Source organism: Xenia sp. Carnegie-2017, unplaced genomic scaffold (assembly GCF_021976095.1).
Source record: "Xenia sp. Carnegie-2017 unplaced genomic scaffold, XeniaSp_v1 HiC_scaffold_24, whole genome shotgun sequence".
In the NCBI taxonomy this organism is placed as follows: domain Eukaryota; kingdom Metazoa; phylum Cnidaria; class Anthozoa; order Malacalcyonacea; family Xeniidae; genus Xenia; species Xenia sp. Carnegie-2017.
The window spans coordinates 10,718,855-10,863,033 of NW_025813487.1; the positions used below are offsets into that span (position 1 = coordinate 10,718,855).

Genomic DNA, 144,179 nt, shown 5'->3' on the forward strand with positions numbered 1-144,179 from the left:
GAATACATACAAAAGTGAATTATCCATCACTTAAAATTTGATAATCTTGTCAAGACAACCAATAAACTTCTTTTACATATCTCAAGTTTGTTCATGTTGTTCATTGTGCTTGCCCATAACCTTAGTCTTGCATTGTGGCAAACTGCAACCTCACTTTTACTTGTGAATGTTTTCTTTGTTAATGTTTGTGCTTTCCACTATTTTTATAAACAATACTCCAAAGAGGCTTTTTTACTTCCTACATAGTTGAGTTTTCTTATCCCGGTGATACAAAATAGTGTTATAAAGCCCCTATCATTATGCTGCATGATAAATGCCATAAAGATTCGTGGTTTTTATATTTACTTCATTATCTAAAAACTACCAAGTAATCTAAATCCTGTTCAGACTTTCCTTTATTCATTTTTTATATTATTGTTAGTTTGCCTTCCCCATCATAAAAATTACATAGTTTGTATTGTCTTCATGCAGTTAAACAGAACATAGATAATTGTTTACAATATTAAAGAGCGAGAGTCAATTACTTCGTGTAGTAATAATTACAGTTAATGTATATATTGAAAATATTTTTAAAAACATTTTTTCGTAGCTTTCAAGGGTTACTTAACTGGTTGGGTAAATGTTTTTGTTTTGGGGGTCGTAGACAGTCTAAATTTTAAAAATTTTCTCGCTCGGCGCCAACGATGGTGGCAACTTGTGAGATTTGTAAGAGAGCATACCGAAACATTTTTTGTTAGCTACGCCACTGATTAAACATAAAATGAGCGTTGTTGCTAGACACCCCCCGGAAAGTTTACACAGTAACTGAATGACATGTGTGAATTTTCGCCACTCACCACAATACTGCAAAGTTGCCATGGAAACTTTGCACTAAAATCAAAACAACAAATTTGCCCTAATTTGAGAATTACAACTGGAATGACGTGTGGCGCTTTGCAGTTGCAATTTTTAACCTTGAATTTTTGGCCTCTTTCAGTCCCTTGAAATCATTGGGATAGGTCGCTATCCGGGCCAGCTCGCCTCCATATAATCCGGCCCTAAGGCTACCATACTGTCTATTCACACCACTGTGGATATTATTGGCCATTTTCGCGGAACTGTTACTATGTTCCTTGGCGAATAGACCTTTCAAGGTTATCGCAGCCATATTGCAGGGGATGCAAAAACATTGGGCCGAGCGCGCGGTCACGCATGGCGTCCATATAAATTACTAATAAATGCGCAAAAATTACCCTTATACATATTGGCCATTTCTTTAAAAAATATTTCTCAAACTCGTCCATTTTAATAGTTGAATTATTATTTGCGACTTTTTATACACGTGAGTCCAATTTTGTGGTAATCAAAAAGCGGAAAGTTAAAGAAAACATTTGTTTTCTTTGAACAACTTGACCGTCGTTTGAGCGATGTTCTTGAGTTCGAAACACACGCACATGTCTACAACAAAGTAAGCAAGTATCACGAGGAACTATTCTACGGCAAACTCTTATTAGTATTTCCAATTATCTGTAAAGTGACATTGCTATTTTTATTATTATGTATGGCGACTTAACAGCCAGAAGAAGAAACAGCCAAGTATTCAAATAAACACTTAAAACTGTTAGTCGATGGCAGGCCGGTGTGAAACCTTACATCATACTCTCTCGTCAACTGTTCAAATTCCAAAGGGACAGGGAGTAAAGATGCCTCAGATTTTGCTGGATTTCCATCAAAACTTGAATCAGAATCCTCGGTGTCATAGGATTGATGAGGACGCTTTGATGTCGTCCATATTTCTCCTCCTTTACGTTTAAGCGGAGTCCTCGATTGCTCGTACTCTGATAGCGTAATAAAAACCGAAGGATAATCCGTTCCGCGGTTATTTGGGATTCTTCTTACCAAGGGAAAATAATTTGAGCAAATTTAAGTACCTTGTGCACCACGCTTTGGGTTAAAGTCATCGGCTCTGCTGTTTGCAATTTGTTTTCGCCAAATTTCAGCAAGTGCTTGATCTTTGGGCCACTTATGAAAAACTAAATTTTCTACGTGAGACCTCTTAACTTGATAATAGGGATTACGTTTATCATTATCGCAATAACCAACTGCACAACGCGCATTTTTTAGCATTTCGGCTATGACTTCTCACGGCTACTCGGCTAGTTTAGGGTTTAGTTAGTTTGACTCATTGAGTTCTATAAGACCTGGAGGGGAAACGTCAACAAAATTACTATAAATTATCAGCGCGCGGCCGCGTGGTCAAAAACATGGCGGATTTTGGTGGTCAAAGTCAGCGGAGAGACGCGGGCTCATGAAATAAAATTTTTGTCGCCCACCCTGATTTGACCACCACGATTGCGAGTATAGAAAATATCAAAACTATTTTCCTAACATAAACACTTTTTTAAAATTTTATTTATTAAACTGCCAACTTCTGTGGTTTGCGGATGCTGAAATAGCGACAGAAAAGGAAACATTCTTGACTCCGGTAAGTAGCACAGTATTAGTTTTACTATTTTGTTTTTAACACGATACTTGAAAAGTGTTTCTACTACTAAGTTTTAATTTAAAGTTATTTTGGTCCAGTCTTGTTTGTTCTTCACTTAATCGCTCGCCGGACGTGTCGAAGCTGTCAATTTTTATCGAGTTTTGCATCCATCTTGTATCATGATCAAGGCATCAAGCTAAACTCTCCTGATTTGAATTGAGTTTACCTCCCAAAAATGGGGCATAATTTGTTCATGTTTTTTTTTTGAAAAGATGAAGGGAAAGTTTACAACAGAGTTGTGTTGAAATTGAATGCAGTGCCATGCAAAATTAATGAGTAATAATAATATGAATAAAAATAACTATTAAACTGTTTGCCTGCTCAATTTGACTGACTGTCTAGTGTAGGCAATTATAATGGGATTGGAAAGTTGGATTTATGCAAACGATTTTAAAGTACTACTTAGCGTTTCTGTAAATGAAGTATTTGTTGTTATAGTAAACAGGTTACTACTTCAAAACCATGATAAAAGCAGTGTGTTGAACAATGTGCTAAGATTTGTTTCTACCTTGAAATTTTTCTTCAACAGTAGCTTATGATTATATCATTAATATGCATGAAAAATTAAACATATTATTGTCTCATCTCATGAAATCCATACTTGGTATGATTCCAGGTGATCCACAAATTCACATCGGATGCATTGGTTACAATGAAGTTGAATGTAGAAGAAGCAAAAATAGATGGCAAAGAAATTCTTTGTGTCTTATGAAGAATTAGTAGAAATCAATAAAAAGAATTCTTTAAACAAATTGTAAATAAATTTAAGTTTGCTCATGGTCAAGCAACCTAGTCAAAGAAGGAAAGTCTGTCTTCAACATGTGACCTTTCCAATTATTTAGTTTCTTTGTACAAAATACTATTTTCGAGAAACTTGATTTGTAAATCTTTCATTAATATTATTTTACCAAGAGATAAAAGGAACTAATTCAAAGGCTTGATGTAAAATACAAAGATTTAACAAGTTGTTTATCATTTAATTCCTAAATGTTAGTTTGTACATATAAATTAGTATTGGTAGCTGTAAGTTGTTTAACCAAAACAGAAGAGTAGTAGTGCTCGAAGGCGTTAGCATTTTGAAAAATTATATATTGTTCATGACATATATTACACAATTCCAAAAAACTGTAAGTAATGCACAATAATATCTATAGAACTTGATAAATTTCTTCACCTACACTGTCAAATAGCTATTTTGCCTTCATGCAGCAATAAACAGTGTTTTTAAATTAAATGAAGATATGATCTTCGCACTTTGCTGGACAATTTAAGCAATCGTCTCAGGACCTGAAAAATCAGGTGACTCAACGGGATTCGAACCCATGACCTCTGCGGTGCCGGTGCAGTGCTCTGACCAACTGATCTATGAAGTCACACAGTGGTGAGCAGGTCAATATTGTTGGGCTCATGTTTTCTCGTGAAAGGAATGTCGTATGAATGTTTTTTTATGCAGTGCGGTGTTTGAAATTAAATGAAGATATGATCTTCGCACTTTGCTGGACAATTTAAGCAATCGTCTCAGGACCTGAAAAATCAGGTGACTCAACGGGATTCGAACCCATGACCTCTGCGGTGCCGGTGCAGTGCTCTGACCAACTGAGCTATGAAGTCACACAGTGGTGAGCAGGTCAATATTGTTGGGCTCATGTTTTCTCGTGAAAGGAATGTCGTATGAATGTTTTTTTCATGGGTTCGAATCCCGTTGAGTCACCTGATTTTTCAGGTCCTGAGACGATTGCTTAAATTGTCCAGCAAAGTGCGAAGATCATATCTTCATTTAATTTCAAACACCGCACTGCATAAAAAAACATTCATAAGACAGTGTTTTTGTCAGAGAAACCAATGCACTTTAGTTTCCAAGTTTGTAATTTCAATGGAAAATTAATGTAGTTCTGTTCAGTAATAGATCCAAGATTCTGCCAAGCTGTTTACAAAATACAAATTACCAAGCAACAGTGTCATTGTGTTTTGAATTTTTTTCTTTTTTGTAGCTCTTCTAGTTCAACATACTTTCTTTATGAGTTTTCAGTAGATTTATCAGGTAATGACAATACACTTATGATACTTATCCATGGTAAACTTTCTGTTGACTTATGTCGTAGGACTGAAGCGCAAACATTTTCTCGCTTCCTTAGGAGCATTTTAACACAGATTTATCCATTTGAGCAAGAAAAATAGTTGCACCAAATTGTTTAGAAACAGTAAACACACAGAAGCATGAAATAATGTATAAGTTTGACGAGATTGACAGGTCTACTAAAGAATGCCGTTTGATTTTCACTTTTAAAAGGTTAAAATGTCATAAAATAACTTAAATGTTACATCCAAAATATGCGTTTCTCTACCGTCGATTTTCTTTATTTTGATGTGTGTCTGTACTGTGTTTTTCACGCAATGCTGAAGCATTATTTTCACATGATATGCTGTCGGTATCGTAATTGTTTTTTTTCTCACTTGTTTTCGTTCATACAAACAGTATTAGAAATCAGGAGGGAGTGAACATTGAAAAAAATTTTTAAAGTGGAAGTTTTGACCACCAAAATCCGCCATTACCGCCATGTTTTTGACCACGGGGTCCAGGCCCCTTTTCCCCTCCAGGTCTTATAGAGCTCAATGGTTTGACTTGGCTTATGAGTTCCGCACATTTGCGAACTCAAGAACATCGCTCAAACGACGGTCAAGTTGTTTAAAGAAAACAAATGTTTTCTTTAAAGGACACATGCAAGCTAGAAGACAACTTTATTTTATTGTAATGCCTATAGCGTGAAAATAAGACGTACCAAGTTTCAAAGTCGTCCGCGAAATATTTAAAAAGATATTTAGGGTTATAATCGGTAAAAACACGATATTAGATGACCATTGCTAAAACGCCGAGAGATTTTTTAAGTCTGGGAACTGGGAAAGAGTGACGTATTAGTTGACATAAACAAGCATCGTTCTTATATCATTCTACGACTTGCACGCAATTCTTGCACGGCTTTCGGTAGTTTGCTATTACTGTTTTTTATTTAACAAAAATTAATGGATTCTTCTGAAGAAGAAGCCGATTATGATATTGTCATCAATAACAATGAGGTACAACCTTACATGTTTGAGCCTTTGGCCAACGCGCAAGGTGGTCATAGTAATGAATACAATTCAATACAATTCTTCGTCATCGGAAAGCGAAGATAAATACATTCACAGAATTGGAAATGTTGAATGGTTAGTTGCATTTTATTGATGCTTCATTGTTTTTCCCAAAGTAGAAAGAATGTTTTTATCTTTTAGGTGCGAGTGTGGCTTTTGTGTGGTCATGAGTACAGGACGGGAAAGTATATGTTTCCAAGAGGTAAACAACACTGATCCTCTGATACATGGCGATCATATTTGCATCACACAAGAGGAAGAGTTTGCCACAGTATGTACAAACGAAGCTGTCTTAAAAACAGCTATGGTCGTGTACACACATGACATTGGACCTATGCCTGAGAGTGAAGAAAACGAGTAAATATTACCTTAGAAGTGTAATGACGTGTATGTCGACAAGTGTATAATGCCGATAAGTATCTTAGACAAAATTTTGTATCGTTCAGAGCATTACGCTACACGGCGTACCGACAGTGGCACGGCTTGGTGGACGGCTTGGTTGCATTGTCATTGTCGGATTCTTCATTTTCGCTTAACTCATTTGAACATTGAGAGTCTGATCCATTGTTGCTATTGCTCATCGTCGACGTGCTTTCTGTATCAGTCCATACAGCGCTATCCTCAAAATGTTCAATTTCACATGACGTCGTCTGTGTGCTGTGATTTTTTTGTTGAAATGAACTCAACCTCCGTACCTTAGCATAAAATTATCGTATTGCTGGATTTTTCACAAAAATCAAAACGGCCGGAATGGAAAGTCTATACCTCTACTTATCATATTTGGCACTTTTGTTTGAGTGGTTCTTGACCTTACGTGTTTTTGCGGACGGATTGTTATGGCTGCTTGGCATTTCACATTGCGCTTCTAAGGTACGTTAAGGAATTTTTTATGAGTTAAAATAACAAAGAAAAGATCAAACGACATTAGTCTGAATTAGTTACCACTGTATATGTTTGTGTTTCGCTGTCTACATATATTTTGACATCATTCATCTTAGACAAACTTCCTTTGAGGTAAAACGCACAAACATTTCGAGCCGATGTCGACACATCGTGGTCGTCGTCTACAAGAAAGTCGTCATGTTCTGCAAGAACGTCGTCAATAATCTAAAATTATAAAATTGTCTTCAATTTGGTAATGCTATATAGCTTAGTTTTTGATAAATGTAAAAAAATATTGCTAACTATAACTATAATATTCACCTCTTGCCTTCGTCTCTTCTCAAATGCAGTTCTAACAATTGTTGGCTGCTTCCTTTTAGATGCTACACTTGTGGGTTCCACAGAGTATTCAAACATCGTGGGTACAGCATCCTTCTTAAGGCGAAGCCGTCCTGCTGTCCATCCTACTGATTGCATCGCTTCAAAATTTTGCACGAAGCACGAACTCTCGAAATGTTGCGAGCACAATTTTGAGCTCTTTGTTGGCTTCCAATTTTTGCGTCGGATTTTTTCAATCCAAATATCTCGCATGCGCTTGTTTTCTTTTGCTGCGTTTCGTGGTTCTTAGAAGAACCGTTTTTTACAATTAAATGCGGCACAATAATCCATATTTTCAATGCTAAATTGTCGTGTTGTTAAGAAGTTACCAATATATTTTGAACGAAGCGCGCATTTGTCCGCGTTTAGCGAATGTCAACTATTACGTCACAACGACATCGGTAGCTGTCGCTAGCTCGTCGGGCATTTTCAATACGTTATCAGTAAAGCATCAACTTTAAACCTCCATATCTTCAAAAATATTTATCCTTTGAGTCTCAAACTTTGGTGAACTGTTAGTTGGAGCTATACCTTCATGTAAAGTACAAAAACAACAATCCGAATTTTATGTTGCATGTGTCCTTTAACTTTCCACTTTTTGATTACCACAAAATTGGACTCACGTGTATAAAAAATCGCAAATAATAATTTGACTATTAAAATGGACGAGTTTGAGAAATATTTTTGAAAGAAATGGCCAATATGTATAAGGGTAATTTTTGCGCATTTATTAGTAATTTATATGGACGCCATGCGTGACCACGCGCTCGGCCCAATATTTTTGCACCCCCTGCAATATGGCGGCGATAACCTTGAATAGGTCTATTCGCAGCCATCTGACTTCCAAAAAGCTCAAATCGTGTTATTAAGGTATTTCTAATAGCTATCCAAGACTTTCACGTCTGCAATCCTTTCACTACTTCTGTTGGATGATCTAAAACACAGCAATGGCGACCACTGAGCAAGCGGTAATGCAAGCGGCAAACGGAGCAAGCGGCAAACAGATGCAAATGTATCGCTTTAATTTGGTCAACGTTCCTCGTGATGCTTCGGGGAATTTAAACATTTTTTATATGACGCCGCCACATCAACGAACCTTTTGCCGTATCGCTAGAATCTTTACCATTCCAGCCAAATTTTTCTCATCACACGCGTCTCGATACACGAGTTTTCCTTCAACCACATTTGGGGAAATGATCTCTAAAGGATCATTAAATGCTGGTTAATACCTTTAAAATCTGTCGCTTTATAATCTCAGTTTCGTGGCATTCAAGCTCTACAAGTACCTCGAAAGTATCTCGGCGCTTGTTTCATTTATGGCCCAAGAACTTTGTTGAATTAACTTACGTGTAAAAGTCTGCAATGCTCTACTTTGAATTCTTAAGTTCCACCTCGTTACCACCCGGTAACCATGGTTAAATTTGCCTTACCCAAGAATTACATTTTAATCCAAGGTCAATTTACATTGCTCCAAGTGTTAACCCTCGGTCAAAACAAGGGTTAACTTCAACGCTCCTGGCTAGGTGGGTTAAATTACTTAACCCTTCGTTAACATATTATTTTCATAAATAACACCGTTTAACATTGAAGAACAAGACTAGGTTAGAACACTTTGTATGGCAGACATTCAAAAACAATCTTACAAGGTTTACTTATTTTATGAAAAAACGACATCAACATTTCACTTGCCGTACTTCATGCAACTTTCCACAGGAAACAGGAACAAGCCACTGTAAATTTGAGTTATGAAAGTGCAAGAAATAAATCGTCAAAAATGTGTCGCCTGGAAAACAGAACTCGCTTTCCGAGTCTTTTTCTTTCGACAAGTATTTGCAATGGAAAGAAATGGGCCACCGAAAAAGACAATGAACGCTCATCATTTCACGAGAAGTAACACTTGCCATGCGATAAAGTTAGTTATTCTTAGGCGCCTCAGGAAATATCTACCTGCCCCCGAAAAAGTCCACACCGGCCAAAATTCCAAGAAAATATGTCCACATGTTCGTAATTCCCCCCATTTGAAAGAAGTAATGAAAAACTTCAAATGCAAAAAATATGTATTTCTTACTATAAATAACTGAGTAAATATTTACTAACAAGGTTAGTTCCTTTCTTTGCGTTTTGCCAATTACGGAGTACATAAGTCACAAAATAGTTTGTCGTTCGTTTAGCCGTTTTGAAGACGTTTTCTAAAGACGTTTGTGAAACACGAACTACGAAGGAACAGTGAGATTGCTGAATGGTTTGTAACGCGGATAGTGTTTGTGAATGTTTCGGTGAAACGAGTGGTTCATTCATTCCTTTGTATTTTTGTGTTTTCAGAGTCATTAGTTTTATTACTACCAGTTCTTTGTTAGACGCGTCAATAACAACATTTTTGCCAACGTATCATTGCTAAAGTGTGATAGGCATTTGATGAAATTTGATGAAATTTATTGATCTAAATTATATTTGTAATATCTTAAGCTGCGTTTAAACTGTACCGGATTCGCTCATAACGACATCTTCATTTGCTTTTAAGGGGGATCTGTTCGGAGTAAAAGCTTATACAGTTGATAGATTTAGTCAGGGACGTCGCTACTGGAGGGTGTGGGGAGTGTAACACCCCCCAATTACAAATTGAAACAAAAAACAGTTAAAAATAAGGTAAAAGTCAGGTGCTAAACTATTACTATACTGACATAAACATATTTATCATCAACTTAGATAATTTGATATTAGAAAAATGTCTGGTACGATAACGAGTATGACTTTTCCTCCAAATCAGTTTATCTTACGATGTAAGTTTATAGAGTGTGAGCAGTGATCCCAAAGGTCAAAGAAAGTAATACGTTTTATTATACGCAACTTTAAGTTATTGCGCATGCGTTTGTTGCCATTCTTAAATTACTGGCATGTAACAGGTATGACAAAGCAATTTTTTGATGCTAGTTAAAAATCATCATGCAAATTTATCTTTAATAATAAAATACGAAAAAGAAACAATAGTTAGAGTACAAAACTGACTGTGATATGTTATACTTTGCTCTATACTTACTCAGTATAAAATACATAAACAATTGATACTTTGTAGAAAGTAGACACAAAGTAAACAAAACATTCAATCATTTCTACGTTTCGAGGACTACGCCTAAGTCATCTTCAGTGATAAAAGTATATATTTCTTTCCAGAATGTTGTTTATGGGAGTATCTATAACTGTTTTACGTCATGCCTTTATTTTCAGTGAATGCACGGCTAGCCTCATCCCGACATAGGGGCTAGCTAAGGTCCGACACAGGGGAACTGATTAAATGGCTCAATTGATCACGCGCAAAGTTGTTGCTTTAAATTATCAATCCCTGCTTATAAGATATCAGTAAATCATAGTTGGTTTGGGAAACAATAATTTACACCTATAAAATTTATCAACATGGTGTACATGAAGTAATAGACTATCTGTTAGCACGTAAGACGTACGAAATGGAGGGTAAGGGAATGCAACAGTCTTTTAAGTTTTAAAAACTTCAAAAAACCTGGGCAAAATAGTCGAGGAAATAAGGAAAATTGTGCATAAAGTCATGTATTTCCTCATAAGACGTATAAATCTAAAAAATGTTTTTGTAAAGTAGAAAGTTGGTATGGCAATAAGTCCTTTGATTTCACTTCATTTCACTTACGTTGAAAATTTAACCTGCTACGCTAGTAATTCTGTATAGTGTATACGGGGCGTTAGATCACCTTGGGTCTTGGTTTAAAGTTTCACCCATTTTTGACGTTGAGGTAAAAGTTTTGTAAGGCAGGCCAAATTTCCGAAGAGAGGGACAATTTTCCGAGAAGGGGGGAACTTTTCTTAAGAAACATGGCCTTCAGGGGTACAGATTTCCCAGGAAATACAGCCCGCGGGGATCAGATTTGGAGGATTTAACTTACCCATTGGCCAAACTTTTGTCACCACAAAACACAAATTATTTCAACCAAAATGAGTCAGAAAACTGCATGGGAAAATTCGATGATATAGACCGGATATAATTAAACTATACTAGATATAAATTCATAAATAGTGTGTAACAGAAATATACACAATGTATCTGTGATAATCCATATGAAACAAAAAGAATAGAATCTTATCTGGCGTCATTGAGTCTACCTATCTACCAGGCATCTTCAAAAGAAACTTTCACATTTACTGTTGCTTGCACTCGGGTGGATTTTCCTGCAAATATTGACAATAATATAGCAAACTATCACCACTGTAAAACTATAGATAGGCGCAAGCTGGAACTATCTAATGGTTTCGCGCACAATATGCACAAATAGGTTAAACCTGAGTCTGCCACACACGAGCTAAAAACTTACTCGTGCATGTCATCAGCTGAATTATTAAGACTAAGCAAAGTTATTCATTGTGACTAATTTCAAATCTACTATAACCATCTCCATTTATAATGGCACACTATAAATAAAAAATTGAAGACTTAGTGCGCAGGAAAATACATTGTTGATAGAAGGATATACTACCTGAATGCAGCAGGGTACAACCAAGCTTCAAGGCAAATTTTTGCGGGTAAACACATTAACCCAGGTTAAAACTGGTTTAACTTTTCCCATTTCAAGAAGTGGTGGTGTTTAAATGCAAAAAAGTCAACCAAGGTTAATTTGAACCTGGTTACGTATATTGTGTGAATTGGGCTTAGTGTGACGAGCTTTTGTTATAGGGTTCTCAGCTTAGCCTTAAGGAGCATGACGGACAACATAGCAAAAGGCATTGTTTCTGTACATACTCTAACATAGCACGAAATTTTATAATGAGAATAACTCCAGATTTTCAACAAAATCCTACATTTTTGAAACATAAAACAGCGTTTGTGTCAAACACAATCTGACAAAAGCAACGTTTATTGAGTTGTAGGTAAAGTTGTTTTGAAAAAACAAGAATCTGGTTCACTTTGTAAATCGGGTTGAAGCAAAATCTTTTTGCATCGGTTTCTCCTGAACAGGATAATTCTCAGTGATTTACAAACTTCGTTTCTTGAGGACGCATTTTCTGTTCTCTAGATACAATTCCAGATGTACGGTTTGATGAGCACAAAGTCAATTTCATTCTTCATCGGTTTGTGATTTTCTTTGTTTTCATTACATCAAGATGGATTCATACCGGGGAGAGGAACGACGGATGCATGTTTTGTGTTGAGGCAGCTGCAGGAGAAATTTTTGGAGAAGGACAGAGAATTGTATATGGTGTTTGTAGATTTGGAGAAGGCGTTTGATAGAGTTCCGAGAAAGGTGATCGAGTACGCGCTGCGTAAGAAAGGTGTGACAGAGAATATGGTTCGGGCAGTTATGGAGACTTATGAAGGTGTAGAGGCGGTGGTTACGGAGGAAGGTGTTAGATCTGGTGTTTTTGAGGTAAAAGTTGGTGTTCATCAAGGTTCAGTCTTGTCGCCGTTACTGCTTTGCTTGTGTGATGGATGTACTGACAGAGGAAGTGAGAAGAAAAGAAGGATGCTGGTGTTTGTTGTATGCAGATGACATTGTCTTGGTGGCGGAGTCGAAGCAGAAAGTCATGGAATGGTACCAAGAATGGAAAACGGCAATAGAAGTCAAGGGACTGAAAGTGAATGAGGCAAAGACGAAGGGCATGAGATGCTCGAGGCAGGTGGAGTGAAGGACAGTGATAAATAAGCCATGTGGTGTGTGGGAAAAGAGTTGGAGGAATTGATGTGTGGAAATGCAGTAGGTGGGTTCATGGAAGATGTTCAGGTGTCCGTGGTGCATTGACAAGAGTAACTGATTTGGAGTGCGGGACGTGTCGAAGTGGTGGGCGAGTCGCGATTGAACGGTTTGAACTGGGTGACGTGAGTTTGGAAGGTGTATCGGAATTTAAATATCTGGGCGATGTGTTAAATGATGGTGGAGGGTGCGAGCAAGCGGTGAGGAACAGAGTTCAAGCAGCGTGGTGGAGTTTTAGAGAGTTGTCGGGAATGTTGTGCGGAAAGTCGACTTCTTTGAAGCAGAAGGGAGAATTGTACAAGGCATGTGTTAGAAGTGTTTTGGGATATGGAGCAGAGTGTTGGGCGCCGAAAGCAGAGGACCTGAGAAGATTGGCGTCGACGGAAAGGAGAATGCTTAGATGATGTGTGTGTGTAACGTTGATGGATAGGATCTGAAGTGAAGAGATTAGAGAAAGAGTTGGTGTTGAGTGTATCGAGAATTGGGTAAGGCGCCAGCGTTTGAGGTGGTTTGGGCATGTGGAAAGGAGGAAGAAAGTGCTGAAATTCGTAGAACGTTGCATATGAATGTTGATGGAGTCCGCAAACGAGGTAGACTGAGAAAAGAGATGGACGGATGCTGTGAACAGTGATATGAAGGCGATGGGTATAACAAGAGATATGGCGAGATAGAGTTTGGCGTGGAAAAATTCATGGACTGGTCAACTTTCTGGCGGGATTAATACTGGCCGGTATACAAATGTTGTTTGTTTGTTTGTTGTTGTTACATCAAGAGATTCACATTAACAATATCGCAATACAGATTGCACTCGCAGGGCAATCTAGTTTACCCAGGAGTACATCAAACTGCTTTGCTAATGGGTACAAAATGATTTCGTCATTGTTTGCGCTTTTTGACATCTACTCTCTTGAATAATGCTTTTGTGCTCGAAGAATGCATTGTTTATAATAACATATGGTTATAAGTCGCATCTAATAGAATTGACTTAATTACATTTTACCATTTGGATGATGCCACTTGCCTGAGATTTAAAAAGACTGCTGAGAAGAGTTCAAAAAATGTTTTACAGTGTAACGATAAATATGCTGTGATCTTGAAGATTGTTTCCCGTACATGTGTTTTTCAAGAGTTTTTGCATTAACACACCGTTACATACGTGGCTTTACTTCTTAGTTCTTACAGCACTTCACCTTGCTTTCGCTGGCAAATTTCTCCATTTGGCTATCAAGAAAGGCAGATTTCAGTCAGCTATTATTGTAATCTTAAATGATGCACATATTAATTATGAGCTTCCATCGCTCTTAAAAGGAATCTGATTGAGAAACATGGAAAAGTATGAGTGATCACATGTGTTAGTGAGAAAGGAAGATTTACTGAGATCATTCACAACTATCACTACAACGATTATCCTCATCAATTAATTTGTCAACAGTAAAAACTGTTGAATTGATATAATGATGCTGTGAATCGATATAATGATGATTACAATGTTTGATATTTGGATTGTTTCTACCAGAAAGACACTGCAAAATGTTTCAAAGATGTGTCAATTTAATAATTTAAATCATTCATTTTGTACGGCGAAAATAGTACACATACATCAAGTGAACTCATTTGCTCATTACAAACTTGATTCATGATTCAACTGAATAAGTCTTGAATTTTTTCTGATCAACGATGTTTATCCATACAATTTTCTATTTTAGCATTTTGTGTCATGCCATGAAGGCACCCAACTCTGTCATATTTCGAGCACGTAATTTTTTTCTTTTTGCTATCCACAAAACTGCGTTCTCTTCACAAAAGCATGCTGAATCACCATCATCAAAGCAACACGATAAAGTGATTCTTCTATGGCCTCAGCCATTATACTAACCTCATAAAGGCTTTTTCTAGTTGATATGCATGAAAACTAAAGTTCTCCATTATGCCAACAGTTATAGCCTAACTTTTAACAGTCACTCATTTTCATTAGCCCACGCATCTCCCTTTCTTCCATTTTTCAATACTTACTTTATACAGTTTAAACTGCCAACTTTATTCTTCATGGCGTGTTCACTGCACTCTTGTCTGTTTGGTATACATTGTTCACCATATTATGCTTTCCACAACAGCTTGTGTTTCTACTGTCAACAACAGCTTTTACTTGACGTACTGTAAAACAAGCTTCATGAAGCATCCATGCAAGGATTAACTATCTTCGACATCACTCAGATCATCTTCAACTCTTTAAAAATATAGGCCTTGCATTTGGGATAGCAACTTAAATATCTTTTTCTTCCTTCTCTTTCGCTCATACTGATTGATACTTTCGTTCCTTTTTGATGTTAAAATGAATTAACATTCATTTTTGTACAGCAGTATAAAGTGAAGAGGTTTCTGTTTTTGACAAGTTTTGCTCATGAATTTGCACATGAAAAGCCAGGCAGAGAGGCAGTGACAATAGCAGCATCAAGCACACGAAGAGTTGATTTATACGCACGCTTCTAACTGATCACTGCATTGAAAAAAGGTTTACGCTTTACAATTACATGGTAATGCTAAAAATTTATAGTACCTTTGTTGACTATTCTCTCCAAAGAGAAATGGAAGAAAAAATGCACGACTAAGTGGTCCCTCAGTAGGTAATGGCAGGAACTATTTAAATACTTTTATCGGCGTCATGTGTAAATTACTTTACACTTTCTGTAACTTGATATTCAACCGTTACATCGCTATTTATAACCAAATTGACCAGAAAATCAACAGGTAAACTCGATATTAACTTTATATCGTTTTAAGTGTGTTAAATGTCTATATTGTTAATAAACTATTAAGTGTACATCCTTTAAGAGTTTTAAAGTGTACAACTTTATATGTGTACTGCAATAAATAAGAAAAGTAGAGCTGCATGGCTAAAACTGCAAGATGCCTTTAAGTCATCATTAGACCACGAAGTGATTGTTAGTCAATTGTTATAAAATGAAACACAATGACAGTTTGTATGAAAGGCCTCACGCTACTGCTAAATTCTTTGAAGCATAAATAACAATTGGGCTTTTATACTTTTCTGCACATATAGCCTGGCTTTGCATTGTATACTTTTCTTGGAGTAAATAGTTAACTTGCACAAATTAAAACACATGTAGGTGAAGTTAAAATGGACTAAAAAAATACATGTACAGTTGTCAGCTTTAGACGCAGTGGGCATACATTCTCGGAATATTGTTCAATGTTCATATAGTCGATTATGAGGACTATAATTTCGTAATTTTTCCTTGGCTTCATCAAAATTATTGCAAAAAAATTTCATAGCATGTTGCATTTGGTCTCCAATTGTTCTAAATTGTGGCTGTATAGTAACGCACAGCAACGCTTGACGAAAACCAGCTTTACTTTTTTCAGGTTCAATCTGAGTTTTCCTTTGATAGAGCGGTAACGTGATGTCAAACGGTTTTTGTGCATTAGCAAATACTTTGCACGTTCGCATATTTACCTATTAGGAACCATCAGCCATTTGTACAATCAAAATAATTATTTCATAAAATCGATTAATCAATGTTGTTACATTACCCTAACCTTTTAAAGCTATCGTTGTAAACCATGTTGGATATTAATCACAATATTTCAAAACGGAAGTGGAAACTTTGCGCAAAGTTTACTGCATTCAATCGCATACAGTATTCGCTAAACTACATTAACAACACGAAATCTGTTGCTCTAAAGTTTCAAAGGCACAGGAAGTTCGCATTACGTCAGGTGAATTATTTCAATGTATGTGTTTCCATAAATAAACTTCTATAGAAAAAATTACTTAACTTGCATTTCGCTATTTTGACGTCTTTAAACGTCAAACTCAACAATAAATGAATTAACTAACAAAGTGCACCAACCTCCGAAGGTTTATAATCTGGATCTTCTTCATCATCTTCATCTCGTTGCATATCATCGTCGTCGTCGTCATCGTCATCATCCTGATCGTTCAAAATATAAAGGAATTTAAGTTTAGTAAAAACTGGTATAGTTACTGTATGCATTGTAATGTAGAGTGCAAATATTTTTTGTTAAAGAGGTTAGTGTCTTTAAGTAAAGTAATTCATTCATTCATTCGTTTAACTAGTTTATCAATTGAAAGAACGATAGAACAATATAAGCCTGGTACACCATTTTGTCGTAAAAAAAAGAAAGACAAAAAAGAAAAGAGAATTTTGTCATGTACGTTGACGTGGTTGATAGGCACGAATGTCTCTAGCTATATATATTCTTGTTTTATCATGTAAATTTAAGTAAAATATGTAGGCGCTAACATCTCGAAAGGAAAACGAGGTTTTAAGATACAATTTTAAACAACCTCTTCGTCAAGTCGTCAAACTAAAAGAGAAAAAGAGAAAAACGCTTATTGAATGCATGATTAGAAGCTAGAGAGAAACTTCAACAGGTAAATCGTTAAATAATTTTCATCACCTCGTCCAACGCTTCCCCAGTAAAAAACAAAACAGCCTAAATGACAAAAAAAATCATCTAGAACAAGTGCAGATACCACGGAGCAATTCATTGGAGGAATGAGAAGATGCCATCTTTCCAAAATTAAACTCTTAAATTGAATGTTGATTGCATGAATGCTAAAGAATATTTTGCAGACAGCATTATACCCTTGAGCAGGTGCAATAACGGCCTTCGGTCTCGAGCTTGCACTGATCTGCTCACGAGTTCTCCCGAAGGTCTCATCGGTTTGTAAGCCTGTGCAAACACAGTAAACATCTTTTATTTCTAAAACGAATTATTGCTGAGCGTAATTGCATAAATAGCTATAGTTAGATCAAGGCAATTTACGTTTTCCACCGCAAGACTTTATAATGAGCAAGTGACAAATTTCCCAGATATTATGATAAAATTTTACGATGAGAAAAGTTCTCAAATCAAGAGAATTCAAAATTATCAAAAAATAAAAAGGTGAAAATAAAGGTCAAAAATGTGATTAAGATACGGAGACGTGAATGGCCATATGTATTTGGCGTCAAATTTATTGTGGAGATGTTTTGCCGGTGAGAGTCAGGATTAGAGATAGGATTCAAAATAAAATGAAATAAGAATACCTTGGAATAAGCCTCTCACGAAAGTAATGGCCTATCTCAAAATCAGATTCCAACAATTGCTCCATGTCTTCATCCTAAAGAAAGAATATGAACAAACATTGAACATTTGACAAATAATAGTTCGTTGAATACATAATCATTAAAAATTAGCAGGCAGCGGGCTACAATCCCCATCCTCTTTCTATTTCCACTGTCCACCACATTTAAAAAGTTATGAAGAAATTTCTTTAGATGATTAGTTTTCGGTATGTATAAATTATGTATAAGATAAATCAGCTATCTTTCAATTTATGTATGCATACCATTTCTCCATCTTCAGGAACTGCAAAAGATAAAATATTTTAAAACACATTAATACCATTGATATGTATATTAGACTGATAACGCATCTCTTGTGAAAATTGAAGCCGGAAGTTCGGTCATTTGCTACTGGCTTCATGGGGTATCGGTCCCACTTTACTATACTTTGTATACAAAATCACAGCCGCTTTTATTCCTTTTACAAACTTCAGATTAAGGCAAAATTTTCACGAGATGTACAGGAAACTGGTAGAGAATTTTAACCCTAAAGCTCTGTTTTCTTGGCTTTGTAACGACTGAAAAATAAGATGGCAAGTTGTATTGAAATTTGAATGTTGAAGGTGACGAGGACAATTTCTGTTGTGCGAGGCATTTTAGAAAATAAATACTTAAATTACAACAGCACGAACAAAGGTATTCACATGTTCAATATATTCATCGATATTGAAGTTGATCATAAAGTAACTGGTTGAAAACTTTGCTTCGCTTAATGACAACAGAGCATATTTTGATGATGTACGTCTTGTAGAGTTTGATGATACCGTTTTCAACTTACTATTGTTCATCAACATGTCTTTCTGTTTATTTTCTATGTCGATTTGTTTTGTTTCTTCACTGATATAATAAAGACGTAATTTGAAATTATTATGATATTAGCGATGTGAACAAAGTATAATAATAATATTTTTTGTTATAAGTTCTTAATACTTATTTTTCTTTTCCTTTTTTGTAAATATTTTATAATTTTGTAACTAAATCATAATCCTATTCATTGTAATTAATTTATTCATATCATATTACGTATCATATTACTTAACACTAACCATTCTGCACTGAAGATGGCATTCTGATAATGTCGAAACATGTTTACTTTCAAAAAATCGTCGTTTTCTCAAGTGTTTTTTAGAATAACAAAGTGTTGTTAAAAAAGTAAATTTGTAACAATCTTCCATAAACATCATTGCAGATGAAATTTTAGTAGCAGTAGTAGGATTCTGTAATTTTTCCACATTTATTAAGAAGCACCAGCATCATATAATCTCCAGTTTGTTTCAAAACAATTCAGGTCGACCTTGTACCATCTCAATTTTCTGCCATTATAAAGCCATGAAGACAAACTTTTTAGAATTATATATCTTTGCCGGTCGTTTTGTCCCTTTCATAAAATTTTGCTCGAATCAAAGTTTGTAGAACGAATAAAAACGCAAAAACTGTGATTTTGTAATACAAAAGAATAATAAAGTGGGACCGATGCCCCCCCACGAAGGTCATAAGCAAATGAGCCAACTTCCTGCTTCAATTATCGTACTATATTTTATACATGGTGCGTTATCCAGTGTAATATACATATCAGTGATTAATACACAGTACATATCAGTGATTAATACACAGTACAAAAATTCCATCTTAATGGGCTTTTTGGGCCTAGAAGTAGGTGACCTCGCGCTGGAAGTGACGTAATAAGGAGAAAAAGCAGTTCGAGTTTTCAGCGTTTTGTTCTATTATTCGCTCAAAAGATGTTGTCAAACTATACACATATGCACACATTTGTTCTGCAGGTTTTTAAGAAGTTTTACTATAACAGCTTTATGTTTTACTATAAACCTGTATAATGAAAGCTATATCTTCAATGCATGTGTTCTCCTTTTTACATCACATCCTTTGCGAAGTCAATCTACACTTATAGGCAACAAAAACCAATGAAGATAAAATTTTCGATGTATAAAATATATTATAAATATTCTTAAATTCAATTTAAGTATCTAAAAAAGTTATTTCCTCACTCTGGTAAAACCATCTGTTAAAATACAAATTTTACACATGCAATAATCGAAAAAGATTTTATAAACAATACCTTCGGGTGGTGCAAAAAAATTAAAGAACGAATCGTTCTTGACGGTTTTATTGACGAATTTTGGTTGTCCTTTTCCTGTCAAATTTAACATAAATTTACAGATCTAAAACGAGTGGTGGATCTAATGTAAGTCAGAATACATTAAAAAATTTACTTTCAAAATTCGAAAAATTTATGAACCATATCCCAGATACGATCTCATAGAATCTCATCTTCAACTGACAGAAATATTTAAAAAACATTTAAGAACTAGAGATCCAAGGATAGTGCAAAGCTTCTTAGAAAAAATGTTTCTAAACATGGCAAATAAAATTAGTTTGAAGAAAGCTTAGTATCGAACCTTAGCGTTTTAAAAAAATGCTAAACTGAAATTTATTTCGAGAAGTGCTTATCAAAGGCTAAGCAGTTTGTTTTTTGACGAATAGCTAAAAATTTCTCCAAGATTGCATTAATAAATGTTAAGCTCTGGCCAAACGAGCGCAACATTTTCAGCCAACACCATCCAACTTTGTTGGAAGATGTTGTACGTTGTTGTGCCCTACTGGTTAAACGAAAACAACATTTTATATCATTGATGATTAAACATTACGCAATTCGAATAAATATGGCGGCCACTAATTTTGAAATTCATCGATATCACAAAATTTCTCGCTGTGCAGCTGCTTTATGTGTAGTAGAACTTCTACAGGAAAACAAAAGAGGTTGGATAAGAGGAAAACAAGACCATGGATGAAGAAAAGAAAGGAAAAGGGCTATTTTACCAACATTGTTAAGGAATTAAGGATGGAGGATACCGCAGGATATAAGAAATGATGCGAATGAGCTATGACGACTTTCAAACGTTATTACGATATATTGAAAAAGTCATAAATCGACAAAGTCATACAGTTTCTGACAAAGTCATATAGTACATGACTTTCTTATATTGTTCGAAAGCAATCCACAACTAATGCTTTCTTCATGGACAGTAATAGTGCACTTTATTTCTTGTAAAATATTCCTTACCGAGGCTTTCGAATTCAGACCAATTCACCAACACGTAGTGTATGAGTGTAGTTAGATCAGAAGTTCAGAGCAGGTTGCTAAATAATCAGCGCTAGCCAAGTACTTAGTAACTACAGCAATACGGTGAATTAAATACCAATATTCTTTACATTCTATATAAACTTGTCGCACAAAATGACGCATGCGCATTTAGATACTTCGCGAACAAAACAAAATTGGACTTAAAATTCATGAAATGTCACTAAACATGGAGAGACGACCGTATTTCGTTTATCTAAGACATTCATAATTGATGTTTGTGATATATATAACGAAGCTTATACCTATATAATATCTAGTATATCTAATGTTTAAATGGTGATAAATATGAACAGATTATAGCATCCATTTAATTTTTCTCAAAAAGCAATCTTAAAGGTGGCCTTTAGAAGACACACTGTTTTGTTGAACAAAAACCTTCAGCATATAATTTACTAAATAACATGGACAACAAAGTCGCATATTATTTACCTTTGTGTTTTTGTTTCTTTTTGATAACTTTAACGGTGACATTTTTGCCTTTCTTCCAGTCGATCGCACACCTAATGGTCAAGATGACATCAAACTTTAGGTACAAAATATGCGCGTTGCATTACATTAGGTTAATGGGATAAAGTTAGAGGAGTTTAGTTAGAGGGGTATGGTTAAAGGGGTAAAGATTGAGGAGTGAGAATAGAGAGTTGGGGAAAGAGGGGTGGGGAAAGATTGAGTAAGAGGAGTTAACTATGAGTGTATTTGCTTTAGAAATATTTTGATTGATGACGTTCAAATGACCAAATTGACAATTACGTACATGTTATCAGCATAACGGAAATTGAGCCAGGGAGTTTCATTCCATGTTTGTAGATCTAGAACGTCCAGATTGGTAGAGTCCTGAGAAGGATTGTTGAATTTGATGACCGACGTTTGGGCAAGCAAAACTTTACTTGACCCTGAAGACGACTATCGTTAAGGTTGTCCAAACATCATCAATGAACACAAATACAAACAGTCTTGCTCAAAACTCTACCAACCTCGAGCATTTACATCTACAAGCATACGTAGATTGGAAATTTTTCTCTATTTTCATACTCATGTATAATAAACAAACTCAACCAGTTTTTAAGCATTAATTTGAAATAGCGGTACAAAAAAAAATGCAAGACTTAAAAACCCGAATTGTTCATGATAAAATTAGACATTAACAAGAAAACAGTTTCGATCTCATATACCGTGCCAAATAAACACAAAGATGAAGGATAAAATAATAAATTATAAAGTTACTTGGTATACAACTTAATATAAAACACGGATATATGCTCCCTAAATTGATCGCTCTTTAAAATTACTAATAAAGAAAATATGTAGAAATAAATGTATAATCACCCAAATGTGCTAGAGATTTCTGGTCCTTCAAAAGCAAACGGCAAATCTTTATCGATTTCACAGGATAGCTTATACGTTTTCGTCAAAACCTTGAAAATGAAAAATGCCAAAATCTTCAAAAACATATTTTTGTTAATATTAAACTGAAATAGAAATGCATGACAAGTTGTTACCAAAATTCAATTCCAAAGTCAAACATTTCATGCGCCACGAGTTTTTTTTTTCTTTTAATGTGTTTAGAACGTGAAACGCGAGGGAGGAGAGAGAAGGGTGTAATATTCGTGACTCGAGATTAGAAATTACGCAATCGACAGTCAGCATGATATCACGTATATACACTACGTAAACAAACTCGTCCTTTTTTAAACAAAGTGTATTCTTTTAAAGAAAATAATTCAAATACTTAAAAATAATTGATATATTAATTCTTGTGAGTTTTGAGCATATCGTACGAAAGGAAAGCATAACATATTTAGCGAAAAAAATCTAAATTCGTCAACGACACATGATATACGTAATTACGTAAAGCTGATTCAAATCCTTAAAATGTTTATGAAACCAAATTTTACCATGAAATTTTCTGCAATGTAAAGATGGTTTAAAATTATCTAATAGCTATATTCCTCAATCGAGCTCATGACTTACCATTAGCATTGGCAAATAATACAATTTTATAGACAGTCAGCATTGGAATATTTAACTATGGCACCTTTACAAATAGTCATCTTTATACATCTTCATTAAACTGTTGTCTTCATGCATAAAATTTTCTTACAAAAATTGATGATCTTTAAATTGTTAACTTAAATATCGCATGGAAAAAGTAAAATAGGTCAATTTTATACTAAGGAGTTCACAAAGTCATTTCAAATAGTCTTTGTAATACAACCAAATGATTCGGTTACAAAATTTCTTGTTATAAACACTTTAATGAAGGCCACTAACCATAGGAGTTCTTCAATTTAAAAGCAGTTTGCAAGTTCTTACGTGTTGTTGAATTTTCAGCAAAAGATATCAAACTGCAGAAACTTAAAAATTTCAACTTACAGAATTGTTGAAATATGCGTTGGGAGCAAAGTGAAATTCCAAGACAAAACCCTAAAATGCAGGAAAACGTCAGTGAGGAAATGTCATTAAATTTTTTTTAATGACAAACGCATATAATCTGATAAAGGAGGTTGCATTGAAACCTCGAACGGAAATTTTCTTGGTGCAGTAAATTGCAAAAAGAATCAATCTAGAATTTGATTGCCAAGCTACGTCGTTCCACACACCATATCTTTTCTTTTCATCGCACTCTTCGCTTTGTTCAGACGATTTCTCTTCATCAATGAATTTCAAAACAATATTTGTCAAACTCTTTAAAATTGGTTCATCGTGTTCCTAAAAAAACAAGAAGGTAAAATACGAGTTACCCAGACTTTTCCTACATCTTAAGATAAATAGTAGCCATACTACGTCAAAAGCAGTGAACTATACCATTTAAGAAGTCTTATAAAAAGTTGGGTTCTAGTACTTAGTAAACAAGTCATCTAGCATCTCGCAAGTAATACGAAAAATCCACAACAGTTTAAATGGTTCCATGCGCTAATAGCATATATTCAATTTGGGCCGGTTCGATGTTCGGGTGATATAAATGGCAGTGGCAAAGCCTTTGAAAAAAACTTCTACTAATAAAATGTTAATTTTTCTGAAAAATCTTCATTGATTTCAATGCTGAGAAAGCTAGCCACCAAATTGTTTTTGAAGTAAATGAAGTCAATATGCAAAAATATATTTGCATAATAGTAGGACTAAAGAAGACGCAAGTTCAGGCGTACGCTCGTGCTCAGGTGATCAAAATTTCCGTGTTTGGATGGAGAGATCAAAACAATCATGTAAGGAAAACACGAGCCATGTGTTTGTATCTAACCACCTATAACCATTACGTTCACAGTTTTATTAGAAAATAACAATAGGGTAGTGTTGCAAATATATTTAAAGAAGCGCACGAGTAAAAAAGGGTTGTTTTCGCGACAAATGGATGGACTCAAACTTAACTGTTAAGGGCCGTTCACATGATCCGGTTGTTTCGGTTCGGACTATTGGCTGCTTATTCAGACGGTCCGATAATTTTGTTGAGATTTATATTCGTTTGATATTTATAGTCATTTGAAAAGCCATTCGTGCTATTCAGCATACAATTATCGATATATTTTTCGTATTTTGTTCTTGTTTCCAAGTCTTTTCAAATCTATGTAATTAGGCTGGTCGGCCTCCTTTGATCTTGTCAGATGAAAATAGAGCAAGTTCTACAGTATTTCCATCCGATTTTTCAGACTGACGGATCCGACTGTCGGAGGCTCACTTTTACGCGTAAACACGATCCGTTTCTTAGGATCAAAAAAAATTGGATCCGACAAATCGGATAGTGTGAACGGGTCTTGATATGGGGCTGATTGCTAACTTTTACCTGAATCATGTCGGCAATATGTTCAATGTTTTTCATCGCTGTCAGCCAAAATTCAGGAATACCAGAGACATTTTCTGTTGGTAAAACATGAAAAATATTTCGTTAGTTCGATTCAAATGGCTGAAGAAATCGTCTAAAGTTACGATCGATTTGAATTAGGCCAAAAAAAAAATAGTTTGCATTTTAATCTTTGCAATAACTTCATGAACATTAACTCTTCGATAATTTTATTAAACCTCTTTTTAATTTTAGCCAAGAATTTTATTTTAATTGCCATTGGAAAATTCTGAAAGTGTGCACCATTACAGTGAACACAAATGCTTTTCCTTTGTAGATTAATATTTTGTGTGAGACTGGCCACCCTACTGCACTCCCTCTTGTCAATGGTAGGAGGGGGCAAACCTTTCCACACTCCATTACCAAAATTTGTGAAAATTGGACTTCGACGTCGGTTGTAAATTTATTGATATGTTTCAAAATGGCTGATATTTTTATTAGTCGTAATATCTCAACAGTTACACGATCTCACATATCAACAGCATCTCTACAGTGATTTTGAGCACTATATAGCCAAATTGAATAAGCACATTATCCGCCCGTTCAAAGTTTATGATAACAGATTTTGCCTATTTAATTCATGAACACGAGCCGGGATAACACACGAACTGTGGTGTAAAAGACAAATCTATACATGTGAGAATATATGATCAACTAGACATTTAAAACCTCTCGTCAATGTAAAGTAGGGAAAGCAAGTAATAAGCGTCTGGGCTGCCCATGGTGTCATAAAACTTTTATTTAGTTTAAAAAACAGTGCTCAAAAATAATATTTTTTAATCATAACTCGAGCAATTTGACAACATAGAGCAATTACATTTCTTTTTACCTGAAAGACTTTCCGATTCAGTTTTATTTTCTTCCAGCGTTGCTTTATCTTTCAGCTCATTCTGCTTGAAAAAAACGCAAATTGTCTCTTAAAATTGGAAATTATTTAGTGAACAAAATATAGGGCAAAAAAATGTACATTGAATGAAAATACTTAAAAGCGAAGTGTCAAATACATAAAACGTACTAATTGTACTTGAATGACCTTGCATATGCGATATAGAAATTCAGATTTCAGAACTTGGACTTTATAAAGAAGTTTTTCTTTTGTTAATTTTAATGTTACGAACAAACTTCAGAATAAGAAATATAGTTACTGCTATGGTAATGGCGAGCGACAGACCGTACTTTATACTTTAAATTTACCAATATATCAAATTACTTCAGCCGCAAAATGTCACTTCACTTGGTTTTTCTTATTATACATTCTTTAACTGTTAAGTGATCAACCAAAAAATTCTCACTGATAATTTTTCTTCGTTTTCCCATCCTCTTTTCGTCTTCATTTTCACTATGCCATTCACATTCATCTTCGGTGGTTCATATTTACCATTAATGATCGATTCTCGCTAACACGAATAAAAATACAACATGACCAACGAAAATCAACTCCATTTTGTACAGGTAATAGTATGGTTTCGAGTGCGGCAGCAATTACTCCTGTAAGTTATTATTATATCGACCGCTTTAGTCGGATATATTTCTCACAACACCGTAAGCTTCCAAACACGAAGCTAAAACAGAGTAGCTTCTTTATGTTTGTATTTTTATAAACGTTTTGCCAATCCTGTTGCAGTGCCAAAAACAGTGCAATTTATTTTTGAAAACTGTGCCCCGGGGCTGATTTGTTACTCAAATAAAGAAGTGGTCTAAGAGCCAATCAAAACAAAACATTTCAAAGGCGGAAAGTTAGCCACAACATTGTAAACCAGGCAATTACAATGGCTGGCTTAAATTTTAAGTAGATTTTTCTTTGACAACCGAGTCAACAGTTCACCCTTTGCAAGAAGTTTCTGGACATAAATACGAACATTGCTGAAAGTAAATTAGCTGTTCTAGCATAGCAGCGTGTGTGTGGAAGCTATGGTGTTGTCAACAAAAATATCTGACCAAATTGAGTAAAATACGGGCCAGTCGATATCAATGACTTGCCAGCTGAATTGTATGTACGCTAAAGTTAATAAATCAACTGAATTGAGATATTTTCGTGCATATTATTAATTGTCTTTATAAAATAAACACAATGAAACGCGTGCGCTACTTGGTTTAGAGTTTGCATTAGCCAGTGCAAAGCACATCTGAGCTCAACCAATCAAATCAATCTAAACAATCAATCAGTCAGAGAGAATTTGTAAATCGATCATGAATACATTTTACAGGAAAAATTAAAATGTTTGTCTTTTTTCGCGTTATTGTTATGTTATAAAAGAAATAAAAGATGTTTTTCGTGTTAGCATAGGCTTATGCAAGCCTCGGACACGTTTGTGAGAACTCTCGAGGTTGGCAACTCTCGACCTTCGGTCTGGCTTGCACTGATCTGCTCTCGAGTTCTCCAAAGGTCTCCTCGGTTTGCATAAGCCTGTGCAAACACAGTAAACATCTTTTATTTCTTAATTGAAAAACTCACTCGAGCATGTTTTTTCTAAAATGCACTCGAAATCATGCTATTACATTTACTTATCCACTACTATTTATTAAAAACTGTACTGCTCTAAGCCAATTAGAATGGAGAAATTTTTCATGAGTACATTAGAAAGAAAAAGTCCACAAAAACGTAAGATACGAGAATGGAAGACAAAACACAACATCATTCGCAGTGAAGAGAGTATACTGAGGCAGTAAGTTTTATATATGAAGCACTGGAGATGTAGAAAAAAGGCTGGAATGTACAAGGAATTAAGTTTAACATTAGATCCCTCTGAAGAAGAAAGTACATTAGGTATGTAAAGAATCGCATAACACAATATCCATTTGAAGATTCTAGCAGCAAATGTCGTTGGTTTAATACCTTATCAAAAAACGTCTTAAATTTGTCTGAATATTTACATTCCAAAGCATGGACATCTCGGTAGAACTCTGCTCGAGCTTTGACATGACACCTTTATTAAAAACGCAAATGTGAATGTAAAACATACGCATAGACTGCAATGGGCAAAACAGAATACACAACCCTAAACCCAGCAGTCAGGAGAATTTGCAGAACACTTAAAACGACAACGGAACACGGAAAAGATAACTTCATCAGATTCAAAATTTCACCACGAGCTTTTAGCATCTCATATTAGCCACTTCAAAACGTTTATGTTAAAATCCAGCCGCTGGAATCTTACTGTCAAAATTTACCCCTGTAATTCTATCTGTACCCGTGTTACAAATAAGTACATACACAGCCCAACAAATTTCACATTCATGGGAGTATGAACCAGCGGAGTGCCCCGAAAACGTAAAACAAATTAGTAATGCAAATAGTGCAACAGTTTTGTATAAAGACATGCAGTTCTTCATAGAACTAAATATGGCATATAGACGAATGAAACTAAAAAAAAATTCTGAAGTACGATATTTGTGTGCCAATATGGTCAGTTTCATTTTGTGAAAAATGCAACAATTTCCAAATGGGAGTTTCTAGCTACATTATTACACCGATTTTTTGCAGAGACATAGCATTACGTTGCTTTTTGTTGTCAAGACGATCAGGCAACCCTAATTTAGAATGGAGGCATCCCTCCAAAAATTATGCAGAGGCTACTTTTGGGAAGGCTAATGAGTGAGATTTGGAAGCCTGTTACCATGGCACATTCAAATTTAGTACAAAATTTTTACATTTTTGTGTGACCTCATAATGTAGATGATTTGAAGGTTCAGGAAATCAGAATTTCCTAAGCAATGCACTCAAATCTCTTAGACTAGAGGGTTCTCTATATCACGCCTTGTGCACTTGCAGCTAGCAACTGTACCACTCCCAAATTTGGCTATGGACATAAAAGGATGTCAATTTACTCAGCCAATTGATTTAAAACACAAAACCTTCATGTGATTATAAATTACTACAATGGTTGTTGGACATGTATGACAATTGGGCAAGTAAAGTACTGCCTCCCCCAAAATTTGAGACTCTATATGTCTTTGATCACATTTCATAGTTTAGGAATTGAAAGATGTTTACTGTGTTTGCACAGGCTTGTGCAAACCAAAGATATCTTTGGGAGAACGCGAGAGCTGATCAGTACAGGCCCAAGCCCAAAGATTTACCAATTAAGAAAAAAGTGGTTTAATTTAATTTTTTTAATTTTTCAATAAATTTGCTAGATAAGGATTGTGTGTGTAAACAGAAAAAGTCACTGGTATGCTCCTTTGAAGTGAATGCACTTTACAACACACACACACACACACACACAAACACAAGTGATAATGCAAACAAACTACAAGAAAAGGGCTTGGAGCATTAGAAGCATCCCTCCACATTTAATGTAACGCTAAATAGTTACTCAGAATTGCCATTTTCTCAACAAATTCAAAACCAAATTTTCATATCTCATTATTAACAACTTAGTACATCACATTATAAATTTGTTTTACCTGAATATTTTTAGTGCCTTTATTCTATCCTGAACCACTTTTGGCAAACTGAAATAACATGAAACTCAATCTTCAATAATGTACTTTAAAGGCAAAACCACATCATGCAATATCTAACTTTTACCAATGTTTCACATCCTTGATGTAAAAGGGGAAAAGGTTGCTACTTTTAGAAATTAATACAATGTGAGTATACATTTAAATAAGGCATAACAAATGATACAACTTTAAACATTAATCAAACTGAAGACAATGAAATACACAACAGGTATCTCCAAATAATTTATGCATTTCAATAATTAGGAATGATTATGTTACATTTGTAGCCATTATACTTTTAAGACTAAAGGCTTGCTTTTCATTATAAACAACTTAATAACAACCACAAAATTGCCAACCTTTCAATATATCCAGATGATGTTCCAATAACCCTTCCAAGTTGTGCTCTATCAATACATAATTCCACATGCATTGAATTAAACAAAACAAACAAACAAACAACATTTGTATACCGCCAGTATTTTTCTATGCCAAACGCCTCTATCTCTCGCCATATCTCTTTGTTATACCCATCGCTTCATATCACTGTTCACAGCATCCATCCACATCTCTTTCGGTCTACCCGCTTATGGACTCCATCAACATTCATATGCAACGTTTCTACTTAATTTCAGCACTTTCCTTCCACATGCCTAAAACCAATTCAAACGCTATGCTTTACCCAATTTCGATACACTCCAACACCAACTCTTTCTAATCTCTTCACTTTAAATCCCATCCATCAACGCTACACACATCATCCTAGCATTCTCCTTTCCGCCGACGCCAATCTCTTCAGGTCCTCTGCTTTCGCGCCCAACACTCTGCTCCATATCCCAAAACACTTCTAACACATGCCTTATACAATTCTCCCTTCTGCTTCAACGGTCGACTCTTCCGCACAACATTCCCCAAACTCTCTAAACTCACGCTTGCTTGAACTCTGTTCCTCACCGCTCTCACCTCCACCATCATTTAAATATATTGATAAATATAATTAATGTATAGCATTTCCTTTCAACGAAAGACTGACATAAAATTACATGTTTAATAAATGAAGTTTCCATATAGTTATAACTTGAAAGAACGTGAACTTACAGGGCAAAAAATAGCGCCAGTTTCAAGTTGTTATTCAATTTTCATCAAAATAATTAGTAATTAGTACATATTTTCACAAATGTATGAGCTTTTAAACAATGCAAAAAAGTTAAAAAGAATCTTCAATTTTCTAACATTAATTTTTACATCCCCAATTCTTCCAATAGTGTTGAGATTTGCAAACATAGCTGCTAATTTTAACCAAGCATTATCAAAATTGTTTTAAATAAATGGTTTGAACCTGGGAGTGTTGTAACATGCTGGTGAATGAAGATCGCCCAGGTTAGTAGGCAAAACAAAATTATTCACAAACACAAAATTATTTTTACCAGCAGATAACCTGTGGATTTTGCATCATGTTTTGTAAACAATAGTGTCTTCTAAAGAACCACATATTTTTGTGTTAAAATGCAAATAATATGTTTTGCATTTGATCTAATGACATTCATTTTGACACATACTAAAGACATACACAAGTTAAAACAACCATAACACTGAATTACTAACTAAAAATCATGGCAAAGTTTGGTCTGATAGACTAACATTGTTCTCAAGGCAAAACATAGAGGGGGAATCTATAGTAGAAAGTCAGTCCCAATTGCCACAAGAGATTTCCGCAAATCTGATAAATGTGTGTTTCAAGTTACTGCATGGTGCATGCACATTGTTGGCTGTGCAGCTTTGTAATGGGCCTAATGACGCTTACAAACAGCAGTTGGCTCTGGCTTCGTTGAATATTGAAAGTAATACTGAAAGTTGAAAGTTACTGACTTTGAAGGAATAAGTTAATGAATATTGAATGCTGACAATTAAAACTGGGTTCAGAAGGTATCAGTTGAATAATGACAATATGTAGAAAACTATAATATAGAATTTAAATATATTTCTGACTTTAGTGGCCTACAGCATCATACAGACTGTCACGCAATATCATACCTGCATTGCTACTTTTCACTTTGTTTAGCCACAATTTTCTACTGCATTTTATATTATACCAAGTAGCTGCAGGAGATCTTCCACTAGTGGCCAATGGAGATTCTGCTTATGGGCCAACTTTCTACTATGGGGGAATATGTACTGAGTAACAAATCACGTATGGTTAGTGGGGTTTGAGTTGATGATTGTATGCATTCACCTATATTTGTTACCATTCCTGGATTCACTAACCATAAAAGTTGAATATTATTCACAGTTGTCAAAATATAAGATAAAACAAAATTACAGTCATTTAAATGCAATACATGCTTTTAAGGAACGACGAGCATACAAGACGATTTATTGCTTTAACCAGTCAAGCAAATGAAAAACATTCTTAAAAAAGTAAAACTTTAGTTGGCAAGCATTTGCAAAACGGGAATGTCATGAGCAATTTGCCCATTTTCTAAATTACAATGAACGCAATATTTACGTCCAGCCTAAAAGACAATTCCGTAGAAAATCTGGTGAACATGTTTGCTTTGTTGTTTTATATTTTTAAAATGTACAAACTCTGATTCGGCCCCCAATTTGTGATTGATGAAGACTTTATAGAATACTAGACTTTTTAAATAGCAGTTGACCAAGTTTTCAGTAGAAGAACAAAGCTAAGCCTTATAAATTGTAATATAAGATTTTTTCTGCAACGGAAGCGTGTTCCTAATATTATTTACATAGCAATTTGCCTCACAAGAATACTAACGATTTGGTGGAGAACTGCCTTCTGTCGATTCTGCTGGATCTGCCATCTTTCCTAGTTATGAAAATTAAGGTACATTACGAATTTACGACCGCAAAAATATTCTAACTAAACAAGGCAATGAAAGCATGCATGATTTCGCCTATTTTATGCGAACCTCGTGGGCAAAACATACAATCAGTCTAGTATCTATACAATGCTTGTTAAAGCTTTTTGTAAATTGACTTAATGAGCGAATAAATGGTCACATAAACTCTCTAAAACCTTCCACACATATAACATCGTCAAAATTACGCCTGCAAATGAAAAATATTACATCGCTTTTATATGTACGAGCCAGTTGCGCTGTTTCGTCAGTTTCGACACTTCACATGGTGTATATGGTTTAAAGGTGCCAAACGTACCTTCAACGAAGATCTTCACCAGCTAAACAACCAAATCTTCTTACAGATCGCTCAAAATACAGGTAAGAAAAAATCACAAACTTAAAACTGCTAAAGATAATTTCCAGCGACGCTGCGAGAGGATACGATAGTTAATAATCTATGGCGAAACATGCTCTGCCAATTGTCGCGCGAAAGTTCCGCGATACCGGCACGTGTTGGATTATGTTAAACCACGTGGCACTGATCTGACATAGACTGGATAACGCATCTAATTCACATTGAAGCCGGAAGTAAATCTGCCCGAATCGAAGTTGGGGACCCACTTTTCTATAGATTTGTATTACAGAGTCACAGTTCTTGCAATATTTCGCCTTTTACGCATTTCTGATCGGAGCAGTTTTCTTACCACAACTATAGAAAGATAAGAAGAATACTTTGGACGAAAGTTTACAGTTATTTCGACTTCACAACTCTGTGAAACTTGATTCGTAAATTTCAAGGAGTGAACAACCTCTTGATATTATACAAGCTTTTTCTGAATAAGGCGTATGATTCTTCACTGAAAATCGATTCGAAATACAGATTTAATGATCCTAGACAAAAGACGTGTAGAAATAATGTTTTTCAACCATCTACATTCTTATCAGAAGCGAAAGCTGTTATCGAATATATTTTGACTTGGTTTTCTGGACTCTGCTCACTCTGGTGTGGGAAAATATACATGAACAAAGGCTGGAAAACACTAGGCAGTCGCTTCAGTCGCGCGTCCAAAGCGAATTGATGCGCACGCGTCAGTCGCTTGAACGTCAGAAACACAAATGTAGCGACCATCGCAACTTTTACCGTGGCGTCTATTGAACATGGCGGAGATTTCTGTTTGTTACAGACACAGACATCACTTAAACTTTTATTTTGGCCTATTATAGCTACTAATATATGAATATTTAATCAGTACAAACTACTATGTGGAGAAAAGAGAACGCCAGTTAAAACACGCCAATATGATCACAGCCCATTACGCGTATATTGTGAACAATCTTATTCTGTGCGTTTAGGTTGTGCATTAACGTTCCAGTTTGTAGCTCCTTTTGTCCCTATTTGATAAGTCATATAAAATCTGAAGGATTCCAGTGTGAATTCACTAAAAATTGCCCTCGTTTTCCAAGGTATAATCCATAAATTCCGTATGATGCTTATGACAGGGAACATGATATGCATTTAGGAAGTTGAAATCTATCTATTGGCCAATCAGTGTGAAGCAACTAAAGCGACCAATGGTGGTTCTGTAGTGTTAAGCGACCAATGGTGGTTCTGTAGTGTTAAGCGACCAATGTAACATGTTGAAAGTTCAACATGTTGAACTTTCAAAGCGACTAGATGACGCGACTACGTTACTTAAAATCAAAAGTTAAGCTTTCAATTGGGCATATCTTAAAAATACATGATATAATAGACTTGGTCAGTTACTCCACAAATACAAATAAATGTAGCAGTGTAGTTGTTTTTCTTCCCAAATTTACTTATTTGTAAACCATTAACCACAGGCCATACTCAAAACATCCCAGTATGTTTTTCTGTGTAAATAGTTTTGGCTCAGTTGGTTGAAAAGAGCAAGTTTTCCCAAATCACGTGGCCAGTATTCGTTCGAGACATTGTTCATATCCCCTACAAATGTCAGTCAAACTTTGATCAAGATCACACAAACTCATTCTTATAAACAACAAATAACATACTAACATATAGTAACCACAAACAGACCAAGTAGTCTTATATGAGTTTGTATGTCATATGGTATTAAAGACTTACCAAATTCAAGTCGTCATTTTCGCTTCTGAAAGAATAAAATGGTTGACTGAACCTAACTTTCACCCTAAATTCGTCTACCATCATAACTTCTACATTTCAAATCGACTTTGAGAGAAAACCTTCGTCTTATTTGGAACAAGTTTGTGTATTGTGGGTTGTTTCACTCCTTCAAATTTACGAATCAATTTTCACAGCGTTGTGAAGCGAAATAACCGTAAATTTTCGTCCAAAAATATTTTTCTTATCTTTCTATAGGTGTGTTAAGAAAATTGACCCGATCAGAAACGCTTTAAAGACAAAAAATACAAAACTGTGATTCTGTAATACAAATCTATAGAAAAGTGTGTCCCCAACTCTGATTCGGGCAGATTTACTTCCGGCTTCAATTTTTGCTAGAAAATTTTCTGTCTATTTCTAATTTTTCTAAATTTTTCTGTCTATTTCTAATATTTCTAATTTTTCTAAAATTTTTCTGTCTATTTCAAATCAGTGCATTTCTTCTATTTAAAATGCAGCCTAAAGAAATTATTTAGAAGAATTACAGATTATGGGAGGGCCATTTATAGCCTGAAGTATAATATGAATTATATGAAGATAAAGGACACGAGATGTAACAATGTAATACCACACCAAAATAGCAATACAAAGAAGCTTTAACTAAAATAAACAAAACGTCACAGCTGTCGCAACCCATTGTGCGGCGGCCCACAAGAGTCACGGCAATAAACAAAACTCCACGGCGGAAGTGAAATATACGAGACAATATACAATATGCCGCCAAAATATCAAATTCACAATGGCCCTTTTTATACTAGAGACGGATCATCCGTCTTAGTCCAGCTGTTAATGACAAAATTCTTCACTTTGATGATACAAGTATGAAACTTTCTCACATTCTTACTATGCCTAGTAACGCAAAATTTTGATATAGGGCCAGCCCATATTTTACATTTATAACGAGTTCTGCGAATGTCGTGTTTGATGACGTCATCGGTAGTAAAAAAATAAAGTTCTGAGAAGTCGAAATTTTTCTGTATATTCTTATACAACAGCTAAAGACGATAAAAAAACTATATTACAACTTTTGCTTTTGAGCAATACATTCTGAAATATTCTACATTAAAAGTGTTTTAAAGTGCTGACTCAGCACTCTTTGTTTAGTGCTATTGCTCTTCTTAAATACATTGAAAAGCGCCTAACGAAGAACAGTAATATTAAAATAATTTTAATGTCCTCATGTTATTGACAATCACCCCCACAATTACACAAACGAGTACAAACTAAATGTGCTTTGACGCATTTACAACGACTAGAACATGAACGTTTGCATTCGCAACGAATAAGTTCATAACAGGCATCTTTAACTTGAGGGAGATTTGTCCACTTTGGTAACCAAGAATTTTCATCACGGTACCAGCCCCAACCTGACGGAGTTGGTATAACCTGCTCTTTCAAGCAGCACTGCCCCCAGAAAAATCCACCTTCCAACAATGCACGCTTACTGTGCTGGAGCAACGCTTCTTGAGTTGGTGGAATGTTATCCAGTGTTCTGGACTTTTTGGCAAACAACTCTTGTCTAGCCTCATTGACTCTGGTGAGATTACTTGTACGATCGTATAAGAGGACCACATATCGCTCAATCACCTGCAAAACATTATATGAATCATAATAGAGACCTTATTTGATAGATAATACATGCCTTTGGCGGTTTCTGAATTACCTGCAAGGACGAACAATCAATCCTTTCTGGCAACAAATTTAGCTCTTTCAACGCTAATGTTAGCTCTGGAAATACTTTCCATACATCCCATACAGTTTCTCGACCTCCAAAAGGAAACAGTATCACACCCCGTAAAAGCGTGAAACAACGGTAGAACAGATTATTTTTTTCAACGTTTCAGTAATACTCTTGCTTCTCTCAACAAATCTTTCTTTAACAAATGCTTGATATTGTTCTTCTCAAGGGTTACAACATTCTTCACCGTGTCAACAACGGAACTGTTCATCACGTCATTTGTATGGATGGCAAATAGGTCTTCGCCTCTTCTACAAAAGGATTCCCATCGCTTGAAAATTGAGACGACATTTGAGACATCTTTATAAAATTCTCTTTGAATGGATGGAGTTTGCTCATGGTGTAGCTGACTGTCTACATGTGTACTCATCTCGAATTCCCTAATTATTCGTGCAATTTCTGGACCTGCAATCATCCATCTCCTTAAAGCTGAAAGGTTTTCGGTTAGTCCCACAGCACCACCTTCTCCCTTTACCACTGCATTAACTTGCTCGTGAGCATGATCTAATGCTATAGCTGAAAATTGTTTCTTCGTTTTATGCACCACAAACGAGCCCTTGGAGAACTGGTTAAAGACGTCAGGGTGTTTGAATGGAAGCTCCGACATATCACAGATATGGACAGAAACCCATCTTGCATAATTAACATTGTCCAAAGCAAACATCCAAGGACAAGTTGCTTAATTGACTGGAAGTATAAGGAGAAATTAGCTCTCGAAATTATCGCACTAGTTGTAAACGGAGTAATTCTAGTTCCAAAACTCTGGTCCAATACAGAAACTGAGGATGATCCTTTGACATATCTTCTTTCCAAATAGGTATTTTCAATTAGGTTATTCTGAATGCTAACACATTAAGTAAGGTAATAAATCTTAAAGAAACTTAATTGAATGTTCTTCATTGTTTCGATACGATTTATCATTGCACTATGGTGAAAGCCGGGAGGGCACATTGTTATACACTTTATATATATATATATATATATATATTGATGAGAAGAAAATACACAAAATTACATTTCATGATAGCCAGATTTCTCTTTCAGGGATATATTAAAATAATTTTAATATTATCCCTGAAGAGTGAGAAATCACGAAACAGGCTTGTCGGGATGAAATTGTAATTTTGCATTTTCTTTTCTCATCAATATTTACGCTCTGCTCTTAAGCATCGAGCACTGTACTTACGGAGATTCAAATAAACAAAACTTCCTATATATATATATATATATATATAATATTGATAAGAAGAAGAAAATACACAAAACTACAATTTCATCCCGACAAGCCTGTTTTGTGATTGCTCACCTTCAGGGATTTAATGAATAAAATAACTTAAATGCTTAAAATATATATACAAGATGACGGAAGTTAGTGTATTAATCAAGGTGTATAGTTTCAAGTTAGATGACGGAAGTTAGAGTATTAATTAAGGTGTATGGTTACAAATTACATAGGAGTGTTTTGGATCTATGGCGACAAGAGGAAGCAAGTTCGTTGCGTTTATTAAGGATGATTTGATGGTTGGTAGAGGATGTAGAATTTTTCTTTGAGGCAAAGTTTACATCTTTTACTGGTGCTGTTGTATGGTTTGCTGTGTGTGATGATGTTCCATGAGATGTTGTGGTCGATATTGCTGTCTTTAAGTCCACCGACTAATTGTTCATAGTCATGACAACGACTAAGTAGACGCACTTGCACTACATTTGTGGCAATTAGCTACTTCGTTGCAAAATATCAAAGAAATCATCTGCGCATGCGCACTAGTGACTTTGATAACACCACATCTTCGCAAGCCTTTGAATTTTGTATATATACAGAAAGCCAAAACTTCATATAGTAGATGTCAACTAGCAGTGGAAGCTGGTGCGATTAGGTATGCAGTGGCTTAGGAGCCCACACTTCGGTGGCACTGCACTCTCCCTGCGTACCCCAAGCCCTATCGCAGGTGATCTCAGGGTCTGATGGGTGGATGCTTGCTATTGCATCTCCCAAGTAGGATAACGTGGAGGGGGCGAAACCTCCTACTGAAACGTTAACATGCGGCGTTCTAGTGCCTTGAGATTAAGAAGGTATCGGGAAGCATGGACCGAAACGGGGTTTTTGCTTTCGAATTTTATCTTTTAAATAAAATAAACCGAGCAATGCTTCAATTAAATTCTTCTGAAACTGTCCCTTTTATCACACCTACAATTCAAGATAACTTTAAACATGTTTCATACAATTTTTATTGGTTTATATCTTTCTGATTTAATTCTCTCATTTACTCTTTCTCATGTATCACGAGCAAACCATCTATGGACTTCATGGCAATCAAGATTACATGGTTCCTTTAACTAACATGCGACGTCCTAGTGCTAAACTATCTCGGGGTATCGGGAGGCATGGATCGAACACGGGATTTTTGTTTTCAAAATTTGTCTTTTTTCTTTACAAAAATTCCTCTCATAAAGAAACTAGAACATCCAAGGATACTGCAAAGGTTTAAACAACTTCTGCCTTTTTGACTTATAATTCAAACCAACTTTAAGCAAGTTTATACGTTTTTACTAGCTACGTTTTACAATGTAACTTTCATAACTCTCGTGATGAAAGAGAGCCTCGATCCTTATACATTATAACTCTCTCGTCTTGAACGAAAGCATCCATGGGATTCATGGAAAAAAGGGATTATCTAAACATTTGTAATAGTTTCTACGAAAGATAACATTTATTAAGCCAAGCAATTTGTATCTTCTAAATTGAGCCTCGCTTTCAACCTTATGTTATAAAATTTTGATTAATTTTGGATTGTAAATTTTTTTTTATCTTACAATATTTTCATGATTCAATCTAGAAAGTTACTTCTTCTCTCGAGTAATTTTGCGATTAAACAGCACAATTTTTGGATTCAAAGGAATTCTTTGATCGCATAAAGACAGCCCTACAATTTATTACGAACCTAAGCATATATATGGCATTTTCAAATCACGTAAAAACTTTCCTTCACATGACCAAATTACCGTCTTTTTAAACGACGTAGGTAATAAACAGTTACCTTGACAGTTGAAGCAAACCCTCCTTTTACCAAGCATTCGCAACACCTCAAATTCATTCCGAATTTTTGAATTTCTCGCAGCGTAGCCGAAAGATTAGGCATCAAATCAAAATACTCATCTCCATCATCACAGCTATTTTCATTTTTACCGTGATCTTTCTCAGCGTCAAGCTTATCTGAAGTGATGTTATGGTTTAAACCGTGCGAAATGACATTTGAAGAGATAAAAGGATGTCCACTAAGCTGCTGTGCTAAGCATTGGTTACCGATCTCCGGAGGTAGACGTCTAAACAAAGTATATGTATACAGTACAAGTATAACTTTATTCAATTCATCCAAAGACCAAACTCTTTTTCCTTGACATTAGTTGACTTTTTAAAAAAAACGCCTAAAATATGTAACAATAGAAAAGCAAAAATGTCGAAACGCGTTGACTTGAATCATACCAATCGGCAAAAATTAGAGAAAAATAGCAAATAATAAGTCTTTATATATATTTATTGAGCTAAGCGAAAATTTTTCATATTTTTTTCATGTTTAGTTACTCATACATACAGTTAGCAAATGCAATAACCGAAAGTTTCTACCTGTGAATGAACGTGAACTAATCCTTCTATAATCTCACGGAGAAGCCGCCACATTTTCTGTTGGTCTATGTACTATCCCTCGTCAATAACATTCTTAGATATTCTTTTCGCAATACAACATCTGCATACGCAAAATTTGCAGAGTGCACTTTGTATCTTTTGCAAATCTCCTGTGATGATTGCTTTCACTTTCGAAACCAGATTTCGTCCAAAAGAAACGGACACTGGTAATACTTTTTACATATCTTTAGCAAGATCACGAGAGGTTCACACACCTATATATCACGTGAGCCAACGAGCTTGCAAAATGTATATGTGATTCATCGATATTTTTTGGAATCATTTGTGTTTTCATTGGTCATCGAGTCCTCATCAACTCTAGTGTACGCTAGGTGCTTTAAATACGTTGAATTTCATCAATCTATCTTGAACCTGGCGTCGTTGCTTATCCTCTGTCACGATTGCATTTTTGTTTAGCTTTGAAGTTTCATTGTCAAGTATTTATTCTACCTCAATCCATAAATTGTAATATCTGTCGCAAAAAAATTAGACCATTGTTTATGTACAAACAAAAGTCATTCAGAAAAACAAAAACATCTCTAACATGGTCACGGATATTACGAGTGGCCTAACAAAGTGTTGATGAATTTGATATGCATTTGTCAAAAACAAGTTTAAAAAGAGAAAGAGCATGCCAAAAATATATGATCAAAAATTTGCTAAGGGCATATACACAAGCAGTAAATTCAGCGTTCGCTCCGTTACAAATTAATCGAGATTCAATCTGAGAATGCGTAATCAACTCCACCTAATCTCCAAGTTTACGGTCATGGCAAGGACAAACTGTATGTACTAGTACAGATTATGGAGTAATTAGCTCGCTTAGTTACAAATTTTTAGATAAATCATTTGCGCATGCGCAGTCTGCTCGAGCATGTGCAGTCGACTGGACCAACTGTCTAAGTTCATGATCATGGCAACGTCCAACTGCATCTATCGGCACCGATTTTAAAATAAGTAGCATGTTTAATACCACTTAGTAGAGAATGATCGCGCATGCGTACGAGCATGCGCAGTCCATTCGACTAATTGTTCATAGTCATGACAACGACTAAGTAGATGCACTTGCACTACATTTGTGGCAATTAGCTCACTTCGTCGCAAAATATCAAAGAAATCATCTGCGCATGCGTACTAGTGACTTTGATAATACCACAACTTTCGTAAGCCTTGGAATTTTTGTATATATATAGAAAGCTAAAACTTCATATAGTAGATGTAAACTAGCAGTGGAAGCTATGTGCGATTAGGTATGCAGTGGCTTAGGGGCCCACACTTCGGTGGCGACCGCACTCCTGCGTACCCCGAGCAAAGCCTATCGCAGGTGATCTCGGGGTCTGATGGGCGGAAGCTTGCTATTGCATCTCCCAAGAAGGATAGCGTGGAGGGCCGAAATCTCCTACCGAGACGTTAACATGCGGCGTTCTAGTGCCTTGAGATTAAGAAGGTATCGGGAAGCATGGACCGAAACGGGTTTTTTGCTCGAATTTTATCTTTTTTAAATAAAATAAACCGAGCAATGCTTCAATTAAATTCTTCTGAAAGTGTCCCTTTTTATGACACTTACAATTCAAGATAACTTTAAACATGTTTCATACAATTTTTATTGGTTTATCTCTTTCTGATTTAATTCTCTCATTTACTCTTCTCATGTATCACGAGCAAACCATCCATGGACTTCATGGCAAACAAGATTATATGGTTCCTTTAACTAACATGCGACGTTCTAGTGCTAAACTATCTCGGGTATCGGGAGGCATGGATCGAACACGGATTTTATTTTCAAAATTTGTCTTTTTCTTTACAAAAATTCCTCTCATAAAAGAAACTAGAACATCCAAGGATACTGCAAAGGTTTAAACAACTTCTGCCTTTTGACTTATAATTCAAAACCAACTTTAAGCAAGTTTATACGTTTTTACTAGCTACGTTTTACAATGTAACTTTCTCATAACTCTCTCGTGATGAAAGAGAGCCTCGATCCTTATACATTATAACTCTCTCGTCTTGAACGAAAGCATCCATGGATTCATGGAAAAAGGGATTATCTAAACATTTGTAATAGTTTCTACGAAAGATAACATTTATTGCCAAGCAATTTGTATCTTCTAAATTGAGCCTCGCTTTCAACCTTATATTATAAAATTTGATTAATTTTGATTGTAAATTTTTTATCTTACAATATTTTCATGATTCAATCTAGAAAGTAACTTCTCTCGAGTAATTTTGTGATTAAACAGCATAAATTTTGGATTCAAAGGAATTCTTTGATCGCATAAAGACAGACGTACAATTTATTACGAACCTAAGCATATATATGGCATTTTCAAATCACGTAAAAACTTTCCTTCACATGACCAAATTACCGTCTCTTTAAACGACGTATGTAATAAACAGTTACCTTGACAGTTGAAGCAAACCCTCCTTTTACCACACTGTAAATTTTAAGGTGTTAATTTAACACTAAAAAGTCGTGTTAAATTAAAAGGTACAGAATAACACCATTTCGGGTGTTATTTTCTTACTGGTGTTAAATTAACACCGAGTTTGGTGCTAAAATAGCACCTATTCTTGGTGTTATTATAGCACTTTTTAAAGTGCTAATTTAGCCCTTAACGTCCGGTGTCAAAATGACACTTAAATTCGGTGTTATTTTGTAACCCTTTCTTATTGTTTTATGTAAGGCCAGTTAAACACGCGACAAAAATGCTAAGCATTAAATATATTTAAAAAAATCAAATGATTTATATGCATGTATTCACACATATAAATATATACAAAACATAAAACATACTATAAACAAGTCAATATATGAAACAAGTAAAGTTAAATGTATATATATATAACTAAATATATAAAACATCTTAGAAATACTACTATATTATAATCTCTCAAGCCCCAAACTTTTCACAAACTTTTGAACTGAAACCCTTTTCTTTGCATTTGCGGGCTTACCCATCAAAACTACTTCCAAAAGGGCATAAATGTTACAGGCCTTTGGTGTATACTCCATATTAAGTACATAAAATGTACCTAGAAGTAGTACTATAGACAATGAAATTTCTATATATTTTTTTGACAGATCTAAAAAAATTTGCCCTTCGGTAGCAATTACAAGGGGGTCCAGACTCCCCTAATTCTCCCGATCCAATTAGTCGTGGGTAGGTGGTGTTTGCTATTTCATCATCAAAAGAGTCATCTTCCTAAACAACAGCATAAACATAAACACAATTAGAATTATTAGGTCATTGAAAGTGAGACACAATATTGTCATGTCATGACAGTAATATAATTGTATTTTTATTAAAGCATACATAAAATTTTATCCATGCAGTTTTATATAGTTTCGATATCTATTACTTACGCAGCAGATCTTGAAAACTAAGCAATTTGCCGTGGATTTTCATTCAACACAACCTGAATAATCAATGCTGTAACTGCACTCCTTATATCTGCAAAATATACAACCAACTGATTAATATTTACAGTATACGCATTTTGCCATTGTAGATTTAAGTGCTCATGCTTTAAGATGAAACTCTACAGTGGTGGATCGAGCATAGAGTTTTTAGGGGGGCTTGGTTTTGTGAGCAACTAAAATCCGAATGTTAGAAACAAATAAATTCGCTAAATATTTTATCTATAATAATAGTAAATGTTCAGCGTTAATTAAAACTTAAAAGTCATGAAAAATGCCATTTTTTATCCCTCTATGCACCACGCTGTTGACGAGAGCTTAGAGAAGTGAGTACCCTGTGCACCCTCCCATAAATCCACCGCTGGAACTCTGTAAATGGACAGACTTAATTGAATACACATACCAGCTTCCTTATTAGGTTTTTGCAACAGCATGGCCTCCATGTCTGACATCAATATTTTTATGTGTTTGTTGTCACTATTGCCAGCCCATTTTATTACATTTTGAACCATATTATTGTAATGGATAACCATGTTGCTGGCTGCATTTTGGTCTGCCAAAATTCGACCAAATTCTGCTTTTACCTATTCCAGTTGCAAAAATACAAGTTACAAAAAAAAGCAAGTTTACTGCAAAAGATGTCAACTACAACTGGTAAAATTAGCTGCCCCATGATTTTGAGGATAGTTCTATGCAATAGTTCTGCTCAAAAAATATTTATTCTTACCTCTGAAACAAGCTGAAGAGCTGGATACTCAGTCAGTAGCTCATTCAACACTTTTGGTTCATTTATAAATTGTTGGCGCCGGTAGGGTAGGTCAACTCCATGAGCTCTTTAATTAGTCTATATCTTTTGTTTGTTTTCGTCATCTCGGTTACCATGGCTTTTTTATGTTCTTCGCACGTTTCTGCAGTCTCACCATTATCCATATCATAAACATCATACAGCTTACGTCTTTTCATTTGTGCTTCTGGCTGCTTTTGTGTAGTTTGAGACACACAAACAGATCTTGTTGTTGAATTTGTCTTCTTTCTACGCATGTTTTTGAATCGATTAGTGATTGCTTTCAACCATGACCCCTGTAACGAAGAAAGTTCATGCTGTACATTATAAGAGATAGCGAGCAAAGCTATAGGATTTCTTCTAAAGATTATCATATGCATTAAATAATATGAATATGACTTACTGTACCAGCTCCAAGTGAATCGACAAGAAAAGTATATTTTTCTACAATCATGAACGCCACTCTTTGTTTTTCTTCTCTGGATGGAAACATTGTATGAGCTTTAATAGAAGAACAAATGTCCCTAGTAAACTCATCCCTAAGGGTTCCATTAAGTTTTCCTGCTTCATTCACTCTTGGAGAAAACTGTAAAATACAAAAGATAAATTTTAACATCAGAATGTGACCTATTATGAGATATATTATTTAACATACAGAAATAGGAAGTTTAAAATCTTTTATCCAGTTCTTGTTCGGTTTCCTTTCTTCCACAAGTACAAAGCTTGGTGAAGGTTGATCACTCTTTTCAGATCCTATGGTATGTCGAGGTGTACTGGATGTTGTAGGTGACGGTGTGCCTGTTGACAAATGAGCTTCTTCAATTGACGCTGAAGAATTGCTGACATTGTCATTTATGGCAAAGGAATGACTAGTGGATAAAGCGATCTTCTGGGTGGATGGTTCAATGGTGGATGGAACATTTCTTAATGGTAGAAACTTGTCCAAGTTGTTAATCGTTGCCAATGCATTTTGATTCGTATAACTTGCCCTCCTTTTATGCCACATGCCTTCAACAGCTCATCAGATGTATTGTTTAAAATACCAGCTGAATCAAACTATTCAAGTACAAAAAATCAAAATTAAATTAAAAAGATATATATATGTTAATGACTGAGCGAGAGGTTCGTACAGGAGGATACTGGTCGAGTTGTTTTTTCGCTTCAAGCGAAAAAAGAACAGCCATTTGATGTTTGAATTGGGCTTTGACCAATCAGAACGCGCGTGAAATAAATGTAAAAATATTCGGACCGAAATATAAACGGTAAATAACGTATTTATTTCTTGTCAAGCGGTTATGGCCGTGTGAGAACTATCATCCAAAGCCATTGTTAAAAACGTTTTCCAAATAACTTTTTTAAATTACTAAAACAGCTTAATTTATTGGCTTTAACATTTGCCAGGATTCCGCAGACCGGAGTAAAAAAAATGAAGTAATTTATTCGAACATCAACTTAGCATGCTGCAATAATATTGATTTGGTATTTTTACTTCATAGTCTAATGTAGTTTGGAGCCACAGCAGTTGAGCTTTCACTCATAATGCTTGACGTCTTAGATTACTTAGTCATTTTTTATCTTTACATTTTATTTCCCTCAATAATTTTTCCCACTAAATTCAAGTATTGTTTTTTCGGTATGGAGTCCATATTTACCAAGCAGTGTTAACAAAAGCAACAAAAAGTCGTCTAGTCACAACGTCAACACGCAAAAATTCATGCACTCGTGCTAAATTTAATTTTATACACATACCTCTTCATCCTCAAGAATAGAAATTACACTGTCCTTTACCCCTGCCTTCTTAAGATTATCAAGCAACGTGGAATCCATCCGACCTTACACGTATAAAAATTTGTACAACACAAATACAAAAATTTCTACATGAAATATAAGCACGAGGAGAAATATGTGTCACAAGAAATTTCATAAGAAAATACATTCAAAAAAGCTTTGTATTTACCTTTTTAAAAGAAGGGAGAGCGTCGAAAGCAAATAACTTAAATCCAATGGCTCTGTTAGCCTGGTAATATTGACTTTTACGTTTAGTTCACAATAAAATATAATTTACAACGCTGCACAAACAGGTGAAATCACGATGAAAAGCATGAAATGAAATATGAAACAGTTTGACAGTGACAGTTGGCTATAAGCATTTTACCGCGTTTTTGCATATAGTCGCTAATATCACATTTCACACCATATATGGTAACAGAGTTGAGCCGGCACTCTCTTCAGAAGTGAATTGTATTCTTGAAGTGAATTATGTCATGGAGCGTCTATATCGATGTAATATTTGCCTAGAATTCGTTTCAGATTCTCTTCAATTACTAATAACACATATTGGCCGTGTTCATCGTGATGAACCAAATTTTCATGTTGTTTGTGGCATCGATGGTTGTGCCAGGACGTTTAAGAAATTTTTATCATTGAGAAATCACCTTATTCGAAAACATAACATCGTGCGCAATACGAGGAACAGCGCAGAGTTGAATACTGATAGGGGAAACGACGATGCTAATCAAAATCATGAGATTGATAATACAGACCCTGAACAGGGAGAAGAGTTTGACATTATGGCTGACCAGGACAATTTATCTAGAGCGAATGCTTTATGTTTGTTAAATTTCAAAGACAGAGGACGTGTACCTCAAACTGTTGTTGATTCCTTCGTTGAGAATGCTACGAAGGTTACTCAAACAAGCATTAACCTTTTAAATTCTGGTATAACTAGCTGCCTTAAAAACGCTGGGATTGACTTAAACAACCTACCAGAGGTGAATGAGTTATTTGATGAAGACAACCCAATCTCAAATCCTTTTGCTGGTATTGACCAAGAGTATCTCCAATATGAATACTACAAGAAGGAGTTTAATCTTGTGGTAAGTTGTAAAATTGGTTTAGAAATTTATAAAAAAAGTAATCAAAATTTTACAATCAATATTTCACTTTTTAGGAACCACAAAAGATTGTTCTTGGAAAATACCACACAAAGAAAAGAAGAGGAAATAGATTGAGAGATGTCGAAAAAACAGATGATGCATACTATATTCCCTTGTTGGAAAGTCTGCAACAGCTTCTTAATGATGAGTCAATTCTTAACGAGGTTTGTGTTGATTACATGTGCATGTGATGTATGTATATAATTGTCCATTGAACACAATGCTGAATATAGAAAATTTTAATATTACCATTGCCTTAGCTTTGTTCTGCACATGACAGTATCCGATCCAATTTTGTGTAGGTGGAAAATCCTCATTTTGCAACAGTGATTTTTGTCTGATTATTGTGATGGTGAAGGCTTTAAAGAGCACCCACTATTCAGTAAAGATCCTTGGCATTGCAACTTCTTATTTATTTTGATGAAGTAGAAGTTTGTAACCCATTAGGATCAAGAGCTAACAAACATAAATTAGGTTAGTACCATAATTTAATTTAATGTGCTTGTAATTCCCATACTGTAGGTTTAAAAATGTCTATTTCATTAAATTTTCCGGTTACCTTTTGCATTTCATATAGCCGCTTTTTATTATACATTGGGCAATATACGCCCTGAACACCGGTCTCACCTCAATTCCATTCAACTACTTGGACTAGTGTCTAGTAAGCATCTCAAGATATATGGTGTGGAACCTGTGCTAAGAGCATTTCTTAGAGACCTTCAAAAATTAGAACAGGTATTGGACTAGTGTTGATGCATGTTTTTCATGTTTTGTTCTTTTAAGAACTCTAATAAATTAAGGAATAAATTAACTTTTTAGGTTGGTGGCTATGAGTTTATAATAAATAATCAGCGAAGATGCTTTGCAGGAACAATTGCATTTATATCTGGAGATAATCTTGGTTCACAATATCTTGGTGGGTTTAAGCAAGGATCACAGTCTTACAGAAAATGCAGAGTCTGTATGGGAAATGCTACAGAAATAACTGAAATGGTATATATAATGTAGCTACAGTAATGCTTAATTGACACTTGCCACTGCATCTATTGCATGGTTTATGCTTTCTCCATAGTATGTAAACTTTGAAAAATAAAAAGTACTTAGTTCATATAAAAGTGCTTTACTTCAGACAATGTGTTGGTTTACTTAATTTAAATGGTTTCAGTGGTAGATACTGTTTGTGCTTAGGGTGACTTAATTTAACTTATTTGTTTAGTTTCATGAGGATGACTTTGTTTTGCGAACAGTGCAAGGTTACAATGAGCAGTGTCAAAACTGGACCAAGGAGAGCATTTCAAAAACTTATGGCCTGAATCAGTTTTCTTTACTTAACAACTCAAAGTACTATCATGTCATTGGAGGACTCCCCCCAGATGCTATGCATGATATACTGGAAGGTGTGCTACAATACATTGTTAAAGAATTATTAAAAGAATTCATCTTTGAAAAGAGATACTTCAAACTAGACGACCTTAATAAAAGGATGCAGGCATTTGATTTTGGTTATCATAATGATACCAATAAACCTGCTCCAATTCAAGCCCAAAGACTTCTTTCATCAGACAATAGTTTAAAGCAGCACGGTACAGTAATGTCCTTTCCACTATTTTAAAATCCTTAAATTCTATATAGATCTATATACAGTATGTAACTATTTGATACCATAAGGTATTCTAAGGTCAGGGATCCCTAAAATGAAGTAATAAGCACACGTTCCCTCAGGAAGATAATTTGTGACGCTTTTCCGTCCTATTAGCAAATCAGATGTGGTGTCTTGGCTTACATTTGCCATTTCTTATTGGTGACCTTATAGAAGTAGATGATCAGCACTGGGGGTTACTCTGTACCTTACTTCAAATTGTTCGTATAAGTTTTACTCCAATTGTGAGCAGAGAGCAAGTTTCATATCTTCAAATACTCATTCAAAAGTTATTACAAAATTTTAAAGAATTGTTTCCAGAATGCAGTATCATTCCAAAGATGCACTACATGGTTCATATGCCAAGAGCAATACTTCAGTAAGTTTAGAATTCTGATTTACAATTACAAACCATGTGGCTTCAAAAACCTGCAGTTTTCAAAACTAATTTACAATTCTTTCTTGTATTCTGTATCAATTAACAGATTTGGGCCTCTTGTGCGAAGTTGGTGCATGCGCTACTGAAGCAAAACACCATTACTTTAAGAGGTTGGCAATAGTGATTGGTAATTTTATAAACCTACCATACTCGTTGGCAAAGAGGCACCAAGAAGGAGTTTGTTATCGCCTACAGTCTGCTGAAGGTGGAAATAGCACGTTTATTTGCAAAGGCACTGAAATTGGGCCAGGTGCATTTCTTAATGATTTCTTTCATTCAGATACAATATATAGTTATAGCTCAATGGTGCATCCATTATCCTGAGTTGGTTTTATTTTTATGTAAGCTACAGCTACAGTAATTAGAGAAACTTATGTTCGTCTTTCTGAAGGTAAAACATTATATGTTGGTGATGTTGAAGAGAGTGGGCTCATTCAACAGAATCTCCTGAAGTGAACAGACAAACACCATTGTATAGGTAAGTCAGATTGATGTAATTAGTCGAGTGACTGAAATATCTTCATTGTGAATGATGAAATTGCTTGAAATTGCTCTTTATTTACTTGCTTTTCAGTAAAGTTTATGTACACAATTAATTGCTGTGAACTAAATAATATTAATATTTTTCCTATTATAATTTTAGTACCAAATGGATTACTATCAATGGAACAAAATATAAAGTAGGAGCTACTGTCCACATTGGTTATGATGATGTTGAATTTCCCCAGTTTTGGGAAGTTATTGGTATTTATATCATTAACCAAAATGTTGCAAATGCCATGTTTGTTGTTTCAAGAAAACAGACTGTCAGGTTTTCTGAACATTATCAGGCTTATGAAGTTGCTCAGTCAAAACAGAAGGAAATTAAAATTAAATATTTTAAAGAGTTAACCTCACATTTGCCATTTAACTTGATAAAGCCATTTGGGTGTAACACAAAATACATTTGCCATAGATATGAAATAGATGTAGAATAAATTTTACTTTCCTGAACACAGCATATTCATGCATTATCGTAATGTATATATTATGGCCTTTCTAAAAGCTGATTATCTTTGGTATAAATTGTTCTATTTACTGTTTAACCTGTGTACTTATTATCAGTGAATGATTTATAGGGGCAGGTGCACAGGGGTGCTCACCCATCTATGTTCTGGTCAACACGGTTACATTTAGGTGTGCCAAAACGGTATTTCTTATTACTTTTAGGTTTTAAAGAACTCACAAAGCCAAGGTTCCCCCTATAAAATCCATGCTTAATCCAGCTCTGGTTAATATAACATATGTATTGCCGCTATTTTTTACGAAGTTTTTAAACTGTTTAAATGAACGCATAAGTCAACTGTTCTGTTATCCGTGTCAGAACGAAAACAGCTGCAGTTTGATATAAGTATAAAAATAAGTTAAAAAAACAGTTAAAATAAGTGTTATTTTGACACCCATGATTTTACAAGGAGAGTGGTGCAGAAATAACGCCCTTTATAAATTATTGTAACTCTTGCTAATGGTGTTAATTTAACACCAACCACTTAACACCAAAAAAACAGTGTTACTTTAGCACCTTTGTGGCAGAGCAAGGTGCTATTTCAGCACTATTAATTAGGTGTTAAAGTGTTGAGGTGTAAATTTGACACGCTACAATATGTTTAAGGTCATATGTTGTTAAATCAACACCAATATTGGTGTTATAATAACACCTTTTATTTAACACCACCGGTGGGTGTCAGTTTAGCACTAGAGAAAGTGCTAGTTCAACACCTCAAAAATAACAGTGCAAGCATTCGCAACACCTCAAATTCATTCCGAATTCTTGAATTTCTCGCAGCGTAGCCGAAAGATTAGGCATCAAATCAAAATACTCATCTCCATCATCACAGCTATGTTCATTTCTACCGTGATCTTTTTCAGCGTCAAGCTCATCTGAAGTGATGTTATTGTTTAAACCGTGCGAAATGACATTTGAAGGGATAAAAGGATGTCCACTAAGCTGCTGTGCTAAGCATTGGTTACCGATCTCCGGAGGTAGACGTCTAAACAAAGTATATGTATACAGTACAAGTATAACTTTATTCAATTCATCCAAAGACCAAACTCTTTTTCCTTGACGTTAGTTGACTTTTTAAAAAAAACGCCTAAAATATGTAACAATAGAAAAGCAAAAATATCGAAACGCGTTGACTTGAATCATACCAATCGGCAAAAATTAGAGAAAAATAGCAAATAATAAGTCTTTATATATATTTATTGAGCTAAGCGAAATTTTTTCATATTTTTTTCATGTTTAGTAACACATACATACAGTTATCAATTACAATAACCGAAAGTTTCTACCTGTGAATGAACGTGAACTAATCCTTCTATAATCTCACGGAGAAGCCGCCACATTCTCTGTTGGTCTATGTACTATCCCTCGTCAATAACATTCTTAGAGTACTCTTCTTACAATACAACATCTGCATACGCAAAATTTGCAGAGTGCACTTTGTATCTTTTTGCAAATCTCCTGTGATGATTGCTTCCTTTTCACTTTCGAAACCAGATTTCTCGTCCTAAAGAAACGGACACTGGTAATAATTTTTACATATCTTCAGCAACATCACGAGAGGTTCACACACCTATATATCACGTGAGCCAACGAGCTTGCAAAATGTATATGTGATTCATCGATATTTCTTTTGGAATCATTTGTGTTTTCATTGGTCATCGAGTCCTCATCAACTCTCTAGTGTACGCTAGGTGCTTTAAATACGTTGAATTTCATCAATCTATCTTGAACCTGGCGTCGTTGTTTATCCTCTGTCACGATTGCATTTTGTTTCGCTTTTGGAAGTGTCATTGTCAAGTATTTCTTCTACCTCAATCCATAAATTATAATATCTGTCGCAAAAAATTAGACCATTGTTTATGCACAAAATATGCAGATACAAAAGTCATGAAGAAAAACAAAAACATCTCTAACCTGGTCACGGATATTACGAGTGGCGTAACAAAGTGTTGATGAGTTTGATATGCATTTGTCAAAAACAAGCTTAAAAAGAGAAAGAGCATGCCAAAAATATATGATCAAAAATTTGCTAAGGGAATATAGACAAGCAGTAAATTCAGCGTTCGCTCCGTTACAAATTAATCGAGACTCAATCTGAGAATGCGTAATCAACTCCACCTAATCTCCAAGTTTACGGTCATGGCAAAGACAAACTGTATGTACTAGTACCGATTATGGAGTAATTAGCTCCCTTAGTCACAAATTTTCAGATAAATCATTTGCGCATGCGCAGTCTGCTTCAGCATGTGCAGTCGACTGGACCAACTGTCTAAGTTCATGATCATGGCAACGTCCAACTGCATCTATCGGCACCGATTTTAAAATAAGTAGCATGTTTAATACCAATTTAGTAGAGAAATGATCTGCGCATGCGCACGAGCATGCGCAGTCCACTCGACTAATTGTTCATAGTCATGACAACGACTAAGTAGATGCACTTGCACTACATTTGTGGCAATTAGCTCACTTCGTCGCAAAATATCAAAGAAATCATCTGCGCATGCGCACTAGTGACTTTGATAATACCACAACTTTCGTAAGCCTTTGAATTTTTGTATATATATAGAAAGCTAAAACTTCATATAGTAGATGTCAACTAGCAGTGGAAGCTGGGTGCGATTAGGTATGCAGTGGCTTAGGGGCCCACACTTCGGTGGCGACCGCACTCTCCCTGCGTACCCCGAGCAAAGCCTATCGCAGGTGATCTCGGGGTCTGATGGGCGGAAGCTTGCTATTGCATCTCCCAAGTAGGATAGCGTGGAGGGGCCGAAATCTCCTACCGAGACGTTAACATGCGGCGTTCTAGTGCCTTGAGATTAAGAAGGTATCGGGAAGCATGGACCGAAAACGGGGTTTTTTGCATTCGAATCTTATCTTTTTTAAATAAAATAAACCGAGCAATGCTTCAATTAAATTCTTCTGAAAGTGTGCCTTTTTATGACACTTACAATTCAAGATAACTTTAAACATGTTTCATACAATTTTTATTGGCTTATATCTTTCTGATTTAATTCTCTCATTTACTCTTTCTCATGTATCACGAGCAAACCATCTATGGACTTCATGGCAAACAATATTATATGGTCCTTTAACTAACATGCGACGTTCTAGTGCTAAACTATCTCGGGGTATCAGGAGGCATGGATCGAACACGGGATTTTTGCTTTCAAAATTTGTCTTTTTTCTTTACAAAAATTCCTCTCATAAAAGAAACTAGAACATCCAACGATACTGCAAAGGTTTAAACAACTTCTGCCTTTTTGACTTATAATTCAAACCAACTTTAAGCAAGTTTATACGTTTTTTACTAGTTATGTTTTACAATGTAACTTTGTCATAACTCTCTCGTGATGAAAGAGAGCCTCGATCCTTATACATTATAACTCTCTCGTCTTGAACGAAAGCATCCATGGATTCATGGAAAAAAGGGATTATCTAAACATTTGTAATAGTTTCTACAAAAGATAACATTTATTAAGTCAAGCAATTTGTATCTTCTAAATTTAGCCTCGCTTTAACCCTTATATTATAAAATTTTGATTAATTTTGGATTGTAAATTTTTTTTTATCTTACAATATTTTCATGATTCAATCTAGAAAGTAACTTCTTCTCTCGAGTAATTTTGCGATTAAACAGCACAATTTTTGGGATTCAAAGGAATTCTTTGATCGCATAAAGACAGCCGTACAATTTATTACGAACTAAAGCATATATATGGCATTTTCAAATCACGTAAAAACTTTCCTTCACTTGACCAAATTACCGTCTCTTTAAACGACGTATGTAATAAACAGTTACCTTGACAGTTGAAGCAAACCCTCCTTTTACCAAGCATTCGCAACAACTCAAATTCATTCCGAATTCTTGAATTTCTCGCAGCGTAGCCGAAAGATTAGGAATCAAATCAAAATACTCATCTCCATCATCACAGCTATTTTCATTTCTACCGTGATCTTTTTCAGCGTCAAGCTTATCTGAAGTGATGTTATTGTGTAAACCGTGCGAAATGACATTTGAAGAGATAAAAGGATGTCCATGAAGCTGCTGTGCTAAGCATTGGTTACTGATCTCCGGAGGTAGACGTCTAAACAAAGTATATGTATACAGTACAAGTATAACTTTATTCAATTCATCGAAAGACCAAACTCTTTTTCCTTGCCATTAGTTGACTTTTTAAAAAAAACCCCTAAATCATGTAACAATAGAAAAAAAAATGTCGAAACGCGTTGACTTGAATCATACCAATCGGCAAAAATTAGAGAAAAATAGCAAATAATAAGTCTTTATATATATTTATTGAGCTAAGCGAATTTTTTTCATATTTTTTTCATGTTTAGTTACTCATACATACAGTTAGCAAATACAATAACCGAAAGTTTCTACCTGTGAATGAACGTGAACTAATCCTTCTATAATCTCACGGAGTAGCCGCCACATTCTCTGTTGATCTATGTACTATCCCTCGTCAATAACATTCTTAGAGTACTCTTCTCGCAATACAACATCTGCATACGCAAAATTTGCAGAGTGCACTTTGTATCTTTTTGCAAATCTCCTGTGATGATTGCTTCCTTTTCACTTTTGAAACCAGATTTCTCGTCCTAAAGAAACGGACACTGGTAATAATTTTTACATATCTTCAGCAACATCACGAGAGGTTCACACACCTATATATCACGTGAGCCAACGAGCTTGCAAAATGTATATGTGATTCATCGATATTTCTTTTGGAATCATTTGTGTTTTCATTGGTCATCGAGTCCTCATCAACTCTCTAGTGTACGCTAGGTGCTTTAATTACGTTGAATTTCATCAATCTATCTTGAACCTGGCGTCGTTGTTTATCCTCTGTCACGATTGCATTTTGTTTCGCTTTTGGAAATTTCATTGTCAAGTATTTCTTCTACCTCAATCCATAAATTATAATATCTGTCGCAAAAAAATTAGACCATTGTTTATGCACAAAATATGCAAATGCAAAAGTCGTGCAGAAAAAAAAACATCTCTAACATGGTCACGGATATTACGAGTGGCGTAACAAAGTGTTGATGATTTTGATATGCATTTGTCAAAAACAAGCTTAAAAAGAGAAAGAGCATGCCAAAAATATATGATCAAAAATTTGCTAAGGGCATATGCACAAGCAGTAAATTCAGCGTTCGCTCCGTTACAAATTAATCGAGATTTAATCTGAGAATGCGTAATAAACTCCACCTAATCTCCAAGTTTACGGTCATGGCAAAGACAAACTATATGTACTAGTACCGATAATGGAGTAATTAGCTCGCTTAGTCACAAATTTTCAGATAAATCATTTGCGCATGCGCAGTCTTCTCAAGTATGTGCAGTCCACTGGACCAACTGTCTAAGTTCATGATCATGGCAACGTCCAACTGCATCTATCGTCACCGATTTTAAAATAAGTAGCATGTTTAATACCAATTTAGTAGAGAAATGATCTGCGCATGCGCACGAGCATGCGCAGTCCACTCGACTAATTGTTCATAGTCATGACGACGACTAAGTAGATGCACTTGCACTACATTTGTGGCAATTATCTCAATTCGTCGCAAAATATCAAAGAAATCATCTGCGCATGCGCACTAGTGACTTTGATAATACCACAACTTTCGTAAGCCTTTGAATTTTTGTATATATATAGAAAGCTAAAACTTCATATAGTAGATGTCAACTAGCAGTGGAAGCTGGGTGCGATTAGGTATGCAGTGGCTTAGGGGCCCACACTTCGGTGGCGACCGCACTCTCCCTGCGTACCCCGAGCAAAGCCTATCGCAGGTGATCTCGGGGTCTGATGGGCGGAAGCTTGCTATTGCATCTCCCAAGTAGGATAGCGTGGAGGGGCCGAAATCTCCTACCGAGACGTTAACATGCGGCGTTCTAGTGCCTTGAGATTAAGAAGGTATCGGGAAGCATGGACCGAAAACGGGGTTTTTTGCTTTCGAATTTTATCTTTTTTAAATAAAATAAACCGAGCAATGCTTCAATTAAATTCTTCTGAAAGTGTGCCTTTTTATGACACTTACAATTCAAGATAACTTTAAGCATGTTTCATACAATTCTTATTGGTTTATATCTTTCTGATTTAATTCTCTCAATTACTCTTTCTCATGTATCACGAGCAAACCATCCATGGACTTCATGGCAAACAAGATTATATGGTTCCTTTAACTAACATGCGACGTTCTAGTGCTAAACTATCTCGGGGTATCGGGAGGCATGGATCGAACACGGGATTTTTATTTTCAAAATTTGTCTTTTTTCTTTACAAAAAATTCCTCTCATAAAAGAAACTAGAACATCCAAGGATACTGCAAAGGTTTAAACAACTTCTGCCTTTTTGACTTATAATTCAAACCAACTTTAAGCAAGTTTATACGTTTTTTTCTAGTTACGTTTTACAATGAAACTTTCTCATAACTGTCTCGTGATGAAAGAGAGCCTCGATCCTTATACATTATAACTCTCTCGTCTTGAACGAAAGCATCCATGGATTCATGGAAAAAGGGATTATCTAAACATTTGTAATAGTTTCTACAAAAGATAACATTTATTAAGCCAAGCAATTTGTATCTTCTAAATTGAGCCTCGCTTTCAACCTTATGTTATAAAATTTGATTAATTTTGGATTGTAAATTTTTTATCTTACAATATTTTCATGATTCAATCTAGAAAGTAACTTCTTCTCTCGAGTAATTTTGCGATTAAACAGCACAATTTTGGATTCAAAGGAATTCTTTGATCGCATAAAGACAGCCGTACAATTTATTACCAACATAAGCGTATATATGGCATTTTCAAAACACGTAAAAACTTTCCTTCACATGAGCAAATTACCGTCTCTTTTAGTTTTAGAGTTTTTAGTTATAAATACGTCTAGGAAAGGTAATTTCTTGTTTTGTTATTTGTCCAAAGTAAGTTTAATGTTCTTGTGTTGTTGATTCATGTATTTGAAAAAGATAAGGCATCGCTTTCGTTATTGAAAATACCAAAAATATTGTATATGTAGCGTTTGTAAAAAGTTTTAGCTTCCCTTTACAAAGCTACACGACAGGACTCATAAAAACTCTTCTTCGTTGCATTATAGAAATCAACAACACACATACAGGCTATCAACGTGACCTAAATCAATTTATCGACATTCTAAATCGTAACTCATACGCCTTGCATTTCATAAACCAAGTAATAAAAACATATAACAACGACACTAACTCTAACACAATTAACAATGAACAAGACCACACACAAGCCAAACCACAAGTCCATTACTTCAAGCTACCTTACATTGACCACAAATCACAGAAAGAAAACTACATCACTTGGTCGGACGTTTCTGCCAAAACTTAGACATAAAACTAGTATTCTATTCTTTTAAAATCAAAAACTTCTTCCGCTTCAAAGACCCCATTCCTTTTCTCTTAAAATCCAATGTGCTTTACGAATTCTCTTGGCGGGATGTAATTTCGCTACATTGGCGAAACTAGCCGCCACCTCTCCACACGGATTAAAGAGCATACCACTTCCAACAAAACTTTCACATATTCAAACACCTCCTCTCATCACGTCATTACAAATATAAATACTCACAATCCTGCTTTCGTATATTAGACAGTGCCCGCACTCCTTCTTTAAAACTAAAAGAAGCACTGTACATCAAAAAACTTAAGCCTAATCTTAAAAAACAAATTCAATATGTCATTACTATCTTTAATTTGTAAATAACCTAACACCCCTAATCACAACGTAATTGTAAATAACTTTCGCTTTTCTCACTCGTCTATACACATGTCTTGTATCATATTTCTTTATATATAAATTCTATGTAAATATTTCATTCATTATACCGCACTGAAGATGGCATAACTTTGCCGAAACATGATGGCATAAGTTTGCCGAAACAGAATTTCAAAAGTGTTGGCGATTACGTTAATTGTATCATTTCAATCGTGCTATTACGAAATTATTGTAAGTAAATGTAACAAAAGCGTTGTTGAAATTAAGGTAAGTCTTCACTCGGACTTCAAAATGAAAAATTGTTATCCTTTTGCTAAAAGCGTTTATGAAATTTCATCCTCATAGGAAGATTGATATCTTTACGGAGGGGCATATTTATATATGCATGATATATTCTGTTGAAAACAATAGATTGCAAAGGAGGCTAATACCTAGTATCATGAATAAATAAATAAGAGCCCCCAGCGGTTATTGATTTTCTTACGCCCATGTATGAAATCAAACTTTATCACAGTTTTATGAATGCAATGTAAAAACACTAAACTTTCTCAATTTCTCCACTAAACTTATTTCACAACTGTTTTAATAGAATTGAGTTAATTTCTTTCTTTCTAAAGATATTTAACTTACCAAGCAAATGTCATGTTTTGACATCAAATTGCAAAATAACATTTAAAAAACCTTTAGTTTTTTTTTGCAAAGTTAATCCATTTAATTAACTATTACATACAAGGGCTTATTAAATATAGATTTTTGGAACAATTGCTAAATGAGTGAGAAAGTTTGATATTATCCTGCAAACTGTCTATGAAAACTACATGTCGTAATGTGAATTGTGCAATGTCGTTTCATAACAATGCTATTTGAATAATGACAAACATTATGTAAGCAGGTTTAATTATTACGTAAGTAGGGCAATCTCAAGAATGAATAGATTCTTATATTACAAACCCAAGTTATGTAATCGGATGTTGCCAAACTATTAAGAGTCGCGTAAGACGTAGTGGTCAAGATTGCATAACATTGCACGTGAAGAGTGCGAACAAAAGCTTCAAAGCAGACAATGGTCATATGGTCCTTTCAAAAGTTTATCTGAATACACTTACATTTATGAAACTTATATTTTAAAGTTCCGCTCAAACTTTCGATTCTTCTGTCTTTCCATTCCGGATTTTGAATTTCTACCAACAGTCGCCTAAGATGTACTTGTGGCGAGTGCATAAGATTGCACAAAGAACGAGTCATAACATAACAATCGCGCTCGAGTGGCAATATAGGACAAGTTAGTAAATGTTTTGCATTCCAAAATTTATATTACGGAGTGAAAAGGAAAAGAACCTTAATGCAGACAGATTCTTAGTGGTCATTAAATCTTTAAACGATACCATTTCCACATTGACCATTCAAAAATGCATCTGAAACACATGTAAACTTCTATTTAAAGATTCCCGCTTAAAATTTTCATGCTGCAATCCCTACATTCCGGATGTCGCCAATGAACATCTATTTGTGCTTGTGACGATACATAAACTTGCACAAAGGACACGCCACAACATACTTAATGGTTTTGAATGAAAGGCAATATCAGTTATTGAAAGTTAAAAAAGGCAATATCGAAAATATGAAAAGCAAATAGCTTTAATGCCGCCACTCAATGTAGTCAAGTACAATTAAAATGTACAAATGTAAAAGTAAGGCAATTTTACAAAGTTGGGATGATGCGTTTTAAACGATACTGTTTCACATTGACTATTCAAAATTGTAGCAAAATATGATTGCACGTTTTACCTAAAAATTCTGCTAAATTTTAATTTTTCAATGCATAAATCAAAATGTCGCAACCACAGTATAGGGATATATGGTGGGTCCACTTCGTGTGCAATTGCTGCTGTATATTAGATTACTGGCTGCCGTTATCCATTTTATCATTCCTAAAAGTCAAGAAAAGCAATTCACTGGCTGCCACTATGGTAATCACATGCGAAATAAGATTTGCGTGGCAAGAAAAATTCAATGGAGGTCTCTACTGCATGTTCACTATACTGTGGTCACAACTCTAGTCGACTTAACAAGTACTTGTCAAGAGTTCATATTTGCACAAAGGACCCCCCCCGATATACTGGTTCTGAATGAAAGACGATATTATAAGGGAAATTATTGAAAGTTTAGAATCCCAATATAACATTTGAACAAATCTGCGTAAATTTTAAAATTCCTGCTGCAAATTTTACTACTTTAATTCATCATTACATTTTGCAAAATGCATAAACTTGCATAAAGGACGCAGCACAATAGGCGATTTTAAACAAAGAGCAATATAAGGTGAACTGTAATATTAAAACTATGAAGAGCAAATATCTTCAATGCAGCCGCTTTCAATGTAAAGTTAATTGATAATTATTGATAAGACTGAGCACCTCCAGATAATTTTTAACAATTTGTAGGTGGTAAGACATTAAGAATTGTCTGTAGGCTCTAAGCCATTGACAATCGAGATTGCACCACCATTTTATAGTATGTATCATTAATACAACAATTTTATGAAATAATTAACAGATCCTTTATAAACATGAGATGAAATAATTTAAACGATATGACATTGCACAAGAACCATTCAAAACTGCATCTAAATATATACATGCACCTTTGTTAAACTCCCGCTAAAACTTTTACCGCTTCAATCCTCAATTCCGAGTGTCTCCCCACCGGGGGGACTCTTAAGAAATCCTTCTCGAAATTGCATAAGTTTGAATAAAGAAGGCGCTACGACATAATGATTTTGAGTGAGTAGCAATACATGGCCAAACCTGTGTTCTACTTTTTAATAACAGGAAGTCTTTTCCATTGCTTCCCAAGACTGCCAAAGAACATGGCCAACAAATTAACAACAACCGCAAAGCTTATGGCTCGAAGATCATGTCGCCTGCAACAAGCATTTGCTTGTTTTGAATAGCAAAGTCAATATTTCAAAAGTTTTGCGTTAGTGTATGGTTAACAATATTGTTTTTCATTCAAAAAGAAAAAGAATGAACAAAAATTTGTTACCTATGAATTGCAGATAACACGAGTTCTAATATTTCGTCGCTTGTAAATATTGTGTTTGTACTTTATTAAATAAACGTTCCGATATGTTTAGTGCATGCCGTCATGTAACTTAACACCTTTAGTCAATAATATATAATCTGTCAGTTGCCTGAAGACCGCCCTACGGCGTGAAATTCCAGTAGCGACAGCAAGCAATTGTCCATTTTATTTTAGTTCATTATATATATATATTACGCTCACTGCGCGTGCGTAGTTTGAGCACTGTCGGATTGTGTAGAGAGTCTCATATGGAGACGTTCACCGTGTACGCGATATGAAAAGCTCACCTTTATAGGTTTGAGCACTGTGGTGACTCTACAATGCAATTCATACAATGTGTAATCGTACTTCCTTTGTCCCAAGTGCAGGAGTCACCACTTTAATATGGTGATTGCCGGGAGGGCACATTGTAATACACTTTGTATATATATATATATATATTGATAAGAAGAGGAAAATAAACAAAAAACTACAATTTCATCCCATCTCACCAGTAAAAGATGCAACCTTTGCCTCAAAGAAAAATTCTTCATCCTCTACCAACCATCCAAATCATCCCTCAATAAACGCAACGAACTTGTTTCCTCTTGTCGCCATAGATCCAAAACACTCCTATGTAATTTGTAACCATACACCTTAATTAATACTCTAACTTCCGTCATCTAACTTGAAACTATACACCTTGATTAATACACTAACTTCCGTCATCTTGTATATATATTTTAAGCATTTAAGTATTTTATTCATTAAATCCCCTGAAGAGTGAGCAATCACGAAACAGGCTTGTCGGGATGAAATTGTAGTTTTTGTGTATTTTCTTCTTATTATCAATATTTACGCTCTGCCTCGGGCATCGAGCACTGTTTTATACGGAAAATCATAAATTATAAACTTCCTATATATATATATATATATATTTGAAAATTTGTAATCCAGGCATTGAATATATAAAAGATGAACGTTTCTCCGATTTTAAATGATTTTTATTGAGCTGACTCGTTGCTTCGAGCCTTCATCAGAGTGAGGATATTTATTTACACGTGCTTTTAGCTTGGAGACGTTTAGAGCGTCTAATTGGATTAGTGGGTGGATTAATGTGATTGGATGGGGTGAAATGCGTTGCCATGGGTTTTGGTGTGTTGTTAATATGGTTGGTGTTAATAACATTAGAGTGTAGTGTTTTAGTTTTGGTGTTGTTTGTAGTTTTTTTGTCCTTTTTCTTTAGTTGTGAGTATATGATGGGTATGTCGATATGTCTGTTTATTGTGTCGTTGTCTTCACTGTACCAAGCTTCTTTAAATTCGCGTGCGTGTTTAGTCTGTGCGCGTCCGAGTACTTTAGTTTCTGTCCAGTCGAATGTGTGGTTGTTTCCGTGGGTATGTTCTGCCGGTAGTGAGTTCGGCTCTCGTCGTTTTATGGCGTTTTTGTGTTCTGTGAGTCTTGTTTCAATTTTCTTAGATGTTTGTCCTATGTATTGTTTTGAACAGTCTTTACATGGTATCATGTAGATCGCGTCAGTTGTATCATGAATTGTTGTTTTGTCTTTATGTTTAGTGAAACATGATTTGAGTTTTTGTGTAGGTTTGTGGGTGACGTTAATATTAAATGGTCGAAGAAGTCTGGCAGTCATTTCTGATGTTCCGTTTATGTATGGTAATGTGACGATTTTTACTGTTTCGTCCGGTTTTTTGTTGCTTTTGTCGGTTTGTGTTTTGTTTTGTATTTTGTATATAGTTTTGTTTATGAAGTTTCTAGGGTAGTTGTTTTTAATAAATGTGGAGTATAAGTAGTTGTGTTCTGTTTTTTTGGCTTCTTCCGTATTACAATGAGTGTTTATCCTGTTGAAAAGTGTTCGAATGCAGCTTATTTTGTGTTGTGTTGGATGATTGCTGTTGAAATCGAGTATTTGGTCTGTGTGGGTGGTTTTGCGGTATACTTGTGTGTTTAGTGTACCGTCATCTGTTCTGGCTAGTAGGATGTCGAGGAAGGTAAGTTGTTTGTCGTGTTCTTCGTCTTTAGTAAAGGTAATGTTCTTTGTGGTATTGTTTATGGTGTGTAGGATTTGTTCAGTTTTGTCTTTCTTGACTATGGCAAAGATGTCGTCGACATTTCTTTTCCATAGTCTGATGTTTGTGTTGTTTGTGACTGATTGTGTTTCGAGGTGTTGCATGACAGCTTCTGCGAGGAAGGTGGATAGTGGTGATCCCATTGGTGTGCCTGAAATTTGTCTGTAGGTCACGTCGTAGGATATCATGATTTCGTCTGGTCTTAGTTTAATGTTTTCAATACTGGCGAGGAAAGTGGTGGCATTTCTGATGGTATGAGGTGAATTTTTGACTAATGGATACAGAATGTTATAAAGATATTTTGAAAGTTCATACGTAGGTGATCCTGGAAGCGATACGATAGGTCGAAGTGGGTTGTTTTCTTTATGGATTTTTGGTAGTCCGTAGAATTTGGCGGTGGATGCGTCATTGGGTCGGATTCTTCTGTAGTCGTTTTCGTTTAGTTTCTTTTTGTCTTTTAAATGTTTCAGTTTCTGGTTGATGCGGTAAATTCACCTCATACCATTACAAACGAACTACTCACAAACGACAAAACTTGGCAAGCTACAACACAACTAGACAAAAATGACATCCTAGACTTACTCAACCTTTGCCTCTCCACTGAATTCACCTTCCAAAACACATACTACAGACAAATTTCAGGCACGCCAATGGGATCACCACTATCCACCTTCCTCGCAGAAGCTGTCATGCAACACCTCGAAACACAATCAGTCACAAACAACACAAACATCAGACTATGGAAAAGAAATGTCGACGACATCTTTGCCATAGTCAAGAAAGACAAAACTGAACAAATCCTACACACCATAAACAATACCACAAAGAACATTACCTTTACTAAAGACGAAGAACACGACAAACAACTTACCTTCCTCGACATCCTACTAACCAGAACAGATGACGGTACACTAAACACACAAGTATACCGCGAAACCACCCACACAGACCAAATACTCGATTTCAACAGCAATCATCCAACACAACACAAAATAAGCTGCATTCGAACACTTTTCAACAGGATAAACACTCATTGTAATACGGAAGAAGCCAAAAAAACAGAACGCAACTACTTATGTCCACATTTATTAAAAACAACTACCCTAGAAACTTCATAAACAAAACTTTATACAAAATACAAAACAAAACACAAACCGACAAAAGCAACAAAAAACCGGACGAAACAGTAAAAATCGTCACATTACCATACATAAACGGAACATCAGAAATGACTGCCAGACTTCTTCGACCATTTAATATTAACGTCGCGCACAAACCTACACAAAAACTCAAATCATGTTTCACCAAACATAAAGACAAAACAACAATTCATGATACAACTGACGCGATCTACATGATACCATGTAAAGACTGTTCAAAACAATACATAGGACAAACATCTAAGAAAATTGAAACAAGACTCACAGAACACAAAAACGCCATAAAACGACGAGATCCGAACTCACTACCGGCAGAACATACCCACGGAAGCAACCACACATTCGACTGGACAGAAACTAAAGTACTCGGACGCGCACAGACTAAACACCCACGCGAATTTAAAGAAGCTTGGTACAGTGAAGACAACGACACAATAAACAGACATATCGACATACCCATCATATACTCACAATTAAAGAAAAAGGACAAAAAAACTACAAACAACACCAAAACTAAAACACTACACTCTAATATTATTAACACCAACCATATTAACAACACACCAAAACCCATGGCAACGCATTTCACCCCATCCAATCACATTAATCCACCCACTAATCCAATTAGACGCTCTAAACGTCTCCAAGCTAAAAGCACGTGTAAATAAATATCCTCACTCTGATGAAGGCTCGAAGCAACGAGTCGAAAGCTCAATAAAAATCATTTAAAAATCCGGAGAAACGTTCATCTTTTATATATATATATATATATATATAAAATGAACTAAAATAAAATGGACAATTGTTTGCTGTTGCTACTCAGAGTTTCACGCCGTAGGGCGATCTTCAGGCAACTCGTTGCCTGAAGACAATTGTCCATTTTATTTTAGTTCAGCAAACAATTGTCCATTTTATTTTAGTTCATTTTATCTTACGCTCTTCTAATATATAGAATATTGAGCGCTCTTTTATCCAGGAATATTATCCATAATAATATATATATATATATATATATATAATATATATAAAAATGCTGACTTAGCACTTTTCAGAATAAGTCATGCACAATATTTGGGAAAGTATTGCCCAAAAGAAAAAGTTGTAATATAGTTTTTCTATCGTCTTTAGCTGTTGTATAAGAAATACAGGAAATTGCAGATTTCTTTGAACTTTATTTTTTTACTACCGATGACGTCATCAAACACGACATTCGCAGAACTCGTTTTAAATGTAAAATATGGGCTGGCCCTATATCAAAATTTTGTGTTACTAGGCATAGTAAGAATGTGAGAAAGTTTCATACTTGTATCATCAAAGTGAAGGGTTAGGTGTTTTTTTTGTCGTTAACAGCTGGACTATCTGGACGAATCATCCGTCTGACAGATCATCCGTCTAAGTATAAACACGAGACGAACTATCCACACAAAATTCATATAGACGAACGAGACGAACTTGTCAATTCGGAGGCTCGGCAGCAAACGTCTATGGCGGAAAATTCAAATTCAAAATGGCGGCAGAAATGCAATTGGTGAAGCATTTATCTTGAAAAAGAAAATTAAATGAAGAAAGATTATTTTTGTGGCAAAGAGAGAGCGTTACACGAGCAAAGCGTCGTTTCGAAGATGAATTAGCTGATGAGATCGAGCTAGCGCTTGCTGCAGCATCATCTGTTATTTTTCTCACTAGAAAACAAAGGAAGGACAGGCGTCCTGATGAGCGCAGGAGAAATACTTGGTGGTCTGAAGGCTATCAATCTTGGAGTGATGCAGCATTCAAGAGGCGCTTCAGAGTGTCTCGTGCGACGTTTGATTTTCTTCTAAACGAAATTGGTCACGAAATTGTTAAACAACCAACTCGAATGAAACCCCATCCAACAACTCTTGATACACAATTGGCAATTTGTTTGTATCGGTTGGCACATGGAGTTACCTATCTAACAGTAGGAGATTTATTTGGTGTTGCTGCATCAACTGCTTATTGCATCTTCATGGACGTTTGCAAAGTGCTGGTCAAGATCTTGTATGACAGGTTTATTTACCTACCAAAGACAATAGATGAATGGACACACGAACTCCAAGGGTTTCTTGAAAATTGGGAGTTTCCATGTGTTGGGGCATGGGATGGCTTTCATGTATATGTTTCGAGTAGATTGAAGAATTTATATAGTTAAAAGAAGCAATATTCTGTTACTAATATGGGGTTTATTGGATATAATAAAAAGTTTATGTTTGCTGCAGTAGGTGCACCTGGCTCAACTCATGATTCAAGGCTTTTAAAGAATTGTGAAGTATACTCAGAAATTGAACATGGCAAAGTGCTGCCAAAAAAATCACTGAACCTACAACCCTGTGGAGAAATACCACTTACAACTGTTGGTGATTCAGCCTTTCCATCCCACTCGTGGTTGCTTAAGCCATATAAAGAAGGAATGCGAGAACCCCAAAAAAGGTACTTCAACAGGAGGCTTTATTCTGCCCGAGTTGTGTCCGAGCATGCATATGGAATGCTTAAAGGTAGATGGCGAATCTTGTACAAGAAGACAGAATGTCATTTGGATAATATTCAAATATTAATCATGACTTGCATTTTGCTACATAACATTTGCATTGACAGAAATGATCCATGTAAGCCCAGATGGCTTTGAAGTAAACCAGCTCAATCTCATTCGTGGATCTGGCCAAGCAACAAATGCAGCTGAAGATGTAAGATGCATGATATCTAATTGGCTATGGACATTGCGGCAAGAAAGAGCCATATAAATTATGAATAAGTTTTAATAGTTTAATAGTTTAGCAATTTTGCTTTTGTGTTTCATAAAATCTGTTGTTGTTACAACATAAGTCATCTTCTAATATGCATTTTCCTCAGTGAGGTGCATCACTAACCAAACTGTCTTTCAAGCATTTGGCTATTTCTCATCTGCCAGTAGTTTGTGGCCAGAGACTATTACAAAAGTTAACTCTCACACAGAGAACAAACCTAACCAGAATAAAACATATACTTGTATTTAGCTGGAAAACTCAGGAAAATTAACATTTAGTGTAAGACTCACGTTTATTGATGAAGTTAAATACCTATACAATATACTTGTAAATTTGTTTTAATTTGTTTCCTTCAACAAAAATTTCATTTTAATCAATGATTCATCTATATTTTGATTTGTGTACAATGTATACATTGTACACAAATATACTGGAATGTGTTCACTTAATGGAAAAAATATCAATATTTTTTGTATTACATGAAAACAGAAAAAATATCAGCATCAAAATATTAATAAAATCAAATAAAGGAATATTTTACATTGATATTTCCAAAGTCACAATTAACATCCAATTAACAAGCATATACAAGTAAATTAAATGTTTCCATGCATTTTGCACAATTTGTCATCAATATATAGGTACTTTGACACTCAATTAACATTATTGATTCAGTTTTATAACACAGAAAAAATAAAAAACAAACAACATCAAATCTTTGGAATTGACAACTAAACTATACTATTTAATTGTTGATGCTGACCATGTAGTTAATACACTGCTGTTTTTCACTTAACTTAATTACGTTCATACCAAGGTTGGTTATGCTGATTTGACATTGGCATACCTAGACTTGTGGTACCGTCATGTGTGGTTTGTACTTCGGATTCAAGTTGACTGAAATTAAAACCACCATAGGGATACATGTTGTGAGGAGACTGCTGGTGAGCAATCTGGATATTTGGAGGGCGAAGATGTGGGCTTCTGATTGATAAGGTCTACTGTACTTCATGATCATTTCCAACATCTTTATTTCGTGTTGCCTGTTGAGCTCTGCTTGTTCTCTTTGAAAATTTAGGAACTCCTGTTGCTTTTTCTTTTCAGCTTCAGAAAATAACTCTGAACGCCTTTGCATCTCTCCCATATCAGAAAAAGACTTGGCCATATTCTGAATTGCTTGTGCTTGGCTTTTTACTCTTTTTTGAAAAAAAGGTCTGATTTCAAGTTTAGCTTTATGTTTCCCTTTGGTGTTACTGCTGGAGCTACTGTTTGTAGTGGCTTCTAGTACATCATCATCACCACTATTATCAGTTGCTTCAATGCTAAGGCCGCTGGTATTACTAAAAGGTGTATCTGGTCTATCAACTGTCTCATCCTCCTTGTCTGAATCTGACAATGAATTGTCTGATTCGTAAGATAACAGAACATCACCATTACAGGAAGCAACATCTGCATCTCCCATGGTATCAGAAAATATTGGATTAATGATGGTGAACCACTCTGGCTCAACAATCGGTGCCTTTCCGCTTCTCTTTTTAACACGATCTGTAAATTTTCGCCACTGACTTCTAAGAAACTTATGCTTAACTCGGAGCCTAGCTGAGTAATTTCCAGGGGGTATCTTTCAATTTTCGTTTCGTTTGCTTTCTTCTTTGAATTCGTCAGATTTTGGTGAAGAACTTCATATAAGTCATGCTATAATGATTAACTATGTCATGTGATGATAATATATTCTGTTCTGTTCGTACTGCCTTTTTGCGCACACGCTGTTGTTGTTAACTATAATAAATATATCCAAATCAATCAATGGATGCTTTCATTCTTTACCTAAATATTCTTAACAGGTTATGGGCAGAGCCCTCTATAGTATAAGAGTTGGGACAAACGGTCTGGGGCGAGCGCGGAGCCGCCATTTTGGTTCCTACTTGCAAAGTGAAACTATAATAATACTATTGGAAATTGGGTTCATATGCAAAAGAAGAAAGCAATTTAAGCTTATTCCATGGTAGTATCAAATATATTAGGAATAATAGCAAGCTCTTTGCGTTTTTTTAACGATTTGCGGCAGACCTGATTTAATTTCATTGGTTTGAGCTTCGTTTGCGGTTTACTAGTTCGTGCTTCAAATTGATCGTGACCCATTGTAAGAAGTATTTTCGTACGTGAACGTGTTTTCTCGGCTTATGTTCCGACTCTGTAACAAGTTTTCAAGATCTTTAAGCTTGGTGGCAAGCGGCAATGTTATCCTGGCATCAGTGTTATCAAATACTTGGACAAGACTTTGTTCGAAACTTTGAATCATAGTAATCATGCAGATTTGGTCCGAGAGATTTGTGTTCAAGATTTGTAACAATTTAATGGTAGTGAGTGATTTATGCCCCCAATTTAATCCAAGCATGATATTTTTATTCTGAAAGATCACAAAATTTTCTTGCTCAGCAGAAAATGACAGACTTTTTTACTTTTTAGTTATTGAAATATGATTTGACCAAGATGCATTTGACCTTAAACGTTTTATTCCTGTATATGAAGTTATTTCGCCTTTATCACTTTATAAAGTATTAAAGTTTATTTCTAATAAAGTTTGTTTGGGATTCTGCTGAAAATTTTGGTGAAGCATTTCTTTAAAATGAATATGTTATTTCTATAATATGAAACATTTCTGTTGTTGAAGAACAGTCTGTTTGCTATAAATGCTACTGTTTGTAGTCTTTATACAGCATATGAGTCTGATCCAATCTTTAATTTAGCAAAGAGTTAAATTTATTGGTTGAGGAATGACAAAACTTCTATATGTGTTTAATGATCAAACAGGGGTGTGTTGGAGGGAGCTCAGCCCCGTTTGTTCAAATTCTATGCCTTGTATTGCCAGTGAAATATATATATCAAAAAGCTAGCAGCACCTAAATATATATCAGAAAGCCGGCAATATTTTAATATATATGAGAAAGGCAGCAACAGTTGTAATATACATTAAAAAGCCCAAATAGCTGAAATTATGGAGATATGCCTCTGTGATCTTATAAACCAAAACCTACAATTAAAATATCATCAACAAGTCTAGAAGAGAAGTAATGTTCTACTTTGAGCTACAGAAGTAGGGTACATTTGTACAATTCAATACCAAAAATATATTGTACTCAGCTGTTTCATTGAATATCCTAATTATAATTACTTCATTTTTAAATGATGAACTAAAAATACAAAATACAACATGGAAAATCATAAGAGTTTCTGTGATTTGGTGTAGTTGTTTTAGTATGGAAGTGGCTGAGAATTGAGAGGTTTGTAGATTGACCAATTTCAGAACATAATGAGAAATCATCTTCGATTAAAAAACAAGCTTTGGAGTAAGAAAACTATTGAAACTGCATCAGCACGAACTTTGCAATGTTATTTGGCCCAAAATGTTTCTCTACTTGAGTCAGTTAATTGAACCTTATATCAAAAGCAGTTCAGCACAACAATCACCATACGCAATCAAATTTCGTAAGTTCGACGTAAAGGCATTTCTTTCATTTTTTTCGTAATCCTCGATTTATGCGATTATGTAATGACATTTAGTAGCCTTCAACAATCAGTTATTACACACTTATCCATAAAAAAACGCAATATTATCTCAAAATACTGTATTACTAGCAGCAATTGCTATATAAACACAAGCAAAAATTTCAAAACTAGGAACCAAAATGGCGGAAATTGATCAGGTGATCAATATTGCCCAATCAACGTAAGCTAAACGGATAACAATAGATGTCCCAACTCTTATACTATAGAGGGCTCTGGTTATGGGCCCAGAACGCCTAAGTACGATTAGGTAAACCGAATGAATGTGTATGAAATATATTTAATGAAATTTTTGTGTTAAACATGGCTGATGTAAACACGTTGAAATTCGCGAAACTGAATGGGTCGAATTACCGCTCTTGGTCCTTCAACATGCGCTTATATTTGGAGAGTCATGATTTGTTTGAGCATACAGATGGAACGGCTGAAACTCCAACGGAAGATGCTGATGCAGAAGTGCGACGAAAATTCGTTTCAAGTGCGAAGAAAGCCTGGACATATATATGTTTAGCCATAGAACCCGAATACCAGATTCATGTTAGAGATACAAACACAGCCAAGGAAGCTTGGGATGCCCTGAAAAAGCAGTTTGCTCGTGAATCATTGCTGCAAAAAGTACGCTTAAGACAACAATACTACTCGCTTCGTTTTCATCCAGGTAATGATATGATGGAACATGTAAGTCAGTTAAAATCTTTGCACGATCAACTGAAAGAAATGAATGTGTCAATCGATGATAAGGAACTGGCCATGACATTGCTTGCCAGCTTGCCGGAAGAGTTTAAACCCCTGATTACAGCACTAGATGCAGGGTGATGAGAATCTATCATATGATAAGGTGAAAAATATGTTATTGAACGATGTTGAAAGGAGTGTGAATACAAAAGCTAAAGAGAATGCATATAAAGTACGGGGAAAATATATGAAAGGCAAAGCAACAATAATGAGAAAAATGGTATGGTATTTCGTGGAAAATGTCATAATTGCAAAGAAGTTGGGCACTTCGCCCGTGATTGCCCAAAGCGGAATATGAAAAGTGGTGGGAACACCTTCCATCAAAAGGATAAGAAGAATTCAGCTCGGTATGCACAGAAAGAAGATGCTTTGACTAAGGAATAGAAAGCATTGGTAGCTACTGATCTGCTGAATAAATCAGTATGGATTATTGACTCGGGAGCAACACAACACATGACCAGTGAGAAGGATCGCTTAACAGAATACATAGCATTTGACAAACCAAGTATTGTTCATCTAGGAGATAATCGGTCAATATTGGCATTTGGTCAAGGTACTTATCATATCGTGTGTGATCTGGGAAATCGTAATCAAGCAATAGCTCTACATGATGTTCTATATCTACCTGATCTTGATAAAAACTTACTCTCTGCTCGAGCAATGATCAAATTAGGTGCAACAGTGGAATTCAAAGGCAAGAGATGTGAAATTGCTAGAAATGGCAAGTTGCTAGCTGTTGGAAATCTTCTAAGTAAACTTTATTTGCTACAAACAAAAGAAGAAGATCATCATGTATACATTTCACAAAAACATTCTATCCTTGAACTATGGCATTATCGATATGGTCATTTAGGTATTGACAATATAAAAGAATTGATGAAAGGGGAAATGGTTTATGGAATAAGTAATGAAGACAAAAGTAAGGAACGTTCAATTTGTGAAAGTTGCATTAGGGGAAAGCAACATAGAACTGAATATCCTAAAGGAGGTGGAAAGCGTGCAACTAATCTCATGGAATTGGTACATAGTGATGTCTGTGGACCAATATTGGTTAACTCATTTGGTGACTCACGGTATTTCGTAACTTTCATTGATGACTTTTCTCGTTACACGTACGTCTATTTTATCAAGAGAAAAAGTGAAGTTTTAGAAAAATTCCAAGAGTTCGTTAATCATGTCACCAACCTCACTGGCAAACCAATTAAAGTGCTTCGTACCGACAATGGCGGTGAATATTGTTCAAACGAATTCGAATCATATTTGAAACAAAAAGGAATTAGTCCTCAGCTCACAGCTCCTTATAGTCCTGCACAAAACGGTGTCTCAGAAAGGATGAATAGGACACTTGTGGAATCTGCCACGTGTATGATGCATCATGCAAGTCTACCAAGAGAATTTTGGGCTGAATCTGTCAGCACTGCCGCCTATCTTCGAAACCGAAGTCCCAATAGCTCACTCAAAGGAATCACGCCTTATGAAGTCTTTTTTAATCAGAAGCCTAATGTGTCGCACTTGAAAGTATTTGGCTGCTTAGCATTTCTCCATATTCCAACCGAGAATCGTAGAAAATTTGAAGAAAAGAGCCGACGAGTTATTTTTGTTGGTTATCCTGCTGGAACCAAAGGTTATAAACTCTATGATCCATTATCAAAAAGATTTATCCGTGGAAGAGATGTTATGTTCGCTGAAAAGAAATTTTACGAATTTAGTAAGGATTCTTCTGCACAACCCAAATCTTTCTACTATCCCGAAGAAGATAAATCAATCGAAGTTCAAGAAAAACAACCTGAAAATGATGAAGGTGACCAAATTGTTGATGACATGAATGTCAATGAAAATGCGGTGCCTGGTCAACAAGTGGGAGAAAGTTATGAAGAACGTTTCTTGCGAGAGACTGAAAACTTGAATGCAAAAAGGATACGCAGACCTCCACGACGATTTGACGACGAGTGTTATATTGCTGATAACCTCACGGAAGATGTTGATGAGCCTTTAAACATAAAAGAAGCGTCGACAGGAGAACATGCAAATCAGTGGAAAAAGGCAACTGATTCTGAGTATGACTCTTTAATCAATAATGGAACATGGGAACTCGTTCCTCCACCAAACAACAAGAATATTGTTGGAAGTCGTTGGGTGTTCAAGGTGAAGCACAATTCTGATGGAACTGTCAACAGATTTAAAGCTCGTTTGGTTGCTCAGGGATATTCTCAATCCGAAGGGATAGACTACCAAGAAGTATTCTCACCTGTAGTTCGTAACACAACTATAAGATCACTGTTGGCTGTCGCTAATATCTATAATTGGGAGATTCATCAAATGGATGTCCATACAGCGTTCTTGCAAGGAGAATTGCAAGATGAAATATACATGAAACAACCTAGTGGTTACGTTGACAAAGATAGACCTGAGTTCGTATGTAAGCTTAGGAAAAGTATTTATGGCCTCAAGCAGGCAGCTAGGTGCTGGAATACCTCTATTGACACCTATCTTACATCAAACGGATACAAGAAATCAACTGCAGATCCATGCGTCTATGTTAAGTCAGTAAAACAAAAAAAGGAAAAGATTAACTTCGTGATAATGGCTATTTATGTTGACGACATGCTATGATTTTCAAATAATTCATAGATGCTAAAAAAGGAAAAAGATATGATTGCTGAAAGATTTAAAGTGGACGACTTAGGAGAAGTGAAATATGTTCTTGGAATGGTGATTGAACGAAACCGCAAGACAAGAACACTATCCATTAGTCAGCCAAAATATCTGGAAGGGATACTTAAGAGATTTGGGATGGACCAATGCAAACCTGTCACAACACCGATGAAGACTGGAATGAAATTTGAGTCATTGTCAAAAGATGAGACACCAGTGGAGACTCAAAGATATCAAATGGCAATTGGTTGTCTGACCTATGCAGCTACTGCTACTCGTCCCGATATTTCATCGGCAGTCGGAATTTTGTCGAAGTTTATGTCTCGACCGAGCGTAGTACATTGGCAAGGTGTAAAGAGAATCCTCCGGTATTTAAAGGGAACGTTGGATTATGGTTTATTATTCACGGCTACTAGTTCAGATCCTGTGTTATCTGGATATTCTGATGCAGACTGGGGAGGTGATATTGAGACCAGACGATCAACTTCCGGATATGTGTTTCAAATCCAAAATAATACTGTCAGTTGGAGAAGTAAGAGACAGACCTCAGTATCCAGATCAACCACTGAAGCCGAGTACATAGCCTTAAGTTTAGCAAGCCAAGAAATTGTTTGGTTGAGAAGATTGCTTTCAAACATTGGAACACAGCAAGATGAACCATCTATAGTTTTCGAAGACAATCAGGGAGCAATAGAACTTACAAAAAATCCTAAATTCCATACTCGAACCAAACATGTGGACATAGCTTTTCATTTTGTCCGTGAACAAGTCAATCGTGATGTGATGTCTGTGGTATACTGTTCGACAGATAATATGTTAGCAGATATTATGACAAAAGCTCTACCAAGAAAAACTTTTGAGAACTTTCGAGATATGTTGGGAGTCAAGAAAATTAAGTAATTCCCAAGCTAGAGACATTAATTGGATTTTTATAGTATGATCATTAAGGGAGTGTTGAAGAACTTCATATAAGTCATGCTATAATGATCAACTATGTCATGTGATGATAATATATTCTGTTCTGTTCGTACTGCCTTTTTGCGCACACGCTGTTGTTGTTAACTATAATAAATATATCCAAATCAATCAATGGATGTTTTCATTCTTTACCTAAATATTCTTAACAGATTTTAGGTATGTTTCAAGATCTTTTGCAATTTCTTCATAAACACACAAGTTTGCAGACTTCTTTAATGCTAGCGTTTCTAATTGAACAGCATACTGTTTCTTTTCATCTGCTAGTACAATTGCAAAGTATTTTAATTCAGTTTCGGTCCAAACTCGCTCCTTCTTAGCCCTATTTTTCTTGTTCGAATCATGAACCATTTCATGAACACGATCATTGCTTCTATCCGCCATATTGACTATTATGGGTGAAATCCGCTAACAGCGAGTAACGAAGTATCATTTGTTTTGGTAGTTCGTCCACAGTACGCATTTATACTCACAGACGGATGATGCATCAAGACGAACTACCCATGCAAATTCGTCTAAACAGACGAACTATTCTGATAATTCGTCTTGACGGATGATCCGTCTGTTTGCCCGTATTTAAACACAGACGAACTTAAAGACGAACTATGTTTTTCTTGCCCAAGTTCTTCCAGACGGATGATTCGTCTCTAGTATAAATCGGGCCAATGGCGTCAAACGATTCGATTCGGCAGACTCAGAACTCTTTTATTTCATTTTTACCAATTTATTATTGAGTTCACTGATTCAGACTAGTTGCACGGAGGATTTTCCCTTGAAAGACTTATCTTCTCTAATTTCTATAAAGGATTTAAGTGTGAAAAAATTCGTATGTTTTTAAGAAAACTTCATGAAATACAGTATGTTAAGCATTTAGCATTGCTACAATTAAAAGGCTAATGGCCAGTTTTGAGCGAAAAACGCGAAATATTGACTACAACTATGATGACCTTGAGAGATAAATTAAGGAGTTCGTTGACGCACATGTTTGATTAAAAGGATATTTGTTCCGTTTGGCATAAACTTCAGTTAAACACAAATGTGCCCACGTATGTTCCTCAACATGTTGTGCAGTCAGTTTTGCGAGAAATTGACCCAGAAGGAACCCCCTGAAAAGAGGGTCATCGACTTAAAAGAAGAACTTGCTATAATCCGTCCTAACTACAACGTGATGGATACCAGTAACGGATCTAGCGATGCATCTGGCACAACACATACGGCAGCTATTTGGCCAGCAGAAAAAAAAGTGCCCTTGTGCACATTAAGCATGGAGTCTGTGGGACATGGAGTCTGGTATGAGCCATAGATCAACACACCTTGCCATCTCTACATGAGGTGTTCAGTTAGAAAAGGGGACAAGATGTGACATGGGACAACATTTCATGTATGTGAAATACTTAGGTTTAATACGATTCCAGTCAAATTGTCAAAATAAAAAGCTCTATGGATCAGAAAAGACTCAAAATCACAGGTTATAGTAAACAGCTTCTCGTGTAATCAATGTTAGTTTTCTCAAATCTTAAACACTGTGTAGTATAACTGTCCAATGATTGAATGATCAATGATCATACACTGAAAAGCCCCAATCGTTTGTTTATGATAAAGTAAATAATAGTATGGCGCCTTATGGCTACAGATTTTTTGTCCATTGAAATACGATTCCCCAAGCACTAAAGAAATCATAGCTGAAAGCAGAGCCCTCTATTTGTAAGAGTTGGGACATCTATTGTTATCCGTTTAGCTTACGTTGATCGGGCAATATTGATCACCTGATCAATTTCCGCCATTTTGGTTCCTGGTTTTGAAATTTGAGCTAGTGTTTATACAGCAATTACTGCTAGTAATACAGTATTTTGAGATATATTGCGTCTTTTTATGGATAAGAGTGTAATAACTGATTGTTGAGGGCTACTTAATGTCATTACATATCGCCAGAATCGGGGATTACGAAAAAAGGAAAGAAATGCCTTTACGTCGAACTTTGATTGCGTATGGTGATTGTTGTGCTGAACTGCTTTTGATATAAGGTTCAATCAACTGACTCAAGTAGCGAACCATTTTTGGGCCAAATAACATTGCAAAGTTCGTGCTAATGCAGTTTCAATAATTTTCTTACTCCAAAGCTTGTTTTTTAATCGAAGATGATTTCTCATTATGTTCTGAAATTGGTCAATCTACAAACCTCTTTATTCCCAGCCACTTTCACTAAAACAAAAAAACTACACCAAATTCCTCAACCCATAAATTTAACTCTTTGCTAAATTAAAGATTGGATCAGACTCATATGCTGTATAAAAGACTACAAACAGTGGCACTTATAGCAAGCAGACTGTTCTTCAACAACAGAAATGTTTCATGTTATAGAAATAACATATTCATATTAAAGAAATGCTTCACTAAAATTTTCAGCAGAATCCTTAACAAACTTCATTAGAAATAAGCTTTAATGCTTTATAAAGTGTTAAAGGCGAAATAACTTCATGTAAAGGAATAAAACGTTTAAGGCCAAATGCATCTTGGGCAAAACATTGCATATTTCAATAACTAAAAGTAAAAGTCTGTCATTTTCTGCCGAGCATGAAAATTTTGTGATCTTTCAGAAAAAAAATGTCACGCTTGGATCAAATTGGAGAGCATAAACAACTCACTACCATTAAATTGTTACAAATCTTGAACACAAATCTCTCAGGACCAAAACTGCATGATTACTATGATTCGAAGTATCGAACAGAGTCTTGTCCAACTATTTGATAACATTGATGCCAGGATAACATTGCCGCTTGCCACCAAGCTTAAAGATTTTGAAAACTTGTTGCAGAGTCGAACATTAGCCGAGAAAACACGTTCACGCACGAAAATACTTCTTACAATGGGTCACGATCAATTTGAAGCACGAACTAGTAAATCGCAAACGAAGCTCAAACCAATGAAATTAAATCAGATCTGCCGCAGATCGTTAAAAACGCAAAGAGCTTGCTATTATTCCTAATATATTAGATACTACCATGGGAATAAGCTTAACTTGCTTTCCTCTTTTGCATATAATTCCAATTTCCAATAGTATAGCTAAGTACAAATAGCCGTTAATGATAAAAATAAATTCAAAACTTTACCTGAACATTATTTCTTTCAGTGTTATTCTGGTTACTGGACGTCGAAGCGGAAGAGGTCGATGGCGCACCTGAAATGTTGAAAACAAACAAAGAAACGCAAATATACTTTAAACTATATTAAAATATGAAACATCATCAGCAGAAACTCACAGAAACCACACTTCGAACAAAAGTTCCAAGTGCTTGCGACCTTTTGTCCACAGTTTTGGCAAAACATTCTTACAAAGCATGTATAAACAACGATGGCAATTTATGGCGATGATTTGATATTTGATAATCTTGTATTTCCACCGAGATAGCACTTCCGCCGTGCCCCGTGGAGTTCGGTTTATTGCCGTGGAATTCTGTTTATTGCCGTGGTCTTTTTATTGCCGTGAAGTTTTGTTTATTGCCGTAGAGCTTTGTTTATTGCCGTGGAGTTTTGTTTATTACCGTGGAGTTTTGTTTTCGCCGTGGAGTTTTGTTTATTGCCGTGGAGTTTTGTTTATTACCGTGGAGTTTTGTTTTTATTCGTGGAGTTTTGTTTATTGCCGCGACACTTGTGGGCCACCGTACCATTGGGCTCTTAGATCCTTTACCATTTTGTTGGAGAAACTAAAAATAAAAGAATGACAAACAATACAAATTACAAAACTCTTCGCAATTAACAGTTCATGCTACTAAGTCAACAGTTTAGGAGGGATGGAGGAACAATTTTATATCTCGTCTCCTTTACATGTGTCTTCATATAATTCATAATATAATTCAGGCAGAGACGTCGCAAAGACATTTAATTTAGGGAGGAGGGGTGTAACAATTATTTACCGGAAGATTCTTCCAAATTTACCTGAAATTTTACTGTTTTCCTGATATGCATTTCGCCGAATTTGGCAAACAATTGAAGACCTCAAAACCTTAGCTAGACCCTATGTCGGGAAAGTAATGGGACTAGCCGTGCATTTACTGAAAATAGAAGGATGACATCTAACAGTTATAGAAACCCCCATAAAAAAACATTGTTGATAGAAATATTTACTTTTATCACTGAAGATGATTTAGGCGTAGTCGTCGAAAGTCGAAACGTAGAAATGATTGTTTCAATTACTTTGTGTCTACTTTCTACTAAGTATTAATTGTTCATGTATTTTATAGTGAGTAAGCCAGGGCTTTTTTTAAGAATCTGTCAGGGGGGGGGCGGATTGACAAAAGGGGCTAGTGTAGTGTAGATGTATAGAAATATCCATACTAAAATAAGATGTATAGAAATATCCATACTGAACATTTTGAAAATATTATTTATTCCCATCATTGTCTTATTCCAATACAAGAAAAAATCTTTGATTGAAAAAGATCTAGAAGTTTACAATGTTTTATAATAAAAGTTTTATTGCTGTAAGGGTTGCTTGAAAAACTTCTTAATGAAATCCCTTTCCATGTACGTACTGACAGTTGGTAAATTCATTCTTCTGTCTTTAGCGAGCACGAATTTCTGAACAGCAGGCCGTGGATCGTAACAGTAGCGTGGTGGTGCAATTTTGACTGCGGGGGCCAAAGCAAATTTCGCGCCCCCTTTACTTTTGAACTGATGAAATTTGCAATACATGCCGCAGTATTATTGAGTCTCGATACTTTATGTTAGCCTTTGCATTTTGATTACACTCTACCGATGACTGCGCTACCACTAGAAAATTAAAAATAGGTACGCGAATAGCGTAAATGACTAATATTGAATTAACTACATGAGAAATCACTAGAGAAGTCCGATGGTCATTTTTTGCAATGATAACCAAAATATTATAGATCATTTATCAACAAAAATGATAATTTTGTCTCCAATTACCACCAACTAAAAGTCTGTCTTATTAGTTTATTAGCTCGCGCTCTATGGACGACTGACTTAAACGACTGAAACAAGTCGGACGTCTGTTTGAGAGACAGGCTTCAGTCAATGATTCAATAGACCTGCTAAGTAGGCTTGCCATTATAACAACAGTAGCGAAGTCCTCAAGAAATCTCAAAATTTCAGCAAAAATTAATTTTTTCGCTTCAATAGAGAATCTTCACAACAGAATTTTATACAACTATATTTCTATTTTTAATCCTTCGGGAGGTCTTGAATTGTAGATGATTGATATTCAGTATTAATACTAACCTTTGGTATATCTGTATGATATTTTGAGATGTTTATTTCAACTATAGCCAGTAAAATTTTACGAATTTCCTCAATTTTACACTTTCGAATATTTTCCGTAACGCATCATCGTCATGTAGTCGTGTCAATTCGTGAATTGCCGTCCTAGCACCTGAACATCTGGACATTTTTTAGTATAACATTGTGGTTAGCCTGTGAGCAGGCTACACATAAAATATTTTAACCTTGGATTAATAATAAGATGCAATGTCAGTAACGATTCCTGACTTTGGGAGAAACTAAAGAAAATTCATTCAAATAGGCAAAAAACTATGCAATTTTAGGCCTTGTTGCGCCACGTAAGAGGACATTAAATTTGGCCCTGTATGTTGTCTACAGTCATTGTTACAAATGACAAGTCAGGTTTTGTTGCCACATAAGAAACATCAAGAATGCTCCTCAATTACTTTATTCTTTAATAGACAGTAAAACGACCCCCCCTTACAAGGTTTCATTTTGATCAGTCTTCCTTTTTCCCAAAATTAACTTCATTAACTGTTTATTATAACTTTGGAAATAACTGCTCTGCTTCAATTCATTTTTCTAGCCCAACTTTAAAACTTCGTGACTCATATTCATTTCTGCGCCCTTCCAGAAATCAACAGCTAAGGGGGCCAGCCTTGGCCCCTGACCCCTAGCACCACGCCACTGGATAGTAATGAGCGCTCGTAACACCATTCCAGTAAATTAATAATCTGTCAACTAATGTCATCTCTTAGGTGGCTATTCGTAAGTGAAAGCATGTTGTAAATTGAGACAGAACTTTCAACAGTCATGCTGTGAGCCGATACGACACAAAAGGCTGAAAAGAATTCTGTAACTGGTAGCTTGCTAGCCCTGAGCATAGAATAGAGCCAAACACCATAATCTTGACGGGATACTGCATATAAAGGTTTCATTGAATCAAAATTTTCAAACACTGCATTTAGAAACTTTTCCTTTATACGTTATATTGCATCACATCAGCAGGGGAAGAGATGTATTAACAAACTCAACTGCAGTGTTAGCTGTTGTTATGCAGATGATGTGTTTCATAACTTCATTTTGCTTATCATTGAGTCGAGACTAAAACACCAAAAGAGGGAAAAGTTTTTTATATACGAATATGTATCTATCCTCTGAAAATTAAGCTTAATAGTTATTGCAGTTTCCTAATACTCTCCGTTCAATTTTTCAAACTTGAGCGGTAAGTGAATTACTCACATTTAGATAGTTTTCTGAAGATTCTACAATTTCAAGTCTAATTGGTTCTTTTACTCGCCAGAATGTCGTCATCAGTGAATGAGCTGTTCTTCTTTGAGGAAATCCATAACTTTGATAATCTTCTTCATCATCGTCTTCATTTGAATGAAGCGTTCCAAGCTTCTTCTTGACCGCAGGGGATCCAGGATTTTTTTTAGTCACAATGGCCAGAGGCCTTCGCTGCCTAAGGGGGATCCGGGGGCATGCAACGCGCTGAAAAAGAGTTTTTCAAAAAATAGCTTAAGACTATGGAAATTAAGCCGTTTCGCTCAATATCAGAGCTCATCATCATGCCTAAGATGCAGTTGATGAATGCACTTTATATTCACTGTAGCATCCAACATGGACGGCCAGGTCTTTGCAAACCCAACCTTAAAAAAATTCTTTATGATGAGCCACGATAATAAGCAGTTGTGAGCATGCTGATCATTACTGAAAATACGTCATCAAAACACAAAAACTGCCTTAAGTCCATGACAAACGCGGAATGTAGTACACAGATCTTGCAACAATAGAAGAAAAAATAATCTACATCTTTAAGCAAAATAAAGTACAGATTTTCCAGTACAATACTTCATATGAAATAAACTTGGAGTAAAATAGAAAACGCTTATGCTGGTTGAAGCATCTGATGTAGTAATTTCTTTTCAAGCAAAATGTATATTGTTAGAAGTGAGAACTGTCGATATAGGTTAATGTTTTATGTAATGGAATGAAACTGATGAAATAATAAGGTTTTCTCTTTCCGATAAAAGCCAATTCAATCTTCCTCTTATTCTTTGCAAACAAATCAATAACTTTTTGAGTATCCAACTCTATGTCATTGTGAGTGTAAAGCAACGCCAAACCATTTAAACGAGTCTCAACCATCGAACTTCGACTATACTCTTTAAGTCTCCTTAAAGCTGAAAACGATCTCTCACACTAAAAAGAGGTTACGGGAATGATTCCTAAAATTCTCAACAAAACTTTGATGTTCTCAAACCCCAGAAATTACTGGCTTTTAGGGTTGAACTAATGTTATCAGGAAGACTATCTTGCTCCTTAGATTTCCAATATGTTTCCCACAATTCAAGCTCACCATCCAAAGCAATAGGATTTGGAAGATCATCAGTAAACATGGTAGCAAATCAAGTGAACTTATCCTGCTAGCGTGCGGATCCAGACTTGGAATAAGAGTGAAAAGAAATTAATTTGGATGGTATTAGATATAAACCATAGTAAACATTAGTAGAAGATTCTTTAAATCTTCTAGCTAACTCCTAAAATGATCGACTACAGGAATCGTGATAGATCTTGTTATCACGAGGCAAATAATCAACTCAAAACTAGCTAGAAAGTGAAAGAGAGGGCCTGCTTTGCTGGATGTCTCTACATTGCTGTTGCGTTTAAGATTGTAGTATATCTCCTCAAGTGTGAAAACGATTGGCAAAAATAGTTCCTCAAACGTGTCAAGATTTTGAATGCGCTCCACCCATCTTGTTTGTAAGCACCTTTCAACCTTTTTTTTAAAGAGTGCGGGCAATATTTGGTGATATTGGATTCTAGCAGAAGCATCATTGTATCAGAAGAAATGAAAAATTTGCGACTTCTATTACTCTTTCCAAGAGATTTCTAACAGACTGAACAGAGCAAGATGAAGAAATGCTTAAATTAAGTCTATGGCTATAGCAATGAGTGTAGATAGCTTGGTGATAATGGGTGATATTTGGAATCATCCCGATGACCGCGTAGAGGCATATTTAACTAAAATCTTATTTTTTAAGTTAGAATCTAACACCACATCAACTAGGTTTTTTTAACCTGAAGATTGGGAAAGAAAATCCTTATACAAAGCATCCGTGTCATAATGTAGCCCTGATACTGCTTTTTCATGACGTTTGAAAACTGCCTTAGCATCAGGCCAATATCTAAGTGGTTCAATAAAAAGCTTTTTGATCTTACCAAGCTTATTTGGAAATCTGTGTCCAAAGAAAACACAAGGAAGACAAAATGCACTATCTAATTTGGTGAGTAACACAACCAGGAATAATCTTGCAACCAGTCAAACCAAAACCGTCATATTTTGCTCACATATTTTGCAATGTCGGTGGACAATTTTGGTGATTCGAATGTCCTGCCAAACGTTTTTTGCAATATATATAAAATAACTGGAGGATAATTTGATTTGTAACTTGTTTCAGCCACGACCGAGACTTCAAATGTTGGACCAAATATCTTCAAGATTCTCAGCAGAATTCTTATATGATAAAATTAAAACTGACAACAAACCATATACCGAGTACACATCTCGTCAGATACATATCTACTTTGAAAATATTGCGAATAAGCCCTCATATATCAAAACGGACGTCGAATTAATGGAAAATTGTTGAAAGCTTGACGTGTTAACTGTATCTACAGAAAAAATATTAAAAAAATGACCAATCTATAGAAATATTTGGGTTTATTTGCCAAAACCCTTCCGTATAACTGTATATTTTATTACGATCTGGCTGCACTGATCTGGCTGGAAACATGGCCGCCGTTTAAAACACCCGTATTATATTCCTTATTCTGTGGTAATAGCTCTTGTACGTCCGACTATATCCGAGGAAAACGACAGGCAGAAGACACCGGACACTTTCTCAGTGTAGCCGCGCATGCTCAGTGGCTACCCACAAAAAGCGGACATTTGATTTCTTCTATGCTGCCCCTCTCTTTAGATCTATCATTTTTGTTTGTTTTTTATTTGTAAGTTTGTAATTAATGGTAAAATTTCATTATAGCATTTAAACAACTAACTAACAGTTCATGAATGAATGTTCTAGTAGAGTTAAATCCTTTTACAGACCTCTAAAAACATGGGGATAGCTAAGCTTTAAGTTCTTATCATACAACAATAAACGATTTAATTTTAAGGAAGCCTCTGCTTGCATTGTGAAACTATTTTTTAATAAGTCTGTTAGCTGAAATGCCTGTGCTTTTGTCATATCAACAAAGACATAGATATACATAGCTACTTTAATATAAATTTGCTTTATCTTTTCCAAATTTGCTTCAACGTTTTGATTGCCTCATTTCTCAAAGTAGCATTTCGCCAAAAGAATATCAACGAATCTAACGAAGAATTTGACATATAAAAAACAAGACACCAAGTGGTTGCAACTATTTCTGTTGCGGTATCTTCCATTTGTGAGATGATAACAGGCATTATAAAGCTCATTAATGAGCATAGTACGACTATAAAACAGGACTTTGCCAATTTCAGGTTATGTGTCAGATGACTACGAGAAAAATTCTGATTTTTAGCAATGCTCATTAGTTTGGGTGGATCATTAGATTGTCTAAGGTGTGACGTCTTATCACAGCTCACAGTAGTTTCTATTTTTGCCATTTTTGTATTGTCTTTATTTCCGGGTAATTCTGAGCTTTCGTGCGTGTAATTCGTGTTGTTCAAACCATCTATTGAAAACTTTCTTTTTTTGAAGGCGATAATGGAAACTTCTTTCGTTTCATTTGTGCTTGAGTTTTTACTTTTTTGATTAAGACTTTTACGACGAGACTTTCCTTTTATGAACGAAATTCTTGCAACGAAGAATATCCGGATGTAAATGTACATGGTGGCGAGTGAATGCACAACACAAATGGACGAGTAATATAACGACAGTAGTTCAGATAATTGCAACAAAGCGGCTGTGATACTTACAAAGAAGCACACGCTGCAAATAGTTCCTATATAAGTAGCCAGTTTCTTCTTTGTCACCCTGCTTTTGTGGTAAATAGGATGAACAATGCTGAAATACCGATCAATGTTCATGGCGGACAGCACTGCGACTGAAAAGCCAATGGAGAGAAAGTAGTTGTTATAATAAACGTAGAGAATGGTACAGTTGACTTTTATCTTCGAAACCGATGGCAAAAGTTGTGTGAAGAAAAGACCTGAAACGCCAAGACCAATACCAAGATCAAGTATCGATTGACAAAATATCAAGAAATAACAAGATTTCTTCCGTAGATATTTCGACAATAAAAACGTGATCATTGTCACTGTATTAAGAACAGCTGTGAGCGCCACTATTGCGACTATCACTGCACACAAAACGACATAAGTTATATATAAGTTGGTCTTTTGTACATCCATTGGAGCAGCTATAATAAAACCTCGCACATGACATTCGTACATACTTACTCCGAGGCTGCTCTCGTTTGCCATCGTGGCCGTATCTATGTATGGCGCACTAAAGTACAGTTGCACTTTAACAGTAACAGAAAAAGCGTTAAATGCTGTTCTTTTAAGTTTTTTAATTTCTATTTATCATATTTTGGAAGCTAAAATCCATAGTAATATCATAATTATTAGCAAAGTAATGGTTTGAAGTTGCCGTCTTTTCTAATAAAATGGGAAGACATTTTAGCGCTGATTGGTACACCATATGCATAAAAAAGACTTTGCACACGCCCATTTTTTTAAAAAATTTAATCACTGTGAATTGCATGAATATTTCAAATCTGCAATAAGAGCCAGCTGGATTATGTAATTAGTTTAGCAGCTACTTTTTTCTTTCATTTAGGTTTTTACTTACCATAGACCAAAAAATGTTAAAAAGTTTACAAAAGATGGATTGTTTGTAAGTCTGGGAAGTAAATCTTTGTAAATTTGGGAAGAAAATCTTTCAGCTTTTTTAAAAAACAGACTTGTTATTTAAAACACAAATATTATATTCTAAAGACGTTTTACACTAATTGTCAATTTACAGATTCATCATTCTAATGTCATTACTGCATCTGAATAGAATATCAATATCATCAACGCTCAGGTCAGCTTCTAATTGAGACATTTAAAGAAGTGATTAAATGATTACTCCTTTTGCGTATAAGAATAATGAGCATGTCCACCTTTGAATATAAATATTTGATTAGCACGTTAGATAAAGCTGTTAAACGTTGAATAATGAGAATTGTGATATCAGTCTTAACACATGCATATTTTAGTTGAGCAAGCTTGCATACAAAAACACTTTCAAGCATATTGTCTCTTGAAATCACGAGGTTATATTAAACAAAAGGACGCTCATCTAAAAAAATTGAGCAAAATTACAATTCTTACTGCCTGGATATTTTGGCATAGGGGAAACTTTGATGTTGTACAGAAACTAAAGACATATTTCATGAGATAAATCATTTTATCTCTTAGTAAGAGTTGCAAATTTGTTACAATTGCCATTTTTCTAGACTAGTAATTTCCATGTATATGTTCTTGCATTTTTAAATCCATAAAGACAACATGTAGCAGAGAGCCATGCATAGACATGAAATCTTCAAATTCAAAAATTGCGCAAATGACCAACATCATAAAATTTTAAAAAATTAGAAAAAATAGCAAAAACTATGTTGACAGATTTTTTTAGGAAATGGGTGTGTCTGTCATGAAAATTGGTTATTCGTCATCTTGACTCAATTCAGAAATTGGTATAAATGAAAATATGATTTCCCCAGTAAAAAAGTAGTAGATTAAACTCCAAATCTTGATTTCTTTAGCCTAACGGCATCAACACAAAAATATAGATATTCATAAAGGATAACCGTATGACAAACTTTGACATGTTTTCATTTTTTGTGAAAAGTGCTGTTGATTCCTCGGTGATCGAGAAGGGCAGAAATAATATCGAGACTAAAACACCACACGAGTACATACGAGTACATACGAGTGACATACGAATACATACAAGTACATACGACTGACATACGAGTACATACGACTGACATACGAGTACATACGAGTACATGCGAGTGATATACGACTATATACTGGTCACAAATGAGAAATCGCACAATTTTTTCAATAATGCATTGATATTTGCATTCACTTGTTGATACATTTAAACCGTGTAATAGAATAAGACATTGCGCACAACGGACACCAAATTCAACTGAAACATCCAAATGAATAAAATACCTTTTCATCATTTAAATCTATCAAATGGTTGCCCCAGAGTCCAGACAAATACAAGCAAAAGTGAATGCAAATATTAATGTATTATTGAAGAAATTGTGCTATTTCTCATTTGTGACCAGTATATAGTCGTATGTCAGTCGTATGTACTCGTATGTCAGTCGTATATACTTTTATGTACATGTATGTCACACGTATGTACTCGTATGTAGTCGTATGTTAGTCGTATGTACTTGTATGTACTCGTATGTCACTCGTATGTACTCTTGTGGTGTTTTAGTCATGATCCCAAATTGGCAGTCGATTTCAACAAAAATGACATCGTTAAATGATTATGATACGATTATCAATCAAAAGAAAGAGTACGCGATCATGTACTTCCAACTGTCAGTATTGTCTTACAATAGCCGAATTATCATTGCGAAGTATTTGCGATATTTGAGATGAATACACAATTAACTGTCACCAAAAATTCCCAACAAAACTAAGTTTTTGGTGATTATTAACCAGATGTGAAAGAACTGTACTAACACCACGTTCAGGTTACTCCTGATAAGTGTGAAAAAAATGCAAAAAAGTAACAGAACAGGAGCTGTGTTTACACTGCACAAGGCCGATTGAAGCGAATTTGTGGGAAAACGTTGTTTTATCCGCAGCGATAATACTACACTATCTAAACGCGGTCGAATGAAAACGAAGTCCATATTTCAATTTACAACTTCTTTCTACAAAGTTGTTTGCAACATCGTTAGCAAATATCCGTTTTGAAGAAGTTGTTTCAAAACGTTTTCGCAAAGTAAACGTGACATCGATACAACCGCACAATGCCATTATGCAAGCTTGGCAATAAAGTAAATGGTTTTAACCCTAGAGTATCGTTACATGTTTGTAAATGTAGATCGTCCAGGTTGGTAGAGTCCACAACAAGAAAAACAGTCCTTCTCAGGACTATACCAACCTGGATGATCTACATTTACAAACATGCAAACTTGGTAAGTTAGATCCACTATTTTAGAAACCTTAATCAAAGGTATCAAATACATTGCTTAGCAGTACATGACAAATCAAATACTAACGGTATTATAATCGTCATTCGTCAAAATCTTCAAAAGAGCGATTCGCTCTATATTTTATTACTCTTGATAATACGACTCACTGAACACATGCTATAAACCATTTGCACGTGACGTCATGCACAGCGTGCGTATTGCATATTGAGTCAGAGGACAAACACCAGAATGGCAATTACATATAAGCAGCAGCCTCGTACCCAGGCGCTTCGGTGTTTTGCTTTAAAGTGTTTATATCACGACTTTAGCCCCCTTTTTTTATAGCTAAAATAAAAGTTTTGACTATTTGAAGAACTATGATATGTCGATGGACTTAAATAGATAAATATAATCTCGTTAATTTTGCTTCTGAAGTTGGGTACTATTTGCAAGCTTTGTACGACGCCATATTGACATTTGTGACGTAGACAGTTGATCACGTCTGTTTCTGTCAATATATTATTATAAAGTATAAGGTTTGAACCAGGGAGTATCGTTACATGTTTGTAAATGTGGATCATCCAGGTTGGTATAGTCCTGAGAAGGACTGTTTTTGTTGTTGTTGACTGACGATTCGACAACCTTAGCGGTAGTCATCTTCATCATTTACTCACCTCAATGAAAAATAATTTTTCTATGGCTGCATTTATTTCTTCAATTGAGGATTTTGTTTTTTCTCGTCCTGGTTGAATTGGCGCCTCGGATTGTCGTGGTAATAGTCATTCGACTGTACGGCTGAGGCACTCGCTCTAAAAAATGGCGCCCTTGAACGTAACGAGAGATTTTATAATTTCAACTTTTCCCTTGTGGGCCTTGAGGGGTCGAGGCACTTGCCGTGGAGCCAATTTTATTTGTGGCCGAAGATGTGCCAGTTCTGTTTGGAGGTCATCGCTAAATAATAAAGCTGTCACAAGTACGTTTGATGAGCACAACATGGCGTAGTCCTTGTGTAAGCTTGGCTTGATTCCCTCTCGGCGTCATTGTGTTATTTCAAAACAAACATGGCCAAGTAACGCAATTACGTCGGTGTTCATTCAGACAAGATCATCTAGGCAAAGTTTGGAGCTATCAGCTCTTTTTCAGGCAATATGTCCGACATTCGTGACTTGCTCTTAAAGGAGGGAAAATTTAAGGTCTTTTGCTTTGGCATGGCGGTTGAGCTCCCCCCCAGTTTTCTGGGTTGACTTGTGTTAGAGAGAGTTTCTTGTAATTTTTAGGTCGGCGATACTTGTCAATATTAATATCTTTAAAAATAAAATCTTTTCGTTCTTAGATTTTACCCCTAACCAATCAATACCATTAAAAAGGTTTTCAGAGGCAAATGCTTTGACTGACTCAAGTAAAAGCTCAAATTGACCATAAAAAACTTGATATTAATTCATTTCGCTTGGTTTTGAACATGCTGATGTTTGTTTCCATGGCAACATGAAAAATTGCTGAGCTGGCCACAAACCTAGCGGTGCAGTGTAAACACTCTTGATTTTTTGCATCGGAGTAAAAATCAATCCGTAGTAGAAAGTAATCCGGTATATTGTAAACGGGGCATAAATTGATCATCACCAAGCTTTTGCAGCAAGCGTTTGTTGGGCGAATGTTTAATCTCGTCTAGCAGTGTGTCATTTTCCTCGCTTTGGGCTGTTGCAGATGCGTCCCTGCTTATTGCTATAACATCTAGTAACGCTTCTGAGTCGGATTGCATTTGTGTCTGATTCAGACTTGGCTGAATCCCGGTTACCGGGCTCATGTAATCAGCCCCTAAACCTTTGCCTTTAATGTAAGGTGAATACATAAATATGAATAAATGAATACATAAATATTAATTATACTACATCCTTCTCCTCCTTAAATTTGATGGGTTTTTTCTAGTGTAATTATTAAGCATGTTCTAACTAAATATTAATTAAATCATTACTCAAACAACTCAAGAAAACGAAATCAATTGATGAACAAACTTACAATAAACTCTATCCGACTGGCTCCCGAATATGTATACTATATGGACTTCCAAAAATTCACAAACCAACCATTCCCTTACGACCCATTCTGTCTTCTATAAATCACTACTCATATAAAGTAGCTAAATTTTTCATTCCGCTGCTTACATCCATCTCCACAAACTCTTTTATGAGACTCTACAAGAAATACTTAACACCAACATCAACTCGAACAAAGTTGTTATGGCTAGTTTTAACGTAACTTCTCTTTTCTCCAACATTCCCCTACATGAAACAATCAATATCATCTGTGATCTTCTTTTTACTAACCATAAACAATTTCATGGACTCATCCGCACCAAATTCAGTAATCTACTAACGCTATCTGTTAAAAATTGTACTTTTTATTTAACGACCGCTTATACCACCAAATTGATGGTGTTGATATGGATAGTCCCCTTGGCCCCCTTTTTGCCAACATAATCATGTCTTTCATGAACAAAACTGGCTGAAAAACTGTCCCCAAAAATTCAAACCTCTTCTCTACAGACGATATGTCGATGATTGCTTCCTCCTTTTTAAGTCACTTGATCACGTTCCTCTCTTTTTAGACAATATTAACCATCAACCTCACCATTTGCTTTTGGCCGACATGGGTTATTCGTCGATGGTGAAATATTAAATGTTTGGCAAAGTTCTTTAATTCCGAACTATTAAATGAAGGTCCGTTGGCATTTTTGATTACATCAAGAATTCCTCGTCTTGCGAGTATGGAATCCAATTTAGGAATCACTGTATTAGCTGATAATAATGCAATGATTTCCACTTCAGGGAAACGACTGTATTCATTTATTACTACCATTATATAATCACCTGAGGGAAACGGGCCGGCAAAATCCACAGCAACTTCTTATCATAAACCAGCTGGTAGCTTCGTCATTTGTAGAGGAAGTGGAGGGGTTGAGTTTTCTGAGGATGCTTGACAGGATATGCAGTTGTTAATTTTGTCTTCTATAAGGTCGTCTATACCTGGAAACCATACCTTTTCCCTTAGGAGTCTTTTGGTTCTTACGATACTTTGATGTCTAATATGTACTAAATCAATCGCTTTGTTTTGCAATAAACGTGGAATTACCAGACGATGTCCTCTCTGGATAGTCCCATTGTGAACAGATCTTTCACATTCACGTACTCTTTGGTATCTGTATCAAACCGTTTTCCTGTTTCAATTGCTTTAGCCAAAGCTAGAATCTCTTTGGGTTTCCATCTGCACTTCTTCTAATGTCATTGTGTTGGGTACTGCATTATAACAAACATAATTGATATAATCTTCTGCTATATTTGTTGTGGAAAACTCGGAAACTGGATGTTGACTTGAAAAATCTGCTGGATTTTTTTCATCTTTACCTTGGCGATAAGTCAGTTCATATTTGTAAGGCATGAGTCGTAATTTCCATCTCTCAACTCGACAAAACAAAGGCTTATTACTATTTACTATACCAAGAAGAGGTTTGTGATCTGTGATAATCGTAAAGTTTGACCGTAGTCATAAAGTTGAAAATGTTTTGATGCACATACAGCTGCTAGCATTTTTCATTCTGTTTGCAAATATCTATTCTCTACTTCACTTAGTGCACGGCTCGCGCAACTAATAACTTTACCTTCTTGTAGTAGTATTCTTCCAATGCCTACTGGGCCGGCATCTGCAATGATTCCTATTTTCTTGCAAGGATCAAAATAGGTCATTGCGCGATCTCCAGTTAACTCACTTTTTCGGCGGTCAAGGGCTTTCTGCTCGTCATTTTTCCATTTCCATTTTGCATCTTTCTTTGTTAATTCTCGTAAAGGAGCTGTTATTGTGGCCATGGCCTACTCAAATTTACACGGCCTGATATCTTGCCATAGCAAGGCCAAAAATGCAAGCCCATTAAGGCATTCACGATTTCAAAATGATTTCGACTTCTACCACTTATATGCGAAATCGGATTGGAGTATATACTAGAGATCAAGTGTCTCAGAGACAAACAAGACATTTGCATGCTGAAATTGACACAAAAACTCGAGTTGAAAGTAGATGCCTTTTAAAAAACGCAGTCTCGGTTAATATAAATAAAATTACATCAATTGCCTTTGGAACGCTTGCTTTGCTTTAGTGCAACAACTCGGTCTTTCACAACAGTCTCTGTTTGCCTTTTCCTCTGATTGTCGAGGAAGTCGTTACAAATAATTCTTATTGCCCGGTTATTGGCGATATCTTCGTGCTGTTCGCAGACGAACCCTTCGTTACACAAAACGGTTTTCAAAAGATCTTCCGCAACAAATCGCGATGGCAAGCTAGAGTCTTGAATAATATTTGCTGCTGCATTCAGTACAGCAAAAACATGAGCAACAAAATTACCCAACGCAGCCGATGGTTCCTTCAATCCGCCACGAGAAAGTAACAGCACATAAGGCGAAACACCATTATTGGTTAGTAGTTGCTCACAGCAACTATTGCAAAGCTTAATCAGCTTTTTTGCAATGTACCCAGCAACGTTATCAGAAAATTCCTTAGAAGCATCCCTCAAACATATCCTATTAGACTCAGATATGATTGGCTGCACGGAGTCTCTAAATTCTGCTACTTTTTCCGGTGATTTTTCATCGATGACTTTGACCCGATCATCAATGTCCAGTCCTTCCTTCACAAGGCTTTTTATTTTTAGAATCTTTTCTGAGAATACCACATCTTTTAAGAAAACAAAAAAACGACCACCACTCATTTGGCGGTACTGACCATACCGTTTTTGCAAAGGATCGCTCTGGAAGCGCGAAGTCAACACATATGAATAACCCTCACTTAAAAGTTCTTCAATTAAAGCAGCATGGCAGCGAAGGGTGCATCGAAGCGCATGACTAGTTTGAGCAGTAAGATTGAATTTGTCGCAATTCGGCAATTTAAGGTTATCCCACTCGTCAATCCAATCTGCAAAGGCTCTCATGAATTCGGGTTTTTTGTTATTGAGAACTGCAGCATTACCAAGGCGATTAGAGGTGTTAAGTCGGGATTTTGAATTTGAAATTGTCCACCAAACATCAACAAGATGCAGGAAACTTGCAGCGTCGTCGGATTTGTCAGGAAAATAATGTCTTATGCCGGTAGCAGTTGAACGTGAAAAAATAGCTAAAGCTACGGGTACATTCTTTTTACAATTTCCCGGGTGTAAAACCTTCGCACTAAGTTCAGGCGCTCACCTTAAATTTGCCTCAAGTTTCTGATCTTTCTCGTACACCTCATGAAGTAACCGCCACAAAATCTCTCCTCCGCTTACTGAAATAGTGTCATAAAACCCAGTAAAATTGAAATTAGGAAAAAGAAACCTTTTGCGATTCAGCAAATTATTTCTGATGTTCTTCACCAGGTGAACAGAGTCGAAAAACAGATAGGTCTTCTGACTATTCGGTGTGATATACAGATCATCAACACCGGCGCCACACGCAGAGCGCAACTCCTTGTATGAGTTGACGTTCGAAGAATGATCATCCGATACAACTCCTCTGACACGGAATCCGTTTTCTTGAAGTAGTTTCAAACAGGCTAAAAGCTCCTCTTTTAACCATTTCCCAGTTATTTGTTTCTCGGGAAGGGCTTTCACAACATATGGGATGTTTCTATTTAACCAGCATGAAACATACCACACCTTTATACAGCTCACCTTGTTCATCTGCGCCATATGATTCATCAGCAATGTACTCCTCGCACTTTAGAAGAAACATTTGATCCACGATCAGAATCACATCATCAGAAATACTGCCGTTGTCTTTAAGAAGGTTCGCAGCTTTCAATGCATCGATCTTCCCAGCTGTTATTCGCCGGAGGAGGGAAACAGATGGCAATTTAAACTCTTCTTGCAGCAGTTTGTAAGTCTGTAGAGATGTATAACGTAACAAGAGGGCATACCGAATCATATTTGCTGAATACACAGGGCTCTTCTGATATTTCAACTTCCTTAACTCTTCCTAAACACCGCTATAGTATAAGCTCTTTTGTTCAACATAGGCAGGGAAATTGTGGAGCATAATTTTACTCGTCAATTTACACTGACCTCTACGAAACCACTCGGGTAAAGGAAGCGGGGCACCTCGGTGGTAAAGGCATACGCGCAGATCAACATCCACTCGGATGCAAACTGCAACTTCAGGCACAGATTGTTCATTCTTTTCCATGGTCGTCATGGCGAGAAAACGAAAACTGGTGACCAAGTTCGTGGAGCAGAGAGTCGTTAATGTCACCAAAATCGTATATTTCGCTGGATATACTTGTCCTCGAAGTGATGTTCGCATATAAACTCGGATTTCAGTTCAGAGGTGTCATGAGCTACTCTGTTCAAGAACAAGCGCCATATCGGTTGCAGCTCCTCGTCTTTTGTAAACTCGAATACAGTCCCACTAGCGTGTCCTTTTAGTTGGTGTAACACCCAGCAACGCTACATTTGTTTGGCATTCTGCACTGCAACTGATGAACAACTCAATCAAGATCTTATCACAAACCCTCAACTAACCAAGAGAAATTTACTTTTTCAAATGAACAACTTCCTCAATAACAATCATTTCAGAAGAAAACAGGAAACGATTCATGAAAAACTTCCTGCCTGTCATGCTCTATTTTTAGATTTGAGAAGAAAACTTGCTGACTCATTGAAAATTCAATGGCCTTGCATTTGTGGCCTTGCTATGGCAAGATATCAGGCCGTGTAAATTTGAGTAGGCCATGTTGTGGCATAGTCCGTATGAAACAGGAAACAACTGTACCATTCCAAGGAGTCATTTGACATCACTTACGCTCTGTGATGGTTTTATATTTTTAAGTGTATTGATCTTTTCTGGATCTGGTTCAATTCCTTGAGCACTGAAGATATAACAATAGAACTTGATTTCTGAGAGAGAGAAAACACACTTTGCATGCTTCATGTAGGCGAACATTAAACTTGCTGAGTCTTGTTAAAAAAGCATGTAAATTCTGACCGTGTTCACTCTGATTCTTACCATAAATGATAATGTCGTCCAAGATATTCTAAAATCAAGAAAGGTCAATGAGTAACTCTTTTATGGCGTTTTGGAAAATTTCTGCAGCTGCATTAATTCCAAAAAGAAGTCTTTTGTATCTTCTCAATCCGACATGAGTGGAAAAGGTCGTTATACTGCGACATTCAGGGGACAGCTAAAATTGATGATATCCCGTTGAAAGGTCCAATTTACTAAATACTGTTGTCCCATTCAACTCAGTTACCAAGTCATCAAACATTGGCATAATGTGTTTTTCTCTTTTTATAGCTCGGTTAGCTTCACACATGTCAATGCAAATTCTTACTTCGGCAGATTCTTTTGTTATAACTACGATTGGGCTGAACCAAGGTGTTGTACCATCAACTTTTTCTATGATGTTTAGATTTTCCAATCGTTCTAGCTCTTTTCGACATCTTTTCGAACAAAAGATGGGATTCTGCGATGTGCTTGTCTTTTTGAAATGATGGAATGATCAATGAGTGGCTTGAAATGATGGAATGATCAAAGTTCGTCCTTTCATTTTTCGAACTCCACCAAATAGACTTGAAAATTGTTTCTTTGGACATTCGTTTTTAATCTCATCACTGTCATATTAAAAAAGATTAAGTTTTTTGGCAGTATCATAACAGTAGAATGCCCATATTCCTTTGACAACATGTAACTGAGCAGTTGCAGATGCTTTTTTTGTCTTCATCTTGACAGTAGTTGTTCCCAGCATCGGTAGAGGTTTTGTAGAACCATAGGAATAGATGTGCTTGTTTGTCTTTCTCAATGGACACTTGCAATGTAATGACTTATATATGATTTCATCTATGAGATTGACGGATTCCCCAGTGTCGATCATTATTGTGATTTCTCGTCCTTCTATGTCGACATTCAGGTGGGTGGAAATTTACTTTGGTGTTGATGGACAGTATACACGTATTAAAACTCGTATATCTTCTAGATTCTTTCTTAGATATTCTTTACCATGTTCTGATTGTGTTATGGTATTGACAGGTCTCGGTTTAAATTTAATGGTGCTGTTCATCTGGATATGTACGACATACACGAGCAAAATGACCAACTTTGTCGCATGTTCTGTAAACTTTTCCTTTAGCAGGACAGCTGATTTTGTGAGGGTATTGCCTTCCACAATTTCGACAGGTAGCCGAGTCTCCTTTTGTTCTTCCATTTAATTTTTGACTTTTGGATTGATTTTGCTGACGTAAATGTTTTGATTCCCGATTGTTCTTAAAACTTTATGGTTTTGTCTTAGTTGGATGCTTCCTTTGTAGTTGTGATTAATCGAGTGAATTGTTGATTCATTATTTCTGACGTGTTTAGCTTGAGTTTCGCTGATTTCCAACAATCTTCCAGTAGTTAAAAGATCTGTTAATGTGTAATTTTTTCGAAGTGCTCGTCGTCTTAAGGCATTGGAATAACAGCTTAGAGTTATGTGTTCTTTAATTTCTTTATCGTTGTTAGCAAAACTGCATGTCTTTGCGAGTTGTCTTAATCAAGTATGATAACTGTCCATCGATTTGTCTTCTTTCTGTCTCGCTTGTCTGAAATTGTATACTTTGTAAGCTGTGTTTGTTTGTGGAGTGAAATGTTCGGTCATTTTTTCTATTGCAGTTTTCTTATCATCACCCGTGTCTTCCAAAGTGTCGAATATTTTGTCAGCTGAAGGGCCATAATGGTGTAACACGAGACCTCGTTTTCGTTTATCTTCGGTTAGGTTTATACCAACGAAAAATCGTTCTAGTCGGGCAAGCCATTTCTGCCATCGCGGATCAGCATTACCATCTAAATGAACTTCGAAACTCGGAAAGTTTGGTAAAGAGACTACCATGGTTAAGTTTGTCTAATTGGTTCGATAATAAATCTATTGTTATGAACTTAAATGAGTTATAAATATTATTATTATATATTAAAATCAAAACTGGTGTGCCCAGTTTTGATTTGCCAATTAAATATTATCATGCTGTTGCTTCTACAACGTAGAATGGTGCATAGAATGAGGCGAAGAAGTTTATTAAAGAGTCAAAATTTGACAGAAATATCACTTCTTAGTAAAACGAGTAGGAAACCTTAAAAGAAACGACGATGGTGGGTTGCACCAAGATGAACTGACTACTGGTGGATAGATGACCTTTATCGAAGCTTCTTCTAAAGATTGGCATAATGCATTCATAACATTTTTCTGCCACGCGCTTCAAAATCGATCCCTTCACTTTCTATAGATTAAAAGACATTCTACTAAGCCTGCTGTCATTTCATTATTGAAAATCCATTGTTTAGTATGATTTAATGCGTTGTTGTCATTTCAAACCGGTCTGAAGATTACTTTGAGTTTACAGTGATGCCGCTCTGATCTCAATCGGATCGGTTCAGCATATGGTATAATTTCAGAGACTTCTGAGTAATTTTCATCGCAGTTTCATGTAAACATCTACAGGTACGTTTACACACAACGATTTGCCGGGCAGACGCTGACGCCATACTAGGTGTTCTTGCTATAAATGGAAAATCGCACGACTTGAAAAATGGGATGAAAATCTGTAGCAAACTACTGATTTGTTGCTGAATTTTACTATGTTGCCATGGTTTCTGAAACAAGCAAATTATGATTATCGAAAAATAAATATGGAAATGTCTTCTGTCAACTCTGCTGTAGTGATCAGAAAAAGAAAAAAGTGAAGATTATTTTCTGCAAAACAAATACGGCGAATTTAACTCAATTTGCACTTCACCCACACCGATCTTTATATGCAACTCGACTGTTATCAATAAATGTTGGTAATTTTTAGTAAAACTGCTATATTTTTGTCATTCAATGAATCCCGGTAAAAGCAAATGCTCTCTAAGTTTCGCAACAGTTGTATAACTTGGTATATCACTGACTTATACAACCACGCTATCACAGATATGAACTTTTCACTTCATTACTATATATTGACTTTTAATTACACTCGTGTACAAAAATAGCAGAAGGTACAAAAGTAATAGAATATTCAAAAATATGAAATTAGATGCTATAGCTATTATTAATGACTTATAATCAACTTGAAAGTATACATCAAGTATGTAAGTGTTAATATGTTCATTTCGAAGTTTGCAAATATGTTTAACGACATTCAAGCTCGGAGTCACTTTTTATTAAAACAACACGTGCGTTGATTATACTTCTTTACGCATTATAGTAAAAAACGTACATGTAACTGTTCTACTTTGAATAAATTATTTATTAGTTTTGAATATGAGCCATAATGAACCAAAAGCCATGTAAAAAAAGCTATGCATACTCTGTTTATTTGAAAAAATTCTCTTGAACGCGCTTCAACGAGCAATAATCAACAAGCATTACTCAAAAAGAAGATAAAAAATTTAACCGAAGTATAAATTTCTTTAGTATCAATTTTAGAAAATATTCAAGAAAGGATGTAGTTTTTGCTCACCCTTTCTCACTCACAAAAGAGAGTAAACAAAATAATGAAAGTCTTAAGTGATCAAGCTTCTAGAATAATCGTCTTTGCTAGACGAAAAAATGGTTCTAACCCTAACCCTACCGAGAACCGCTCGACACTCTGAACTTAGGCAATAAAGTTTTGGTGAAAAAGACATATTTTTGTCCAATAAAGATTTAGATCAAAACTAGTTATGAGAATTCTAAAGTACAAGAATGTTTCCATCAAAATTAATAACATTAGTAGCTACATTCATCAAGGTACAGCTTTGTTGATGTTGAAATATAAAAGTTAGCAAACAGCCATGTGCTACAGTATTTAAAAATAATCAGTGTAATTTTAATCAGTGTATTTCTGAACAATTATGATTGTTGTAAGTGTTTTAAGTTATTGTACATGAATCAAATACCAGTTGCAATCTCCTCAATAACTCCATTTTGTGCCTGACAGTTATAAATTTACTCATGGAAATCTAAACTATAATTTTGGAATGATTGACTCCCTGAAAAATTGACCATTTTGGTAGACTTGTCACACAGCAAGAGCTGAATAATCGATTCCACTCTATTCTTAAGCCTTTATAAACTGTAATGGCAGACCTAAGAGTATTGTCCTCCCACTAACATTACCCATAAGCACCTGGTCATGATAGAGCTCTGAGAAGCTAGAAGAAGAACAGTTAAATAGACAGATACTTTACTATAAAACACAATAATATATTAAATATACAATATACATATTCAATATGGTTTCACATAATATAATTTCATCTCAATTCTAAAATACACTGTCTTCATGGTAAGTAGTGTTTGTCTTAGTACTAGGTACAATCTCCAAAAGCACAACACTTTGTCTCAGAGCTATAAATGTTCTTGACAATTTATATGAGTATTGAAACGCACAACAACTTAAATAATTTTCTATCTTTGTAGACAAGTCACACAGGAAGAGCTGAATGAGAGAGTCAACTCTACATGCTTGATTAAGTATAAACTGTGATTCCAGCAAGGGCAATGGAGAATTGATAACTGGGATAACAAAGTTCATATATTTTTGTATATTTTTGTTATGTAATCACTAATGGCAATTAATTTCAATAGAAACTAATACAGTAGAACAGGCATTTATAAATATTTGTTCCATCTTACTAGTTATTATCATTCCTCGGCCATCCTTGTATTTGAGACCTGTATGCTGCAAACCATTGAGTCCAAACCCTGGCTTTCGAGCAGCCTAATCTTGTGAGGGCAATTTTCGAAAAACAAAACTCTAGTCATTGAACTGCTTCATGCCTGACTTGTTGCCAATTGAAGTTATAGCACACTTAGTGGCTATATGTTATCATTTGGTAAATTATTGAAGACGTTATTAAATCTATCGCAGAGTGTTTTCATTGGCTACAGCAGTTGCAATATTTAAATAAATAGAGTCCATACAAGCAATTTATACGCGTTTATGAAATATAGAATAGACTAAAAAGCAGGTCTGTCAAATGACATTTGTTTCTTGACTGCACGTGTCGCATATTTATTCAATATAATCACTATTCAATATAATCTCTTATTCTATAATCTCTATTGCATTAAATTTACACAATATGTTAAGTGTTCTAATCTGTAATTATCAATTTAATTCCTTATACGACAGCAAGGTTGAATATAAGCGGGTAATTGAATATAAAGGAGAATTAAATGCTTAAAGGACTTTCCAAAGAATGGATTCCAGTATAAGTTTGTGGAATGGAGCTCTTTTGTGCATTGTAAATTTTTTCTTATTTATCTGTGGACTAGTAGTAAATTTAGTTGTTATCATCTGCATCTATCGCAGCTCACAACGACGAAAGAAATTATTTCATTTTACAATATTTCTTTTATCGTTCTTTGACATGGCAGCCGTGAGTGTTACTCATACACTAATCGTCGTTTCAACATTAGTTCGCCTTATTTGGCAAAACAGCGTCGATGTGGAGGTAGTACGAATTAATACAAACATGATACTTCACGGTTTTTCCATGCTTTCTCTTCTTACGCCTAACATTGAAAGGTTTCCAGCTCTGGTTTACCCATTTTTTCATGAAACACAAGTGAACAAATGTCGTCTCTTAGCTTTCACAGCTTTTCAGGATATAGTTTTGTTAATTTCAATTCTCGTTTATTCAAACATGATAAAACACTAAGGATTATTGCGATGGTATATCTTTGTATGTTTTCAGTCCTCATTCCGTTATTAAACATCAAAATGTATCGTATTGCAAAAGCCAAACAAAAATTTCAGAAGAACGGACCGCCAGCGAAAAATAACATCCTTTCTACACGATCAAGGTTGGTTCAGCGGTATAAAGAAAGTTTAAACGTCCATAATTGCAGTCGTTAGTTATCTTGTACATGGTGCAATTCCATCTTTTGTGTATATAATAGCAAGTTTGGTAATGGACGTGCTATCCTACCATTCAAGCTTGATCTCGATGTGTCTTTAGGTAAGTGCACTTACCGACAAAGGAGCTGTTTGCTGGCTGAATATCAATGCAGATGTGCGACCCGGCGACGTTTATTACTTAATTAAACTTGTTTGCTCTATTAAACTTTGTAGTCTAGACAAAAAAAGGTTTATCTCTACGGTTGCTGTGAGAAGTACTAGCTCATTCTAAGTCATTCATTCTCATTACTTTCTAGCTCTATTTCTTGTCAAAAGGCCTTTTGGTTTTTCGCCACAAATGTAGAATTTGTACTTGTACATGTTATGCTTGCCGCTATTTATAAATATATAAATCGTCGAAAGTTATTGCTTGACTCAACACGTAAGATTTTCTGTGATTATTTTTAATTTGGAATTCAAAAAGATTCAAGTTTGCTAGCATAAGAGATGATGGACAAATGTCATTAATAAATAAAAATAAATGTTGTTTACACATCAAAAGTAACCTTTGAGATTTTTGTGGTCTTCGAAACTAAATATCCATCAAATACTTGCTAAGTTATAGCACATTTTTATTTTGTTGTGTTGTTTTATGAAATGGGCAAAAATGCAAATAATCATTTAAATACTTGTGACTTGTAGTACAATAGTGTTTGAAATTGAGATTGTGTTTTTAATATTTCTACTCTTCTTTTTCTCTTTTTTATGTCTTTCCTATTTACAAAGTGCACAATTTGAATGATCAATACTGTTTTCACTTCAATAATAAATCTCATACCCATATTAAAGCAAGCCCCGAATAAAAAGAAAATTCTTCTGATATAATGCTGTCATTTTGCTGTTCAACGTTTTTATCCAGAAAAACATAAAATATTTTCCTCGAAAAAAGGATACTTCAGCTTACGGTAACCATAGTAATGCAAAATACAAACACTAGGGGACCCTCATGACATTTTCTTCATAAAATGAAAATTTGTAATAGTATCTAAAGGGTTAATTTAGTTGCAGACCCATTTGAACATTTAATTAAAAACTTGGACTGCCGTAACTATAGCAATGAAAGATACACACCTGGTGACCTTATCAATATTTCTGTTTGTTAGTGGAAATTTGCTTCGTTCATTTACAATTTTTATGTTTGTGACACTTAATGAAGTTTGCTTAAACAATATTTAAAAGTTTCATAGTACGCAAAGGTGTGACATTCTTGCATAATAAATGATTTACATAACATGAACAAACTTAGTAACTGTAAGTTTATGGGATGTTAATTTGAAATAACTGTCGTTAAAGAAGCGGGCGCTTGGTGCCTAGCTACTGTAAATGAAATATTCAACGATGAAACGGCAAATTAAGCAACCGGTGACCGATGACCCGATGAGTATAAACTTTTCCTAATGAAAGTTGCTTCGTTGTTTTTATTCATTCTTCACTCCGACTGTCTAAAGTTTCTCTAGACGATAAAATGTTTACGTTTGACATTACGAAAAGATATTACAATTTTTAAGCATTTAGCTAAAATAATAAAAAAGCAACTTCCTGGGAAGAAAATTTTCAAGCAAGAATCGTTTTAATTTTTCCGTAAAATGTATTCATGACTGATTTGCAAATTCTTTGTGATTGATTGATTGATTGATTGATTTGATTGGTTGAGATTAGATATAGGTTTGCATACGCTTATGCAAACACAGCTATTGACCAATCAGCACACGAGTTTTATTGTGCTTTATTTTTTAATTAAATTGGATGATATGAATAAGATAAAACTTCGCCATAAAAAAGGCTGGTATACGTGAGCAAATTTTATTCGGACAGTAAATGTTCTCAGGCACTGTCACAGTCTTTAGTAATACTAGAATTTTGTAGCAGTTTTCAAATAATTATAATTAGAACAGTACAAGTCCTTTCGGAGCTTGTATAATTAAATTTTGTAAAGATTTAAACGAATGCCGTAACTATAGTAATACAAAATAAAGAGCACGTGACATCATCAATATTTTCTTCTGCTGAAGAGAAATTGCTTTATATTGTAATTCATCTTATATGCAAGACAGCTTTAAATGTTTCCATAAAATTCAACCCAGAGCAGTAAAGGTAAGTTATTTCTAAGCAATTTATAAAAAACTAAACCATCTCTTAAAATTCTCGTTAAAAAAGCAATAACGAAATTGTATATTAAGCAAGTCCGATTTGGTTATTTCATGACGATTTACATTGAGCTTGAAAACTAAAATTGACTGCTCAGAGTATTAGAAAAGATCATCCTCGTCGTAGAGTTTGTCTTAAATTTACACTGTTTTAAATTTGATCATATTGTTGATGTCTTTTTTGATTGTACACATATTTTTAGTGGTCAAGATGTAGTGCTCCATCGATCATTTCAGAACTAAAACATGTTTTTTCTTTGTCGCTCAGGCTACTTTCTTGTTTGACTAGAGACATTTTCATTTTTTCATGGAAGATCAGATGTCTTTATATATGATGTTTATGTTTTGCTTAACATGGCTTTATTTCATTTTCACGAGCTTTCACAATTAAGATTTGATAAATGCGAATTTTTCTGGGATGTTATTCCAGTAGAGGTTTATGTTGCGATTTTTAAGGATAAGCTGGCACCCTTTGTTGTTTATGATATAGAAGAAGGAAAAGCTAATTTTCTTATTTTTCTTCCGATGAACTCTCTCTGCTAACTGCCTTGGCTCTAAGCTACGTTTTTACAAAATTTGGTGAAGGCGTAGGAAGAAAATACTTGAACCAATCCATTTTTATAACATAAACTTGCATATTTCACTCGTGCAACACATTAAAATTAATCTTTCCTCGTCCTAAAAGTAATTTTAGACATACCTCGTACTTATGTCAGAAAGAAAGTTAGTATTATTTGGCAGTAACCAAGAGTAAGAACTTTCTAATTTGCAAACAACTTTGTCAATCCGCGTGTAGGTTCAGTACTTGTTGTTTTACATTTCATTTCACCATGTGTTCATTTTATCTTAAGTGCGTTTGTATTCTATCGAGAATCGATCAAACGGTCAAAATATTAATGTGAAAAATCATAGAAAGTCCAAAAATCAACTGAAAAGGACTAAGATACACATCTTGAAATTCTTCGATGAATTACGTTTTAGGGCCTCGACAATATTTTCATGCGTCATAGCTACCTAATGTTTGGAAGAAGAAAACTCAATTATAATAATACTATAGTTATTTACAAATTTATGTAAAAAATAAGGTTGTTTGATACTTATAAAGAAGCAAATATACCCACCAAAAATCGCATTTCCATGTTTTATCTATAGTCCATATGGAAATTTATGCCAATATTGTAACCATGTTATTGTAGTTTACTGCAGAAATTTTGCAATGTTAGAAAGGTGAGATAATACTTTATTGACTCATAATACAAACTAAATTATTGCAATTAATTATACACTATTTTATGAGTGTTCTTCCTCATGTTTGACCTGTTCTTATAGTAATTTTTAAAGTTTATGTTGACACAAAACCATGGCAACTGCCAGTGAGCATTAAAATCAAAACACATTCTTTGCATTACATAGATTAATATAATAGAGTGATTCAGCAAACACGACGTTTCGTCTAAAACGCCGTCAAATTTTCGCGAAAGATCTGAGCCTATGACGCCGCTACGTCGTAAAGTGCTTGTGATTTAGCAGACCTTTTGTAGGACTTCGTGAAAGAATAGTCGATCTCATCCATTTAGGCGTTTTTCCTGCTGGATCGTTTTTTCAATCGTTTTAAACAAAAATATACTGCAGTATATTGATTTCAATAAAATTATAAATAAAAGCAAAATCATCGACATACGGCTTTGTGATCAAAATTGTTTTGACTCCGAGGAAACTACTGAAATTAGAGCTGACCCCGCGTTGTTTTTTGTTTGTTTTTTTTGCTATAGGAAACAAAATATTCGCATTTAATATACGACGACTTTTTTTAGAATAGACATGTTTCGACATCTCATGATGCCATCTTCAGTATGAGTGAGATAATAAATAATACAAGGTTTATATACAAGTAATAGGATACATAAATTACAACAATAAAAAGGAAATAAGATAAATTAATGGAGAGCGTCCATTAAACTAAATATTGTATTGAATTTAAAAACTTGAACATTGAGGTCAGGGTTAGTTTTGTTAATGTGGAGTGCTTCTTTGATTTTAAGGGAGAATGAGGTGTCGGCAGTGTCGATGATTTTGAAGCAAGAGGGGGAATAGTTGGTTTTACATGAGTGACATTTAAGAAGGTGTCGGTAGATATGAGAGTTTTGTCTGTTGTGGTATGTTCCCTGATTCTGGTGGATAAATGGCGCGAAGTTTCGCCAATGTATCGGGAATTACATCCCTCGCAATTGAATTCATATACCACCATAGATTTAATTGAATCAGGGATTGGGTCTTTGAATGAGAAAAGGTTTTTGATTTTGAATGATGTGAAAATTAGTCGAATGTCAATACCTGTACAGAAGCGTTTCATAATGTTTTTAAGTCTGCGTTTGTGTGTGTCGTGAGTAATGTCCGATGTATGGTAGTTTGAAGTATAGAGTTGTTATTTTGGAATTTTCATTTGTGTTGGTCGTGATCGTCGTGTCAGGAGTTTCGGTGTCTAGTTTGAGGTTGTTGCTTTGTTTGTTGTCGAGATATCGTTATACGGTTCTGTTAATAAAGTGTAGTGGGAAAGACTTTCGTAAAAGAGTGGATGTGATGTTTTTTATGTCTCGTTGAAAGCCATTGTTCGTATTGTTAAGTTTGTATGCTCTGTCGATTAGTGTGCGTATAAGTCCGGTTTTGTATGAAGTGGTGTGAAACTAAAATAGTTCGTCAGAAGTCATGTGTATGTTGGTTTGTGATATGTAGATGTTGTACAGCTGTCATGGGATTTTGTTAGTAAAATGTCAAGAAATGGCAGTTGATCTTGCTATTCAGTTTCAAATGAAAATCTTATGTTTGCGTGCTGTATGTTAATGTAATTATAGAACTTCATGGCCTCAGTTTCGTTAGTAAAAACACAAAAAATATCGTCAACGTATCTGCGGTAAAATAGTGGTTTAGTGTCGTTGTAGTTGTTTAGCCAGTTTCGTTTATATGAGCCCATGAAAATGTTAGCAAGTATGGGTGCTAAGGGAGAGCCCACCGCAACACCGTCCGTCTGGTCATAAAATTTTCCATTAAATAAAAAATGTGTTTGTGCTGTTGCTATTGAAAACAGTTGTGTGAGTTCTGTCCTGTTTATACTGAACTTGGGGTTGTGAGTGAATATTAGGTCAATTGGTAGGTTGATGGTTTCAGTAAGTGGTATGTTAGTAAATAGGCTTTCAACGTCGTAGGAGATGAAGAATTTGTGACAAGAAGTTGATGAGCTGAAAGATGAGAAGTCGTCGAGGAAAGTGAAGGAATCTTTAGTTTAGTGGTCATCTGGTATGAGTGGTTTTAGTAGAGACCTAAGATACTTAGCAAAGTTATAATTGTATGCGTTGATTGATGAAACTATCGGTCGTAGTGAAGACGATTGTTTTGGTTCTCGTTTCTTGTGAAGTTTCAGTAAGCCATAGAAGCGTGAGGGTTGAGAACCTCTGGGGAAGATATCATTATAAGCCACTGCTAGTTTCACACCACTTTCATACAAAACCGGACTTATACGCACACTAATCGACAGAGCATACAAGCTTAACAATACGAACAATGGCTTTCAACGAGACATAAAAAACATCACATCCACTCTTTTACGAAACTCTTTCCCACCCCACTGCACTTTATTAACAGAACCGTAAAACGATATCTCGACAACAAACAAAGCAACAACCTCAAACTAGACACCGAAACTCCTGACACGACGATCACGACCAACACAAATGAAAATTCCAAAATAACAACTCTATACTTCAAACTACCATACATCGGACATTACTCACGACACACACAAACGCAGACTTAAAAACATTATGAAACGCTTCTGTACAGGTATTGACATTCGACTAATTTTCACATCATTCAAAATCAAAAACCTTTTCTCATTCAAAGACCCAATCCCTGATTCAATTAAATCTATGGTGGTATATGAATTCAATTGCGAGGGATGTAATTCCCGATACATTGGCGAAACTTCGCGCCATTTATCCACCAGAATCAGGGAACATACCACAACAGACAAAAACTCTCATATCTACCGACACCTTCTTAAATGTCACTCATGTAAAACCAACTATTCCCCCTCTTGCTTCAAAATCATCGACACTGCCGACACCTCATTCTCCCTTAAAATCAAAGAAGCACTCCACATTAACAAAACTAACCCTGACCTCAATGTTCAAGTTTTTAAATTCAATACAATATTTAGTTTAATGGACGCTCTCCATTAATTTATCTTATTTCCTTTTTATTGTTGTAATTTATGTATCCTATTACTTGTATATAAACCTTGTATCATTTATTATCTCACTCATACTGAAGATGGCATCATGAGATGTCGAAACATGTCTATTCTAAAAAAAGTCGTCGTATATATTAAATGTGCATTAGCAATAGTGCTTTTAAGAAATTATGGAAACAAAATATTCACAGTTTTTTCTTAAATGAATTTATGTAGGCCTGTATGATCTTTTAACATGCATATATTAAGGATAATTCCTTATTTATGTCCAAAATCAAGTTTGTTTCATTTGTCGTCGATATACGACGTCAAATTGTATGTTTTCATGTAGAATCGTCAACACGACTTCCGTCACAAATTGAACCGGAAGTAAAAGGCGCATGCCACGTCATTTTCACGACGTCTTAGACGAGAAAAGTGTATGCTAAATCGCTTTAATATGTTTCCATAATTTCGTGAGAGCACAATGGTTATAAGTCATTTAAAATAGACGACAAATTTTTTTGTAGCAAACATGCTTAAATTAAGTTCCACTATAAATTCTGAGTATTAATTAGGACATAATAACTGCCCATAACAATTACTGTTTTAATGCCAATACCACTCACTATACATATTACAGTCATTTAAAATAGACGACAAATTTCTTTATAGCAAACATGTTTCGGCATACTTTATGCCATCTTCAGTGCGAAGTGAATCAATATAGGAAGTTTACATGATAATATGTTATAGTGATAGAGCGGAAACATCGAATAGTTATGATGAATTATTTACAGTTGAATAAAGTGTTATAAAATGTTTGTGTTAGGTTTTATCAAGGAAATAAAACTACAAAGAAAATGAATAATATCTGATAAAATAGTAACTGCTATTTACAGGTCAAAGATAGTGTTAAGATGTTGTATTTGTTTGTTGAGGTCAGGTTTACCCCTCTTGATATAAGGGCTTCTTTGAGTTTATGGGTGAAAGGAGTGTGGGCGGTGTCTAAGCAGTGCTGTAGAACTAAATTTATAAGACAGGGGAAGGGGCTCTCTTGACGTTTTTGTCAACAAGGCCCTTTTAAAATTACCCATTTCAAAGGTAGAAGGGGGTTCCTCCCCCAAAAGCCCCCCCTCCCCACTTCTAAAGCACTGTGTCTAGGATACGGAAACAGAATTGTGTGTAATCGTTTTTGCAGTGTGGTAACAAGGGTAAGTGTCTGAATATGTGGAGTTTTTGTCCGTGGTTGTGTGTTCTTTAATCCGTGTGGAAAGATGGCGGGTGGTTTCCCCAATGTAACTGGAATTACATCCAGCACAAGGAAATTCATAAGCCACGTTGGATTTTAAAAGAGTGGGAATAGGATCTTTGAAGCTAAAGTGGTTTTTGATTTTAAAGATGAAGAAACTAGTTTGACGTCTGTGCAGTTGCGTTTTATTAAGTTGTGTAATTTCCGTTCCGTGATTTGTGAAAATGTAGCCAATGTAGGGTAGTTTGATAAAATAAGTCTCGAGTTGGGTAGGCGTGGGTTCGTTTCTGGTGTTTATTTTGTTTGTGTTTGTGTCATGGTCATATGATTTAATGATTTTTTCTATGAAAGGCAAGGGATAGGAGTTTCGTTTGAGACTGTCAATGAGAGCGTTTAAATCATGATAATAGCCAGTTGACGTATTGTTAAATTTCCGTATGCGGTCGATGAGAGTTTTAATCAGTCCTGTCTTATACTTTTGTGAGGTGAAGCTAAAGAAGTTCAGTAATAGGCCAGCATAGGTTTTCTTATGAAAAGTAGATGTCGTGTATGTGTTTGTGGCTGTGTTTTTAGTAATGAGCATGTCTAAAAATGGTAACTTGTTGTCGTGTTCTTTTTCTATGGTAAAGTCAATGTTCTTGTATTGTAAATTTAAATAATTAAAAAAAGAGAGAGCGTCATCCTCGCTGTTAAAAATACAAAATATGTCATATACGTAGCGTCTGTAAAACAATACTTTACGCCTGTCATAGTTTTTGATCCAATTCTTTTCGTGATATTCCATCAAAAGATTGGCAAGAAGTGGTGCTAATGGTGAGCCGATCGCGACTCCATCGATTTGGTTAAAAAATTGTCCGTTAAATAGGAAATGAGTTTGTGAGGTGGCAATGAAAAAAAGTTGTTTTAGGTCTTGATTTTTAAAATCAACAACCTTCTACATAACCACCACAAGAAACTGAGAAACCTTACAAGAAACAAAATACTTCTCCTTTGACATAAAGAAACCGTAACTAACTTATCCTGCACACATTTATACCTGAAGAGCTTGATCTCCTAAAGAATGGACTCTATTAGTCTATTAAACCTCCGAAACTTAACGACGCCGACATCCTCTCCACATTCGAACGAATCCACTAGACCATCACTAACAAACTGAAAAACAATGACGATTATAATCATATCAAGAACGACTCATACGCATCGCACAAAGTCACACCTCGTCATACCGTCCTTCACCATCTGATCTCAAAAAACACTGCATCTTGAAGAACATTAAAAACAACAAGGACGTCGTTCTTCTCAAACCAGACAAAGGAAATGAGTAGTTATTATGGACAGAAAGGTATATAATAATGCATGCTTAAATATAATTAACAACAAATCTAAATTTAAACCATTAGATAATGACCCCACTCTACTCAGAGAAGGCAGACTACAACGCTTTCACAGAAATCTCAAAAAACAGGGCTCCATAGACAACCATATATACTCTTCAGTTTTACTTGGAGGCTCACAATCAGCTCGCTTTTATGGTCTCCCCAAACTTCAAAAGCACAGAGAAAACAATAATGCCCTCCCATTCGACTTATAGTTTAAACATTTTATAACACTTTATTCAACTGTAAATAATTCATCATAACTATTCGATACTTCCGCTCTATCACTATAACATATTATCAGGTAAACTTCCTATATTGATTCACTTCGCACTGAAGATGGCATAAAGTATGCCGAAACATGTTTGCTATAAAGAAACTTGTCGTCTATTTTAAATGACAGTAATATGTATAGTGAGTTGTATTGGCATTAAAACAGTAATTGTTATGGGCAGTTATTATGTCCTAATTAATACTCAGAATTTATAGTGGAACTTAATTTAAGCATGAAAGAGTACAAATTATTGCCATTTAGTCCTTGGCTCGTAATCTGTTGGGTTTGAGGCTGAACTCATTTTGCTTCTAATACGTTTATTTCTTACATTCGTTTAAGTACATGAGACAGGTAAACTCTACAACAACTACAGGTAAACCCATAGAATTACAGCTATTTACATAAAAGACACTACACTCTACTTGGTTGACAATAATCTATCTCGAGATTAAGTCTTCATTGTTCTCTCGCTGACATTTTAAAACAATTATAACATATTAAAACAATTAAACCAATTAAACATATTAAATTAATTATGTTATCTCGCTGACATTTTAAAACAATTATAGATGAACAATACCTCACCAAAACTTTGAACAACATGCACTAAAAGAAAAAGAGGCGCATGTACCAAAACTGCAAGCCATGGTAAAAACAAAACTCGGACATTACCCCCAAAATAAGACCAATTGAGTCATCAATAAATTATTATTATATACTCGTATTCAACAAGTTCAAAAGTCAAGTAAATAACAATTTCTTATAGCATAAACAACACCCTCTGACCAAGAGACGATGTAATTGCATGGACAACAATTATGATTGGCTAATCCATTTTCTTTGAAGAGCGCATGACATTTTGGGTCAAAGCGCACTGCATTTTGGGTCCGTATTTTACCCAAAATGCATTTTGCAAGCTAAAATATTAAATTTTGCCAATTGTAAGGTTTAGTTTTGCTGCTTAGCTCGCTTGCTTAATTCTCACTGGCTGCGGCAATAATATTGTTTTGAAACTTACAAAATTGGACCAAAAAGTGCTTGCTGGCTACGTCACTTTATACAAAAAGTCTATCTTGCATAATTGCATTGCACATCTAAGATGCATATGGAAAAAGAAATTCACACTGATATTTTTTACCGGTAATTGCTAAAAATTGCTTTGCCTCTAAACCAATCAGAATTAAGAAATTGTATATGTATATTGTTACTGTGTCATTTTCTATCAAAGGTCTATTTTGTCACTTAATAAGCCCGAAAAATGTTTTTTTTGGTTTTCCATTCCACAACTTTTTTATTTTTTATTATATCAAAATGAGTGGGCAATAATTTTTTCCTTTTTCCTGTCTGGACACATAGCAGTTATTTCAAGTCATGTGACTATGATTAAATCAATCATACCTAACATACACAGCACATATGATACAATTCTATACTTGTTTGTCCACAACTTTCAACACATCTCGAAAGTCGATATTCATGTCAGTAGCTAGGCTGGGTCGCAATAACTTTTCAATAGGATGCAAAAGATTATTTTCAGAAAACCTTCTTCTAAATCCTTCTGGATCACCTTGGGTAAAGGCTAATGATAAGATAGATCGCTTCCGAGACAATGGTTGCCCATTGCTCATAAGTGCGGGTCTAATTACTGACAGATGATTTAAAACTTTCCTAACCGAGTTAGTCAAGGATTCAGTAACTCCACTTGAGACGCAGACAGAGCATTGCATTCCCATTCAAATTTGGCAAAATCTTTCATTAGTTTTCTTATTTTCAAATTTTATTCCACTTCTCTATCCATGTCTTGATTGGTTCCTCTCCCCAAATTCTTAAAGCTTTTACACATCATCTATAACTTGTTCACTCAGTCAGATTACTGCACGAAATGTTTGGTCTTATGTCAGCATATAGATTGACGTCAATTGTCTAAACTTCTCAAGCTCTTTTTTAAAAGTATATTAATTGTAATCAACCTATGGCTGTTGACTTTATTTATATAGACGATTATTCTTATAACTTTACTAGCAATAACTTTTGGAAATCAAAAAGATATTGAAAAGAATTTGCAGGACATCTAGGAAATTTGCAGCTCATTTTGTGAATGTCTACAAGAAAATAGAGAGCGTTAGCAAAGACTACGAATACGACTACAAGCACGAAGTACGTCCTTTTGGCGCGAAAACATTGTTGTTAGAGCGTAGCAGTATCAGTCTGAACAATTGAAATGAATATATCTGGAACGCTACCCGTCCCTGTAATATTGAAGCCGCTTCTCGCCAGTCTCTTCTTCTCTATGGAAGCATTCACAATTCACACCGCCAATGTTTTTTGGTTAATAGCGTTTTTTCCAAGTCAATCGACAGCTTCTTTTACTCAAAATCAAATTGTGTTTGTGTTAAAACATGCTCCATTACAGTCCAAATCACGAACGTCTAACTCCAAACCATAAACTAAACAAAAACTTTCTTTTGAATTCATTTTGTACACTACAACCAAACAAAATGAAATAGTCAAATAGTTTTGCTTTCTTCAAAAACTTCCATGAGTAAATAAGGAATGAAGCCGAACGAAGCCGCGTGTTTGGAGGTAAAGTTTAGCAAATTTTGGCTTCATCAAAACAATCTGAATATTCTGTTCAAGTTATATTCATTTCAATGATCTGAAAACGATATTTTGTTGAAAACTCGTAGTCTGCGATGTCTTTTAAAGTAAAGAAAGTTGGTATATTTTTTCATTGTGTGACAAATCAGTTTAGAATACGTGTCGTGAATTAGGATAATTAAATACGTTATTACACAAAGAGTAAGATAGTTGTTGAGGCAGCGGTTGGACTATAGAATTAAAAAACGTCGATATTTTACGTTAATCGCATAAGTCTTTGGCAGCTTGGCGCTTTTCCTTTTTAAATCACATAATCGAGCTATTTTTAATGAAAGGTTTTTAATATCTTTTTAACTTCAGAGTCATTAAAGCGTCATCCAATGCATGTATCTTTTTGTACATGTTGAGTAGATGCACTGTAAATTTTGGGGGGTAAAAATTACCCTTAACGTTAGGGGTGAAATGAGTGCCACAGAATGCCCCGGTTTTGAAGGGTAATGTTTTATGGGGGTAATATTTATTTAGGGGTAAAATTTACGGTGGTAATATTTAGTTGGGGGTAACTTCTATTAAGGGGTGAAATTTATCAAGGGGTAAAATTTATGGGGGTAAATTTTAAAGGGGTGACTTTGATGGACATGCAATTCCCCCATAATTTGGGGGTAAAAAGAAATTACACAGAATGCTGCATTATTTAGGGCACATGAGCAAATACAGGAGGTAATGCTTCAAAAAAACAATCTCTTTATTTCAACAGAAAAGGAATGAGCGTAGCTATCTCGAAAATGGAGTGAAGGGTCTCGAGAATGGAGTGAAGGGTGGCAAATATTAAAAATGCGCGTTATTATCAATAAAAAAGATTAGATTCAAGGAAAAGTAACGAGGTTCAACATGCAAACATAATTACTCAACCATTGACAGAGTATTGGCAAACATAAATACTCTACCATTGGCAGAACATTGATATCTGGGGGGGTGATTCATATATTCAAATGTTATAATTCCTAAAACTAATTAATTTCAATGTAAAGTAGAACGGGCACAAATTAATAATAGCGCCCCCCAATTTTCAATACTCCGCCGCCCTTGAGTACTCCCCTCAATAATTGAGCTAGCTACTCCAACATAAAACATGCGTACACCGTAACGGAAAAAATTGTCTAAATGTCCAGTGTAATGTTTTAAATGTCCACTTAATGCTTACTTTAAACTGGCAAGAGCTTTAATAAATTTTTGCGAGCTAATTCTATTGATAGCAGTGTGCTGCAACCCAACAAAAACGGAATCAATAAAAAGAAATACATCCTTATGATCTTGTGGATAAGCTATAGAAAATACATAGTATGTTGCATAGAGCGTAAAAAGGACTGTGTCTAAAGAAAATGAAGTTACGTCAACGAATTGTCGTCCTTCGACGCACAATAGTAGCCTGTCAGGCTTCAGTATGTTTTTACCAATAACCAAAACCCGTGGATAGGTGGTGCGGGTTATTTTGTTAGGCAAATCATCATCTTCCTAAAACATACACAAAAAAGAAAATGCTTCAGTGTTTGAACGTTGCCTCGATGAATGCACTGTATGGAAAACGTTTCTAGTAAATTAAAGAACATCGACACAAGCGTTGCATGCAGTTCACAAAGAAGTCTTTATCATTGCTTACCGACAGCATTTCCATCAGGCTGTTTTCAGACGTTTTCTTGGTTAGCAAATGGACTAACAGCATCACTGAACTTGTTGTTTCAAAGTCTGTTTAAAAGTTAACACAACTTAGCATTTATAAAATATTATATTTTCCTTAAATATTGTGATAATAGATTTACCACGCGGAAAGCATATAGGGATGACAGTGTCATCGCTACACCTTGTAATTTATAACACTCTGTAACTAAAAGCGAGAGACTTGCCAGGTGGGAAACGGATACGTATTAAAGAAACAATTGCCCAACATAAAATTCGAAAAAAAAAAATGGCTTTATTAGCTACTAGGCTATTTTTACTTACCGGAGGAGTCCTCTATTCCTTCTGATACTGCTTTTTCTAGGCACCTTAAAGTATTCTTGATGAATGGTCTTTTTCGATATAATTCTTTACAGTACTTTAAGATTGCTTTTCGATAAGTAGAGAATGAAGACTTCATGTCTTTAACGGCACAATCATCTCTCATCACAAAATAAATTGCAAAATAATATTTGTGAAATATCTGATTTATTGTAAAATATGGTGAAAGCAAGACTTTGTCACAATGTAACGTATTCAACCCCTAACCCCTTTAAGTGTGGATAAAGGAGGATATTGTTGTACGATATCTTCAACAGGAGCAACTGTAGTCAATATGTTTCTTCGTCTGATATCGTAAGTTGAATTCATTAATTCTTTAATAATTCCATAATCTTGAATGGATGATGATTTGCGGCATTCACTTTGCAAGTGCAAAATATGCTCCTTGTGAATGGTCTCCGTTGTGTTGTTACATGATGGTACTTCGCTCCAGATATTTGTTTGTCTTGGCCTTCCTTTACGAGGAGGAGTCACGCTGCCCTGGACATCAAAGTCAACAGTCGATGATTTTCGTTTCTTTTTGTTCTCGTATTTTCGAACATGTTTAAATCGATTTTTGATTGATTCAGACCAAGACCCCTAAAAATTTTCAAATCACCACTTATTGTATATATTTATGACTTTTGAAGAAAAGCGCACACTTGTTCATTTTCCTTAAATAGAAGAATGTTGACTTACGCTTAGACATTCTTTGACTTTGATCATTATGATAAATGTGAGGGAACATGCAGTGATCTAACTAGATTAAAAGTTTTAGTTATGCTTTGTAGCTATAAACAGAGCATCATTTAATTCTTTCATGGGAAACACAATAATAGGAACAAGTTCAAATTCAGGCAGAAATGCTCGCCTGTCGTCGTTTGTGGTAAAAGAAGTTTGTGCTAACTATACTGTCACGCAAGATCACTTCGCAAAATTTAAATATACCTGTACGTTTAATTACTCTGAGTTATGACATACCAATCCACTTCCTATAGCATCCTTGAGATGAGGGTATTTAGTGACAATTGCAAAAGAAACTTTATTTCTTTCCTCCTTGTTTATGTAAGCGATGCCATGAGATGATATGTCTGTACATATATCCCTTATAAATTCGCTCCTTAGTGTCCCAGTCAAGCAATTATTCGCCAAAGCGGATGTTACAGCAGGGGAAAACTGGTTAAGTAAACAGGTCCATATGAATATATGTGTAAAATAAAAAGAACTTTCTCTTAAATAAGAACATTTTAACGATAGTTTTCCATGGTTACTAAATTTATCAAAATAAGAGTAAAGAGAGAAATTAGACTGTACCGTTTCGAGCAGTTTATAGTCTTTGAAATACAGCCGGTTTCGTTTTTCTTGATATGCAAAGGGTAATGGCAGTGTGCTATTTTTTGTATTTTCGTTTTCCATCGGGGCATCATCCACATCAGTCCGAACTTCCAACTGAAGACTGGAACTAGCGCACTTATATAAAACATCCTAAGTTTAGTTTTTAACCTAACAAACATACCAGTTTGATTCAAGACTGTCTGTGATAAGGAGTTATGACTGATTATAAACTTCCTATGACCAGCAATATGACCAGTCAAGGTCAATCAATAATAGTCACTGTGGGTGACACGGTTATAAATATTAGGAATATTATTTTATACACAACACACAAGCATGAACACTTACCATAGATGCAGTCGTGTCTTTGTTCTGAACCACCATTTCTGCGCAAATCTTTTTAATTCGCATTGCATCACCTGCCTTTACTCCACACAAAACCAAAACACTGATATCCGCTTCATTTAATATAAAACAGTCATTCAACTAGATAGAGAAAGTTTGGAAATCAATGCGATATTTAACATTATGATTTATATGTTTGTAACGATACTCCCGGGTTCAAACCATTTACTTTATTATGATTTATGCAAGATGCACTTCACTTACTTTTTGATTTTCCAATATAGAAACTGTTGCTTCTTCTACGCCGGAATTAACGAGTTTCTCCCTCAAATTTTTGTCCATCCTGCCCAAAAACAACACAGCAAAACAGTTTCATTTACAGAATACAATGCTATAAATGTCTTTACAAGCGGAAATGACAGTTATGACAAATTATTTTTTATGAGGCGCCGTTCGTTGCAAAAATGAAAAATGTTATTCTCATGTATTGAATTGCTCTCATCATACATTGAATTCGTTATCCACATGATTCATAGACTGAAATCCTTTCATTCCATATTAAAAAGCCATAGACTTTTGATTTTGCTAAATTTTCACTTTGTTTTTGTAAAAATCTCACTTTGTTTTTGTATAAATTTCACTTTGTTTTTGTAAAAATCTCACTTTGTTTTTGTATAAATCTCACTTTGATTTTGTAAAAATCTTACTTTGTTTTTGTATAAATTTCACTTTGTTTTTGTAAAAATCGCACTTTGTTTTTGTATAAATTTCACTTTGTTTTTGTAAAAATCTCACTTTGTTTTTGTATAAATCTCACTTTGATTTTGTTTAATCTCACTTTGATTTGTGAAAATCTCACTTTGTATTTGTAAAATTTTACGTCAATTACATCGAGATTTTCACAAAAACAAAGTGAGATTTTCACAAATCAAAGTGAGATTAAACAAAATCAAAGTGAGATTTATACAAAAACAAAGTGAGATTTTTAGAAAAACAAAGTGAAATTTATACAAAAACAAGGTGAAAATTTAGCAAAATCAAAAGTCTATGGCTTTTTAATACGGAATGAAAGGATTTCAGTCTATGAATCATGTGGATAACGAATTCAATGTGTGGTGAGAGCAATTCAATACATGAGAATAACATTTTTGATTTTTGCAACGAACGGCGCCTCATAATTTTTAGCTATGATTTTTATTTGTAGATGCACTTCACTTACTTTTTGATTTTCCAATATAGAAACTGTTGCTTCTTCTACGCCGGAATTAACGAGTTTCTCCCTCAAATTTTTGTCCATAGCAAAACAGTTTCATTTACAGAATACAATGCTATAAATGTCTTTACAAGCGGAAATGACAGTTATGACAAATTATTTTTAACTATGATTTTTATTTGTTTTATTTTGTATTACTTGAAATTGTTTGCTTGTCCTGGTTATTGGGATGAACACTGTTCCGGTACTTTGGAAAGAAGTCACAAGAAGCTTTGTAAAATAACGGCTCTTGAAAATGGACTGAAAAACCTCAAGCTTTTAAGATAAACAAGACAATAAAAGGAAAATTTGCCATATCTACATATACATAGACGCTTACATGCCCTGGCAGTGCAATATATGTGGAGATTTTTCTGCTGAACATCGCAGTCAATTGATAAACCACATTGGAAGGTGTCACAGGAATGATCCAAATTTCCATTGTTTGTGTGGCATAAGTGGTTGTACAAGAACATTTAAAAGTTATTATATCGTTTTGCTGGTAGAAACAAGTCTTCTTCCATCTCATTAAGATGGTACAACTGACGGAGTTATACTTGCACCCTTAGCATTTCCAATCAATTTGGGCATTTTACATTTCATAAATACAACACATGAGTTTGTTGTGCCAAGATCAGTGATCTTTTTTATCAGTAATCTTTGCACAGCCAACCTATGTGTTGCTGTTATCAGTTCTTCAAACTGCTCGGCGTACATAAGAAGCATAAGATCATAGTGGTGAATGGAAATCATTATGGTGCTTTATGAATGGAGATCAGTATGGGATCAGATGGAGAAAAACTTGTTTGAGCACTTGTCGAACAAGTCTTTCTCTATCTGACGCAAATGTTACAACTGAGAGAGTTGTAGCATTTGCATCAGATGGAGAAAGAACACTTTGAGCATTTTACCTTTCATTAAACTAAAAATGGAAAACTGCAGCACAAATCAATAAAAGAGAAGGATCTTGAAGAAAAATAGTTCCGTCACAGTGTCACAAAGTCATTTAATTGCATCGTACGCGTTTCTCAAGTGAACGTATAACAAAACCCGGCGTTGCCTTTCGTCAACTGAGGTACGATTCCAGTGATAAAAAGTGTGATATGGTATTTCTATGTTCAAATGTCAAATGAAGATGCTAAAACTATGACCGGACTTGGCTTAGTTTTCCAAAGGAAAAGATGACCCTATTGGATGGACAAAAAGCCACCTAGTTATATTATCTTGCAATGAACTTTATGTTAGTGCATATGCGTGCTTTTGCGATATAAATGTTTTATTGATCTATCTTTTTTAAACAATAAGCGACCTTCTCTTGTTACCTATTTATACGAGTATTCGTTTACACAAAGTGGGTGCTAATAGAAATTTTTCTCAATTACATGTGTTACTCTGGATGCATCTCTCTGTGTGTAATACATTTTTACGAAAGATGCATGTATATCATTTTTTTACTCAAAATTTTGTGTTGCAGTGCATGCATTATTAGTGTAAATTTACCAGTAGTTTTGTGTAATATTTACACTAAAGTTTGTGTTTCTGTGGATGCACATTTTACTCGAATTTTTGTGTACAATTTTTCGGTGCAGCTGATTTTTAGGTTTCATTGTAGAGGACGTTTGGGGAATTTAGCATTAATATTCGTAGGAAAACCAAGTGTAATCATCACACTTAATTTATCACAGCAAAACTATATCGACACAATCATGAGCACAACACAAATGTCACGCTAACATGCATAATCTATACTCATGCCTCTTGCAAACATATGTTAAAATCCTTATCTTTCTACATTTGTTTTTCCGTCATCAACTAAACTAATTTAAATTCTTGCATTAGTTACGCCGACTTACTCTCTAAATGAAAGATGGTAAAGTATCTCAAACACGGCGTTCTTTAGCATGGAAAGAATTATTTCCGCTAGTAAAAAAAGAAGATAAGCGCCACATAAGGAGCCAACATCATTTTCTTTTCACAAAACAAAAGCACAACTCGAATTTCATCACTAATTTTTCCGTTGCGCACAAATTTGTACCTACACCTTTAAGATGCTTAAATAGATTCTATTTAATATCTTCAAACAAGATTTTGAACTCTGAACAAATTAACACCGATCAAAATAAATTCGAACCTCGAAAAGAGAAAGAAGAAACAAAGCGCGTCGTCAATACATTGCACAAAATTGCTAAAAAGCATGAAAATATAGTTAGAATCGATTTATGCAGATCAATTGGCTGATTATAAATCGACCAACGATCAATCGGCAAAAGTAATCGCGTATTTTTGTTATCGGCGCATCAACACGCATGTTACATTTTATGACATAAACTAAAAGGATACATTTGCAATAATGTATAAATTTATACAGTAGCTATAATAAACATTATAATAATTAATATTTACACATTATAATAATAATTTTCTAACCATTTCTATTAATCACAACTTTGGAAAAGCGATCACAAATTGCTTAAGGCGTAACTGTCCATTGACTTTTTTGTTCATTTTATGAACTATTGTCTATTAATATACATGTAAGGAATTTTTGATTAATGAAATAAAAAAATCCATATGCAATTTCTAAAATCGTGTCTCAACATTTACATTTGAATCCTGTCTTACATAGAAGATCCTCTATTTCTAAGTTAAAACTTGTGAAACTTTATAAAATTTAGCGTTAGTTCTTTGGAATTTGACTGATATCAATGCTACAATGTACTCTGCATGACATTATTATTTATGTATTTTTATTTCTATAACAATTGTTTTTAGTCAGTGATGTATACTTAGTTATATAACTAGAATGTTCTACATAGATGTTATTAATGTTTTATGATGCTGCTTGTTGAAGGAGATGTTGACTGACTCCTCATCTGCGTTCTTTATTTAAATGTCCTTATGTAACAAAACTCACATGGCCAAAAAATTGATGTAACAATAAGGTATGAATTATAATCATTTTTGGACTGATATGTATATGGTCGCGTTCTTTGTATTAAATCTCTCAGTTTTTGTTAGGTATGTAACACGTAAAGAACTAAAGCAAACATAATTTTGTCCACACGTTTGTCATTTATGAAGTCTTATTTCTAAAATGAAGGTAATTTTACGAAAGTAAAGCGAGATTTTGAAACCGCACTACTGACATAACAAATTTGGTATTAAAGCATCTCAATGAAGTATGACTAAACACTCATGACAAATCAATGTTTATTTCCATTCCAAATGAAAACCGTTTTTCAGATTCGATACAGGACTTTTAAAGCTATCTTTAAGTTCATTACTACGACTGGAAAGTATGTTTCATTTTTCATTTCTGTTTTCTCTGACATGAATAAAAGGTTTGCTAAGAAATAATTTTAAGTCAGTGATGCGCTTGATATTCACAAATGCCACGTCATGATGTGAGATTATTTTCTTTTTTGATATAATCAACTTTAGTAAACAGTACAATGTACAAATGTAAAGTAAACATTAGGTCCTTGTGGTCAAAATAAACTCATGATGCCGTACATATTTCATAAAAATAATTACTAAAGACGAACCTTTTATTCATTTTATTAACTACGTGGCCATTAACAACCAAACATATAGTTGATTGCATAACAAAACTTACAATATATAAAAACATTCAAAACGTTATGGCTTCAAAATTCAGCGCAGTAAATATTTGACTCATCCAACAGAATTTTTGGTTGCACGAAATACAAACGCACGGCAATAGACGTGGTAACACACGGCCTATGAGACAGGAACAATGTATGGAAGGAATCGAGTGACTGAAAAAAAGAACGTCGCGAGATTGTCTTTTGAAATAGTGTAAGAAATAAAGTAAAAATTAATTTCTTTTAGCATAAACAACGCTGTCTGGCCAACAGCGCTGTATTTGCATAAACAACAATTATGGTTGGCTAATCACGTTTACCAAAATTGCACTTCGTAAGCTAAAGTCTTAAATTTTGCCTGTTGTAAGCTTTAGGTAAGCTCGTTCGTTTAATGCTCACTCACTACGGTAGCAATGTTTTAAAACTTACAAAACTTGACCAAAAAATGCCTTTCATTTTATGACGTGACATTTAACAAGACGTTGTTGACCCGAACTAATGAGAATAGCTTTCAATATCAGTAACACATGCACACAGTTTTATTTTCCATACGACTTTTGTTAAAATAATCATTTAAAGAGATATGAGGTGGATGTGATTCATAAATGTGTTCACCAATTGAAGAATGATATAATTGTCGGCTAGTTATAGCATCAGACAATGCACCAAACAACCATGAATATGTAACATATATTGGTAGGGAATGCGTTTTCCAGCATTTTAGATTATGTTTTATACTCAGAAATCAGACGTAGATTAAAGAGCACATGAAATTTTGAAAATTCATATTTACTTTTTACGAGCTGTGACTACGAATACTTGCTCCCCCAATTATCGAGGTTGCGGCGTCTCTGAAATGTACAAGAGTAAAAATGATGCCAGACTAAACCAGCTTTAAAACAGTAAACCACAACAAAAACGACCCTCCTGAATTAGGATATTCAAATATGTTATTACACAAAGTATAAGATAGTCATTGAGGTAGGTGTTCAACCGTTGATATTAAGTTGATCGCATAAGTATGTAATGAAAAAATTTAAAAAAGACTTTTACTATTTTTTTGAACTTCAGAGTCATTAAAGCGTTTTCCTATGTATCTTTTGTTGTGTAGAGGATAATTTGAGGATTAGTTCAGCCTGTCGTTTTGCTGCTACGAACGAGTCTTTCTCCATCTCATGCAAATGTTACAACCTAGGAGTTATCCTTTTTTTGGAGTCACTTTGAGCATTTTACCTTTGACAATAGCAACACGTGAGTTTGTTGTATCAAGATCAGTGATCTTGGTACAATGAACACATGTAATGCTGTTATCAGTTCTTCAAACTGCTCCGCGTACATAAGAAGTATAAGATATGAACGGTGCATTATGAATGGATTCAGTACGGGATTAGATGGAGAAAGATTTGTTTGAGCAATGGTTTACCTGTGCTCCAACAAGTCTTTCTCCATCTGATGCATGTGCTACAAGTGAGAGAGTGTCCTCGCACCCTTAGCATTTTCAACTACTTTGGGCATTTTACCTTCCATGGAACGAAAAATAAAGAACTGCAGCAGAAATGAATAAGAGAGAATGATCTTGAAAAAAATAGCTTCGTCCAAGTGTCACCAAGCAACGCACGCGTTTCTCAAGTTAACGTAAAAGAAAGCCGACGTCGTTTTGCGTCATCTGACGAGCGATTCCAGTGAAAAACGTGTAACACGGTATTTGTATGTTTAATTGGTTAATTGCGTGAGGCTTTAAGAAATGAGATGCTGAAAAACGTATAACCGGAATTGACTTAAACGTCCAAAGGAAAGGATGGCTCTATTGGATGGTCAAAAAGCTACCTTTTATACTTTTAGTTTCATGTATTATTTTATAAATGAACTTCATGTTAGTGTACATGAATCCTTGCGCGATATACATGTTTTATTGATTTATGTATTTTTATATAACATAAGAGACTTTCCCTTGGTAATAATATATTTATTATGAGTATTCGTCCACACAAAGTGTGTGTTAACAGAAATTTTTCTCAAAAACTTTTGTTAGTTTGGATGCATAGCTGTGTGTGTAAATTTACATACAATTGTGTGATAGCAACATTTACACAAGATGTGTAGCTATATTATTTTTACTAAAAAATTTGTGTTGCTACGCATGCATTATTATTGTGTAAATTTACGAATACTTTTGTGTAATATTTACATTAAAGTTTGTGTTACTGTGGATACAAATTTTACTCGAATTTTTGTGTACAATTTACAGAACATTTTTTGCAGTGCAGCTGGATTAAAATCCAAATTAAGAGGACTAGATCAAAGAAATAAACTGGTCTACAGCCAAAACAACACAAGTTCTGGGCGCAGTAGCGCTTTTGCAAACGCCTGCTTAACTTTCAGAAAAAGCCACGAATATTTTTTAAATTTTTTTTTCAGATTTGCATTAATGTTCGCAGACAAACCAAGTGTAATCATCACACTTGGTTGATCACAGCAAAACTATGTCGACACGATCATTACCACGACAAAGATGTAACACAAAGTATAGACATTGACTTGAATATCCTATACTCATGCCTCTTACAAAACATATATTCGAATCCTTAGCTTTCTACATTTTTTGTCGCCGTTATCAACTAAACTAATGTACATTCTTGCATTAGTTACGTCAACATACTCTCGAAATGAAGAAATAATCGGGTGATTTCGTCATCGGCGCATCAACACGCATGTTACATTTTATGACATAAACTAAAAAGATACATTTGCAATAATGTATAAATTTATACAGTAGCTATAATAACACATTATAATAATTAATATTTACACATTATAATAATAATTTTCTAACCATTCCTATTAATCACATCTTGGGAATAGCGATCACAAATTGCTTAAGACGAAACTGTCCATTGATTTTCTCGTTCATTTTCTCTTGAATTCTTTCGAGGACACTGTTAAAAGTGGGTTGCAAGGTTTCTCTTCGTGTTGCTAACCTAAGATATAAAACAAAAACTTGGAGGAATACTTTTCATTCAACACATTAATCAATGCTTGTTACAAATATGTTGTAATATCTATATTGAGAGTGTTTTATACAAAAATGCTTCGCAAAAACAAAGATAATCCTCCATATGCGATAACAACAATTAAGACTGCGATCGCACTAAACAAAGTTCGTATTCGTGTAATAAAAATTAATGCCCAACATAAAGTTCTAATTAGAGCCATAAAAATAGACCAAACGTTACAATAAATTTAATTTTACAATTTGTTTTTTGGTCTATTACTATGGCTCTAATCAGAACTTTATGTTGGGCATTAATTTTTATTACACGAACTCGATTTCCGCTCGGCAAGTCTCTCCCTACTATTTTAAAGTTCGTATTCCATATACATTAATGTCCGAGTGTATTAAACATCTTGAGATTTGTTTAGTAGCTAAGTGGGTGTTCTGTACTGTTTTTATCATACAATGTTACTCAAGATCGATAGTTCTTTGAGGACTTGAAGTAAGCTTGTACTTCTAATGCACTCCAAAATTCATGACTACCACTGCAAATATCACTTCCTTATATCAAATTTCTTATTTTTCTAGAAGTGTTAAATATGGTGCTGCATCTAATTAGATGCATAGTATGTTTTAGCAAGTTAGGAACCAACAGGGAGAATGTTAGGCATGTGCGATCCTTACGTCAGCCAATATTCCCACTAGGTGATTGATGTTTGTCACTTGTTCAGTTCAAATCCTTAAAATGACATAACGTCATTTCTGAGTAATGAGTTCGGAAATATTTAGACTCTACAAGAAATTTCCGAAGCGCAGCATGCATGCACGAGGAAAATATTAAAGGTTCCGATACGAGCAAACCTTCTGTATACATATATTCCATATTTTGTACCCAAAGTCCATAACAGTCATCCTTTTTTAAAACACAACCAGATCTATACTTATACCGTCTGTAGTACTTGAGAATCAAACACAACTTTTCCAGGTCATTATGACGACACAGTTGGTCGAGATAATTGACAAATATATCAACATCTTCACGTATTGGTACTGTAGCAAAGATCAAAAGAAGAAATTATAGATTATATCGTGTAGAACGAGATTTCTTACAAAAACAGAGAACTGCGTTAATAAAACGTTTCATGTTTTCATTCGAACACTTTGTCAAAGATCTAAATCCATGACAGGCAAAATAAAAAAAAACTTCGTAGTATAGTTTTGCAATTGAAAAAGTTCAAGAAACATTCCGAAATTTCAATAATTTTCAGAGTGGCTACCGTTCGTATCCTCAACCCAACGTTTAATGAGATCTTTTACTTCGGATAATGACTCGGCAAGGCAAAGACTTGTCTATGTAACAAGCAGAACAGGAATTGTAAATAGAAGATCTTAAAAGGTGAAGCAAGCATACCAAATAAAACGCGCCAGATGATTGGCGCAATTACACATAAACTGCACTTTTAATTTCACCATACCTTTTGTGTGTCAATTTTCTGATCATTATTAGACAAATTCTGATTTGCAATGGAAACTGATGTCTAAAGTGTTTTAAAATTCATCAATAATTTTGTGACATAGTCGTGAACTACACTAAGAGACTAATTAAAGACTACTTAGTAAAATTATTTGTAGATATCAATATGCCTAAAAACAACACCTCGAGTTTTATTGCTCTTACACAAACTACCACGGGAGCATTATTGACACTGTAAACACTAATGGGTTAAATTTACCTACATCTGACTCTTAGAGCCTATATTTTAAGGTTGTTTTCACGTATCTCGTGCCTTTAACCAAAGCAAAAATGTTACTTTAACCGATATTCAATAGCACAACGACTAAAGCAACGACGCTTAGCAAAATTTTCACATTTTAAGAGTGACGCAACAAGGCGTAATAGTAATGGTGAAAAGAGATGATTTTGTATAATATCAGGCTTGCATGAAGGATATGATAAAAAATCGTATCTGACGAAAAGTATTTCTAAGCTCGGAAGAGTTAACGTGCCATAGCATTACACTCCAAAAGAAATCAAAGACTTGGTGAGCAAATCAATGTTGATGAATGAGAAATTATAAAATTACCATATACCGTTTTTTCATGGCTGATTGTAAGAGGCGCGTTCATCCATCGGTACGATGTCTCAACTTCCTTCTTCAAATCATCAGGTAGGGAATGAAACACGGAAAGGTCTATTTCACGGGGTAAGAAAAGATAAGAATTACTAAACGTGTTAGTCTTGAAAGAAGAGACATCGTTTGTCTTCGGCCACTTTTTTGGTGATCCCCTTGTCTTTGCGCGTGGAGAGGTTTCCTTTCTGCAAATGAGTTTATCGTGAAACCTTAGTAAATTTGTCTTTTTCCTACAACAAGAGTACCCAGCTAATGAAGTCACGGCAAAAGTTACATAAAACAATGTCTAGATAATAAAGAATGATAAAAGAAAGGTACTAAACGAATTTTTAAGCATCGAAACTCATTCTAGATCATAACTGCCTCTGAACTTGGAAAATGAGCTGTGAATTATCTTGCCTTCGCAACAACGGAGCAAATTCGATTCTTGCACGCGCAATTTTTAATTGAACACGAGCGCCGATAGTTTGCAGATATTGGTATCATTTTGATGTCAAATTGATTAACATAACTTGCTTTATCCATGACAGATGTTTGAGATTAGTAAAAGGTCATGAAATGCCGTAAATATTCGAAAATCCTTGTATGTAAACGTTATCTGCCATACATTTCTATAGTAATTTGTATTTCTTGTGGTACCCGGAAGTGCATTTTGCATATATAATTAGGCTTCACTTTTGCTACCTATAGAAGCTATATCCAGTCTATTATCAGATCAGTGACAGTAACTCATCGAACTAATTTGAAAACATTAAAATACCTCAGTACAGGGACTCGTGATTTAAATCGATGATCTTCGTTTTTCAATTTATTCGAAAGAAATTCTTTCCTTGGCACTTGCAATGAACGTGTTGATGATATAAAGTCGTCTAGCGTTTGGACAGGAGTTTCGTGGTTACCATGGAGAAGTTTCGCCACCTGAATTCCCATGCCACGAATATCGGATACTGCAAACGAAGATAGTGCTTTGAGCATGGTCTTACACTCTTTTGCAATCACGTTTGGATCGTCAGTGTATGATTTTAAGTTGACAGTTCGCGATATGTTATCGCATAATCCGTGACCCATGAATTTCTTAGGATTGATTGGAGCATCTTTTTGTCGTATACTTAACTTCATGTAAGAAAAAGAAGACATGAGGTAAGTTATAACAACATATTGTAGAGTGTCAAAAGTAGCTTACGGATTACTTTGTGTATACACAAAAAACTATAGTTAGCCGATAACCGATAACCTGTTTTCTCCAGCATCATGCTCATGCAGTATGCTGAATTATCCAGCAAATTCAAAAAATAATAAGTTTCACAAGCTTTGGTTTTGTGTATAATGTAGAACATAGCTAAAATAAATTAAAAATTTTCGATAATTGACGTGCTCAAATCTTCGTGTCTGTTTGTCGATGTTGACAAAAGCTGAAGGGAAGCGCAGGGAAGCGGATCACTCGAAAAATGATGCAAAAGTCAATAACTACGCAGATAAATCTCCAGGCTGAGAAGCATCTCCAAGATACTGGGTCAAAAGTGATTCAAGACACAGTAAGAGGGATACTACATCGATCAGGATTGAATTTAGGCTTCTCATAAAAAACCCTGACGGTCTTCGCTTGACAAAGTCGAGAAACCCAAAGATTTCTGGGACAGGACATTGTTGTCAGATCTAATAAAAATTGAGATCTTTGGTAGATGGAAACAGTTCACGGCATGTTTGGAGAAAGTAGAGTTTAGCATATATAAGCATGATCTAAAATAGTACAAAACCAGCCAAAATATATGGTGGAGATGTTTGCTTCCATTAATAAATAAACATGTAAACGTCATGTCATTCAAGGAAAATGGGTATAGCGAAGAGTTGGAAAATTCTTCAAGGAAGCATGCTTTCATTTGTAAATATACTAATATTGTCACTAGGGCGGTGTTCCATCAGAATAATGATCTAAAACTCACTGCATTGAAAACTAAAGAGTGGTTCTTATTTGGAGTGGTTTATGAAGTCACCGGATCTTAATCCCATTAAAAATGAAGAAATTAAAGTCCACGAAATAAATCCACAAAACTTGTGTGAGCTGAAGACAAGTGTTTACACAACTTTTTTAGCCGTTTGCGATATCCATCTCCCATTCATAATAAAAGAAAACAAAATACTAGGAATTTTAAATGCTGAAAAATTTGGCTTTTACAATCAAGTAGATTACAATCACAGAGTACTATACCCTGCTGCTTTCTCACTATGTAGAAAAACTTCTTAATGGAAAACAAAATTGATTGGTATACGATACATTTGCCTGCAAAATTAGATTTTGACTTTATAGGAAAAAGATATAGATTGGATGAGGGCCGCAGACAATACTTTCATTGGGGGGTGGGGTGGAGTGTATCTTCATATATTCAGTTGTGCTAGACCATATTCTTCGAAAATTAATTGACTTTCAAAAGAAATCAGTCGAATATCTGCACAATTGACTATATCAAGATATCAAGAAACTGGTTACACGCAAGAAACTGGTTGTACACAAGAAACTGGTTATAAGCAAGAGACTATGAAGTGTTTTATGCAGTGCGGTGTTTGAAATTAAATGAAGATATGATCTTCGCACTTTGCTGGACAATTTAAGCAATTGTCTGATGAACCTGAAAAATTCAGGTGACAATTGATGAGACAATTTCTTAAATTGTCCAGCAAAGTGCGAAGGTCATATCTTCATTTAAGCAAGAAAGTAGTTGTACACAAGAAACTGGTTATAAGCAAGAAACTGGTTGTACACAAGAAAGTGGTTGTACACGAGAAACTGGTTGTACACAAGAAACTCGTTTTACACAAGAAACTGGTTATACGCAAGAAACTAGTTGTACAAAGGAATCTTATTACTCACATGATGGTGGTAGTGAATAAGTAACTGACAATAACTGTGAAAAACAAAGCCAAAACTTACTTTGAGCATAATCTGCTTTCCTTTCACGCCGAAGTTTTTTAATCTTCTGTACACTTCGTTCGAGAGGTCATCGATGAACTTCTCTGGTTCAGATTTCTAAAGAAAAACTTAAAAGTATCTCAAAGCCATAAAAATTCATTTTATTTATTCACGAAAAAATTTCTCGTTGAACACTTTTTGTAATTGTTGAAAGATAAATACGTATGAGTATTATAATAAAGAGCGTCTAACGTTATAGTAAAGAGCGTCATTGTTCCAGTAAAGCAGCCCTTTTTCACCTTACTCTGACTTTGTGCACTGCTCCAAGTCATAAATATCACGTGGACTCATCCATATATGGTTAAATCACGCCATTTTTACAACACCTTAGACTACACGTTGTGTATGATAAATTTCGCTATTGTTACTAACGGAGTCGGTTACTCTCACATCAAATTTTACTGTAGAGTGTATACATCAAGCTAGGTGTGAGAAATGTAAAAATGGGTGCATGGAGGTCTGATTGTTTGTCTTCTCAGGGGATGTATGGCTCAACGACACCAACATATAACAAACTGTCTGAATTTTGAACCAGCTATGCGATTCCATAGTTTTCACTAATTGTCAGCAAAGATAAGAGGACTTTATACAGAACTTTTTCATTTTTCAATTTTGGCATTTTTAATTTTGTTAGGTTACTAACTTTGTTATTGCTGACAAACTACGTAATTATATAATCTTTTCTAAATTCACGTCAGTTCAGAAGAAGAGCACTAGATATATATATTAAGCTATACCTGGCTAATTTCTTTTGATAACAAATTTACTTTCAAAAGAAATTAGTCACGCATAGCAGAACATATGAATATAGTCCCCTTAAATTAAAGTTCGATTAACGCCCGTGAACATAGATACTCAACATGCGATTGAGAGTTGTAACAAGTATACTATTAAATATTAAATGTACTGCACACCCTATTATAAAATAGCCCATTAAATACATGGGCTCTGATTGGTTGAATTCTTGAATTTATAGTTTGTCCAATTTCATTGACAGATTACGGAAATATCTTCACAAAGGTGTCTTTAACAGTACCTTAGAATTTAGATTTCGAGTTTGTGGCATGTTTTTGGCAATGAATGGAAATAATTTTATATTTTACAGGAGGCATGCATGGATTTTCGTGGAAGGTGCAAACATGTAAAGGGGTGTGAAAGCCATCTTAGGAGAAGTGGACACCTCCCTCGAAATCTGGCTTTGCCGCGTGGATTTTTTATTTCACTACTCATCCAGACTTAAAACGAGTTTTTAAACTTATCTTTAACCTTCCTCGATGTCTACAACAAAGTCTTTTAAGACGAAATCTCTGGCCATTTGAAGTTTTAATAGCTGTTTTCTCGCAAAAAATTTCATTGATTTTGAGCTGACTATCTTTTGATTAAAAGTTTACCTCGTCAAATCTGATGGCGTAATTTATTTCAGCAGAGACAGATTTTCGCTCTTGTTCAAGCTTTAACTTTCTATCGTCGATACCACGACTGTACTTGAACAATTTTTCTCCAGTTTTTTCCCCAAATTCTTGCTGTAGAAATAACTTTGACAGTGACTGCAACTGTTCACATGTAACCATATTAAAGGACATAAGCTTTTCATTAAGGGCATGACCAACACCAGGAAGATCAGAAAGCATTTGTTTACCTACGTACATAATAAAACGTGTAAATGTAATTATTAACAAAACACTGTTTCAAAAATCATGAGTATGAGTAACAATGTTTTCTGAATCACTATGCAGTTCTGCACATTTACCAGTGGTTTTAGTACTTGATTGTGTACAATGCAAAAACAGAGCCTTGTTGTGCAATAAAAACATTATCATTGTTGTTCAAACATGTTAAATTAGTCAGTCGCTACCTGTCCTGAATGATGGTAAAAAAAAAGCATCACAAGGCAATATCTCTAACGCTCTTCAAATCGATGATGATTTGTTTTATAAACTAACTCAAGCGCAGCAATATACCAAGGTTGCCTTTTTTCATAAATAAAGTACAGTAGCTACTTACCTATAAATTTTGGAACATCTTTGTCGGGCAAATGAAATTGTCCATTTGGCTTCGCAACTCTGGTACACAATCGAGCCAATAACATATTTGAGGCAATGCCAGCAGATGCAGGACAGTTAGTTATACTTATTATATCCTCACGTATCATTCGTGCCACCTCGGATGCTGTTAAACATTCTACAGAATCATTAAAAGAATCGATCAAAAATGTTGTTAAGTTTTTGACATTACAGAGCAAATAATTTCACTTAGTTATTTTTTAATACAAATGCGAATTTATCGAACTGGCTGCGCAAAACATATATTTTTCACACTTTACTCATTTGACAAACCAGCAATATACACGTTGTATAAGCTCTATAAATGTGGAAACTTCAAACCAGCAAGGTTTTCTCTTAAATTATTTTAAATGTCAAAGGATTTTTCTATCTTCTTCCTACTATTCAAAAACTGGTCACATGCGTGCCTCGACTCATCTGTACCAACAATTAAATCATCTTCTTCAGATCGTGGCAGCTTCGCGCTACATTGTTCGATACTTTTATAATAGCTGACGTAGGGTGCAGATTCTTTTAGGAAATTTGGAAGAAATTTTTTGAGATTTATGAGTTAATTATTCCTAAAAATTTTGGAAGCTCTGTTTTATCGCTTTATATATCTTCTGTACTGCCATTTGTAAAATTTTTTCAAATTTAGAAGAAACCGATTTGATAAGTGACAGGGTTAAGACTAAGAAGCTTCGCTTCCATAAAAAATATCTTCATGTAAAACTTGAGTCCAGATTCTCAAACTCTACGAAGGACTTGATTAGGAGCTAACTTTTATCGATCATTTTTTGCGACACCAACATCGGCGATAAGTTCAAAGAAAATTTTATATACACGCACTGCTGCAATATGATTTTCAAATTTACAATCTCTATTTTGTTCAATGCAAACCAGATAGCTAGGCTAAGCTAGCTAATTAATTTATAAAAAAATTGTTAAAAGTACTTATATCTGTTTGCTCATTTTTTCCTCAACAATAAGATTTACCCGAAAAATAAGAAAAAAATCTATCAAATGTCCAGCCGCCAAGCATAAACCTAAAACCTTGCACTCGTGGACTTCAAACAACATTAAATAGTATTTGCAGATAATACGAGCATTAAGTGGCTTTGTGTGTTAGTGTTTACCTGACTCCATGTAGTCGGAGAGATCAGCAAAGCATTCGTCACAACTTACGGCCTGTATTTGATGGGTATAACTAGCAATTATTTCGTATAACTGCTGAGATACGCGACGATACTCTTCAAACTCGTAAGGAGCGCACACAAGATGAGGACATAGTTTACGAGCGTTACCAAGCCACATGCCATTTTTTACACCGAAAGATCTCGCTTCGTAACTACATGATGCAATCTCTGACGTCGAACTGGTTGACTTATCTAGAACAGCAAAAGTTAGCAGATCAATTGCAAAGCGAAAACGCATGAATAATAGGCAGGAGGGGACTTCACTGCCATCAAAAATGATTTTCCCGACATAACATTTATATGCTGTGAATCCAAAACAGTTCATTGCTTTTCTTGTTTTCATCACAAATATACACCTCAATATGCGCAATAACCTGTTCCAGCCAAAAATTTTAAGAAATGCAAAGTAAAACATACTCCAAAACCTCATCTTGTAAACTTAAGACTCTAGTTACGATTGACAAGACACAAGAATTAAATGCAATATTTTAACTTTATTTCTAAGTTTTTATCAAGCAGAATTTGATATAAAGTCGAAATATTGCTTTTAAAAATCGTCTCTTATCAATCACAACTCAAGCCTTGAGTTTACAAGATTTGGGGGGGATGGTGGGTGGAATGTGTTCTACCTTATGCGTAAAAAGTATACAGAATTATTCAGAGCAACATATTTCCATTTCCCAAATTTCGATTTCAATTATCTTAAAATGCAGAGGAAGATCAATAACTGGGGAATATTCACACAAACATAATCTTTCGTATTAGCTAAGTTTCTGTGGATTGAAAAAAAAACACGCATAGTGCATACCTTGTTTTGCATGACACACAACCACAGGTTTTCCTCGAAGCTCAGGGCGTGTTCTTAAAGCGACAGAAACAAAAAATGAATCCATATCAACGTGCATTATAAAGGAATTTCTTTGTAAACGACTGCCAGATATTTTCCTCGCCGGTCGCTTAAGCTGAGTCGAGTGAATCAAATTGTTGATAAAATCGCGAAACTCGGCACTCCACGTAGAAAGATAATGCAAGCGCGAGTGAGTATAGTAATCTGTCAGGAAGTTTTCATCACCAGCTTTTGGAATGGATGTTTTCGACTTTTCATTTCTACCAACATCGTTTGATTTCTCCTGTTCGTTTTTTCTAGAGGAGCCTTCTTTTTCGAAATCTTCTAATCGTGTACAAGTATCCAGTGAAGAAGCAAATGGATGAGGTTTGTCCTCAGAGCATTTAGAAGATGATCCTATAAACTGATAAGGTTAGTGCAAAGGGTTAGTGCTAAGGATAGTGCAAAGATGGTCAATATAATAGCACTGTATTGTGCCAGTGTAGATCATAGAAGCAAATCCACATATTATAGTGCATGACAAAACATGTTGGGACACTTACATAAAATAATTATCAAATTCAGCAACTTCCTTCAAATAATTAGCTTCGATGCATGGTCTAAGTACAATAGTTGAATTACGAATTTTGATAAATGCAGGATTAATAAGCTCATGTTCATACATAGCGAGATGCCTTGTGATGTGGCAAAAGTCTTTGATATATTTGCAATGGGAAATGCAAAACTGTAAGGTTTGCACAAAATTTTTTTCACCATTGGCAACTTCAGGAAAGATGTATGCAGTAGCGTTTGCGAGGCAAAACAAAATAAATTGAAGCGGGTAATTTTGAATTCTGAACACCTTCATACAAACAATACCAATATGGTTATGAATTTCAAAATAAAAAAATTCTATTTTGTTTAACGCTGGATCCGCTGATGGATATAGTGTACAGTATCATTAAAGTGCATATAAACATTACGTGGTTTTTACACTATCTAATGTACGTGGTGTCAAAAGGCATATTCCAAAATTTTAGTAGTAATGAGACAAATATTTTGCGCTGTACATCCTGTCAAAGTTGCAAAAATATACCAATTTAAGCTCTCGGTTTTACCGCTGAAGGACTGGGTCTGCGCGGTCGGGTGACGTCATGTAAGTATCCGCTTGTCAGAAAATTGCAGTAATTTAACAAGCTATTTTTTTACTATTGTCAAATCATGCCAAATGCCCATGTATTCGCAAGGCGATGTACCAATTTGCAAGGACAGACACCGCTAAAACACTGTACTTCAACTCTATATCATAATTTGCATTTTCTGATGAATCTGAAGATGTTTCCGAACCAGATGAGGACATCTTTAAAAAAACGACGCAATACTCGAAACATTGGCGAAAATATTGATTGTTTTAAAAAGAAAATAATTTGTTTTGAATAGAGCCTACTCGACTGTGTTCCTTACATGACGTCACAACATGTACTGGATACCAGACCCCACTGGGAAATAAATGTAGTGAAAATCTGACTTTTAAACCGCAATTGCGAAGAAAGCTTTCATCTCAATTCATTTGTTTCTTAAATTTTTAGTTTTCAAGAACTGCTCTTTCAAACTATACTAACATCCGATAAGGTTTATATGCACTTTAAAAACAGAACAATACAAAAATACGTGAAACAAAGTGACTGAGTGTAAAATCTATTGCAATATTTTTTGATTTCATTTTTAATTTAATTAACCCTGTGCACAAAAACATACAAACAAAGCAATTTTAAACATAAGCGAGCAGTGCATAAACCAGTATACCTTCATGTCTATACGTATATATACAACAATTATAATAAAAACGTGAGATTTCTATGCGGTTAATGAGGGCAAAGTTCGAATCAGTTATCCTATCATGGAAATCGAGAGTGAGTAATCTCATTGTTTTAGTAGAATAATGCTAGTATTCATAAAGAAAAGGGTTGCTATAGTTTTCATTAATTTGTTGTTTTGTAATCTTAATGTTGTATGGACAGCTTGGAAGACGGAATCAAAAAAGTCTTAATTAATAGTTTTAATGATCAGCTTATCTTTATATTTATTACCGTTGTTGCAGTTCCAGCATCATTCTTCCCGCCATAAAGAAGAAATTGGCGATAAGGTAAGAGTGTACCATGCCTTATACTCTCTACGATCCAGTTGGGATGAACAACTTTTTCTGTTCTAAGAAAGTCAACTAGATAGTGAAATATGATTGGTAAAATTTAAAGTCTTAGAAAGTTTAGTTTATCAAATTAGTTTTATTACTATGGCGATCTCAAAATCCAGCATTTATGATCATAATTAACATGCAAGCGTGATGTATAAAGACATTACAGCAATTGGCATGATTTGATAAAAGAAAAGAAAAAAAACTCTTCTAATTCAACAAAATCTTAGCCATAAAGCTTTGCATGGGCGTGGGAAGGTTAATTGGAGGGGGGGGGGTCATATTCATTCATATACAATCCTCATAAAAAACAATTGATTTAAAAAGAACATAACACTTCATATCATGAATAAATGAATACCAACCACCTCAATCATCGATATTCCTAAGCACACGCAGCTTTGTATATTAACAATGATAAGTAATTTTTGTATAGAATGATTAAATTTACTAACTTCAAATCTTTTATTTTACTGTCTGGAAGATTTGTGGCGATAATATGAGTACATTTTGACTTGGAATAGTAATGTTGATAACCACCGCCGTGTTTTTTCATTAAGATTTTCAACTCATCAGAGCTGGGAACTACAAAGAAAAAATTGTTATCACTGAAACACATGGGATGGGCGTAGGTAGCACAATTTAGTTGGGGGAGGGTTGGGTGGTAGGAGCAGATATTTCTAGGGCACATGCTTGGTGAAAAGAGTATTTAACGTTGAAACGTATTATTTTACTTTTGAAAATTAGTAAACATAGAAACAAGTATTACAGTTGTTTGTCGTAAAAATTTTGAAAAAAGACTGTCTAATCGATTGTCTAATTGCAAATAAAATCTCTGTTTGTTTGCTTTGTGCATATCGACAAAAAGGTTAGGGTACTGCTTTTCCGTAGTGGTGATTATAATACTAAACAACTTTTGGGAAACCTTTGCATAAAGAATGAATCTTTCAGCAGATCCAAGGTCGTTCATGCAAACAGCAAGTATACATGCAAAAATAAAGAAAGTATGGAAGTAAACGAATCTCTTTCAGGTCAAACAGAGGAAAGCCAAATTTACATGATCTTAAAGACACCGTTCCTTTCCTTTGTCTGAATATAAATTTGGCAACTCTTTTGAAAATGATGTTTCGTGTCGTTGCAATACAGAGTATCACTACTCTTTTTCTAGAATTCCTTTATCTCAATCATATAACCAGAGTTTTAAATCCAAAACACCTTCATACCATCTCACAACTATCGCCCCGTGTCACTATAGTCACAGCTTCACAATTAGCATTTTTCATACGAAAATCTTCCATTCATTGAAAAAAATAAAAAATTTAATCATCATACAATAAAATTTGATCCATTTGCTTTACACTCAATGATGTTTGCGCCCACAACAATCGTTCTGTTTTTGTTTGTGGGATGAAGTATCGGCTTCTTGACAACCATGCACCTAAACAGATCCGTTTATCTTAGTCTTGTTTTCATGGCTGTATAAGTAAGATTGTTTTGACTCTCTCTGAATTGGCTATCCTTTAAATAGCGACAGTTGTTTTCTGGTTGCCTTTTCTTGATAGGAAAAGAATCTGGTCTTTTGCTTTTGTTGTTACTCCTGTCATCAACTGCACTGCCTGTCCATATTTAGCACGACTGTCTATTTCTCGGCAAGTGCAAGTTCGCCACTCTTTTTTATGTTGACTTAAATTTGAATCAAATGGTTGAGATGGCAGATTTTTAAAATATGGAGGGGGGCTTTACCCCAGTACGAGTGAGTTTTTCAAAGACTATTCAAAGACTATTTATAATTTTCAATTACAATATTTTTTCATCATCGTATGGGAGAAGACATACTATTTTATTATATTAAAGAAAATGATTTAAGGGAGAGAGCCAAGTTCTTGCAAGAATGCAGGAATGCTATAAGTGGAGACGATGAAATATAATAAGTACCTGTGTGGCCTGAAAAAACAATTTAAATAACAAATCGTAAATGGTAACAAATCTAAAAATTGACGTAGTAGTTCATAAAAGAACTGTTTAAAACCAGAACACTAACCAAATACTTCTAAAAGAACAGTTTTTATAGCCAATATTTAAGAATGCAACGAGAAACTGGGTGGTAGGGTGGCTGGTGACGTGATCATCGTGATGTCTCCGGAGCAAAAGATAAATCATTGGCATCTTGGTAAAATCAACAAATATGGAAAAAGTGATCCTATAACTATGCATGCAACGACGGTATTTTCACTCCACGAACCACTTGATATAAAATGTTTTAGTAAAATATTTTCATCAATGGAGAAGAGTTTGATATTCATTAGTGAGAGCACGATTATTGTGTCACATCATTAAGTCATTTAAGCGTGAGTGTGAGTATGTTTTTTAGAATACTAAGGCTGGTTGCACGAAGCTTGGATAGCGTTATCAATTGTACAGCAATTTTTTTAATACTTTTATAAAACCTTTTATATTGCAAAAAATATAAGATTCGAACTGTGCAATCACCGAAACAAAATATTGTTTCGAAGATTACAAAATTTCTTTGCCGTAGGAAAAATATAAAAACTATTTTACTAGTTTAAAAATTTTTGCTATTCAATGGATAACGCTATCTAGGCTTCGTGCAACAGGCTCCAGGCGTACATGTAAGTTTAATTTACCTATAGTAGCTATTTGATTATGCTTACACATATAAAGCAAAGTTCGTTAAAATTCTAACAATGTTCAGAAAATCACATCCCAAATACCCTATGGAAATTTAACCTTAATAAAAGTTAACACTGTTATAGTACGGGCGTATGTATGAATCAAATTACTGAAGAAGACGTGAGGCTTACTGTCAAATACTTAATAAAATCAAACGAAACTTTTGCAAATTGCAATACCTGTATAACCATTGACAAATATGACAACGTTTTTGAAAAGATCTTTACGAGCACTAAATAATTAAAGAAGAGAAGACTAAACGTTTGCAATATGATTAGATCTTATCACATTCACCATTACAAACATTGCCGTTCAGTGATACACACGCATAAAACAGTCACGCTTCAGCATAAAACAGTCACGCTTCGCTTTTGTCTTATATATCAAAACAGAGCTCTGTAAATTTTTTCACAAATACGCAATCTCATTGGATTCAAACGACGGAGAGAAAATGTCATTTTAATTTGTGTGCCATCGTGTCTTTAAACCTTTCATTCAAACAAAGTAGCCATGATGCGCCAGCTAAAATAGAAAGCACAGCTTGAACTGGTCGCATTGATTTTGTCTTTGTCTTGTTCGTTTTCAGTGATTTATGAAAACAATTTATAACAATCTATAGCAATCATATATATAAAGAAACATGACAACTTCAGTCTCGCAAAAGAACACAAAAGACTCGCAGGATGCGTGGTTTGCACGGAAAATTTTTCAGGCAAAAATATAAACAGCATGTTATTGAAATAAATAAATTTGTATTTCAATATAATTTTTTTTGTATTTTATGAAGTGAAATGGAAACATATTTAGTTGTTCCTGTTGAGTTATTGAAACACTTGTGAAAGTTTTGGGAGATAAACTCACAATTTCTCCTACGTATTTCAACAAGCCTGTGCTTTGCATTTCTTTTTCTTCAATATGTTTCAAAGAATCAAAATATTTATTTAATAAATAGAAAGCAGAGACTATTATTTTGTCAAAACAAAGAAAAACAAAGAAAATCCAATGTACACAAACATGTGCTGATATGTTTACTGCACATTAATACAGTGTTCAACTTCTACAAATATTGTAATTGTGTCAAATCTTTGTGGACATTTCAATGCCTACAAGTATAGTGTTTAATTATTTTTCATCACTATTCACCTCTTTCTTTTCAATGCAGCATTAACAATTTTTGTTTTGACGAGAACAAAAAATATACAAACCACTTGCTTACTGCAACATTTTGCAGCAAAAAATTGCTATAACTGCAACATTTAATTTGGTAGATGAAATTTTGGCATCGCTCAGAAGTAGATCTTGGCTTGGGCCACTAACTTTTAATGTTCAAAACACATGCTATTGGTTATATCTCGATGAAATCTTACCAGTTAAATGATAAGCTAATGCAAATTATTTTCAATATTTTGGATAATACCTGATCGAGCACAACCATGGCCCTTGTATTACTATTGAACTTACTCGTTGACATCATTCCTGCTTTCACAAACATCATACTGTTGGTCCAGCTTACATATTTTTGCTTTCATGTATTCACTCTTTAACAATAAAATGCAAAGTCATTTCATACAAAGAAGTATCATAACATCATGGCAAGACTCATCAATAGAAAGGGATTTTATTGGTTGACTGAATGGTGCAAAGGATATGAATTAAGATGTCGGTAGCACTAGGCTGTTGCGGTATATCGAAATATCGATAAATATCGGTTTTTTAATATCGGTTTATCGATATTAGTTTTTCAGTACACCGAAATATCGATATAACGAAAATATCAAAAAAATACCGGTTTTTATGGTTTTTTAATGGCTTTATAGCGGTTTTTAAATGATTTTGTATACTATTATTAATCCAAAGACCCAATCACACGTGTGAAGCAATTGTTGGTTAAGTTTCAACAATTTGATCTATGAGTCATAACCATCGCGTGGCAATTGTTGACTAAGTTACAATTTGATCTAGCTGAGTCATGGCTAGCAACACTAAACCAGATTGAGACGGCAATTGCTTATAAACGGCTAGCTGATCTGCTGGCACAAAAGATAGAGATGCAACATGGCATCACGCTAGCGTGGATGCGTTGTAAACTGTCTTTCGCACTGATTAGGTCAGCAATTACTGCGATACGAGGAAGTCGATTTGCCTCAACTCGCGAACACACTTTAAATATTGACTTAGGTTATTGGGAAAGTTGTCTTTACACCTGACTGTCCCTTTTTTTTTTCTTTCTTTTTCTTTTTCAAGCTAGTAAATTTGAAAATTATCATGGATATTTTAAACATTGATTTTAGTTAACATTTTTATATTTGTATGCTGTAGTTATAAAAGTTGTACAATTTTTATCATTAAATTAATATTCTTCTCGAAAAAAAAAAAATAAACCAGATTTAATTGAAAAATTGATAGACATAGCAACAGTTCTCGTGCATGTCAAAAAAAGTCTTACTAATAACAAATCATGCCAAGCGTAGTTTGGGAGCACGTCGAAAAAGTCGACAATCCCGTATGTCGTAACTGCGGGAAATCTGTCAAAAGCAAGGGAGGAAATACTTCAAATTTGGTGAATCAGAAGACAAAGCATTTCATGGTTTGTCATCGTATGTAGAAAATTCCGCAACGTTTGTTCTCGCTAGTTCGCAGCGAAGAGTCCGAGGTATCTCAGACAGCCGTGTTTCGTGTTCGTTTATTGACGGAATCATATTATTCGATAATTAAAAAAACGGAAAAATATCGATAAATATCGTTATTTTTTTCAATATATCGATATTGTTTTTTTGTAATACCGCAACAGCCTAGGTAGCACAACCATTTATGTCTAGAGATCTGTAAGCCATACATTCAAAGCTACCCAGCAGACAAGGAAAAAAGCATTTTGCTGATTTGGCTGAATTTCAGAAACAATAGACCCTGATCCTAACCATCACAATCCTTAAACATGTGCATTAACCTCAAAATTTTTACTCAAGATCTTCTCTATACCTAAAAAGGCAGTTTTACATAATCACATGCATCATAGTGATCATATAAATTATTATGTTAATTTGAATTAACTATAAACTTAAAACATTTGGTTTATTATGATTAATGTGATGTGGTTTAGGCAAAATTTTAGGTATGTCTTTACAACACACTGCAAACATGCATGTCCTATTGCAAAATGTATACACTACAAATGTATAAAGTGTTACTGAGAAGTCCAAAAATCTCAACAGTTAAGGTCAATGCTATGTAGACCTTATGCAGTGATCCATTTTAAAAAAAATATACTGTTTTCCTTTAATATAGGCCTAGCCTCCTGTAAATGCCTACTTCCAATAGTTGCCTGTTAATTTACATAGAAATGATAATAAATTAATCTCTCTTAAATATGACTCTCAACACTGGTATTAAATGTCATCCCTAAAACGATGTTTTATAAGAATAATTGCAGATGTTCATTGTCGGATTTTCAATTAACTTCATCATTGAAATATGGTGTTTTCCTGATATCTTTGTATTAAATTGATTCTAGATGCAAGCAAAAGTATTTTTAAATTTGCCCTGTTGTTATCAGCCTAACAAGCAAACTTCAAAGTTTGTTCAAGTGTAATGCCTCCCTCTAAAACACGCATCATCTACTTTTCTAAAGAGGAAATACTATCGATATCCCATTTAGAATATACTTTACTTAAATTGACGTGCAAACTATAAACAATTATTGAACAGTTTAGCTTGATGTTCAAAATTATCTACGCAAAGGTTGCATTATCAGCCACTGAAATAGCGCTAACTAAGGCAAAGAAAATTCTACATTACAGAACTAAATGAAATACAAATAAAACATTTCGATGTGAACAATCGAAACACAAGCATTGCTACAAGCGATGGATTTCAAATTTTCAATCATATCGTCCATATTTGTTTACTAAATTTACAAATTATTTTGAACATACCCATTCGTTATTTGGTTCCAATTCACGCTTTCTTTCTTTCAAGCCGAAGGACGGCAATATTGACATAGCTGCATTACCTTCCTTGCTGAAATGTAAACTTCGAGCTTTGTGTTTAGTGTCTTATGCACTGATTGCATTGATTGCATTCGTCGAAATTCGAAGATGTCTTAATTTCGCGCGATTTTGTCGAGGCAATATTCTGCGCGACTTTATTGTCGCGATTTTTGTAAATAGCACAAATTAAGTGCCTAATGCCGCTATGACTTTTTCGCCATCTCGGTTTCGAGTCATGTACAAAGCAGGAGTATTTAAAAGACCGAAATTAGATTATTTTCAACCGCTATGACAATAGTATGGTGGAATACGTGCGGATAGCCTTTATATACTAGCCCTTTCTATATCTGCAAAAACCCTCCTGCATTTCACGTATGGGTGTCTACATCGTGATAAGTAAAGTTCTCAAGATTTTCCAAAAATTTCACCGATTAGTTTATTATCTTTTTCACCGTTTCGTCATGTCAGTAATGTCTTTCAATTAACTCAGGTCCATTACTCTCTTTTACTGATCCCTGTTTTCAGTTGACACATGCACGCCTCGGTTCCTTTCACGGACTGGAAACTAATAGACACCAGTAAGAGCTCTGCTTACTTCCGGGACCAAAACTGTTCCGTTTTTTACAGACACATTTTCAGTGACATAGTGATTTGCCACGCATGTGCAGCGGCTGCCCATAAAAGTATGCACATAAATTGTTTAAACACAGTAGCGAGAGACGTGCCAAGCTGAAATCGAATTCGGATACTGAAAATAATTGCATGGCATAAAGCATTAAGAAGAGCCATGAAAATAAGTTAAAAGTCAATGAAAGTTATAAAATGCAATTTATTGTGAAGTTTCGTCTTTACTCGAGACATCTTCAGACAGCAATAAATAATAGGATGTTGAGACAAAAACGTATTTACAAAAGGTTTTAGAATACGAAAGAAGGCGGTGTCAAATGGATTAGAAGATAATTTGTGAAGTTAGGAAGCAAAATAAAATGAAAGTAAGAGGTTAAGTGGTATAGGACTGCGTTGAACGTTAAGTGAAAGGATTGTACTTATTGTGATATTAAAACAGGTGATGATGGTGAAACGATCCCGAAAGGTTTTTGAGAACATATTTAGGCCAAGATTTACCTTTGTACGAGATACAGGCTAGTTGAGAACATTGCCGGTGTATTAGGAAAAAGGATTCCTCAAAGGAAATTTGCCCGCTTACAAACTTTTATATTAAAAAATGGGAAACTTTTCGAAACCGAGATCCTAGGTGATCTTAAATATTACCATTTATATAGAGATGAAAATTTAGTCAAATATTATCTAAATACTATTACACTTTGGTGATGACATCTTTCGCTGGCAAAAATGTTAATATTCACGCGTCTAATAAAGAACAGGTGGTAACAAAACTAATGTGGGGCGAATTAAGTAAGGGTAGACAGGGTGGCTGGTCATCCCCTTTCTTAAGTCACAAATCCTAAAAAGCATGAATTGTCGGTAGTGGTTTTTTATTGAAATCTCTGAATTTGCTTTTCTTATGAAATAAATTTAGAGAAGATATTCAATATTGAATACAGGCATTATTTACTATCATTTACGAATGCCAGTATGTGAAGTACACCTGACTCGGTGAATTTTCTGACTCCAAAAACATAGCAGCATGAAAATGTAAACAAGACGACGATTTTTA

At 35.0% G+C, this 144,179-nt stretch overlaps 7 protein-coding genes and 4 long non-coding RNA genes across 15 annotated transcripts; 5 read left to right on the forward strand and 6 right to left on the reverse strand.

Annotated features, from left to right (window-relative positions):
- Positions 1-5,405: 5,405 nt before the first annotated feature.
- On the forward strand, positions 5,406-7,138 carry LOC124450917. 3 transcript variants are annotated; one of them, XR_006950263.1, is made up of 5 exons: positions 5,465-5,728; positions 5,795-6,010; positions 6,100-6,523; positions 6,652-6,788; positions 6,916-7,138. XR_006950263.1 is itself a non-coding variant. In XM_047001568.1 (4 exons), the coding sequence occupies exons 1-3, from the start codon at positions 5,574-5,576 to the stop codon at positions 6,203-6,205; spliced, it is 477 nt and encodes a 158-aa protein (XP_046857524.1). In that variant the 5' UTR covers positions 5,406-5,573; the 3' UTR covers positions 6,206-6,523; positions 6,916-7,138. The 3 variants fall into 3 exon arrangements, 1 of the variants encoding a protein (XP_046857524.1); XR_006950262.1 differs by having other exon boundaries at positions 5,466-5,728; positions 6,668-6,788; XM_047001568.1 differs by lacking the exon at positions 6,652-6,788 and having other exon boundaries at positions 5,406-5,728.
- Positions 7,139-10,899: 3,761 nt separating this feature from the next.
- LOC124452125 (nucleosome assembly protein 1-like 1-A) lies at positions 10,900-30,051 on the reverse strand. Its single transcript, XM_047002713.1, is given in 22 exon segments — positions 10,900-11,107; positions 16,497-16,577; positions 16,911-16,920; positions 16,955-16,974; positions 17,068-17,105; positions 17,701-17,773; positions 18,002-18,021; positions 19,855-19,929; positions 21,370-21,440; positions 22,264-22,352; positions 23,311-23,355; positions 23,357-23,361; positions 23,538-23,646; positions 24,716-24,789; positions 25,602-25,665; positions 26,065-26,097; positions 26,099-26,136; positions 26,139-26,169; positions 27,609-27,699; positions 29,180-29,227; positions 29,578-29,625; positions 29,975-30,051. Coding segments are annotated over 22 exon segments (1,170 nt in total). The 3' UTR covers positions 10,900-11,077.
- A 13,012-nt stretch (positions 30,052-43,063) lies between these two features.
- On the reverse strand, positions 43,064-43,886 carry LOC124451315. The gene is made up of 3 exons (XR_006950403.1): positions 43,806-43,886; positions 43,482-43,662; positions 43,064-43,112 (listed from the first exon to the last, which is right to left on the reverse strand). It is a non-coding gene; the product is annotated as an uncharacterized LOC124451315 (long non-coding RNA).
- Positions 43,887-44,837: 951 nt separating this feature from the next.
- On the reverse strand, positions 44,838-45,924 carry LOC124451178. Of its 2 annotated transcripts, XR_006950352.1 has the most exons (3): positions 45,820-45,924; positions 45,612-45,694; positions 44,838-44,918 (listed from the first exon to the last, which is right to left on the reverse strand). It is a non-coding gene; the product is annotated as an uncharacterized LOC124451178 (long non-coding RNA). The 2 variants fall into 2 exon arrangements; XR_006950353.1 differs by lacking the exon at positions 44,838-44,918 and having other exon boundaries at positions 45,469-45,694.
- Positions 45,925-46,081: 157 nt separating this feature from the next.
- Positions 46,082-47,139, forward strand: LOC124452126. The gene is made up of 3 exons (XM_047002715.1): positions 46,082-46,738; positions 46,813-46,962; positions 47,101-47,139. The coding sequence occupies exons 1-3, from the start codon at positions 46,127-46,129 to the stop codon at positions 47,137-47,139; spliced, it is 801 nt and encodes a 266-aa protein (XP_046858671.1). The 5' UTR covers positions 46,082-46,126.
- A 962-nt stretch (positions 47,140-48,101) lies between these two features.
- LOC124452127 lies at positions 48,102-49,305 on the forward strand (the record flags this gene model as incomplete). Its single annotated transcript, XM_047002716.1, is given in 5 exon segments — positions 48,102-48,381; positions 48,555-48,816; positions 48,923-48,959; positions 48,961-49,126; positions 49,268-49,305. Coding segments are annotated over 5 exon segments (708 nt in total), but the record flags the coding sequence as incomplete, so codon positions are not given.
- Positions 49,306-49,313: 8 nt separating this feature from the next.
- Positions 49,314-49,869, forward strand: LOC124451670. The gene is made up of 2 exons (XR_006950612.1): positions 49,314-49,354; positions 49,520-49,869. It is a non-coding gene; the product is annotated as an uncharacterized LOC124451670 (long non-coding RNA).
- A 958-nt stretch (positions 49,870-50,827) lies between these two features.
- Positions 50,828-53,755, reverse strand: LOC124451134. Its single transcript, XR_006950345.1, has 3 exons — positions 53,721-53,755; positions 51,208-51,753; positions 50,828-50,906 (listed from the first exon to the last, which is right to left on the reverse strand). It is a non-coding gene; the product is annotated as an uncharacterized LOC124451134 (long non-coding RNA).
- Positions 53,756-66,178: 12,423 nt separating this feature from the next.
- LOC124452128 (protein ALP1-like) lies at positions 66,179-66,628 on the forward strand. Its single transcript, XM_047002717.1, has one exon. It carries the CDS (start codon positions 66,179-66,181, stop codon positions 66,626-66,628), a length of 450 nt encoding a protein of 149 aa, XP_046858673.1.
- Positions 66,629-113,859: 47,231 nt separating this feature from the next.
- Positions 113,860-115,061, reverse strand: LOC124451610. Its single transcript, XM_047002225.1, has 3 exons — positions 114,902-115,061; positions 114,561-114,646; positions 113,860-114,415 (listed from the first exon to the last, which is right to left on the reverse strand). The coding sequence occupies exons 1-3, from the start codon at positions 115,035-115,037 to the stop codon at positions 114,101-114,103; spliced, it is 537 nt and encodes a 178-aa protein (XP_046858181.1). The 5' UTR covers positions 115,038-115,061; the 3' UTR covers positions 113,860-114,100.
- A 9,099-nt stretch (positions 115,062-124,160) lies between these two features.
- LOC124451169 (DNA repair protein REV1-like) lies at positions 124,161-142,603 on the reverse strand. 2 transcript variants are annotated; one of them, XM_047001798.1, is made up of 16 exons: positions 142,448-142,603; positions 139,977-140,053; positions 138,695-138,747; positions 136,280-136,409; positions 135,721-135,838; positions 133,613-134,054; positions 132,745-132,996; positions 131,571-131,747; positions 130,958-131,205; positions 129,528-129,623; positions 127,359-127,711; positions 126,558-126,783; positions 125,942-126,004; positions 125,744-125,816; positions 125,414-125,516; positions 124,161-124,452 (listed from the first exon to the last, which is right to left on the reverse strand). In XM_047001798.1, exons 1-16 carry the CDS (start codon positions 142,511-142,513, stop codon positions 124,320-124,322), a joined length of 2,610 nt encoding a protein of 869 aa, XP_046857754.1. In that variant the 5' UTR covers positions 142,514-142,603; the 3' UTR covers positions 124,161-124,319. The 2 variants fall into 2 exon arrangements, with proteins under 2 accessions (XP_046857754.1, XP_046857755.1); XM_047001799.1 differs by lacking the exon at positions 125,744-125,816 and having other exon boundaries at positions 124,367-124,452.
- Positions 142,604-144,179: the final 1,576 nt, after the last annotated feature.

Coding starts and splice junctions, on each gene's coding strand:
- LOC124452128 (XM_047002717.1), top strand. CDS start 66,179: ATGGGGTTTATTGGATATAATAAAAAGTTTATGTTTGCTGCAGTAGGT.
- LOC124452126 (XM_047002715.1), top strand. CDS start 46,127: ATGGAGCGTCTATATCGATGTAATATTTGCCTAGAATTCGTTTCAGAT. Junction 46,739..46,812: donor AGAAGGAGTTTAATCTTGTG/GTAAGTTGTAAA, acceptor TTCACTTTTTAG/GAACCACAAAAGATTGTTCT. Junction 46,963..47,100: donor ATGAGTCAATTCTTAACGAG/GTTTGTGTTGAT, acceptor AATTTTGTGTAG/GTGGAAAATCCTCATTTTGC.
- LOC124451610 (XM_047002225.1), bottom strand. CDS start 115,037: ATGAAGTCTTCATTCTCTACTTATCGAAAAGCAATCTTAAAGTACTGT. Junction 114,647..114,901: donor AGGAATAGAGGACTCCTCCG/GTAAGTAAAAAT, acceptor ACTTTTAAACAG/ACTTTGAAACAACAAGTTCA. Junction 114,416..114,560: donor GCCTGATGGAAATGCTGTCG/GTAAGCAATGAT, acceptor TGTATGTTTTAG/GAAGATGATGATTTGCCTAA.
- LOC124450917 (XM_047001568.1), top strand. CDS start 5,574: ATGATATTGTCATCAATAACAATGAGGTACAACCTTACATGTTTGAGC. Junction 5,729..5,794: donor AGAATTGGAAATGTTGAATG/GTTAGTTGCATT, acceptor TTTATCTTTTAG/GTGCGAGTGTGGCTTTTGTG. Junction 6,011..6,099: donor CCTGAGAGTGAAGAAAACGA/GTAAATATTACC, acceptor TGTATCGTTCAG/AGCATTACGCTACACGGCGT.
- LOC124451169 (XM_047001798.1), bottom strand. CDS start 142,513: ATGTCAATATTGCCGTCCTTCGGCTTGAAAGAAAGAAAGCGTGAATTG. Junction 136,410..138,694: donor ATTTGTCAATGGTTATACAG/GTATTGCAATTT, acceptor TTTTCTTTGTAG/TTCCCAGCTCTGATGAGTTG. Junction 129,624..130,957: donor ACGCCATCAGATTTGACGAG/GTAAACTTTTAA, acceptor GTTTTTCTTTAG/AAATCTGAACCAGAGAAGTT.